The 131,289-nt window shown below is 57.4% G+C and overlaps 5 protein-coding genes across 13 annotated transcripts; 3 read left to right on the top strand and 2 right to left on the bottom strand.

Annotated features, from left to right (window-relative positions):
* Positions 1-14,575: 14,575 nt before the first annotated feature.
* On the bottom strand, positions 14,576-28,632 carry BGN (biglycan). Its single transcript, XM_057538792.1, has 8 exons — positions 28,458-28,632; positions 18,955-19,214; positions 18,544-18,656; positions 17,752-17,965; positions 17,068-17,178; positions 16,703-16,796; positions 16,473-16,611; positions 14,576-15,070 (listed from the first exon to the last, which is right to left on the bottom strand). Exons 2-8 carry the CDS (start codon positions 19,193-19,195, stop codon positions 14,873-14,875), a joined length of 1,110 nt encoding a protein of 369 aa, XP_057394775.1. The 5' UTR covers positions 19,196-19,214; positions 28,458-28,632; the 3' UTR covers positions 14,576-14,872.
* Positions 28,633-53,393: 24,761 nt separating this feature from the next.
* HAUS7 (HAUS augmin like complex subunit 7) lies at positions 53,394-71,237 on the top strand. Of its 5 annotated transcripts, none has more exons than XM_057538057.1 (10): positions 53,394-53,552; positions 54,509-54,624; positions 58,440-58,507; positions 60,815-60,876; positions 64,003-64,094; positions 64,513-64,671; positions 64,786-64,882; positions 65,329-65,553; positions 66,538-66,652; positions 71,080-71,228. In XM_057538057.1, the coding sequence occupies exons 1-10, from the start codon at positions 53,442-53,444 to the stop codon at positions 71,148-71,150; spliced, it is 1,116 nt and encodes a 371-aa protein (XP_057394040.1). In that variant the 5' UTR covers positions 53,394-53,441; the 3' UTR covers positions 71,151-71,228. The 5 variants fall into 5 exon arrangements, with proteins under 5 accessions (XP_057394040.1, XP_057394043.1, XP_057394045.1 ...); XM_057538062.1 differs by lacking the exon at positions 53,394-53,552 and adding an exon at positions 53,587-53,843; XM_057538061.1 differs by lacking the exon at positions 53,394-53,552 and adding an exon at positions 53,886-54,362.
* Positions 71,238-72,468: 1,231 nt separating this feature from the next.
* Positions 72,469-74,879, top strand: TREX2 (three prime repair exonuclease 2). Its single transcript, XM_057538063.1, is given in 5 exon segments — positions 72,469-72,966; positions 73,543-73,986; positions 73,988-74,109; positions 74,112-74,667; positions 74,817-74,879. Coding segments are annotated over 3 exon segments (648 nt in total). The 5' UTR covers positions 72,469-72,966; positions 73,543-73,600; the 3' UTR covers positions 74,252-74,667; positions 74,817-74,879.
* Positions 74,880-81,832: 6,953 nt separating this feature from the next.
* On the bottom strand, positions 81,833-94,993 carry ZFP92 (ZFP92 zinc finger protein). 5 transcript variants are annotated; one of them, XM_057538458.1, is made up of 5 exons: positions 94,632-94,993; positions 89,469-89,599; positions 89,149-89,275; positions 87,980-88,084; positions 81,833-87,640 (listed from the first exon to the last, which is right to left on the bottom strand). In XM_057538458.1, exons 2-5 carry the CDS (start codon positions 89,499-89,501, stop codon positions 86,373-86,375), a joined length of 1,533 nt encoding a protein of 510 aa, XP_057394441.1. In that variant the 5' UTR covers positions 89,502-89,599; positions 94,632-94,993; the 3' UTR covers positions 81,833-86,372. The 5 variants fall into 5 exon arrangements, with proteins under 5 accessions (XP_057394441.1, XP_057394442.1, XP_057394443.1 ...); XM_057538459.1 differs by having other exon boundaries at positions 89,469-89,596; XM_057538460.1 differs by having other exon boundaries at positions 89,469-89,519.
* Positions 94,994-106,783: 11,790 nt separating this feature from the next.
* LOC130706334 (paraneoplastic antigen Ma6E-like) lies at positions 106,784-109,120 on the top strand. Its single transcript, XM_057537720.1, has 3 exons — positions 106,784-106,926; positions 107,585-107,597; positions 108,023-109,120. The coding sequence occupies exons 1-3, from the start codon at positions 106,784-106,786 to the stop codon at positions 109,118-109,120; spliced, it is 1,254 nt and encodes a 417-aa protein (XP_057393703.1).
* The last annotated feature ends 22,169 nt before the right edge of the window (positions 109,121-131,289 follow it).

Below are 131,289 nucleotides of genomic sequence, written 5' to 3'. Positions count from 1 at the left end.
AGGACGCGGGCGTGCCGGGATTCCCAGCGTCCCGTGGTCCGGGGGGCTGAGGGCGTTCCCAGGCCGGTCGGGAAGAAGTGCTCGCAGCGGCCCAGTGGCATCCGCCTTCATTCAGGGCCGGCCAGAGAGGTGACCCCAAAGCACAGCACGAGGACCAAAGCCCCGCGCTCTGAGGTCCACCGCGGCCGGGATGGAGATGGCCGGCAGTGACGCCTGCATCTCCCTGCCCCTCCCTTGCTTGCCGGCTTTGTTTTCCTGCTTCTTAATCAGGAGGGTCTGGCGATCCCGGGCTGTCTGGCCATCCTGAGCTGTGGGCCTTTGCTCTGATCACGCTCTCCTGCTCACACCCGCCTCCCCTGTGTCCCTCTGTGAGGAAAACCCACAGCGTCTGCGGAGAGCCAGACGCCACCCGAGTCCGCAGAGAAGCACCCGCTGCTCTGGGCTCTAAAGAGGTCCAGAGAATGAGAGCTTGATTTGGGGGACTGGACAAGTGGCTCTAAAGTTCAGGGGACAAAGAGGCAAGCAAGAAGGGCAAAGGACGTGGGACCTGCAGGTCGGGCATCAAAAGATGCAGGGTGTGGGCAGTTACCAGTGTAGGAGCCCACGCCCGAGTCCACAAAATGGGACAGACAGCCCAGAGACAGGCCCTACTGCCCATCAGGATCACACATTAACCAGGGGACAAATGGTTTAATAAAAGAAACGGGGATGATGGGTTATGGCTCGAGAACCTTACCTCATACTATTCCCCAACACAAATTTTTTTTGGATAAACAGGGCTTGGCAAATTCCGGCCTCAGGGCCAAATCTGGCAGCCAAGTGTTTTTGTGAATAAAGTCTTATCGGTACACAGCCATGGTCAGGATAGAGACCTTGTGGCTTGCCAGGTGGAAAATATTTAGTATCTGACCCTTTGCAGAAAAAGTTTGCCCACCCCTGGATTAAAGAGTTAAACATCTTAAAAATGCAACTACACATACGCTCACTCACACACACGCAGACACATGGCCAACACAGAGGTGGATAGTTCCCAGATTTCTCCAAGGGATTTTGTAAGCCTAGAAGCAATGGAAGAAATCACACAAAAAAAATTGTGAGATACAAAGTGTTAACCTTTTGCATGAAAAAATGAAAAGGCAATGAATGAAGAGGATTTAAAATTATTTGCAACAAGTATGCTAAACTGTCACTATGTTTCATGGATAAAGGTTATTCAGACCCACAAGAGGAAACACTTGGACCTCCACAGATAAAGGTGAGGAACTGAACAAGAAGAGATACAATTAATAAACATGCGGAAAAATGCTCAGCATCAGGAACAATTCAAGAAATAGAAACTGAAGTAGATATTCTGGAGCTAGATATTTATGCCAGGTTGTTTGATTACAATGACTAACGCTGGCAAGGCTGCAGCGAGTCAGCCCTTCAGATGCCCAGAAAAGCCCTTTGGCAGAATGAGCTTCCGTCTGGGCACTCTCTCCTCAGGACAGAACGAGTCACCCACCGAGATGCTCAGCACAGTCTCACGCATGAGAGCGAAACGAATCCGACTGCCTGGATCTCCACAAATAGCCAAATAATTAAGTGAATTACAATCTCTTGAGAGAATATTATTCAGCCATTAAAAATTGTAATTACAGCCCTGAGGACCGCCCCGATACATCCTGGGTGCTCGAGAAATAGCTGTCAAATGAGCCAACGATCATGTGTAGTTCCTTCTTTGCTCCATTCAAGTTCTTTATTTTTGCAATAAGTACTTACTGCTTTCATAATCTTCAAAAAATTAAGCCGTATCCATTTTGAAAAAAATCATTTAGAAAGGGATTACATTAATAAAGAAAATGCTTGTGTGAAGTAAAAAATAGATTACACAATTGTGCCCATGGTATAATTACAGTAATGTGAAAATAAATAGCCCATGCAAAGAAAACGGAGCAGAAACGTGTCCAATGAAATGGGAGACACTGGCTGGCACTTTGGTGATAGGATGGGGGGGTGGGGTGTCCCTGTATCTCCTACTTCTCAGCATTTCATGAATTTTCTGTAAAGGGCATGCATATTTTTAAATGAAAGAAGTAAACGTTATTAAAGAAACCCACCCAAGAGCCTCCCCTGCCTGCAGAGCTGCCCAGGCACCTCCAGCATGCCCCATGAGCGATCCTGAACCCAGGGCAGGGGCCAGATCCGGATTTGCCCAAAGTGGTGTGCTGGGGCCGCTGGAATCAGTATCCCCACCACATGGTGGGCTGCTTCTGGAACGAGGCACTCTCGCCTCCCTTGCCCAGTTCTGTGCGGGCACCTGGGCTGGCCCTTGGCGAGTGTGGCAGAGCCGCCCAGACTCTCCAGGGTGCGGACAGGCTGCCTGGAGGCGCCCGCAGCCTCCTGACCGGCTCCCTTTCAAGGAGCCACTGGGGGCGCAGGCTTGAGAGTGGCCTCAGGGTCCCTGTGAGGACTTGGTCTGCATTGGCTCTAAAGCGGCACAGGGTGACAGAAAGTTCTGGAATGATGGAAGCGTTCTCTATGTGTGGCTACTGAGCACTTGAAACGTGGTGTGTGGACGAGGAACGGAATTTTCAACTTTACTTAATTTTCATTCAATCGCCACTCGTGGCTGGTGGCTACCACATTGAACCTCACAGCTGTAGAAAGTGCCTCGAGACCGCGGCTGCAGGACAGCACTTCTCATTTGAATAAAAGGCTTCCCCTTTACTGAGGAGCCACCCACAGAACACTGAGGCAGGCTCAGGACCCCGTTACATAAGGTGCTCCCCAAGGACACTGACCACAGCACCCCCTTCGCACAACTCTGATTTGGACCCAAGTTTCTGGAAACCTCTTGTGCTCCAAGATCCCTGCCAGCCCTCGGATGCGGGACTCAGGAGAAACCTCCAGGCCTTCCCCCGACCTGCGCCTTTCCCCCTCGCCCTGTGGCTCTGGTTTGGGTTCTGCCGTCTACTAGGCATGTGAACTTGGCCTCACCCCCTTCCCAACCTTGAGCAGTCTGGGAGGCCCAGCCTCCGCTCCTCCAGTGCAGAGCCTCTTTCCTCTGTCCGGGTGATGTGTGGGCTCAGGTCCTGCTCTCCAGGTGGCGCTCCCAGGCCCACTTCCAGCACCTCCCACCCAACAGAAGGTGCACAGGCAGGGGAGGGCTTTCCAGCCGGGCACCACTTGGCCTGGCTTCTGCCAGCTTAGCCAGGGCAGGGAAGAGAGAAACAACCAGGAGCTGGGGTCCTAGTTAAAGAAGTGGCCTTCTGGGAAAGGATGGGGGTGGGGTGGGGAGGAGACATCTGCGCGGTCCAGGTGTCTGCCTGCTGTGCCTGGCAAAGTTCACAGCCAGAGCCTGGCTCCTGGGCCCATCTCAAGAGATGGCACTGGTGAGGCTCCTGGGCAGCACGCCCTGGGCTAGATTGAAGCACCTGCCTTTGGCACCACAGCCCAAGTCTCCACCTATCAGCAGACATTTACTCACCTTCGTAGAGGTGCCCTGGATGGGTCACGGGGAAGACTTATTGAAGGGCAGTTAGTTCCCCAACTTGCTTGGGACTCAAATCTACGGTTTGTCCGTTTCTCTCAGTGGGTAGATGGGGGGCCCAGGTGGCTCAACTTCTGACCTGCAGGGTCTTCCCAGGACTGGAAGTGCCCTTGACAATCGGCTCACTCATACAATGCGCCATTCTGCTGAGTTCAGCACAGACTTCCAGAGGCTCCGGAACCAGTGGCTACACGCACAAATCAGACTCAGGAGCCTGACGGCCTGCCTTCCAATCTTGGTTTTACCACCTACTGGCTGTGTGACCTTGGGCAAGTTGCCTAACCTCTCTGGGCCTCAGTCGCCTCATCTGCAAAATGGGGACAGTAAAGCCATTGCTTCATTTGGTTGTTTCATTGAAGTGAGAGAATGTCTGTGAAGCACTGAAAACAGTGTCTGTCACAAACTATTATCACTGTCACTACTGACATTATTCGAGGTGCTGGTAACCTCTGACAGAGACAGCAGCCATCAATTAAATATACACGTCCTCAGTTTAAGAACAGAAGGGAGCTTAGTGGGCAAAACCCACATACGTGCTGACAACTCTGTAAGGTGGGAGGAGGAAGCTGGGCCTGGCGTTGACGGCTTCGAGAGTCCCAGCCGAAGCTCGGCTCTCAAAGTCCCCAGGCGCCCAGGGCACTCTCATCTTGCCCACCAAGAAGGCCAGGGTCCCTCTCTAAAAGTCGCGCTGGGGGAGGGGGAGAGGGGCTGCAGCCGACCCCAGCACCCTTCGCTGCCACCTTGCGCTGGGAGAAGCTGTTCTGGGCTAGAGAGCGCTCACTGACTCACGGCCAACCTCCCTGCGCTCGCAAATGATTCAACGTCTGAAGCTCCAGCTCTGAATCCTGAAATGTCAGCGGAGTCCGCCGAGGCCCACCCCCACGCTCCCCAGGCCCGGAGCGGGGAAGGGACTTAGACAAGGTCACAAAGACCATCAGGCCCAGAGGTGGCAGCAAACCCGGGTGCTTTCCGCCACCTTCTTTGCCCCTCAGGGGCCTGCTGCGGCGTCCCTGCCGGCCACCCGCCTGGCGCTGTAGCTCCCCCCCAGTGCGCTCTTAGCCTCCGGGGCTTCCTTTCCCGAAGGACTGGCTTTCCTTCTGGCTCTGCACAAAGCCCCCTCCCACGCCGCCCCAGTTCCATCTGCCTGCGTTACCCCCTCCCCCCAACTTCTGTGCCAGAGACGCCTGCCCCTTCGATCAGACCACCTGGCGGCACTGGGCATGGACCAGGTTGGTCTGATCCAGACTGGCTGTGTCCATGGCCCTCCCTCTCCTCGAGGCGAGCGGCAGGGACAGTCCATGCCCTCAGACCACAGCTGCCCAGCCCCCTCCAAACGCTTGCTCTCCAGGGGCTGGCTCCACCCTCGGACCCTCTGCCAAGCCTCAGCTGAGGCCCTCAGGGCCCCCAGACAGCCCCCCCAGCCCTCCCCTCTGCAGGCCAGAGCAGGCAGGGGGTTCCCACTGCCCAGGTCTGCATCCCAGCTCCCCTCTCGTGACTCATGTGTCCTTGGTCTCCTTGGCTGTGAAAGGGGGTGATGGAAACAGTGGTGTAGCTTGTGAGACTCAGCCAGAGGGTCTAGAAACCTGCTTAGAACTGTGCCAGGACGTGTGGGAGATGCTCCCCCCACGAGGCCCGTGAGAGTGTCCCCAGCCAGCCACCCATCCAGTCAACGCAGGGCCGAGTCCCTTCCCTTCTTGGGGCCTCAATTACCCCGTCTGAAAAATGGGGACAAAAGTCCAGGCCTTGCCTCCCTCACCGGGTGATTCTGCAAGTTCAGTGAGGTCAAGGTTGTGAATGTGCCACACAGAAACCCATGTCCGCTCTGAGCCAGGCCTGTGCTGGGCACCCGAGCAAGCAGGGCAGATTAGTAACCGGTCCCTGCCTTAAGATGCTCACAGACTAGCGAGGGGTGACTGTGGTGGGTAGGGAGTGGACAGAGCTGGTGGGCAAATGCGGGGGCTGCCTGCCAGGCTGGCGCTCAAGCCCTTGCAGGGAGCCAAGGGAGACTGGGATGGTTGGGGTCAGGCTGGACTTGACCCTGTGGCTGGCAGGGACCCACTTGAGGTCAGGGGCCCAACGGCCTCACCTTTGAAATACCGAGTGGCCCCACTCCCCCCCTCCCCCCAGCCCCGGGAATGTCAAGTGCCTAGTTGAGGGAGGCGGCCCTGCCCTGTCCCTTCAGGGAGCCTTTCCACACTCTCTCCCAACCCCTCACCAGACCCTCACCCTGGGCTCTCCAAGGCTCCCTCTGGTCCTGCCCTGCCCCATGCCGTGCCCCCGCCCCTCTCCTGGCCAGGCGTTAAGCCCCAAAGGGACCAGAAGGAAGGAGACCAGGTCCGAGGAGAGAATCGGACAGTCCAAGGGGGAGACCCAGGACTCCCTCCTCTGGGAGATGCCACACCAGCGCTCCAAATTCCAGAATCCTGAACCCCTGAGAAAACTGAGGACCCGACCCGACCCGGAGAAGCCATCTGGCCAAGGTCACACAGGGGAGGAGCGGGGGGCAGCTGTGCGCAGAGGGATGGGGAAGGAGTTACCCAAGTGTGGCCGAGTCTGCTTGCCGTTGGCATGCCGGCGGCGGGGCCGGGCAGCTGTGTGGGCGTGCAGGGGACAGTGCGGGAACGTGTGAAGGTTTCTCAGACTGTGTGTCCGGGAAGGATGACACAGTGTGAGGGCGCGGGGGGTGGGGGGGTGTGGAGGGGGTGCCAAGAGGCTCCGAGAAGGTGCGCGCGCGAGGCCGGCTCCAGCCCAGGCCCTGAGCCCCCGGCTGTGCCCGCCCCGGGACCCGCCCGCAGCCCCCGGCGGCCTTCCTCCCCAGACGCAGATGCGCGTGCGCGCAGGATGCGGGGCGCAGGGTGCAGGGTGCGGGGCGCTGCCCGCTGGCCTGGGGACCAGGGATGACGCGCGGCCGCGGCGCCGCAAGGACACAGCAGGCCAGGCGCGGGGCGCAGGTGCCGCGGGCGGGGATCCGTGTCCCCCCACCTGCCGGCCGCGCCACCTGCCGGGCCGCCCGCCCCGCCCGCGCCCGCGCCCACCCCGGCGGCGCCCGAGCGCCCAGGGCACCACTTACCCGGTCATGGGCACGGCCGCCGCCGCGGCCTCGGTTCCGGCGGGCGCTGTCGCTAGTCGCTGCGGGCGGACGCCCGGAGGGCAACGATCCGCTCCAGGGACCGAAAGGCCCGGGCACCAGGCGGCCTGGCCGGCAGCGCGGGCGCGACCCTCCGCGGCGGGCGAGGGCTGCGGCCGAGGGCTGCGGCCGAGTGCTCCCCACACTCCGCACCGGTGGCGGCGGCGGGCGACGCGGCGCGCTCGGCTCCAGCCGCAGCTCTGAGCGCGGAGAGAGGGAGGGAGGGAGGGAGCGGGAGGGGGGAGGAGAAGGAAGGGAGGAGGGAGCGGGCGCGGGGGGCGGCGCGCGGCGCGGGGGCCGCGGGGCTCCCGAGCTACAGCTACGCGCCCGGTGCGCGCCCTTCTGTCCCCCAGGACGCGCGGCGGTGCCCGCCCTTCTTGGCCTGGCGGTGACCCCGGAGGGCGCTGGCCAAGGGGGTGGGGGTGGGCGCGGCTGGGTACGGGGGGCCCTGGCACCGGGGAGCTCAGAGAAAGGGCACCGAGCAGGCAGGCTGCCGCTCCCTCTGCAGACTGCCCCCTGGGTCTGTCTCCCTGACAGTCAAATGGGGCGTGGAGCTGAGTTGCTGACTTGTAATGTGGGGTCCATGCCCCCCTCTGCCCCTCACCCCCGCCCCGTGGCCTCCGAGCGTCTGGTGATCCTCAGGAAACTGCCTGCTAACAGTTGGGAGTAAGACATCGAAACACTTTTCCCGGAGGGTAGCTGGAGCTTGGGACAGGTTCTCAAAGTCAATGACCCCAAAAGGTCATCACACAAAGACCCTTATACAGGACGCAGAGAGATCCTGCACACAGGTGGGCACCCAGAAGCAGACACACAGGGACACACATTCGCAGACACAAGGGGAGACAGACACACAGACAAGACTCCAATGTGGAGAAGACCCCCATATGCCCAAACGCACGTAGGCACATCCGTGGACAGAGACCCGAGTGTGTGCCCATGGACACCCAGTGGCCAGGCGGGAGCTGGCCGGCCGTGCCCCTGGTCCTTAGAGCCCCAAGCTGCCCAGCCCCAGGGACAGGTGAGCAGCGAGCAGCAGTGCGGGGGGGTGGGAGCGGCACAGGAAGGGGGCTGAGCGTGAGTGACAGGCCCGCGGTGAGCGTCACCACTCCAGAGCCGGCAGGTAGAAGAGGCCTGGACACAGCCACTAATTGTTCCTTGCCTCGGACAAACAGGGTCCCGGGGTGTCCTGTGTGCCAGGCCTGGGCTGGGCACCGTGGACACAGCAGGGACCCCAAAACAGGGAGCTGGCGGGCAGAGCGTGAACTCAAGGCATCGCATGGCGGGGGGAGACGAAAGATGGTGCTGGGAGCTCAGGGAAGGCTTATTTGAGGAGGTGCCACTGTGACAGACACCTAAAGGACACGAAGGCACTGCAGGCCCAGGGGGTCTTCCCAGGGTCAGAAGACTGGCACACCTCCCCACTGTCTGTCCCTCATGCAGGAAGCAGCTGTTCCACTGACAGCCTTTGAGATCTGGCACCTCTCAGTGCAGGCAGAGGTCACACTTACGTGTGCGTGTGCGCACACACACACACACACAGACTTACACATGCTGACACACCCTCAGGGATGCGGACACACACACGTGCTGACACTCACACGTGCTGACACACTCACACGTGCTGACACTCTCACAGTGCTGACACACACGTGCTGACACTCTCACAGTGCTGACACACTCACACGTGCTGACAACTCTCACACGTGTTCACACACTCACACGTGCTGACACTCTCACAGTGCTGACACTCTCACACGTGCTGACACTCACAGTGCTGAGACACTCTCACACATGCTGACAACTCACACGTGCTGACACACTCACACGTGCTGACACTCACACGTGCTGACACCCACGTGCGGACACTCTCACAGTGCTGACACACTCAGTGCTGACACTCTCACACGTGCTGACACACTCACACGTGCTGACACTCTCACAGTGCTGACACACTCACACGTGCTGACACACGTGTTGACACTCTCACACGTGCTGTCACTCACACGTGTCTACACACTCACACTTGCTGACACTCTCACACGTGCTGACACTCTCACACGTGCTGACAACTCTCACACGTGCTGACACACTCACACGTGCTGACACGCACATGCTGACACTCTCAGTGCTGACACACTCACACATGCTGACAACTCTCACATGTGCTGACACACTCACACGTGCTGACACTCTCACACGTGCTGACACTGTCACAGTGCTGACACACTCACACGTGCTGATACTCTCACAGTGCTGACACTCACTACGTGCTGACACTCTCACACGTGCTGACACACAGCCGGTGACGCATGCTCACTCAGAACACTCCCTCCCCCCACACACACATGCTCAGTTATTCTCACACCTTTACACGCTCACTAGTCACACATAGTCACATACTTGCACACACTTGTACACATTCAGTTATTCACACACACTCACACTTCCTCACATAGTTATTCACATTTATTCACACTCACACCCACTCTTACCCACTCAGTCACACTCACACCCTCCCTCATGCCTCTCACACAGGCTCACACAGTTGTTCACACTCTCTCTCTCACACACACACTTCGCTCATGCACGCTCACTCACACACATGCTCCCCTTGCACTCCAAGCCCGGCTGCTTTCCCTGGGATTTGCTCTCTGAGAGCCAGCTGGCTGTCCCGGTTGTTGGTCGGCTCTGGCCCCCTTGGCCCCTCAGCAGCCCTGGAGCTCGGTGCTGCCCTGGCAGCCGGCGCTGTTCTCCTGGCCGCCCCTGTGCTCAGAGGGGAACCAGCCGCCGCCTCCGCTGGGCTGGGTGATGCGGCGTCAGCCTGCCCCAGGCACCCACACTGGGGAAGAGGAGCCCCAGTCGGTGGGTCGCCTCCCGAGAGCCCTTCCCCCAGACTCAGACCCCCCTTCCTGGCCTCCCACGGGGGAACAGGCTCTCTGGGGTCTGGCACAGGGGCACGTCCTTCCAGCCCAGGCCCGAGGCCCCTGGCCTCCCTGGGCCCTCGCTGGAGCTTCCCTCGGGCAAGGGGTGCACCCTGGCCAGTAGCAAACACCGGCCTCTTAGCAGACATGTGTTGGCAGCTCTGGGAGGACAGAAGTGGTGGAGGAAGAAATGGGTGCTGAGAGGGGAGGCTTAGAAGAGAGAAGACTCACTTAGGACTGTGTCACTGTCTTCCCTCAGGGACCAGGGGACATATTATCACTCCTGGGGGTGGTGTTCATTTTACTGATGGCTGCTGTCCACACGAGGGCATTGGCACTGGCACGTGAAGTGCGTCCTGCTCCCAGAGCTCAGAGCCGGCTGCCTCTTCAGTCCTCACTGTTCTCCTCCTTCCCAAATGCTTTCTTTCCCAGGTCCTCGGCCACCACCTGTCCCCAGGCCCCTCCTCTCCGTGGGCCCTGCAGCTGTCGCCCCTCCCTGGCCCGGTTTCACTCCTGCCACTTTTGGTGTGGTGGTCACCGTCTCCTCCGGGGACAGCAATCCTCAGCCCAGCCCTGAAATGGGAGCCCCTCTGGCTGGGCCCCGGGTCCCCCTCCTCTTCCCACTCGCTCCCTGGCTGAGATCACAGCCACCACACCCTGGCTTCGGGGGCCACCAGCGTGCCCGGACCTCCAGGGCCAGTGGTCCCCTGCAGCCCAGGGAGGAGGGGCTGAAATGCCCCTGGAGAGAGAGACATGCACACCCTAACCCCCCCCCCCCCCACCGCACCCTGCACTGGGCTGGGACCGTGTGTGGACATAGGGCCTTTGCAGATGTAAGTTCAGGATCTTGAGATGGGGAGACGATCCTGGGTTATCTGGGCAGACCCCAGATGTAGTGATAAGTGTCCTTATAAAAGGGAGGCAGAAGGAGAGTTGACACACAGACACAGCAGGAGGTCTTGTGAAGACGGAGGCAGAGACTGGAGTGATGCAACCACAAGTCAAGGGACACCTGAAACCACCAGAAGCTGGAAGAGGCCAGGAAGGACCCTCTTCTAGAGTTTTTCGAGGGAGTGCGGCCCTACTGATACACTGATTTTGGACTTGTGGCCTCCAGGAACATGAGAGACTCAATCTCTGTTTGAAGCCGCCCGTGTGGTCCTTTGTTACAGCAGTGGCCCCAGGAAACTCATACCAGCCCTGATCTGGCAGCGGGAGCTGGGGCCCTTCAGTGCTGGAGCTGCCCTGGGCTCTCCGGGGCCACAGTGGCTCTGTGCCACCACTGGAGACCATGCCCTGCCCCACGTGTCCAGAGTGGAGCCGGCTTTGCCTCTTCCTGAAATTTCTGCCCTCCCAAGACTGGAGCCCAGAGTCAGGAGCCCACGGGGGTGGGGCCCGCGATGGATGAACAACCCCCCAAGTTCTCAGAGTGGGTCCCTCCACCGCGCAGGCCCTTCAAGGAGGGGTTGTCCCTCTAGGTGCCCTGCCTGCGGACGCCTGGCTGGCTGCCCCTCCGACAAGCCCCGACTCGTCTCAACCCAAGCGGTGGATTGAGCTTAGGCTGCAGCTGGGCCCGGCTACCTCCAGAAGGCACCTGACCTGCAATAAGCACTTGGAAATGTCCCCCACCTCAGCCCCATGTCACTCAGAGTCAGCTCCTTGGTGGCCTCTCCTTTCACGGCACAGCCCTCCCCGAGCGAGACACTGCCATGACTTTCATTGCCCTGGGTGTGTGTGTGCACGCACGTGTGACGGCCCCAGCTCCCCCTCTGGATCAGACCCCTCCTCTGAGTCGCAACCACACGTCCGCAGCTCCCGGCGTGCTCCTGGCCCTCAGGGGGCATTCTTCAGGCCCCGGGGGTGCCACACCCCACGCTGCCCACTCCCTAACTCTCACCCCACGTCCAATCTGCACCCAAGTGCAGGCTCCTACTCAACCCAAGGTCGACTGCACCTGGCCCCTCCCCCATCTTTCCTGCTCCTTTCCTGTGGGGTTACTGAGGCTTTGGGGCAGCACACCCCTCTGCCCATGCACCTGCCCGCAGCTCACAGCGGAGCGGCCCAGCCCTCTGCAGCTCTGCCACCTGGGGCCTCCTGGGACCACAGCTGGGCCCTGAGATCCGCAGGGAGGAGCCTTGCGTGGAGTATAAGGCATGCGGGGAAGTGTACACGAGGGACTGTTGGCTGACAGAGATGTTGCCATAGGCTTTTTTCAAAGGCCAGTCAGTCTCAACTTTTGTTTTGTTATTACTATCATCTAATAGTCTGCAACACACTCGATACCAGAGTGAGGCTAAGTGGGCCGTTTGTCTCTTTTTTTTTTGACTGCGCGCGGGCTTTCTCTAGTTGCGGTGAGCGGGAGCTACTCTTCGTTGCGGTGCATGGGCTTCTCATTGCAGTGGCTTCTCTTGTTGCGGAGCACGGGCTCTAGGCGTGCGGGCTTCAGTAGTTGTTGCACGCGGGCTCAGTAGTTGTGGCTCGTGGGCTCTAGAGCACAGGCTCAGTAGTTGTGGCACACGGGCTTAGTTGCTCCGCGGTATGTGGGATCTTCCCGGACCAGGGCTCGAACCCGTGTCCCCTGCATGGCAGGCGGATTCTTAACCACTGTGCCACCAGGGAAGTCCCCTAGGGCCGTTTGTCTTTGACCAAGTGCTCTGGGTACGGAGACCTCCTTTCCAACCTTGATCCCCAAGCCCTCGTGGGGTGCGGCCTTGTTCACCTCCCTGGCACCTGCAATGGGGCCTGAGTGGTCCCCTGGGTCCTCACAGCCACACTCTGGTCTGGCAGAGTGTGGGTCATGCCTGCGTGGCGCTGTCCCCTCTCGTGTGTGGTGACCCACCGGGCCTACGGGACACCTTCCCTGGGGCCCAGCCACGGGGTTCTCTGTGCCTACCAGCGTTATTACACCGGTCCCACTAGCGTGTCATGGCACTGGTGTCCCAGAGTAAGAAGGAAGCAGGGAGGAAAGGAAGGGCAGCAAGCCTAGAGGGAAGACAGAGATCCACGGTGGGCTGAGTTGAACCCACACCACAGGGTCCGGTGCCCAGACCTGCCCGCAGAGAAACAGCCCGAGGGCTCCGTGTTTCTGTCTCCGCCAGGCCCTGTGCCGGCTGCCCCTCCTCCTGCCAGCGAGGGGACTTGACCGAGGCCCTGACTCCTGGACCCTTGCCAGTGCCCTTGCCCTGAGCCTGCCCAGCTCAGCAGAGATTGCTGGGCCGTGGAGCACACGGCCCAGAATAGTGCTATGATGCCAACGGGTGACATTCTATCGCTGGGCCACCACAATGAGCGGTGCCTCCCACCCCCAAAAGGAGAAATCCGGGGACGCCGGGTGCCCCAGGACCAGGCCAGGCGGAAGGGCTCTGTGCACGGAGCCAGCGCGCGGCGCCTCTGGGCTCTTTCTCTCCTGGGCTGGCACTCCCGGCAGCCCTGCCTGCTCTATTTTCGTTGGTGGCCCACGCTGCTAAGGGAAGCCCTGGATCCCATTACCTGGGGCAGAGGTGCCTTGTGTAGGATGAGGGAAGAGCGGCCAGGCCATAGCCTGTCTCCTGCTTAGCCCGCTGGGCTTGCCATCCAAGGGGCATTTCTTGGGGGACTGTCCCCCCCTACTCCCTTTCCGGGGCAGACCTATGTCCCCAGGCTTCACGGGCTGCGCCCTGGATCCTCTCTTGGGAGCCGGCACCCGCATGCTGTGACCTGGGCTTGGCTCTGCTGGGTGGTCGCTGCGCCGGGAGCCCAGGCCAAGCCAGTACAGGCAGGCGCGCACAGCACTGGGCCCTGTCCCCATGAGGCCTGGCCCTCCTGGGAGTGCGCCCCCTGGTGCTGACACAGGTGTGGCACACAGCTCTGACCACAGCCGAAATCCGGTATTGTGCTGAGCCCCCAAACCCCATCAAGACAGGCAGGCAGGAGCCCCTAGGAGTTCCCGGCTCCCGCTCGGTTGGGGGGGGTTTTTGGCCTGGTGCCCTGCAGCCAGCGGCTGCTTGGCAGACACTCCGCTCTGGGAGGTCAGATGCTACCTCAGCCGGCCCTGCTTCAGGAGCCCAGTCTGAGGATAGCCGGGGCAACAGAAGTGACTAGAAGGGGCGGGAAGGGGGCAGCCTGGGGCCTTCTGCCTGATTGTCTAGGGCCTCCTGGTCCAGCCCTGAACCTGGGGGTGCTGAGGACCCTCACTTGAAGGCAGGGAAAGCAGCGAATAGGCAGGCAGCCCAAGGCTCCGACTGGGCACGGAGAGGCGGCACCTGGGAGCCAGCCACAGCGGCCCCTCGTGGCTCCCGTTTCTTTTGGGTCCCCAGTCCATCCCGAGAGGCTGCACACGCAGCCGTATTGCACAGTGTTTCTTTAATTGAAAGACAACAACCGACCTCAGAAGCAGCCCCTCCTCAACCTGGGTGTGATCACTCGGAACCCTCACTACCCCAGGGGCTGGAAGGCAACGGGAGGGGAGAGCTAGCCGTTGTAGGGGAAAGGGGGCAGTGAGGAGCGTGATGGGAGCTCTGGCGGGATGCTGGGCCCCTCGCAGGGGACAGACTCTCAGAGTCTGGCTGAGTCCAATGCTCCCCCTGGACTGTGGAGCGCGTGGTTGCAGGATCATCGAGGCTTGGGGGCGAGGCCTGGGTGGGGTGGGGGCAGCTGTCCCCCACCGCAGCCTGCCTGGGTAGGGGCTGGGCAGAAGCCCAGCGAGACAGAGACCAGACCCAGCCCAAGGATGTGAGAGAGGAGAGGGAGGACGAGGGAGGGACAGACGGAGAGACAGAGAGAGATGGAGAGGACTGGTCCAGGGGCCAGTAGAGCAAAGAGGCTGGGATGGATGGCCGTGAACTCACAGAAGGATGGCAGGGGGCATGGGAGGAGAAGGGTAGCAGGCCAGGCTGAGGAGGGATGTGTGCCAGGCAGGTAGGGTGGGCTCAGCGGGGTCCGCTCTCTCCATCCCTGGCCCCTTAGACCCAGGGACCATTTTCCTTGGACTGGAGCCTCAGACAATTCGGTTTTGGGGTGAATGGGAAGAAAGTTTCGTGGGGGCACCTCTGCGTGGTCATGATGGGGGACCAGGGGCAGCTCTGAAGCTAAAGGGCGTGTGATGGGGGCCAGGCCTCACGCCTCACCTGCGCACTTGGGAGCCAGGGCAAGGACGTCGGGAGGCGATGAGGGGGGTTGGGGATCAAGGGTTGGGCTGGGTCGGGTGCAGCTGAGCATTGGCTTCGCTCCCTTGCTTTGCTTCCCCCCTCAGGACATCTGCTGTGCTTCCCAGAGACCCCGCCCGGGCCACCTTGGCGGCTGCCACCGCCTCTACTTTTTGTAGTTGCCAAACTGGATGGCCAGGCGGTCAGTGACGCAGCGGAAGGTGGCTGGTTGCACCTCCCAGTAGGGCACGGGGTTGCCGAAGAGGCTGATGCCATTGTAGTAGGCTCGCTTGACCCCGAAGCCCACCGGGCAGAAGTCATTGACGCCCACCTTGGTGATGTTGTTGGTGTGCAGATAGACCACCTGGGGGCAGAGGAGTGTGGCTCAGGCCCAGGGCAGTGGTCCAGTCGCCCCGACCCCCCTGCCTGAGTGTGTCCTGCCTGGGTAGGCCGAGTGGAGGGCAGAACCCTGAGGGCTGCTGCCCGCCCTCCCGGCTGAGTCCCGCCCCACCGCCTCATGGGCCACTTTTCACTGTGTTGCATCCACGCGGCCCTTTGAGGGCATGGAGGTCATCCTCCCATTGTCTGGAGGAGCAAACTGAGGCTTGGGTATGGCTGTTGGGCGGGTGTTGGCCAGCGTTAAGGCACCGTGTGTGACTGGGTGCTGGGATGAGGAGCTCGGAGGGAGTGGGTGTGAGGTGAGGGGTACGTGGGCCAAGAGTGGTGGGGTGGGACTGTCGATGCGGGAAGGGTGGCACCTTGGGCTCACATAAAGTCCCTGGCCCTCCCTCTGGGTTCCCTGGGCTCTGGGTCTGCCCCCAGGGAAGCAGCCACGTAGTCCAGAGTCCCAGGGGCATGAGAGGAGAGAGCCTCGTCCTTCTCCCGGTCCTCAGGGGCACTTACGCCCGCTCCCCCAGCTCCCCGAAGCCACGCTCTGTGGGACAGGAGGGTCAGGGAGTGGAGGCCCCAAGGACGGCAGGGAGGCGCTCAGACTGCAGCAGCGCCCTCTAGAGGCGGCAAGGACACGGCCGCTAGAGGGCGCGCACGGCCGCTAGAGGGCGCGCTCGGCCTGGCCAGGGGGGCGCTGCCGCTGCAGGTGGGCGGTCCCCACGCAGGGCTCAGGTGGGCTCCGGTGTACGTGGCTCTGACTGGCCAGCCCGTGAGAATGGCGGGTCTCCTGGCACGTGTGAATGGGTTGGAAGCAGAGACTGAGGTCCAGAGCAGGGCCGCGTACAGCCAAGTTCATCCATGTGGCTGACAGCCAAGCTGGGGGTAGGGCCCCTGAGAGAACCCCAGGCCAGGCCCTGTATCCCCTCATCAGCCCACCTCCTGCCCTGGGCTGTCCCTGTCTTGCCACAGATCTGTGTACCCCCGTGCCCAGACTGTTCCCTGACCTCGTGGGCCCTGCCGCACCTTTCTGGTGTTTCACCCACCTGAGAGACCTTGAGCTCCAGTGTCTACCGGGCCGGCTCCTGCCCCTCCCTCACAACCTCGCTCCGCCCGTGCCCGGCCCTCTCTGCCGTCCACAGTGGCATCCCCACTCGACCCTCTTCTTCCTCAGGGCAGGTGATTGGCACTGAGGGAGGGATCCCTGAGACTGCTCCTTTCCAGCGAGGTCCCATTCCACTCTGTACCCAGAGCCCACATGTGCTGGGCCTGAGCAAGGAGGGCCGTGGGCTGGGGAGCTGCCCCCGGGATGTAGGCTGCTCCCCTCCCCCAGTCCTAGAGAACCCAGCACCAGGGGCTTCCCGCTCCCTGGCTCTCACCTGGAGGAGCTTGAGGTCCGGAAGGCCGGCAGGCACCCTGGACAGCTTGTTATTATCCAAATGCAGTTCCCTCAGGGTGGGCAGAAAACTCAGGCTCCCATTCTCAATCATGCGGATCTGGTTGTGGCCCAGGCCCAGCCTGCGAAGGGGTGGATGAGAAAAAGACGGTGTGGTGGGGCCCACAGGCCACATGGACTGTGGACTCAGGCCCCTCCAGCCCCCCAGCCCACCTGTACAGCTTTGAGTAGCGGAGCAGATCCTCCAGCTCGATTGCCTGGATTTTGTTGTGGTCCAGGTGGAGTTCATTCAGGGTCTCGGGGAGGTCTGCCAGGAAAAGAGGATGCTCTGGGCTGAATGCAGGAGGGGAGGCCATGTGTGTGGGCTGATGCTGTGTGTGCGTGTGCGTGTGTGCGTGTGTGTGCACGCTCCCACGCTTGGTGGAGCAGAGACCCTAGCTCTGCCCCAGGTGGGGAGAGGGGCAGCCAAAGCCCTCCCTGAGTAGACTGGGTGCCTCCAGATGGCTCCAGGCCCCCCACCTGTGTCCGTGTGTGCTCCGAAGGCCAGGTAGTGCGGGAAGCAAGGGCCGCCTTCCTACCTTTGGGGATGCCGGTGAGCTTGGCCTCAGAGATGCGCAGGTAGTTGAGCTTCAGGCCATCGAAAGCTCCAGGTTCAAAGCCACTGTTCTCCAGGGGGTTCCCACCCATCTCTAGGAGAGAGGCCCCCTCAGCCCTGGAGCCAGGCCTGGGCATCTGCCCACACACCCCCAGAGCTTGTTGGCTGCCTGGCTTGGGCTGGCCTAATGGGCCCTGCTAATTACCCGCTCCCCCATCTCTGCCTGAAAGCAGTGCCACTAATTTACTAACGCAAATGGACTAAATGCAAACGCCTCGCTGTTCAAGGCCACTAACTCCCAAGGGCACTGGGCCTGGCATCGGCCTTAGGGGGCAGAGGGAGCAGGGAGAAAGGGAGGGGAGATAGAAATCAAGGCCGGACTCCCCCGCCTGCCCAGCCCCTGGCTGGCTGGCTGCACTGGCCCTTTCCCTTCCCTTTCCTTACGGGCCCTGAGTTTCTCTTCACCTTCCCTTGGCAGCTCTGGGGCGTGCTCCTAGACAAGCTTCCAGAAAGTTCCGTGAGGCCCATCCGGCTGGTTCATGGCTGTCCCGGACAGCCCAGCACCCAGCTGCTCTGGCTGGCAGAGCCCCCCTCCTTGACCCTCCTCCCCCATCCACTGCCACCGCCGGGGAGGGGTGACGACCGCCACTGGCGGGACCTCGCTCACCGATGCAGTTCATGTTGCGCAGCCCACTGAACACGCCCTTGGGCACCTTGCGGATGCGGTTGTCATGGATGCGGAGCTCCACCAGGGAGCTGGGCAGGTTGGGAGGGATCTCCACCAGGTGGTTCTTGGAGATGTAGAGCTTCTGCAGCTTCCGCAGGGGGCTGAAGGCCTTCTCGTGGATCTTGGAGATCTTGTTGTTCACCAGGACCAGGGCCTGAGGCAGCACGCGTGCTGAAGTGAAGGCCCCAGCCCCCCACCTGCCCGCCTTCTCCTCTCCCCCATCCCCTGCCACCTGAGCTAGCGATTCGCGATTAGCAGTTATCAGGACTTTACAGATGTTTGAGCCCCAGCTCAGCCTCCAGGAGATCCGTCTGTGCTCCCGGGCAGAATGCAGATCGGGGAGCTGGCGCTCAGGCCCAGCAATACCACTACTGCTAGGCACGGCCTGCCGCTTCTCTGTGTCCCAGTTTCCCCACTTGCACCCTGGCTACAATGAAATCTTTTCTCACTGTGTTGCTGGGAGGAGCCAATAAGATGAAAATTTTTCAGTCAAAAAGGGAATTGGGCTGAGTGATCCTGTCCTGCACTTATGGCTGCTGACACCTGCACATGTGCCCTGTGACCCTGGGCACTCCCACCATAGCTGCCTCCAGACCTCTCTCAGGACTCCCCAGGTCCCCGGTCCCCTCTTGCACTCCACAAGTACGTGCCCACAGCCATCTGGACCCAACCCCCCATGCTGCGGGCCTGCCACCTCCTTGCAGCCCCTTGGAAGGGCCAGGGTGGGCTTACATAGAGATGCTGGAGGCCTTTGAAGTCATCCTTTCGGATCTCGGAGATGTCGTTGTTCTGCAGGTCCAGCAGAGTGGTGTCGGGCGAGATCTCTTTGGGCACAGCCTTCAGACCTGGGGGCCGGCACCACTGTCACCGGCGTGAGCCACGGCCATAACCCCAGAGTGGCGCAGAGCTCAGGGACTCGCGCACACGCAGACCCGCACGCAGGGGCTCCGCCGCAAGTGGGCCAGCACCAGAGCCGGCAGTTGGAGTGGCTTCTCGCTCCCCGCTTGCTTGCAAGCAGACCAATGGACACCCTCCCACACTGAAACCAGGATTCCCGAGCTGGCTTGGGGTCACCCCCTACCCACCCTCACGCTTCCACGTCCACCCACCCTCACGCTTCCACGTCCATCCCACTGGACTGACCCAGGTCGGAGCACTGAACGACCCGCAGGTGGCAGTGGCAGCCGAAAGGGCACATGGCGCTGTAGGTGGGCGGGAGGGAGTCCAGGTCTGGGATGCCCGAGGTCGTGTCGGCGCCTGAAGCCTCCTCGTCGTTCAGCATGGGCAGCCCGTCGTCCAGGGTGAAGTCCCAGAAGCCTTTTTGCTCGAAGGGCAGAGCCTGGCTCAGGGCCAGCAGGGCCGCAAGAGGCCACAGGGGCCACATGGTGGGTGTGCCTGCGAGACTGGGGTGAGGAGAGGCCATCAGGAGTGCCCAGCTGGCGCCCACGCCCGTCCTCTGGGCCCTTGCCTGGCTACCGTCCTGAGCCCGGGGGGCTGGGGTTCTGCATGTGCTGGCCTCGTGTCCCTCACCCCTCACCCTTCACTGGTGCAGCCAGACCCTGGGCTGTAGGGGCCGGGAGGGAGGTGTGGGTGGGCAGGAGACCCCGGGCAGGACTTGGCCTCAGTGGGCAACTCCGTGTCTTCCCAGTTGGTGAGTCTGTACCTCTCCAACGCGCTCATGCAAGCACACACACACCCACACACTCACGCAAGCACACACACACCCACTCACGCAAGCACACAGACACACTCATGCAAGCATACACACACACTCACGCAAACACACACACACACTCACGCAAGCACACACACACTCACGCAAGCATACACACACACTCACGCAAGCGCACACACACACACACACACACACACACACACACACACAAGCCACTGAGCCAGCCGCAGCCTGCCTGGGGGGTCAGCGAGGCTAGTGGAGGAGGCGGAGAGGGAAACCCAGCCATTTGCCCCCCACAGGCTTTGAGGAATTCAGATTTAAAGAAACCACAGTGGCCCGGGCCAATCCCACATGCTCAGGACAGCGTGGGCATGCTCAGGGTTGACTTAGGTGACCACAAGTCGCTTCCTTTCCTGCCTGAGCCCCTCTTGCAGCACACCCACATTTTTCTAAGAGTCAAGAGGCCAAGGCACCAGGATGGGCACGTTGGGCAGAAAGCTGGGCCAGCGCTGGAGGGAAGGCGGAGGAGAGGGGCATTCTCCCAGGCCATGTGTGGAATCCTGGAGATGGAGGGGGTGTCCCTCGCCCCCCCGCCTCCGCTCCCCTGGGCCTTGGCTTCCTCCCCTGGCCATGAGCCTTCCCCTGGCCTCCCGCGTCTGCTCCCACCCTTCCTTCTGCCGCGGCCCGGCCCCCTGGCGAGGCCACCGGAGGGGAGCAGCCTGCTGCCAGGGTGGCGGGCAGGTTCAGCTTGTCCAGAGGCTTCTCTGCTGAAAGACAGTGTCCAGGAGGAGGCTGGAGCCCCTGCCTCTCCTACCACCCCCAACTACCCGCTTTCCTGGGAAAGCCCCAGCCTCATTTTCCCGTGTTAAAGAGGAATAAGTGCGCCTGCCCTGCTTGTCTCCCAGGCGCGGGGTGTCTGGGGTTGCCCCAGGTGCAGACGTGAACCAGCTCCGCCCCAGGGAGGCCCTCACTTGGGGCCCATCTTGGCCAGGGGAAGGGCTGTTCGGGGCTTCAGTGGGGCTGGGTGAGCCCCCCAAGCCTGATGGCCGGCTGCAAAGGGGGAAGGAGGCCCCCGGCAGGCCCGGTCGACGTGGGGCTGGGCTGGCTGCCGCAGTGGGCACTGCTGCCCTGGAGTCCTCCCACCAGCAGGCGGGGGTTGGGGGCTGCGGCCACCTCCAGACATGGGCGCAGCAGCTCTGCACCTCGGGTTCCCATTGATCCCCATCTTGCCGCCCCCTCTCGCACTCCTCAGGCCCCCCGCTGAGCTGGTCACGTGGCCTGTCCTGGCTCCCACCATCCTGAGGACGGAGCTGCAGCTGCCAGTGTGGGGGGGCCCGGGATGCTGTGCCCCAGAGCGCCACCAGCGGGCCCCAGTGACGGGCTCAGAAAAGCTGCCTGCCTGCCCCGGTCACACATCAAAGTGAGGGTCCCTCATGCTGGGGCAGCGCCCAGCCTCCCTGCCTCCTTCAAGCCTTGAGAGCCCATGATCACACTCCAGGTCCCGCCAGCCCCAGGCTGGCCCAGTAGGACCTGGGGAGCCCCCAGAGGGCCTCGGCGAAGAGTTGGGAGAAGGCCCTGGGCTTGCCTATCTGGACCACGAGTCCCTCCTTCTTCACACGAGTTTGCAAACCCCAGGGCAAAGCAGGGTGGGCCTAGGCCTCCCAGGCTTGCCGCTGCTGTGCAGGGCCCCTGCCCAGGGGCTGCTGGACACCCGGGGCTGGGCGGAGGAAGAGCAGCGGAGAGAACAGGAAGGATGAAGGCAGGAGGGCGAGATGCAGCGGGAGAGGGACTCCTTCCCCCCTGCCTGGCGCTCCTGCCAAAGCCACTACCTCACGGGGGGCGGTGAGTCAGGGCTGGAACGCCCGGCAGGATCCTTGGGAGGCTCTGGGATCCCCCGTCCACCTGGTCTGGCCAGGCCCGGGGGAAGCTTCGGGGAGCGGTGCACGCAGACAGGCCTCTTCCAGCCTGGTGGGACCGGGAAGGTCTGGGGGCCTCCACCCGCATCTGGCCCCTCCACCGTGGGAGAGGATGGACAGGCGCTGGGAAGGCCAACCAGGGCAGGACTAGCCACTGGGGCCCCAAGAGGGCTCACGGGACCCTCCCTGGGGGGACGGAGGCTCCGAGCCGCCGTGCCTGATATCCTGATGTTGCTGCATCTGGGGCCCCACAAAGAGGCAGAGAGGGGAAGGGCCAGCTGCAGTGCAGGCTCACTCTCAGGGGGAGGGAGGCTGAGGGCTTGGAGGCCCTACCCCAGGGCCCCGTGACAGAGCACAGGGCAAGGTTTGGCTGGTTTTACCCGGCTCCTGGCCGGGCCCAGGCCGTGGGCAGGCTGGCGCGCTTTCCGGCACAGCCCTCCTTTCCCCGCAGAGAGCTGGCAGGAGACTCAGCGGCCAGAACTGTGCAGAGCGGAGGGGGCCGGCTGGACACCAAGCCCGCGGGAGGCCGCAAGAGACCCCCCCCCCCCCGTCCCGCTCCCCCGCGAGCGCCAGAAGGAGCTGGGGAGGGGCCTGGAGGGGGCACCCGGGAGGAAGGCACCGCTTTATGGAGGAGAAAACGGAGGCCTAGAGAGAGGAGCCAACGTTCCCCAAGTCGCTCAGCCTGAGACTTGGAGCCCCGCTCAGGCGACTCCAGGCCCCGGGCTTTCAGGCCTCGGCCGGGGAGCTCCACACACGGCCTGGGGGTGATGGAGTTCTCTGGCCTGGCCGGCTGAGTGTGGGCAGTGCACAGAGGCTGGGGGAGGAAGCCGAGCTGCAGGGCTGCCTCCCCCCACCTCACACCGGGTTCCCCCCCACACACACGTGCAGGAGGCCGGTGGGCCCTCAGCCCCGGAAGCGGGAGCCCCCCACGGACAGATACTGTGAGACCCACGGCAAGTCCCGCCAGCCCCCCCTCCCCACACTACCCAGGCCTCTGGGCCTCCTGGGTGTGTCTCCAAGGACTTCAGGCAGCCTCGAGCCCCATCAGAGTGTTGTCTGAGCTGGATGGGCCCCTCCTCCTCCTCAGAGCAAAGGAAAGAAGCGGTGATGGCGGTGAGGCCTCAGGCCACGCGCCCACAGGTTGGAGCGAGGGCCGCCCACCCAATAGGGCTCTCCTTGTCTGGCCCTCTGAAAGCCAGCGCAGTCCTCCAACTGGGACTGCTCCAGGTCACAGCCAAACAAGACACACTGGCAGCCCCTGAGAACACGGAGGGGCCGTGCCAGGCATTCAGGCCAGGCCAAGGGCGGCGGGAGCGGGCCTGAGGTCTGGCAGGCGCTGGGAGCTCGCCTGCAGATGTGCGGCCCGCAGCTGCCAAGTCGCAGATGCCGGACGCCTGACGCTGTCCCGCAGCCTCGGCCCGGGTGTCTGGCCCCTGTGAGCAGCCTGACCTGAACCCGGACGCGCGTGCCGCCTTCCACCTCGCCCCGCAGGTCCTGGGACTGCGGGCCGCCCTTCCCCCCTCCCCTCTGTCCACCAAAGCCTTTGAGGCCCAGCCTCTACTAGCAGGCCAGAGGCAGGGGCGCTGCCCAGAGCTCTGCTCCGCAAGCCGACACCCGGGCCCCGAGAGAGGGGACGTGCACCATCCGTGGGTCTCCTGAGGCTTACGCGTGTGCGTGCGTGTCAGGGCGACTGTGTGTGGGGTCGTGGCCGCAGCGGGTGGGGGGGGCCCTGAGCCCCGCCCCATCGGTGTCTGCACGCCTTCCAGCCACGAGGGGGGCAGACATCCAGGCGTGGCTGGCCAGGGCGCTCCTCCCTGCTGGGGTCTTGGCGCTGCTGAGGTGACTGGACAGAGCTGGGTCCTGTGCCCCTGCAGCCTTCAGGGACAGACTTGACCTGGATGTGGGTGTCGGAGGCCAACAGGGAGCCAGCCCGTCTGCTGCAGAGCGCTGGCACCGGGGAGGCGGCTAGGTGGCCGGTGCTGACCAGGCCGGACGTCTCTCCCCACGGCCCTGAGGACAGCCATCCCTTCCGCCCCCAACCTGCTGGGAAACCTCTGGAAGGCAGGCGGTCCCAGTGCTGGCCTTCTGCCGTGCCAGAGTCAGGCGGCAGATGAGCCAGGTCAGCTGGGGGTCCTGGGCTGCTGGGTGCCCTTCCCCTCCGCCAAGGCTCGCTGCAGAAACCCTGAGGGAGGGGGAGGGTGTCCTATCCCTTCCCGGGGCGGGACAGGGCACTCAAGTGAGTTCTTAGCACAGCCCTCCTGAGGACCAGCAGGAAGTGCCATTTCTACCACTGGATGAGTGGGTGACCTGAGGCTCAGAGTCTGCCCGAAACTCTTGCCCAAGGCCACACTGTGAGGAAATGGTAGAGGGGGCACACGTGCCTTGCCCCACCCTCTGCCCCCGCAGACTTTGCTGCAGACCGCAAAGTCACAGAACCCCAAGCTCCCTGGGTTGCACAGGCGGCCGAACCAGCCCCTGGTCCCTGGAGAAGACTCCTTGCATCTCCTTCACTCTGGCTGGGAGGTGACACTGATGGAAAGCAGGGCCCTGCCCTGTGGGTCCTGCGCCCCCTGGCTTGCATCACGAATCCTCTAGAAACGTGGCGTCTCTCTCTGACTGCCACCATCCATAGCTCCCCTCAGCCCGCGGGGCCAGATGCCTCTCCTCGGCCCCAGTGCACCCATCAGGCCAGCCCCAGCCCCTCTGCCTCTGCCTCCAGCTGCAGGGCAGTGGCCTGGAAAAGCCATCATCCCAGCCTGGCCCGGGAGGTTCCCCCAAGCATTTTAGGTCCCAGCAGGTGCCAGACCCCACAGCGAGATGCTCTCAGCCTGGCTCCCAGAGCCCGAGGTCCTGTCTGCCTTGCTCCCTCACTGAACCAGGGACTCTGGCTGGGGTGGACGTAGCCCCCTGCAGCTAGCCTAGGAGGTCGCCGGACCTGTCACCTTCAGCCCCTCCCAGGGCTCCTGGGATCGCACCCCTGTGCAGTAAGGCCCACAGGACCACAATCGAGGCCAAGCTAGAACTCGGATTGTGCAAGGATGGAAGTGGCGCTCACCTCCCAAACTTCCTCTGTCTCCAGGGACAGGGCTGCCAGAGCCAGACTCTGTCTGCCCTCCGCCCCTGTCCTTCAGGTCCTAGTTTTGTTCCCCAAATCCCCGATCCCATGGCCACTCGGGTCTCTGACTGCTGTGTCCCTCTTGGCCATCTGACCCACCCAGAGGCGGCTGGTGGGGGAGAAGCAGGGGCCGGTTCAGAGTCACATGGAGCCTGGGACCTCTCCCAGCCCGCTGCCCCTTGTCCTGCGGCTCAGCTCCAGGCTGGGGTTTCTGCTGAGTTTGGCCTTCAGATGCCGTGGATCAGGAGAGCTGGCTGTGAGGAGGCCGGGTAGAGCCCCAGTCCCCCAGACCTGAAGGATGTGTCGCCATGGGGAGGGGCAGGCGTGAGTCGTCTGAGTCCCTGGCACCTTCACTGGGCTTGGGAATGTCAGCGATGCCAGCCTGCCAGTGAGCGCGAGCTGGGCTGCTCTGCGGACTGATATGGGGGCCGAGCAGCCTCTGGAGGAGCTGAGGCTGGGGGGGGCCTGGGCAAGTGGGCAGCTCCCATAGGCACCCAGGAGCTGCCCCACCCCAGAGTAGAGGGGGTGGGGGACAAGCCAAAGGGAGTCCCAGAGGGCGTGAAGGAAGCCCGGGGGACCCTGGGGCTGGGGACTCCAGGCGAGGGGAGGGCTTTCACCCCAGAACCTTCCATCTGGAAGGTGGGGAGATGAAGCACAGCCCCAGGGAACACTGGGAAGCTGGTTCTGGAAGCCTGGAGAAGGGCCTGGCTCTAGGGCTACCAGTTAGCCTCTGGCCTGGGGCAGGACTGAGCAGACGCCCTCTCCATCCTCCCAGGGCAGTCCCCTCTGCCTCTGCCCGCACCGGCTTCCTCGAAGATAGGATTCACAGAAAAGCTTTCGTGGGTGATCAGGTGTGGGCCCCAGTATGTGAGCAGAGGGGACAGAGGGGGCGGGAGGAGCACTGAGTGCCCCGGGCACCAGCCGGCAGGACAGGAGGGGGCAGAGCTGGCAGGACCCGGGTGTGCCTGCCTCCAGAGGGGGCCCATGCTCACCCCCACCCCACGCTCACAGCAGGGCGCCCCAGGAGAGCCACCATCACCCTCCAGCCTCAGGATCTGAGCTAAGCCCTTGGGCTGGTGTGTCCCCTCCCACCAGCAGGGCCGACAGGCACGGGGAGGAGTGGGCAGCTCAGGGCAGCGACCAAGCTCTCCAACCCTGGGGAGGAACTTTCTAACAATCCAGGGTGTTGGCAGGGAAGGAGAGGGGCTCCAGACATGCCACAGAAAGTGGCCTAGCAGGTGGGGCTCTGGAGGCCCCGGAGCTGGGACTGGGGCCCTGCCCGGAGGCGAGCCAGACAGCGCCGGGCCCCACTGGGAGTCTGGGAGCTGGGCTGCCGCCTGCAGCTCACGTGCTCCAAGGGTGGCCCTGGGGGCTGGCCACGGCCTCAGGCTGCATCCCCAGGCAGCCAAGGACAAGTGACCGCTGGGACAGGCCTGTCTCCTTGGGGCTTCTCCAGGGAGTGGAGGAGGGCTGGTGGTGGGTGGGCCTGGGAAGAGGCTCATGACAGATCCTTCCTCTGGGACTCGACGCCGCCGGCGCTGGAAGGGACACTCTGTGGCCCTGAGTGACTAAGGAATGTTGCTAAAGAAAGGAAACGCTTTCTTGTCTTACGAACACCCCCTCTCTTCCGGTCCTTCCCCATTCTCGCTCCTCTGATGGGCCAGGGCCACTGATGGGATTGGGGAGAAATTGGGGCCAACGCTTGCATGTCACCCTGCATGACGGTCAGAGGGCCAGCATCCCACATTTCTGGGCCCCTAAAATGAGCTGGTACAGAACTGCCACCAGACACATTGGTGAAGGGGCTGGGCCTCGGACTCCGCATCGACATAGTGGGGCCCCTGGTCCCTGCTCCAGGGCAGGGCATAAAAGCGGTAGGATGGTTAATGCCCTCTGTGACCCGGGTCCTGGGACGTGAAGGTGGGCCGGTCGGTGGGCCAGCCGGGGTGGCCAGGGCAGCCACTCAGCTGCTCGCTGCCTCGCCATGGGGGCCCTCCCTGCTCCCAGCCTTCTTCCCACTGCCCGGTCTTGGCGGCTTGGAGACAGTACTATGGCTTCCTTTCGATGCACGCACAGAGAACTGCCCTCAGAGGCTCACCCACGCTGGCCCACGGCAGCCGGACACCGGAGGTCCCACAGAAAGGCGCCTCTGCCGAACCACCAGCCTCCCCAGGGTCTGGATGGCGGTGGTGGCCGTGCGCTCTCCCTCCTCACAATCCCGCAGCCCTGGGAACCTTCCTTGCTGGCACTGAGGGGGGCCTGAGCTTCTCCAGCTTGTCTCAGTCTCAGTCAGTCCCTACCTTGTGGAGAGCTGGCCGGCCAGGGAGGGGTGAGGGCACAGAAGCAGGAGCCCCCAGAGGGCAGGACTGGCCACCGAATCGGCAACCTGAGTGGCCCTTACGAAGACTTCAACTGCGTGAGAACAGTTTCCCTGGCCTGAGCGAGGTCTGCCCCGCCCGCCCCACCCCCCGCCTTCCGGGATGCTCAGTGGCACAGCCAGAGCGCCCCGTTCTCCCTTGCTCCTCTCCTGGGTCCCTCGGCAGTTCCCTCAGCATGCCAGCCATCTTGAGAGCTTGAGGGGCAGGGCCAGTGGGCCTGCCGCCTCTCACTCCAATCCCCACGCACTGCACTTGACCATAGCTATCATCGTCAACATGCAAGTGACTTTAAGGGCTCCCTGGGTGCTATGGGGTCAATAGCCGGGGTTTGTCAGTCAGGAGCTCTGAGTCCTGGCCCCAGTTCTGCCCCTGACTGCCTGTGCCACTGTGGGCAGGTTCCTGCCCCTCTCTGGGCCTCAGGTGCCCCCTCTGTACAATGGATGGGGTGGGAGTGGGACCAGCAGGGGCCACGCCTCCCCTCCCAAACGGCTCTGGAGGGCAACCTTGTAGCTACACTTTGTTTCAGAACTGGAGCTCTCTCTCCATTCCTGAGATGCCCCCAGGCACCAGTGGGGGGCTGCCTTTGGGGGACGGAGCATTAGCCTGGGAGCTCTGGAACCTCACCCCTTCCTAAAGGCGCCCATCCTGGGATGATGGTGTCCTCACATCTACCCATGGTCCCCAGAAGCCCTCCGGGGCCCCAGGCCAAGCCTGCCTGGCTAACACAGCACAGTTGCCTGAGTTTCCCTCTGCACTCCCCTTTGGAACCTCAGTCCAAGGGGGATCTGGGGACAGAGGGGACTGAGCTGCCCAGGCAGCCCCACCCAGGGACAACCCCCCCCCCCAGGACTCTGTGGACCCACACCTCGCCCAGGAGGAGGTGGAGGCACGGCATTAGCCTGCGGGTAAGCAAGGAATATCTGGGCAGGGTGCCTGGGGTGTGCCTGGGAAACCAAGTCTCTGAGCCCACGCCGTGGACTAGCCCCAGGCAGTGGGGACCGCTCCCCGGTGACGAGCTTGGGCGGGCGCCCAGAGGTCCTCCTAACCAGGGCCAAGTGCAAAGTGCACCCGGGACTTGCAGCGAGCTAAGGGGGCCATTGGCAGAGCCAGTGTGCCAGCCGCCCAGCCATGCCTGGGTGATGCTCTGGGGTGGCAGCCAGGGGGAAGAACCCCGAGGGGGAGGCAGAGAGCGCAGATGTGGGCAGAGCTGAGCAAGGTCAGAGGCGTGAAGCAAGGGGATGTAGAAGGCGCCTGGAGGACAGAAGGGAGAAGAGGCAGAAACGGGACAAGGACCCAGGGGGCCGCAGGGTGGCGACGAAGGGGCGCGGACCAGGAGCTTGCAGTGGGAATCCACAGGCAGCCTAGGGGCGGAGAGGGCGGGGAGGGGGCAGCGGGGGAACTGGAGGAGGGGCGAGGAGGGCGAGCGTGGTGTTGGCAGGGTCGGGGGCGTCTCGAGGACGGTGAGGGGGCAGCGGACCCGGGGGCGAGACAGTGAGAGCAGCTCAGGGCCAGCGTAGGAACAGCGGGGACACTACGGGGCTTGTGGAGGTGGGGGACCCTACCTGAGGAGGGGAAGCGGCGGGCACAGGCTGGCTGGTTGGCAGTCTTGAGGGTCGGGCAGTCCGTGCGTCTGTCGGTCCGTCGGGTCGTCGGAGAGCAGCTGCTCGCTCCTGGGCAGTTCGTGGAGAGAGGGAGACAGAGGCGGCGGCGGGAGGGAGGCTAAAGGCTGGGCGGGCGTGCCGACGACGCCGGGAGGGGACGGCGGGGAGGGGGCGGGGAGGGAGGAAAGGAGGGAGGGGGCTGGTGGGGTGGAGAGGGAGGGAGAGAGGGAGGGAGGGAGGGACGGAGGGGGCAGGCTTCCCGGCCCCCCTGGCAGCTTCAAAGGGAGTAATTTGCTTGTAGACAGCTGGGCTAGCTGCACCCCTCCCCCTTGCGCCCCCCAGCACTCCCCCCACCCTGGGGCACACAGTGAAGGGACACACAGGCTAACTCACACAAGGACCCTTGGCGTCTCTGGGCAGGCGCAGCCTCAGAGATTCAAACTTTCCACTGTCCAGATGGGGACCCTGAGGCCCAGAGAGGGGCGGGAGCCGGCTTGCGGGCGTTAGGCCGGGCAGAGGAGGGCGAGAGGGCAGAAACGGAAGGCAGACAAGGGGGAGGTGGCCTCTGGTTGCTAGTCCAGTGAGGGGGCCCCGGAATTTGGTCCTGAGCCTTCCCAGAACTTGTGGCAGCCTCAGCCTGGAAAGGGATCAGGGTGGCAGCTGTTGTGGATTTCTGGAAGGGCTTGATCTAGGCTCCCGGGCACTCCGGGCGCCCCACCTCCCAGCCCACTCCAGCCTTTTTTCCCTAAAAAAGAGGAAGCGGTCCTGTCTGTGTGATCTCAGGATGGGACTCAGCTGGGGGCTGGCAGGAGGCAGCACAGACACTGGGGGTCCTCCCCAGATTGCCTGCCCCGAGCTGAGGCTCAGAGAAGCTGATTCAGGGAGGAGGAGCCCAGCGAGTCATCCTTCTTGCTCCATCTGAGCAGGTCCCCTAGGGTGCAATAACCGCTCTGAGGGTGGCCACTTCCTCGGGGCTGAGCCCTGTGCTGGCCACTTACAGGGGTAACTGGGTCAGCCCACCAAGTGTCCCAGGAAGAGGCCGTCATCAGCCATGACATCCACGCCATCACTGGAAGCTCAGCCACTGCCTGAGGGCCCAGATGAGCCCAGGGCTGTAGCACGACACCTCCTTCCTGTTGGGTGGGGTCCCATTCCTCCCCCGGCCCGTGTACCCAGCCTCGGTCATGGGGAGACTCCTGCAAGAGCAGTTTTGGGGAGACAAAGGTGAGGGTTTAGACCGGGCGAGAAACTGAGGCAGGGAGCGACACTGAGATCTGCAAAGGAGAATAGGGAGGAAACGAAGGCAGGCAACACAAGACAGGACAGAACTCCACTGAGAGGAAAAGAAAAATGCATAAAAAGAGAAAAAGCTCAACAGGGCAGACGCCGAGGGCAGGCCAGGGAGAGGCGGGGCCACTGAAAGGAGAACAGGGCTGAGGCCTGAGGGTCCCGTCCAGCCGGCCAGCTGTTGTTTAGTCTTTTGGTGCTCAGCTTCAGGCCGTCAGGCAGGTAAGGGTCTAGAAAGTTCTGCCAGGGGGAGTGGCTGGGCCCAGACCCCTTTTCTGTTCACCAGCATCAGTTCAGGGACCCCTGGTCAGACCTGGGACACAATGGTGGCCTGACCAAGCTGTGGTGCCTGCCTGCAAGAAGCTTCCAGGCTGGGTCACGGAAAAGGGAGAAGCAAGAAAAGCAGGGCCAGGTCGGGAGCTCCGACTCCTTCTTGTTTTCCTGGGTGAGGTAGTTACAAATGGTTGCGAGCAGGAGACTGGAGAGAGCACGTGCCCTTCCAGACACGGGGAGTCGGTTTTGCTTGTCTGTTTGTTTGTTTTTTACTGTTTATTGGCGACATATTCAAACATCTCTGGATCGCCCCACTGAGCTTCAGCACCCCCGTCGCAGCTGGGGAGGAGGAGAAAGAGGGTCCAAACCACGTATAAAACATTGTGGTCCACGAAGGAAGTTAGTTGAAAAAGACCACATATTGCATGATTCTGCATGAAATGTCTAGAACAGGCAAACCTACAGGGACAAAAAGTAGATTCGTGGTTTCTCAGGGCCAGGGAGGATGGTGGTGGATAGAGCGGTGACAGCTAAAGGTATGAGTTTTCTTTTGGACGTGATGAAAATGTGCTAAAATTGACTATGATGATGTATCATAGCCAATATAGTAAATAAAAACCATTGAACTGTACACATTAAATAGGTGAATTGTATGGTATGTAAATTTTATCTCCATAAAGCTGTTTAAAAATCTTTCAAATGAAAAAAAATGGGCACAAGGCATGCCCGTTGCCCAGGGAGCCAAGTCGCTTACTGAGTAAGGTCCCCTCTGTGAGGAGGGGACTGGGGCACGTCAGGGCCACACAGCACCAGAGGCTCAGGAAGGCTTCCTCGAGGAGATGACTTAGAGCAGACAAGTAGGGAAGAGGGACGTTGCTGGTGGAAGGCAGAGCCCAGGGCCAGGTGTGGAGGGCGTGTGGAGCAGGGACGCAATGAGGTGGGAAGGCCTAGTGGTGGGCCGGGCACGCTCCTGGAGGGAGGAACTTGGGGGCGGTGGTGAGGTGACACCCTGAGCCTTGGAGCTCTTTCCCGCAGTTGGAGGGTGCGTCTGGGGCAATATGTCCGTAAATACTGTTCTTGAGCCTGGAAGGCTCTTGTGTCTGTGGTTTGCAGTCTGCAATAAGCCATAACTGCACACCCGGCCCAAGGCCCACTGAGTCACTGGGCCTGGCCCTCTAATTTGGGGGCCACTCCCAGACCAGCCGGCCGGCACCTCAGTCCTGGGCCTCCCCCTCCCCTCCCTCTCCGCAGGCCTCAGCTCTCTCTGTGGCCGCGGTGCGGGAACAACCTGGACGCCAGCTTGAGCGGCGCTGAGAACAGCATGTCCCTGCTGGCCAGCAGAGCCGCAGCCTCCTGCCCTCTGGCCTTTCAGGGCTGCGAGGAGGCAGCAGGAGGCAGGGGAGGGCAGGCATGGGGGGCAAGGCAGGAAGGAAGAGCAGGCATTTCCTGAGGCCCCCGGGCCCCTGGAGGAGGCCGATGCACAGCTGTCTTAGCTCCACGAGAACCAGTGGCAGACAGGGCTGGCCGAGGGATTAGAGGTGGGGCCGGGGGAGGCGGGGGTGACCAGCGCCCTCTCCCAGCATGCCCTGCACCTCTGGGACACCGCTGGGCAGGCCCCCAAAGCCCCAGCCTGGACACTTCCCCCCAGGGACTTCGGAGGGCTGGGTGATCCTGCCGGCACCAGCCCGCCCCTCAGCCAAGAAACCCCAGCAGGCCCCTTGGCAGAAGACCCCTCTGCCAGAAGGAGCGAAGAACGCGGCCCTCTTGAGCCGAGAAGCAGCCTGGTGGCCGGCTCAGGCTTCCCGGGAAAGCGTCCTGCCCCGGGCCCCCGCCCCTGCCCCTGCCCGGTCCTCAGGCCACACCGCTGTGTCCTGGCGCAGAGCAGCCAGCCCTCACCTAGGCCTTGTTGGGTCATTGCTGCCCCAGCCCGGAGCCCCAGAGCCCAGGGCAGGTGCTCAGAGGGAGTGGGGCAGGGGTGCGGGGCAGGCAGAAGCCAGCGGTGGTAGGGAGAGAAACGTGCAGGGCGGAAGGGGGCTGAGAGGAGGGGCGGCAGGGCTGGTGAGCAGCTGTGGGTCCACCCCAGGCAGGGCCATCTAAGCCTGTTGCCATCCTGTAGGCCTGTGTGTGGAGAAGGACCCGGAGTCAGCTGCAGCCCGTCCCCCTGGCTTGCAGCTGTTGGTGCCCTGGCTTCAAAGCGAGAAGGGGAGGCCCAGGACAGAAGCAGGGCACCCAGAGGGCAGGTCTCAAGCCTCTGATCCCCTGTGGGCACGAAACCCTGCCTTTGATGCGGGTCCCTGAAGGGCAGAGCCTGGGAGCCTGGGAGGTGGCCCAGTGGGCAGGGCTTCCAGAGGCTCAGAGGGAGCCCCTATAGAGGTGGCAGCAGCTGACAGAGATCCCCCCCACCCTGAGCTCCAGCCCACCCAGCTGCTCGGCCCATGAGTTTCTGGGGCCGAGAAAGAGCTGCCCGACCCTGACCTTCAGGGGCCCTCTGCCAGCCCCCTTCCAGAGCCTCCCTGGCCTCCCTGCCCTGCTATGTCTGGCTGGTGCCCTGCTCGCTCCCCTCTGCCTCTGCTCATCACTCCCCCTGTCTGTTTTGGGCTCCCCACTCCTTTCTCAGGTCTCCCCTCTGCATCGTCTGTCCCTTCCCCGGGCACTGAGTCAATCAGCCTCAACTTCCGCTGGTGCCCCTCACCCTCCTGGAGCACCCCAGATGGGGCGCAGGGAGGAGTTCTGGGAGGAGGCGGCTCTGCAGTGGCGCCCTGGGGCTGCCTTCCACCCCTCCCTGGAGTGCTCCCACAGGGCTCTTGCACGGCCAGCCCAGAGCAAGGCATTGCCCACAGGAGCCCCCTTCCGCCTCCAGGACCAATTTCCAGGCAGGGACACATCACACACATACATCAAGGTCACTTCTTGAGCATGCCACCCTGCCTAGAACTCAGCTGAGATCCTGGAGAGGGCCCTCGAGGCTCCTAGGCGCTGCAGCCTCTGAACCCAAGCTGGCACCCCCGAATTCACGGCCTGCTGGTTTCATCCATCCCCAATCTCTGCACCCTCAGGGGCTGGGCAGGGGCAGGGCAGGGGCTAGGCCCACAGTCACTAGGGGGCTGCCCCTCCCACCTCACTGCTTCCTTGAGGCCAGAGTCATGACATCCTGCAGCCCCAAGGGGCAGCAGGTGTAACTTGTGCTCAGGGGACCCTCTGGATGCAGGGGGCCACTCTGGACGAGGATCATGTTAACGGGCTTAAGAGGGAGCCGAACGGCTGCGGAGCAGGCGAGCCTCCGCTCTCTGGAAGTTTACCAGCGCTGATGGCCGAGGAGTGGCTGGTGAAAGCTGGCACTCTCTATACCAGAGCTTTTTTTGACCTTCCCCTGAGGACATAATCACACAGCGGCTCTCTGTCCCGGGCCGCCAGGGCTGTAATTTCAGGGCTCGAAGGGGGCTCCGTGGAGCCCCGGCCTGTGTCTAGCTGTCTTTAGAGAGGCACGCTCTGGGTGTGGCCAGACGAGGGAAGCTGGACCAGGGGCCGTGCCACAGGGAGGCATCTGTGGGCCTCCTGCGAAGCCAGCAGGACACAGGGACGCCATGAAGCACGGGGCCCCTTGGTCTTCCCCTGGGGGAGGCTGGCCCCCAGCAGCAGGGCCAGGAGGCTCCGGTGGGGGCTACGAGGGGGAGCAGGTGCAGGGCAGGGGGGCCAGGCAGTTTCTGGACTGGCCCCGCATGCCCGTCACGGTGGCAGTGCTCACAGAGAGGGGGCCGGGGGGAGGTCCGGGCCCGGAGTGCATCCTTTGCCTTCCTCGCTCTCTTCCGCTCCTCCCTGGGCTTGTTTCTCCTGGAGGCCACGACGTGGGGTATGAGGCAGGAGGAAGGCTTGGAACCGGCTGTGCAGGGAGCCTCTCGAAGGCGTGGGCGGCGGGCCCTTGGGTAGGAGCGCTGGGGTCGAGGAGGAGGAGGAGGCGGGCTGGAGAAGAATTCGGTGGAGGTCAATGGACGGGACACTGGGATTGTGGCCGGGAGGGGCCCGAGGTCCCCGGGGGGAGTGGCCCGAGGTCCCTGTCCCCATTCTCTGCTCCTCGGTGACCCGCTCCTGGGTCCCACTGACCCTGAGGACCTCCGTCTCGGTCCAGGGACTGATGAGTGCCTCGCTTTTTGCCTTTGCTTTTTGCCACCTGAACCTAGTCACCCCTACCCTGTTGTCACCACCATCACAACGATCACCACGAGGAACCCTTCGTCCTCCACCAGGACCAGTCTCGGCTGCACCGCACTTTCTCCCCTGGCTGGGGGTCTGTCCGGGGATGTCACTGGCTGCGCTGCTGACCAGCCCCCACCCCGAGGCACGCCATGCTGCCACCGCCACCTCCCCGCTAGGACTGGAGGCCCTGGCCTCCAGCTGCTGGCACCCCCGGCCCTCTTGAGGAGTTGTCTGCCCACCTGCCAGCAGCTCCAAGGGCCCAGAGCTCCCCATCTGCAGTGGAATTAACCCAGAGGGCCTGCTCAGTAGGGAAGTGCGAGCAGCTGGGGGTGGGGTCGCCCAGCCTGAACTTCCTGTGCCTCCTGGCGGGGGCCTGACCTCTGAGTGCAGGGAGGGGGCTGGGGGCTGACTGCCCTGGAGCAGGGGGCCGGGGCCAGGCAGCCAGACTGGGGAGGAGGGGTCGTGAGAGCTGGGAAAGCAGCGGGCCCTCCCCGTCAGGGCCAGCGCCTCAAGGGCTGCTGACCTCTGACCCAGTCCAAACAGGAAGTGCCATATCTGTGGGCCCCGGAGGAGAAGGAATGCAGCGATGAGTCCAAAGCAAACACTCCACCAGCTTCCCAGGCCTCTCCCCGCCCCCTTCCAGAGTCTGGCCTTTTCTCTGCTGAGAACTCAGGGAGGGGGGGTGGGGGGGGACTGGCTACAGAATGGGACCGAAGCGAGACTCACGGTTCCCAGGCCCAGACCCCAGCCCGAGGCGCTGGCGGGGCAAGGTCTCGGCAGTGGGCACTTGGGGCCCTGCTTCCTTCACTGCGCCCGCATCCAGTGGCACTGAAGGCCGGGGCCCATCCCGCTCGGCCGCGTCCTCCGCGCCTGTCACTCGGCTGTCTTTCTCACCCCCATACCACCGTCCTTCTCCCTCCCCAGCACTGGGCGCGGTGACATCGTGAGCTGCCGAGGCTGACACACTGACCACACCCCGTTCCTGGGGGCCCCTCACACAGGCAGGGCAACTGTTCCAGGGGCCTCAGGGGGCTCCGCAGCTCCTGCGTCCCCACCCAGCACAGTTGATGGGTCCTGTCTTTAGGGCTCAGTGGACAGTCAGCAACTCCAGCCAGGGGGTGGTGACATGCTGTGTGCGTCCACTCCTGGGACAGGGACGCTTCCTGGACGAGAGGGTAGTGATGCTGGGACTTCAGGACCCTGGCCAGGGCAGGTGGAGGTGGGGAGGCTCTCGGAGAAACTTCTAGAACCAGGCCCTCTTAACCCCCTGCTGACAAAGCAGTGTCCAGGGTGTGGGCTCTGGGGGCTCCATGCACAATGGAGTGCCAGCGTGCACAGGCGGCTTAGATCCAGGAGGGAGGGAGGCTGGTGGAGGCAAGTGGGCTTGAATGAGATGCATTTATTACGTTCAAGTCCAAACCAGTGCCATGCCAGGCTGGGTCATTTACTAAGTGAAGGGGCCTCAGCAGTCAATGGGACATGGGCGCATCTGAAGCAGCAGGGTCTTCTAGATCTTTCTCCCAGTGGTGCAAAGATCAAGTGGAGCTGGGCCTGGGCTGCCCCGCCACCCACACAGTCCAAAAGAGCACAGGGCAGGGAAGACTGGTGGGGCTAGGCGGACCCCCCCTCCCCCTGCTGGGGCTGGAGGACCACGCTGTGGTAGGCCCGGATGCAGGAGAACGTGGTGGGTGGGATGCGGCGCCGGTCTATAAGGTTGTTCTCCAGGTGCGTGGAGACGAGGTTGGAGTCCTGGGCCACGCGTGTGTCGCAGATGGAATTCAGGGGCATGTGCCTGTGGAGTGGGGGTAGCAGGGCGGGGCAGAGGAGAAGAGACCCCAGAAAGGAGAGTCAGGCCTCAGGTGAGAGGAGAGAAAGAGGGGCCCGACAGCGAGGGGGGTGGTGAGACCAAGGCACAGACACCAGACCCAAGGTGGAGGGTCAGGCGGGTCGCTGCCACCACCTGCCACCTGCCCACTCGGGGCTCGGCCCTTGTTGCTCTGGGCCAGAGCCCTCCCAGCCTCCCCCCGCCCACCCCCTGCCCAGGTTCTGCTGTCTGCAGCCGTCCAGCTTGGCTGCCCGGGCCTGCCAGCCACTGGGTACAGGCTCCAGTCACGGCGACCAAGATGGGGAGGTGGGGGTGGTGAAGGATGCCCCCCGCAGTCCCGCCCTCAGCCTCTGAGGCCCTTGGGTGGCGAGCCCACAGGCCAGAGCACCCGGCCAACCTACCAGGCTGGGCCTCCGGGCCTCAGCCGAGCTTCCTCCTGGGCTGGCGGTAGGGACGCGGGTTGGGTGGGCTGGGGGGACAGCAGGACGGGCACAGGCCAGCGGCCCTACCTGATCTTGCTGTGGCTCAGGCGCAGCACCTGCAGTGCCCTGAGGCCCAGGAGACCCTGTGGGACGGCCTGCAGCTGGCTGTGGTCCAGGAGCAGCTCGGCCAGGGAGGCTCGCAGGCCCAGGAAGGACACGCCGTGGATGCCGTCCTCATGCAGGCTATCGTGGGACAGATGCAGGACCTCCAGGCCCGGCTTCATGTGCGCGAACACGTAGCCGGGGATGCGCTCGATGCGGTTGTGGTGCAGCGTCAGGCGGCGGAGGCCCCGGGGCAAGAAGGAGGGCACGTGCACCAGCCGGTTGTACGACAAGTCCAAGGCCTCCAGCTTCCTGCGGGCCCGGGGGTTGGGGGGGGCAGCTAGTGGCGCCCGGCAGAGACCACAGCAACAGCTGGAGCCCACAGGTGGGGTCCCTGGTCCACGCCCAAGAGGAGAGTGGGGATTTGCCCCCAGATGGCAGCTCCCAACAGCTGGCGAGCGCCAGGCCCCATCTGGCTCCTGTGCCCTCCTCTGTCCGCTGAGGCTGGGAAAAGTGGGTCTGAGGGGCCCTCCCTAGCTCACTGCAGGGCTGGCGAGGCTGGCTCTCGGTATGGAGATGGAAGATCCTGCTCCCCCTCCTAAACTTATACCTGACAGAGGAAGCCCAGGTGGAGGGGCCGGTGGTCTGGGGCAAGAGCTGTCGCCCCAGATGTCCCCATTCTGCTCTTCCTTGGCCTCACAGCCCTCTCCTCTTGTCCCTACGCTCTCTCATCCTCTTCCGGCCTCACCCAGGCTGAAGGCAAGCAGAAGACGATGGGGAAGGACAGAAAAATAAGGCTCCAAGGGGTCAGGGCCGGGGAACCCTGAGGGATCAGGGAGGCAGGCAGTGAGCTCAGGTCACTCCATGGTGGGAAACCAGGAGCAGAGGGTGGTGATGCTTCTAGAACGGCTAGGAAAGTGGCTTCTCTCAGTGATATCCCCCAGCCCCTGTGGGTGGGGTCAGCCCTTCGGCCTTGGGATGGGAGCCGTCCTCAGTCCATGGGGGCGGGGGCTCCGGTGCCTCCCAAGCCTGCCGAGCCACCAGCCTGCTCCCCGTCTACCAGCTGGAGAAAAGCTGGGTGGCGCCAGCCCGGGCTTGACTGGCCGCCAGCCCCCTGCCCAGGCCCCGCGGCGGGAGTGGAACACGGCTGGGCGGCGCCTCCCTAGGCTGCTGTCTGCTTTCCTTTGCCCCCTTGGCAAGAGGGGGAGAGGAAAAAGGAATAATTAAACCCAAACGTCCTGGTAACTTTTTCCTGGAACACGAGGACGCAGGGCGGGAGGCTCCAGTCCCTGGAATGGCAGGTTGGACTGTCAACCCCTGCCTCCCCCCAGTCCCCAGCCCCCCACCCCTGCCCTGCCTCGGTGGTCTTCAGATCCCATGGATTGTACCTCCCCAGCCCTTCAGCTGCTCCCGGGGTCACATCCTGACTCCTTAAGCAGTGCCTGTAAGGGCCCCGTCTCCTCCTGGGCCCCTCCTGCCAGCGACCCAACTCAGCCGTCCAAATGAGATCATGGGGACTCATTCTGGACCGTTATTCCTGTAGTGGGGTGAATAGTGGCCCCCCAAAGATATGTCTACCCAGAACCTGTGAATGTGACCTTATGTGGCAAAAAGGTCTTTGTAGATGTAAGTGAAGGATCTTGAGATGAAATCATCCTGGTTTACGATGGGCAGTAAATGCAATGGTAGGTGTCCTTATAAGAGACGGAAGAAGAGAGACACAGACACAGAGGAGAAGACACGTGAAGACAAATGCAGAGACTGGAGGGATGTGGCCACAAGCCAAGCGGCACCTGGAGCCCCCAGAAGCTGGAAGAGGCAGGAAGGACCCTCCCCTAGAGCCTGCAGAGGGAGCACGGCCCTGCCACACCTTGATTTTGGACCTCTGACCTCCAGAACTGTGAGAACATAAATCTCTGTTGTTTGAAGCCACCCGCTTTGTGGTACTTTGTTATGGCTGCCCTAGGAAACTCACCTGCCTTCTTCCCGTGGCTGCCATCTCTTCCATGCCCCTTCCTGCCCATGTGGCTTCCCACCACCCAGGCTGTCCCTCCATCTGGGCCCACGGCACCTCCAGGCATGGGCAGGGGAGGGGGCTTCTGTGGCCTTGGGGATTCTGTCGGGTGGGAGGGACAGAGGGGAATCTTGGAGGAGCAGGTGTGGCTGAGGGCCCAGGCCACCCTGAGCCCTGGGCAGGGAGGCAGGTGACCCAGGTGACCCACCAGAGAGCAGGCGTGAGCGACAGCGCCCTCCCTCAGCCCTCTCCGCCTTCCCTCCTGACTCTCTGCTTCCTTGGCGAGCATCCTCTCTCTCTGGACTCCATGGCTCGGCCCATGGGGGCGGAGCTCGGGCGGTGCCAGGGTGGATGGCAGCACTCACGGGAGATCGATCCAAGCGCGGGGCGCCAGCCGGTCCTCCTGGAGCCGGTTGTTGCTGAGAACCAGCACGCCGAGGCTGCGGCTGCGGTTCAGCGTGTCCTCTGTCACCTCCTCGATGATGTTGGTGCCCAAGTGCAGCTCCTAGGGCCAGGGCTCGGGGTGAGCGGCCCACCCACCACTCGCTGGCAGCCTGGCCAGGTCCCCTGACCCCTTCCACTGGGTCCCTCCGTCTCTGCCCCTCTCAGGGCCATGGCCAGCTGTGCAAAGGATCCCAGCGACACCCGCAAGCCCTGTCATGACTCTTCAGAGCCCCACAGGACACAGGCTCAGACAGTACCGCCAAGCACGGGGGATCATACGGCCCAGAGAGGCCATGAGCCGTGTGCAGGGACACCCAGCGGGTCCAGGACAGTCCTCGAGGCTCAATTTTGGGCTCCAGAAAGGTTAGGTCAGGAGGAGGAAAGGCCCTTTGGCGCTGAGGCCTTGTGGGTTTATGGTCAAAATTCCCCCCCATGGGCAGCTCTACCCGCCGGCCCGGCTGGCGTGGGCAGACGCTCCAGTCTTTCGGCCACAGCTTTGCCTCTTGTGGCCTCGGGGCTCCCAGCTCACCTGCAGGGAGGCTGGCAGGCCGGGCGGGATGGTCCGCAGCCGGTTCCGGTCCAGCCTCAGGTAGAGCAGGCTGCGTAGGTGTTGGAAGGCCAGGGGGGAGATGTTTCCATCGTGCAGCCGGTTCCCTTCCACCTCCAGCGTCAGCAGCTGGCTGAGCCCTGCGGACGGCGGGTAGAGGGGCAGGTGAGCTGACCGCCGAGCTCGGAAGGCCTGCTGGGAGCTGCCCACCGTAGCTCCAGAGACCCCCCGGCCCTCGGAGCCGGGGCCGCCTTCCTGGGCTGGTGCTCCCACCTCTGCCCTCCAGCCAGGCTGCCTTGGGCAGCCCCTGCCCTCGGCCTCCCTGGCTGCTCAGGCCCAGCCCCTTTGGCCCCTGTCCCCTGGGGCCTGCCCGCACCCCGGAAGCTGCTGCGCTGCAGGCCCTGCAGAAGGTGGTCGTTGAGTTTGAGTTCCTGCAGGGAGGCGGGCAAGGCCGGCACCGTGGACAGCGAGTTCCCATCCAGGTTCAGACGCTTCAGCTGCGTCAGACTCTAGGGGGTTGGAGGAGAAGAGAGCGCTGGAGACTGGGGTGCTGCTGGCTGGCGCTAGGCTTTCCAAGCATGGCTTTGGGCTCATCCTGCCCAGGGACCCCCCTATTTGGTTGCACTGTGGCTTCCTGGTTCCCTCTTGGACCAGGCCTGTCTGGGGATTTCTGGGACTCCGCTAAGTTTCTCCCAGGAGTGCTGCTTCCTTGTGGGGCGCAGGGATCTGTGTTGCTCTCCATGCTCGCAGCTATGGACCGTGTTACCCCAGATCACCACAGCCCGCGGCGCTGGGTTTCTGCACAGCTCCGACTCCAGGTAGGGCAGGGAGGGGAGCAGAGGATGCCCGGGGCCCTCTTCCCCCGCCAAGCCCCGCGAGAGCAGGATGAGGGGCTGCGGCGCACCTTGAAGGCATGGGGGTGCAGGCCAAGGGCATCTAGCTTGTTCTTGCTCAAGTCCAGCCACTCCAGGTTGGGCAGTCCCAGGAACGCGTGGGCCGGGATCTTGGCAACTTCATTCTCTGTGCACACACGGGGCAGCCATTTTCCGGGCCCCTCTGTCGCCCTCCCCTTTGCCACTCTGTACCTCCCCGACACGGGCCGGAGGCAGCAGTGACACACTCCTTGAAGGAGCTGGCTCTTCTGACTGTCCCAGGTCAGAGCCTCTCGGGTCAGAGGGGAGGTGGGCCGTCCCCAGGCGCGGTGGCGTGGCAGCCACAGTGGCCAAGGGCCCAAGGTGTACGGCCTTCTCACCCCTGCCGCGGGAGTGGGTGCAGGGAAGAGGGGACACCCACCTGCCAGGTAGAGCGTGGTCAGGCCGGGGTCGGACAGGGCAGGGACGTGTTTCATCTTGACGTTGCCACAGGCGATGGCCACCTGGGCCAGGAGGCAGGAGGCCGGGAGGGAGGGCGTGGCGTGCTCCATAGCGCCCGGGTCTGCAAGCCCAGGCCTGCTCCCAGGCCTTTCCCGCCCACGCCCTGCGGTCTCCGAGGTGCTGCTGCCACCTTGGCCTCGGTTGCGATCTTTCTTTTGATGCCAGCCTCCAGGGCTGGGTTGCTGGGAGGCCCCTGGAGGATGAGAGATGAGGCCCCAGCCTGGCCACATAGAAACAGGGGCCCGCCTAGGGGCAGGGGCTTGCCCGGGGCTCCCTGGGCCTGCTGGTGACTTGGCCAGCTGAGCTGGAACAACAGGCCACTGGGTCTCCTTCCCTTGGCACCAAGGGCAAAAGGCCCAAATCGGGGCCCTGAGGCTGGGGAAGGGGACCTGCCCTGGGAGGGTTCCCCACTTGCCCACACACGGGGCCGTTCAGCTTGGGCACATTGAGAGCGGGGTGGGGTCTCAGTGGCTGGGGACGTTAGTATGATTGGTGGAGGTTGGCGCTTGCCTCGGCCACTTCACCCCCGGCAGGGCCCATCTGGGGGCTGCCTGGCCCAGCTGGTCCTCACCTTTGGGGGGCCTCCTAGGCTTTGGGCCCCTTTTCCTGGCTTCCTGGCCCCCTGCCTGCCTTCCCTGGCCCTCCTTGGCAGCCACTGCCCCCTCTTGGGCTCGGGGAGTCCTGGTTGCCTGCAAGGGCCTGAGCTCGGCAGCCCGGGGCCTCGCCGCCCCGGGCCCCACTGCGGCTGTGGCCTGGAGATGGGACTGCACAGCGCCGGCCCCGATGTCGTGACCCTGCTCCTGCCCCCAGGCTGCTGGCGGGGTCGCCTTTCTCTGGGCCAGCCCGGGTCTGGCGGGGGCCTTCCAGCACGGGGCTGGGGGCTGGTTGGGCGCTCTATGGGCTCCCTCCTCGGAGGTGGGCCGCAGCCATGGCCTGTCCAGCTGCCCGTCACTAGGCCTGTCCGGGCCGCCGTTCCCGGGGGTGGGTCGCACTTGACCTGCAGAATAAGCCGGTGTGGGCTGGGGTGCCTGGACCGCTGCGTGGGGGAGAGGCAGCGCCTCCTTCCCGAGTGGGGGATCAGCCGCCGGCCGGCCCGCCTCCCTCCTTCTGTCCGCCCGGGCCTCACTTCTGCCTTTTTCTTCTCTCCTCAGGAGCTCTCAGCCTTCTGTCACCGACACCTAAGGCCACCAAGTGTCAGAGATTCCCTGATCTCCTCCCCGATTTGTCATGGTCCCAGAGTGGGGGACCCCGAGCGGGAGAGAGGGGGGGCAGAGAGAGCTCAGTGTCGAGGGCAGGATGAGTCGCCCTGCCCTGCCTGCCTCTCAGAACTCCTTCAGGCCTGCCGGGACAAGGCAGCGGCAGGTCCTTGGCTCACGAGGGTGGGCCCAGGGGAGCTTCAGTAGCCCTAGGCGGAGGGGCTGGGCCTGTTCCCGTGCCCCCCAGTTCCCTGTGGGTTCTTCCTGGGCAGGGAGGGGTGGGGCAGCCTCGGGAGATGAAGGGGTCGCTGCCACCTGGCGCAGTGTGCGGGTGGAGGTGGCGGCCCCAGTGGCGCTGCGAGAGCAGGTTGTTAGGGGCCAGGCGAGCCCCGGGCCCTCCACCGCATGGAGCCCCTCCTTAAGCAGCACTGACCCCGGCCCCTCCCATCCCACCCCGGGCCTGGGCGGGGCCCTCACTTCCGCGCCAGCTGCAGCGGCCCCTCCTAGGGGGCTGTCTCCCCTGCCCCGCCCCCACCCTGGGCCACCAGCACGAGGGCCTCCCAGAGTCTGCAGTCCCCCCTCGCCCCCCAGGGAGGGTCCCTTGAGGCTCATGGGTCCCTCCTGGCCCTGAACCGAACACCCACGGGGGGCACCGCGTGGGCAGCCTCAGGGTGACCCGCTCGCTCTCCCTCTGCTCCCGGGCCGGCGGAGGGGGTGAAGGGCTGGGAGGGGTGGCAGCGGCGGCCGCGGCAGGATGAGACATCAGGGGGGCGGCAAGCGACAGTCCGGATTCCTGAGCTACAGTGCTGGGAGCCTCCCCGACCCAGCCCGGCCCTTCCCCAGGAAGGCTCCCCCCAGCAAACGCCTCCCCGGGCCTGGGCCCCGACTCCCCCCAGGGTCCCCTGCTCCCACCTGAGGAGAAAGAGAGATTGATTTTCCTTTTCTGAGAAGCCTGTGTTCCTTCTCCACTGGTGCCGGCCCAGTGGCCCCCGTGAATGGGGCTTCTGTCTCTGCACACAGGGGACCTGTGAGGCCCACCGCAGAGCAGGCTGCCCACCCCAGGCTGCCAGGTCCTCCCTCGGCGGCTGGGGAAGGAGACGGGCCAGGCCCCGAGAGCAAGCCGCAGACCCCAGGACCTCCAGGGTCCTCGGGAGAGGGGGCAGGTGCCAGGGCCACCTGGGCAACGGCGACTCCGGCCCCTCTGCAGCCGGCCAAGCCTGTGAGCTTCCACCACAGGCACCAATGCCGAGGCCTTCCAATTCCAGGGGACACAGAACACGGGGGCAGAGCTAGGGTCGCAAGCGTAGACCCCAGCCCCTGGGGCCCCGGTGCCCCCCAGGCACGGGCCTCGGGCCTCAGATGGGGCTGAGCTGCTGTTCCTTCCACTGGCTCCCTGCCCACCTCTGGGCCGCTTCCCTTCCTCCAGGCCTCCACTTCCCCCTCTGTAAGGTGGTGAGCAGCTATACCTCCTGAATGCCACCCCCATGCTCCCTCCCCCACATCGGCGTGTGTGTGGACCAGGGGCGGCCGGGTTCCGCGGGCACACTTGGCTTGGGGTGGCCTGGCAGTGGCCTGGGTGAGGCCATCTCACCGGTTCCCCCAGACTTCTTGGCTGAGAGTTCCAGGCCTCAGTGTGACCGCCGCCCGAGACGCCCCTATGCCTCATGGGTGCCCTCTCAGGCAGAGGGGTACCTGTGGGTGGGGATGTGGTCTGAGAACAGGGGCTGTGGGCTGGAGCAAGAAGCAAAGAAGGGGTGTCTGACCACAGGCCCCCTGGCCTGCCCTCAGAGGGCCCCAGCCCCAGGCCCAGCTGTGGGAGCCGACGGCGGGCGGGGGCTGGCAAAGAGGCCGGGTCTCACCACACGGCTCTTTGGGGCCAGCCTTGAGGAAGCTTTTCCTACAGCTCTGTCCAGCATTGACTTATGTTTGGAAGCGATCTTAAAAAATGAGTTAATTGTGGGCAAGGCTTGGGTGGAGGGGAGAGGGGGAGGGGAGTGAGGAGCAGGGCCAGGAAAGCTCGTGGACAGAGAGTGTCCCATAGCCATCTGGGGTTCAAGGTATCCGTCCGGGGCCACAGAGGAACGTGTGAGACCCAGGACGGGGCTGGAGGCAGGGCACGGAGTCCCCCGCAAGTGGGTCTTCGTTGGGGTCCTCAGCGTTTGCCCACGTGGGCCTGGGGATCAGCCTGAGTCCCCAGTGCCAGATGTATTGCGGTCGGGGTGTGGCACCCCCCTCCCCTGTCCTGTCCAGGTCTCTGGTTTCAGGCCTGAACTTGGGACCACGCCGCACACAGCCCAGAGACAGAGACCGGCTGGGGTTTGAGAGCAAGCACCCTGGGAGCCAAGGATGAAGCCACCGTCTGCCTGTGTGCCCGTGGGTGACACAGGGTGTCCTGGACTGATGTTTTGCTAAAGCTGGGGGAGGGGGAGCACTTAGGCGTGCGAGTCTGGGGTTTGCCCGGGGGTCCTGGACGACCGAGCACGATCCCCCTCCCCCCTCGTACAAAAGGAACCGAGGGGGTAGGGCTCGCCCAACTCCGATGCCAGAGGCCAGGCCTCCTGCCTCCTGCCTCCTGGTCGGGCATTGCTTGAGGAGGTGGTAGGACCCAGCCTGATGTGGGACCCTGTAGATGGACTGCGGTGGGAGCCCTGGCTCTGACCCTCCCCCTGCCTAGGGATGGATTCTGGAATCCTGGCCCCCAACCCATTTCCCCTGTTCGCGCCGCTCCCCAGGCGCTGACTAAACATCCTGCCATCTGGTTCCCATTAGCAGGGCTGGAGGTGGGGGAGGCCTGCTCCCAGGTTTCTCTGGCACAGTGGCCTGGAGGAGGGAGGGACCCCCGCTCCTACCCACCTAGGCAGGAAGGGGCGAGGCCTGGAGTGCTCTCAGTTCCCCAGGTCCTGTGGAGTCCTGTCCTCGCTGCCCTTCCCCCACCGGGGGCCCAGCGGCCACCTGGCCACCTACTCTGTCCAGTGTCAGGGCGCCTGACCATCGTGGGGACCTTGAAAGAACCCGCACAGAGCAAAGCCAGCTTGCAGGGGCCCAGCAGGACCAGAGGTGCCCTCCTGCCCTGCCCCTCCTGCACACAGAGCTTGGTCGTGGACTTGGGCTGAGACAGGCAGGGCCCCTGGCCAACACTAACCCTGAGCTTGGTGTCTGGAGCGCAGGGCGGGAGGGTTGTCAGGATTTTCCAGGAACCAGAGATGTAGCCTGGGGGTTGCTGGAAGGGTTTTGGCTCACAACTCTGCCCTGGACGGCCTGGCCATGTGACATCAGGAGGAAGCCTCCCTGCTCAGGGCCTCAGTTTCCCCATCTCAATGTGGTGGCTATGGGCTCCTTAGAAAGTTCTAGAATCTGAGAACTGGAAGGGGCCTAGAGAAGCTGCATAAGATGATCACGGTTGCTTCTGGCTGCACAATCACAGGGCTCTGAGGGCTAGGAAGGGACTCCTGCCCCTTCTCCTCCTGTCCTTCCCTTACACGTGGCCCACTGTCCACACACACTTGCCCCCCAAGAACACACATACCCTCACAAGTCAGGACACATACCCTCACAATCGGCAGCCTGGAGGATGCCAAAGCAATGCCCTTCGTCCCTTAAGCCTCCTTAGAACTGCACAGCGGAAAGCTCCCCTCCTGTCAGGGGAGGATTGGAGAATGGATTCTTTGCTCACAGAACATTCCTGAGCCCCTGTGGTGGGCCAGGCACCGTTCCCCAGCACAGCGTGCAGTACAGTGGTGAACTACACGGCCAGGTCCCCTGTGCTCACAGAGCTGGCCGTCTAGTGGGGTGCACGAGGACCCCATCAGAAGGAAACGGGCTGCTCAGGGTGACTGCAGGAAGAAACACTTTCGACAGGGGATCAGATAAGGACTGTGAGAAAGTGACATTTGGGTGGAGACGTGACTGAAAAGGAGATAGCCACGCAAAAAGGGCTCCAGTAAAGAGCCCTCTGAAAAGGAGGGGCAGCAGTGCAAAGGCCCTGAGGCAGGAAAGGCTTTGGCCCAATTTGAGAACCAGCAAAGAGACCAGTGTAGCGGAGTGGGCTAAGTGAGGGGTGAGGGTGGGGAAGGGCAGGAGGGCCAGCTTGATAGGGCATCAGAGGGTGGCGGGTGGACTTTGCCTTTGACCTTGAAGGAAGCAGGGAGCCACTGTGGACTTCTGAGCAGAGGAGTCACACATGATCTCTTTAAAAAAAATTCGTATTGAAGTCTAGTTGATTTACGATGTTGTGTAAATTTCTGCTGTCCCGCAAAGTGACTCAGATATATATATATGTATATTCTTTCTTTCTTCATATTCTTTTCCATTACGGTTTATCACAGGGTATTGAATATAGTTCCCTGTGCTATACAGTAGGACCGTGTCATTTATCCATCCTATATATAATAGTTTGCAGCTACTAATCCCAAACTCCCAATCCTTCCCTCCCTCTCCTCCCCCCACAGTGGCAACCACAAGTCTGTTCTCTATGTCTGTGAGTCTGTTTCTGTTTCATAGATATGTTCATTTGTGTCGTATTTTAGATTCCACATATAAGTGATATCATATGGTATTTGTCTTTCTCTTTCTGACTTACTTTGCTTAGTATGACAATCTGTAGGTCCATCCACGTTGCTGCAAATCCATGTTGCTGCAAAGAATTTCATTCCTTTTAATGGCTGAGTAATATTCCATTGTATATATGTACCACATCTTCTTTATCCATTCCTCTGTCGATGGACATTTAGGTTGTTTGCATGTCTTGGCTATTGTGAATAGTGCTCCTATGAACATGGGGGGGTGCATGTATATTTTCTAATTAGAGTTTTTGTCTTTTCCAATATATGGCCAGGAGTGGGATTGCTGGATCATATGGTAGTTCTGTTTTTAGTTTTTTAAGGAACCTCCATACTGTTCTCCATAGTGGCTGTATCATTTACATTCCCACCAACAGTGCAAGAGGGTTCCCTTTTCTCCACACCCTCTCCAGCATTTACTGTTTGTAGACTTTTTGATGATGGCCATTCTGACTGGTGTGAGGTGGTACCTCATGGTAGTTTTGATTTACTTTTCTCTAATAATTAGTGATGATGAGAATCTTTTCATGTGCCTATTGCACATTTGTATGTCTTCTTTGGAGAATTGTCTATTTCGGTCTTCTGTACATTTTTCGATTGGGTTGTTTGTTTTTTGGTTATTGAATTATATGAACTGCTTGTGTATTTTGGATATTAAGCCCTTGTTGGGCGCATCATTTGCAAATATTTTCTCCCAGTCCATAGGTTGTGATCTGACTTATATTGTAAAAGGGTCCCTCGGGCTACAGGGTGGAGCACAGACTTGTTGGGGGCACAAGGGCAGAAGGAGGGAGCCAGTGTGGAGGCAGCTGCACCCTCCATGGGAGAGGTCATCGTGTCTGGCCCAGGGTGGAGCGGGCTGGTGGGAGAAGTGGGTGGAGCCAGAACGCTGTGGGTGGAGTGAGCCTGGGGCAGAAGCTGGGGAGGCCAGCTCCTGACCTCTCAGGTGCGAGGTTGGTGATTAGACAGCCAAGCGGTAACATCTATAAGGCAGTTCTGCGTATGAATCTGGAGCTCAGGGCCAAGGTCTGTGCTGCCAGTCCTGCCCTCCTGCTGTCTGTCATTTGACAAGTTCACTGAGCCCCTCCTATGTACCAGGCCTTCTGCCAGGGCCCAGGGCAGAACAGTGGCTATGCAGCCAAAGACACACCCTTGGGGTGACCCCCAGAGCAAGGGAACAGGCCTGCTCTTGTGCCTTGCACAATGTGTCCCAGTAACATCAAAGCCTGTGTATGTGTGCGTGTGTGTATACGGATGTGCACATGGATGCCAGGTCTACCCATGATGGGGGGTATGTGGGAGGCTCCCTCCAGCACGTGTTTGGGCATCTATTGTATATAAATAAAGGTACAGTGTCCTTTCCCCTCTTCAAACTTGGAGAAGAAGAAAGCCAAACTTTCCATGCCCTCTTCCTGTTGCCAGCAGTTTCTTCCTTAGAGAAAACCCATCTTGTTTTAATGCCATTAAAACCTCAGAGGATCTGGTCCCAATTAAACAACTTTTCTTGCAGATGCTTTTGTGAAAACTAAATACATCAGGCGATCCGGACTCATGTGTCATGCTTCCTTGCTTGAGACCTGGCGCTCCTGAGCGAGCAAGCCATGGGGGGGGGGTGCGGGGGGAGACACTAAGGCAGAGACAGAGAAAGAAGGAGGAAGAGGGAACACAGAACCCCAATGATGGCTGGGGATGCAGTGGTGGGTAGTAAGAAGCCCTGGCGGTCAGAGGAGAGAAGCCGGGGCCTTCAGCTGCTGGGCTGTGGGCATCCCTGGGGAGGGTGCCAGTGCAAGGTGGGCCGGAGGAGGTGGAAAACAGCAAGAGTGGTTTGGGGGCAAAAAGGTCCCAGGTGGCCGATGTGGCTGGGTCGAGGGAGCAGGGCCATGGCCGGGATAGGGGCACGTGAAGGCCACTTTCCCATCCTCCTTCCCGTCTGAAATTCCAGATGGCTCTTGCCAATAACGTGGGCCCTGCTTGACTCCCTGTAGAAGTTGCCTCTGCCCCTCCAGGTGGGCATGGAGGGACCTCAGACACGGGACAGTCTGGGCAGACACTGGGGCTCGCGTGAGGGCTGGGGGCGAGGGAGAGGGAAGGCGAGGTCCACCGCCCGCCGCCGGCCCTCCCGAGTGGGCACGTTCACGTTCCAGTCCTGGCGCCCGCGTCTCCAGCTCCAGACGCATGTGACTCAGCCCCGCCGGCCTTGCCAAGCCGTCTAGACCCGAGCGTCTCCCCGAGGAAGGGGCCGTCCCGCCCGCCATTTCCTCCGCTGCCGCCCGGGGGCCGCCGAGCCCCCAGCGCATGTGCAGCCGCGCGTCCCCGCCTCGCCCGCGCCGCGTGCACGCGCCCCGGCTTGTTCACCCTTCGCTGCGCTGGGCGCGTGCGCCTGGATCGCCGGAGACCCTGAGCGCGAGGGCGCGAGCGGGGAGCCCCCAAACTCCCAGCGGCCCGGCCCGCTCCCCCCCCCCCCCTCCTCGGAACCAACCCCCTCCCCGGTGGCTCACCCCGGGCTCCACCCGGGCCGGGAGCGCCCTGGTGGGGACAGCCCCGCCCACGCAGCCTGGCTGCGCCCGCACCCGCACCAGCGCCTCGGGCCGGGCCTCCAGGCGGTCCCGCAGACCCTCGCAGGCCCTCGGAGTGGGCTGGGATCCGATCCGGGTCCTGGGCATACGAAACGTGCTCTTGCAGGAGCTTGTGGCCTGGGAGCGGGTGGGGTCCTCTGGGCTCCGGAGGGCCCCTCAGCAGCAGGACATGGGGGCGGGGCCCTAAAGCAGGAGGTCCAGGGTCTGACCTGCTGTGAGGGCGGCCTTGCCTAGGTGTCCCACGGGCAGGGAGCCACCTGCCCCTCTCAAGGGCTGGCTCTTCAGCTGCCCCTACCTTGGGCTGCTGTGGTCCCTGCCCCAGCATAGGGGTCAGAAGCGACAGGAAGAGGAGGCCAAGGCCCCAGGGCGGCTTCTCCATCCTCTTGTGCCAGTAGTCTCTCAGTGTGGACACAGGCCTAGAATGAGAGCATTCCAGAACTGGCCATCACCGGGCAGCTCCTAGGTTGACATTCTTATCCGTCCAGTGCTAGGACCAGAGACCGCTAGACTCCCCCCAAGCCTACCCTCGTGGCAGGCCCAGGTCTGGCAGGCCCGTAGTGGCAGCTCTGGGGCCCTCCAGACTTAGGCCACCCCAGTAGCTTGTGCTTGGCCAGGACAGTCCCCAGGGCCTCTGGGAGGCTGAATGACAGCCACCCGAAGGAAAGTTGGTGTCATTCTTGTTCCCGGAAGAATTTGGGAAGAATTTGGGTCTCATTGCTCAGGTCAAAGTTTGGGGCCCCTGCAGCCTTGAGGCTCTTCCCAATCTCATTTGCAAGCGCCTCCCACTTTCCTGTCCTCTACCCCTCCTCCCATCTGCACGAAGACGGTTTGTTTTTGAGTGGGCTTCTGGCTGGCACAGAGGGTGTGGGCTGGCTGCAAGCCCCGGGCACCTGGGTGGATGGGTGACCAACAGCCCAGCCTGGCGGCTCAGTCTCAAGCAGATGAGAGAGGTCCGGGAAGGGGGAGCGGGGGAGAGGGAGGGGAGAGATAGCCCTCTCACTTTGCCTCTCCTGGAGAACCTTGAACTCAGACCATCCCATCCTCAGCCTGGCCTCATTACCCTGTATCATTTCTCCCCCAGATCCAATGCCAGGCCCTGCCACTTACTTCTCCCATAGGGCTTCTCATCCCATAGCTAACGGAATTCCTCCCCTGAAGTCTGTCTCTCTGCCTCTCTGTCTCACACACGCTCTCCACCTGCCTTTTCTTCAGGAGCCTGCATTTGGTGCTTGCCAGAGGATGTGGTGTGGAGTCCTTCAATCTCCTTTTCTTACTGGAGAATCTCAGGGGTGGGGAAAGTGGGGGCTGGAGGGACCCCCCCATCCCTCAAAAGCTCCCCTCTTTTGGAACAAGGCCTTCAACCCCTGTCAGATGCAGCAGAAGCCAATCTGCCTTCTCTTCCTTGCTGGAGAGGTAAAACTTGAACTTCAGCTTTCTTTGACTGGCTGTTGGGGGGTCAGATTCCCCCAGCACCCTGGGGTCTGCTGCTAAAGGCAGCTGGAACGTCGGGGCTGAGATGCTCTAGGGGCCCTTCCTCTTGCCCGATGACCTGCGCACCTCTGCCCAACAGCACGCTGCTCCAGGGCAGGGAGGCCATGGGGTGAAGCCACCTGGTTGGCTATACATTTCTGTGCCCGAGGCACAAGGCGAGGTGCGTCACGTGGCTGGCTGCCTCAGCCACCACTGCTTGCTGCCAGCCCATCCCTGACACAGTGAGGCCAGTACCTGTCAACTGGTCTCATTTTCCAACCTGTTTTCCAAGCACTGACACATGGCCAAGTTTTCCCCATGATCAGGAGGTTGGCTCAGTGCTCGGGTCTGCTCAGGGCCCCACAGCCTCTGCTGACATCTGCCCCCCAGCTGCATCCCCTCCCAGGCGGAACTGTCCTTCGGCCCCATTTTCAGCCCCTGACCGGCCCAGGCCTCCCTCACAGAAGCCAGGGGCTCTGGGCAGGGATGCGCCCTACAGAGCTGTCCACCCCCTGCTCGCCGTAGCAAGCCGCCCCACATCCCTCCCTGCCTCCTTGAGCTTGCATACGTCCCAAGACAGAGAGCTCCTCCTCCCTTTCCAGGCAGCCAGCTAGTGTTTAGACAGTACCCTCTGAGAGAAGCACTTCTTTGTATTGAGCTTGAGTCCACACTTCCAGAAGCTTCTACCACTCGGCAGCCCTTTCTCCCCCCTCCCAGAGAGGCCCAGTAGTCTCTGTTCCCATCCCAGCCTCCAGTCTTTCCGGTGGAGGAGGCCTGGGAGGCACCACGATTCGGGGGTGGGGAGGCTGCGGCCTGCTGCTGCGTCTTCAGCTGCCATTTCCATGAGCTTAGGGCTGGCCAGCGGGTTCTCCATGCACGGGATGAATCCCATGACCCTTTAAGATGGTCTTCTCCCGTCGAGGCCCTGACAATCCCTCCACGTCCCACCCTGTGCCATAGACAGAGCTGCTGAGTCGGGGAAGGGCTGTTTAGACTACTGGCTCCGTGGAGCTGGGTGGAGAAGGGGAATTTTCTTCCAGAATACACAGGGGCTGGTTTTTTCCCGATCCTCAGGAGCAGAGGATATGGGGAGGGTGGGGAAGGCCACCGCACTGCCATGGTTTCTCCCGCCAAATTCCCTAGTCCTAGGAAAGATCCACAGGAAAACCCACAAGAATTTGAACGTCTGAGCTGGGGCTGTGATGGAAATGAAATTTTTAAAAAAGAAAGAAAAACAAAAACAGAAAAAGGGGAAAAAAAAGATTTAAAAAAACAACCCAAAGACCCCTACAGCCTTCAGCTGCCAGAAGGGCCCAAGTCAGCAGCCACGTCGGAGCAGGAAGGGATCTTTAGGCGCTTTGCAAGTCTCTGGGTCCCTGGGTCCCTGGGCCGGGGCGTCCCTGCAGCTCAAGTTCAGAGGCTTTGTGTCCTCAGAATAGCTTGCAATTCCAAACCATTCAGTAGGGAATCAGGCCCTGCCCTGCAAGGCCAGGCTGGGGTCCCTTCCTGTTAGCCCAGACGCCTGCCCATCCCCTCCTCCCAGAACAGGGCTAAGTCCTCTCCTGTCACTCAGAGGACTGCAGTTGCCTCCTGCCAGGTCCCTAGGTCTCCTCACCTCTAGACCTGCCCCTGATCCCACCCTCCAGGAGATGGCAGGGTGGGGCACAGAGCAGGGACAGACTCTGGAGAGGATCAAGGAGGGCTGGCCGCAGCTGCCTGCTGCTGGTTCCCCACTCCTTGGGCACCGGCCACCCTCCAGCTCCTTCCTACGTCATCTGATCGGCAGGTCCGGGGGATGGGGGCATTCACTGAGCTGGGGGTTTTGGAGGTGTGAGGGAGGACAGGCTGACAAATGTCATTTCGGACTCATTGAGTTTGAGGGGCATGAGAGGTGCAAAGACATTTGTAAGTGGACAGGGCAGGAAGGAGGCACAGAACCTTCCAGAAGGTCAAAGACAGACTGGAGGAAGGGTAGGTGGAAGGAGCAGGGCCCAGCATAATAATAGTGAACATGTACATAGTGTTTTTTACATGCCAGGTATTGTTCTAGGTATTTTATAGGAATTATTACCTCATTCTATCCTCATAGCAACCCAAGGAGGTAAGTGGTTTCATTATCCACATTAGGTGAGGGTAAGGAGGCACAGAGAGGTTAGGTAACCCGCCCAAAGTCACACAGCTGGGGCCGAATTCGAACCCATGAAACCTCCCTCTAACTACAGTTGTGAGTGTGGGAAACCGGGGACAGAGCCCCGCGCTGGGAGATGGGACGCTCAAGTCCCAGTTCTGTCCGGTCACCCAGGCCCCCCTTCGTCCTCCCGCGGAGAAACCGACTAGGGTAGGAGCGCCCTCTCCTGGAAGGCGCTCTCCCGGCCGCATCCTCCGCCCCGGGCGCGGGCGGGAGGATCGCGGACGAGCGGGCTACTGAGCGCCAGCCCCGGCTCCGCCCCCTTCCTTGAGGTCAGCCTCCTGGGCGGAGCCGCGGCCCAGGGGAAAGGCGCATTGGGGGAGGGGTGGGCCGCGTCTCCGGGCCACTCCCGGGCCACTCCCGGGCCCCGGCGCAGGCGGGTGGGCGGGAGGAGCACCGGCTGGCACTTGATTGGCAGCTGGGCCGGCCAGTCAGCCCGGGGCGTGGGGGCGGGGCGCGGCTCCGAGCGCGAAACATGGCCTGGCTGGGTGCTTGCGGCGGCGGCGGCGGCGGCGGCGGCGGCTACGACGAGGAGGGCGACGATAGCGTGTTCAAGGCGGCGGTGGAGGTCTTCGCGAAGCTGAAGGTGCTGCGGGGCCGAGGAGCCGCCCCGGGGCGGCTGGGGCCGGGCGGCGGGGCGGGCAGGGCCTGCTGCGGAAGTCGGCGGCGCCGGGCGCGCCGCCCCAGTCGCCGCTGCAGGCTGCGCCCTGTGTCCTGCTGCGCGGGAAGGCTTGTGGGGCGTCCGTCTCGGCTGCTTGGGCGGCCCCAGGCCTTCATTCTCGCTGTCTCCACGGCCCATGCCTGGTACTTCAGGCAGGCGCCGTGCGCGTACCGCACCTGAACTTCTGTCGCTGCAAGGCCCGGCCGGGCGCGCGGAGTGAGTGCAGGGGCGGGCGGCGGGGGTCGGGGGCCACAGGCCCGGGACTCGAGGAGCTCGCGGGGTCCGGGGGAGACAGATGGGCGGGGTCCATGCCTCCCCCTCCGAGTCAGCGGCCAATCCCCGTGACAGCGGTGGTGAGGAGGCCCGCCCCGCGAGGTCAGGCAGCGGTCCCGGGACCGCTACCCGCGCTCCCCTCCCCTCTCCCACCCCGTCCCGGCTCTCCCCTTATCCCCTCTCCTCTCCTCCCCGCCCCGCGACACCTCCCTCCTGTCCGCGATCGACCCCGTCGACCCTTTCCCGACCCTTTCCCTTTGCTCCCACAGCCTGGAGCCGGGATCAGAATCTCTCCGAAGCCCCTAGTTGCTACCAAGTCAAACTACCGCTTGCGCTCCGAGGGGGGCGTCCGTAAAGGAGGCGGAGTGGCGGGTGGCCGGAGCCGCGGATGAGGGGGACTGAACTCTGGGCGCGATCGACAGCGCTGCCAGTGTGCCGGGCGCGCCCGGCGAGGGGCGTGGGGTGTGTGTGACCCGCCTGGTGGGTGCTGGGCGGCCGGGAACGTGCGGGAACGGAGGTGCGCTGAGAGCGTGATTGCAGATGTGCGTTTCAGCCCTTCGCTGATGTTGGCTTTCTAAAGCTTCCTGGCTTTCCCTTTCCTTGCTTAGGACCTCAGCTGCCCCTTCCTCCAGGGTCTTTATATCACAGAACCAAAGACCATTCAGGAACTGCTGTGTAGCCCCTCGAAGTACCGCCTGGAAATCCTGGAGTGGATGTGTGCACGGTAACAGCCTGGTTTCTTCCTCCCCCACCCCTGGGGTACACGGGCACCACTCAACCCACCGGGCGGAAGGTGGGGTTTGTTCTTTATCTGAGGAGCTGCCCTCCATCCCCGGTCACTGTGAGAGCCTCTGCTTAGATAAGAAGTGAAGCCGTGCTCAGATCTGGGGAGAAAGTGCCCTGGGCAGTGCTTCAGCTCGTCTGTTTGCCGCCTCACAGAAGCTGAGCTTGGCTTCTGAGCGTTTTTTCTTGCTGTAACTACAAGTTTCAGAGCTGGCAGGGACCTGGGAAATGATGTACTTCAGTCCTTTCATTTTCAGACTGGGAAGCTGAGGGTCAGGCTGGAGTCGAGAACTGTCTCAGGTCTTGCCACCGAGGAGTGGCAGGCAGGGCCAAGACCCCATTTCCCAGTCCTTTGGGTCAAGGTGCAGCTGGGTGTGTGTGCCTGGCACCGTGCAAGGGAAGCAAAGCCTGCCCAGGTGTCTGCATGTCACACATACTCCTATACAGCCTTCAAAGACCCAGCTCACACATCCTGTCTCCTTTTAAGAAGTCTCCAGTTCCCAGGGCAAAACGTATTCCTCCTTCCTCTGGACACCCACAGCCTTTTGAGCGCACCCCTGCCAGAGCCCTCAGCCTGTTGGTTGGGTCTTGGCCTGCTGTCCTGTCTGGCTCTGCAGAGCACTGGGAGCTGCTGGAGGGCAGGCACCAGGTGGGACCCCCACCCCGGCCATCAGCCCCAGGTCGCAGTGCAGCGTTGCACATACTTGAGACATGCTCCGGGCTGTGGGGTGACAAGCAGGCGCACAGACACATGCTTACCGGGCTGCCACTCCCGGTGCCTCAGACACGGATGGGTGTCCTCAAGGAGCTGGGACTTCAGTGGCCACAGAGGCTCAGGCACCGATCCCAGTGTTGGGCGCACCTCTGCGGTCTTGAGTGCTGTGGATGTTGGCAGGGAGGAGGTGGCATTTGATCTGGGAGGGAACGAGTCATGGCGGGCACTCGTTTCCACAGGAGCGGGGAGTCAAGGTGTGGGAGGGAGAGCCGGGCAGCAGTGGCCTGAATGGCAGCCCAGGGCAGCTCATGTGGAGCCTTCCAAGCCACGTGAAGGCCTTTGAACTTTACGCTCTGGGCAGGACGGGTACAGGACCAGGGGAGTGACATACTGAAACTGGCATTTTTGGCAGGGTGACTTGGGAGTCCTGTGGTGGATGGATTTGGAGGGGAGAGGCTGGAGGCAGGGAGACCAATACGGAGGCTGCTGCAACAGCCCTGGGAAAAGATGGCAGGAGCCTGGCTTGGAATGGCAATGGCTCTCATGACAGGCACTGTTGGCCCTGGAGGTACCAGCGTCTGGTCCAGGAACCTGGGAGGAGAGATAGTAGTGGGGATGGCCTGGGCTAGTTCGGGGATCTTGAACACGCTCCCAGGAGGAGGGAGGCCAGACTCAGGTCTTAGAGAGGCTCTCATGGGAGGGAGCCCAGAGTTGCCTGGCCCACGTGGAAGCTGGGGACTGGGTCCCTCTGCTGGCCAGAGGGGGCATGGGTGAGAGCCTCTGGCTGCAGTCCTCAAATGCTTTTAGTGCTTTTTTAAATACAAGAAACAGAATCCTTTTAAGAAGCAACCAGGGAATGTCCAGTTGCTTTTTATGATCCCAAGCTGGCAAAGGTGCCGTAGGCCTTTCGATGGCCAGAGGATTGCACAGAGTCCAGTTTCTCCCAATTTCCTGCTGGCTTCTTTGCACGTGACTTGACCACTTCAGCCTCCTTTAGGGCCACCTATTCACCCCTGTCTGGGTGGAACCTGGAAACTGCACGCAGCATTGGCTGGGGGGCTGGGCGTGGTGGCCCTTGGGGTCCTCTATGCCCAGCTGGCCCTCAGCACGGGCGGGGCAGAGCTGTGGGGCTCCTAGATTGCTGAGTTTAAGGCGCGTGGGTTTCCTTGGCTCCCGAAGAGCTGTACTTGAGTTCAGGGCCTTGAGCACCGTTAGTTTCTGCCCTGCTCCCTGCTGCTTCAGGAAAATCAACTTTAATGAAAGCCCTTTCTGAGTGAGGTCGCTTAGGCTTTCGGGGATTTATTCTTTAGCGTGTTGAAGTGGTTTGCTGAGGTCCAGCCTGATGGATCACTGAGTGCTCTCTGCTCTCTGGTGCTTTGTGAGTGGGAATGTTGCCTGGCAACCAGGCCCAGGGCCAGCCTCCCAGCTTTTCACACGGCGGGGGCTCCTCCTCCCGCCCCTTCTGGCCCAGCCCTCTTTGGCAGAACGGGTGGCTGCCCCGCCCGCTCTTCCCTGCAGTCCTGCAAGGGAAGGGGGGCTGGTGCCTCAGGTCGGGTCAGGGAGGCTCCACTAGCTCCCAGGGCCCCAGCATAGTTGGCGCAGGTGTGACCTGGGATGCAGGCGTTTGGAGGCATGGCCCCAGGGAAGCAACAGTGAGCCTTTTCCACCGAACCGAACACTGACCCTGCCCTCTCCCACCATGATGAGTGAGTCAGCAGGTCCCTGGGGCTGAGGCTTGGTCCCCCACACTGCCATAGCAGGGCGGGGTCCTGGCCCCAGTCATCCTGGGGCTCCCTGGCAAGCAGCTGCAGCGACGCTCCCATGGCCTCGGTGCTGTGCCAGGCCTGGAGCTTGGGGCTGGGACGCGTTGCTCAGACTGTGCCCCTCTCGTTGAAGAGACCCAGTGAGAGACCTGTGCTGTGTGTCGCTTGTGATGCCTGCCGGTATATTGCACCCCTTACTGCCTTTGGATGTGGTCTGTGTCTGGAAATGGTTCTGCCCATCAGCTTGGCATCTTAAGGCAAGACGCTTACAGGTGACCACCATCCCGTTTATCTGTGTGGTATCATCAAGGCTGGGGCTCCACCAAGCCAAGGGGGACAGCTGGGATTGCTGTGACCCCAGAGCCCATGCTAGGAGCCCTCGAATGGCTCAAAGCTGTGACCTGGGGTAGCACCATCTCCTGTTGACTATGTTAGTTTAAAAACATTCCCTCTGTTGAAAGAGCTAAGCACGGGCATTTACTAATGGCAGATTGTTCTGTGACAAGGGGCTGTGGTCATCCATTCGTTAATGCCCACTGGCCACCATTTCAGTGCTGGCTGCCATGTTAGGGCCTAGAAATAACAGAACAGAAAGTCAGCTCCTGGCCTCGGTGAGCCTGAAGTCTGGGAGGTGAGAGCGCAGTGGAAAGACAGCTCCCAGGCCCTGCAGTGACGGAGGGATGCCAAGCTGGCTGCAGGCATGTCCAGCCCGCCCCTGGCTTCCCTGGGGCGGTGATGTCAGCCGTGGCGTGGGCTTCACGGGATGAGCTGGAGCCAGCTCGTGTGCTTGGCTTGGGCGGGAAGAAAGCGCTGCAGGCGGAGAAGGGCAGACACACACGTAGAGGTGCGAGAGGGGGCCCAAGCCAGGCCTGCAAGGACGCCAGAGCAGGGAGGGCCTTTTCAGACGTCCTCCAAACAGACCTGCGCCATGATTTTAAGAAAAGCCAGCCCCTGGGTTCCTCCTGATAGAGAGCTTAGCGCTCTGAGGAATTCAGTGTTCTCTCTTGGGCAGTCATTTCATCTCTTTTATTGTGAGAATTTTAATTTCAGTATTCAAATTCACATTTCTGAGGTAAACTTTCAGAAATATTTTGGTTTTTTGTTTCCCTGATAATTTATGGAGTTGAAGTCACATAAGGTTATCCATTTGAAGGTGAGTGTTCCAGTGGCATTTAGCGCCTAGGCACAAAGCTTCGCTTTTGAGAGCATGTGTAAGGGGGGGTGTGAGGGGCCCCTGCAGCCCACTCGGGCCTGACTGGTCTTGCTCTTTCCCTGCAGGGTCTGTCCTTCCTGGCAAGACAGGTTCAGCTCACCTAAGGGGGCCTCAGCCGAGGTGAAGATCCAAGGTGGGTCTCCGCTGGGGGAGTCTGGTGCTGAACGGTGGATTCGGGGCCATTCTCACCGACGCCACCGGGGGTCCGTCCACGTTGCGCCGGTGTGTGTGCGTGCACGCCACACGAGGCACTCCTGGGGGCACGCTGGGCAGCTCTCTGTGGGTCTGTGGGCCTTATCTTGGAACTGCTTCTTTTTGATCCTTTTTTGGCAGAAACTGTCCTTAACCCGGCAATGAACGTTAGGTAAAGGGGAGCGTACTGCAGTCCTCAAGATGGTGGCTGGCTCTTCGCCCACACAGCAGTGTTTCCAAAGGTCCATCCTTCCACGGGCCTGTATTCCCGCCCCCCCCAACCCCAGGGTGGGTGAGCTGAACCCCAGATTCCTGATCCGTGCCGCTGCTGGCACTGCCAAGTTAGTTATCTGGGGACAGTTGTCCCCGAGGCTGAAATGGGCCAGAAGAACAGGGGTTGTGTCCTGGAGCCTGCGGGGCTGGCCTGGGGGCCGGCCTGGGCTGCACAGAGGCGCTGCCCTTCCCCCTAGCGCTGTCATGTCCGGCACTTTCCTCCTGATGGGACCGTGTTGAGGCCGGGCGAGCCTGGTCATCAGGCCACACCTGAATCCTCTAACACACATGCGCGCACAGGTGCCAACCCTGGCCCTTGCTGCTCCCGGCCTCAGTTTCCTCTTCTGTAAAGCGTGGGTGCTCAGCCTTGCCGCCCCATGGGAGTGCGCTGAGTGCAGAGCGCTTGTGAAAGAGTGTAATTGGGAGAAACCGGGACAGGTAGGGGGTTAGAAGTCACAGCTTCACGTGGCAGGTATTTATGGAGCACCCACTATGCGCCCGGCACTGTTGTAGGTGCTGGCGCTGCAGCAGTGAATCAGTCGTGCTGCTGTCACGGAGCTCGCTTGCTAGCTGGGAGAGACAGGCGACGCGCAGAAGGCGGCAGACTTCTCAGTGTATCAGATGGTGAGAAGCGCCGTAAGCAAGCCAGGTGAAGGCAAGGTGGTACTCGGGTGGGTTGGGAGAGGGGTGGAGCTGTTGACACAAGATGGCTGGGGAAGGCCTCTGTTTAAAAAAACAGAGCTGTGCAGGAAGGGAGGAAGTGAGCCAGGCAGGTATCAGGAAGATTAGTGTTCAGGGCAAGAGAACAGCGAGCGCAAGGGGCCTGAGGTAGGCTTGTGTGTGGCTGGCAGCTTGGAGGAACAGCCAGCAGGCCGGGGTGGCTGACGTAGAGTGTAGAGTGAGGGCAAGGGGTGGGATGAGGTCAGAGGGGCCACGGGGCCAGATCAGGCCAGGCCTTGTGGGCCGCAGAAGGATGTTGGCCTTTATTCTGAGGAGGGCTGCAGCCTGCCTTTGGGTTTAACAGGGCACGGGTCCGGCCACGCTGAGACTCGGATGTGGGCTAAGTGAGAGGGGGGCCAGGGGGTCCGCAAGGATTTGGGGTGAAGGGATGTGGCCTGAGCCCGTGCGCTTGGGGGTATAACTGGCATTTGTACCGTGTCTCCAGGATGACTGATGCTTTCACATAGATGCTCTGCTTGCTTCTAGCGCCAAACCTTCCAAAGCAGATGCGTGTTCTGCCACTGAGGCATATGAGGGCGGGAGCTGTGAGGGGTAAGGGCATTGCTGCAGGGCTGGGGGGAGGGGGTATAGAGCTAGCATTGGCCCCAGGCTTTCTGGCTCCAGGTCCTGGCCTTTCTTTGTATACCAGATGGTTACTCAGAAAATGCCCAGGGCTCCCTGGGAGACGTGGCCGAGCATTCCTTGCACCACGCAGGGACTCAGTTTCCCAATCTGTGAAATGAAAGAGTTGCCACCTCCTAGGGCTGCCAGCAAAATGAAGGGACATGATGGTATGAAAGGTGTGTAGGAGATTGACAAATGTGAGACGGTTCCTTTTGCTTTGGCTTGGCGAGGTCTCTGAAACGGTGGCACACAGCATGTTTGGAAGGTTCCCTGGCCTCTGTGGGCTCCTCAGGCAGCTGGCTGGCTTCTGCTAGAAGCAAGAGTTCCCTATATGGAAGAGCATTGAATGCGACCTCTTATTTCAGGTGAGGAAACTGGCCCCCTGAGAAGGGCAGTGACTGGGTATAGGTCACACAGCAAGAGGCACTCCTGGCACCTGCGGTGTCCGCCACCTGTGTCCTCGTTTTACCTGGGTCTTCCAGGCCCAGCCCGGCCTCACGGGTGCTGGGCCTGCTGACGCTAGAGCAGGAGCACCCTTACCAGGGAAGCACTCGGCACCCTGCATGGGTGTGTGGTGTCCTTGCCTGTTTGGGTGGGTGTCTGCGGTAACTGGATCCTTGTGTTCCAACAGAGATGGTGAAACTGGGCCATGAGCTGATGTTGTGTGGGCTGGATGACCACGAGCTCCTGAAGGTAAGAGAAGGCCTCTGTCCCCATGGGCCGGGGGCCTCGGTGACACTGAGGTGGGCATGGGAGGGCTTTCTTCCCTCAGGCCCAGGAGCTAGCACCCACAGTCCCCGCTTCTTAGCCCCCTGGGGCAGGAACCCATAGGATTCCTTTGGGTAGACCCCAGCCATCCCTAGGGCCGAGAGGGCTGGGTGGCTGAGGAGGCCGAGAAGGATCTTTGGCTTCTGATGACCAAAGGGACAGAGAGCACATCCTGTCCTTGGTGGATGACTTCATACACACCGACGCCATGGTAAGTACTTTACATGCCAGTAATTGTCACACCCACACTTGGCAGGAGGTACTTGTCTTAGCCCCATCTCATGGGGAAGGTGACAGACAAGTCTCTCAAGGTTACCCAGTGACAGAGCCTGGCCTCAAACCCAGGCTTCTGGCTCCTGAGCCCATGCACTTTCCCCCATGTGCTGGCCCACCCGTGGGTTTCCATGCAGAGGCAGGCCTAATCCACCCCCATATCAGTCAAAGAAACCCTGCCACCTACCCTTAAAACTTAAAAAGAATATTTGAAATAATTATTTTCACATTTTGGCTATTACAAACAACGCTGTGACTGTTCTTTATACGTTTTTGACAGAAGACATGTTTTCAGTTCTCTTGGGTATATAGCTAGGAGCGGAATTGTTTAACTTTTTGAATTTTTCGAATATGTTTAACTTTTTGAGGAACCGCCAAACTGTTTTCCAAAGTGGCTGCGCCACTTTACATCCTCACCAGCAATGTACGAGGGTTCCAGTTTCTCCACATCCTCACCAACACTTGTCATTGTAGCACTTGTTATTATCTTTTTGATACCAGCCATCCTGGTGGGTGTGAAGGGCTATCTCATTGCGGTTTTGATTTGCAGTTCCCTGATGACTAATGATGTTGAACATCTTTTCATGTGCTTATTAGCCATTTATATATCTTTTTTGGAGAAAAGTCTCTATTCACTTCTTTTGCCCACTTTTTAATTGGGTTATTTGTCTTTTTATTATTGAGTTGTAAGAATTCTTTATATATCCTGGATATAAGTCACATCAAATATTTGATTTACAAATATTTTCTCCCATTCTGTGGATTGTCTTTTCACTTTCTCGATGTGTCCTTTGGAGCACAAAAGTTTTCAGCGTTGTTGAAATCCAATTTATCTATTTTTCTTTTGTTGCGTGTGCTTTTGGTTTCGTATATAAGAATCTATTGCCAAATCTAGTCATTAAGATTGACACCTGTGTTTTCTTCTAAGAGTTTTATAGTTTTAGCTCTTATATTTAGGTCTTTGACCCATTCTGAGTTAGACTTATGTGTGGTGTAAGGTATGTATCCAACTTCATTCTTTTGCATGTGGCTGTCCAGTTTTCCCAGCACCATTGAAAAGACCTTGGTGACATCCTTGTGAAAAATCAATTAACGTAGAAGTGAGGGTTTATTTCTGGATTCTCCATTCTATTCCATTGATTTATATGTCAGTACCACACTGCCTTGATTACTGTACCTTTGTAGTAAATTGTGACATGTGAATCCTCCAACTTTGCTCTTTTTTAAGGTTGTTTTGGCTATTAGGGGTCCCTTGAATTTGCATATGAACTTTAGAATCAGCTTGTCAATTTGTGCAAAAAATCCAATTGGGATTTTGATGAAGATTGTGTTGAATCTGTAGATCACTTTGGCAAGTATTGCCATCAACCATATTAAGTCTTTCTATCCTTGAGCATGGGCTGTCTTTCCACGTATTTAGGTTTTCTTTAATTTTTCTTAGAGATGTTTTGTAGCTTTCAGTGTCCAGGCTGTGAGGGGCACTTACCCTTTCCTGGGCTTGGGGGGGTATCCTGGAGCCGGGTCTGCTGAGGAGGGGACGGCACGCAACCCTGGCCGCTGGTCAAGGCTTTGTGAGATCCTGAGTGGCACTTGGTTTCATGTTTCGGCCCAGGCTTTCTGCTGTCTAGACAGTGTCCCACCTCCCACCTCTTATTCCCAGGCTGCCCCTCAGGTGTATCATTCAGGCTCAGTGTTGTTTGGGCAGGTTGGGAGAATGAGTCAACAAGAGGTAGTGATGAGCAGCCAGTGGCAGGCCGAGGGCAAGGAGATGGAGATGCCAGAAGCTTCCAGAGGCACTGGTCCTGTCAACATGGCTACACAGCCGAGAGCCAGGCTTGCCGGGGGTGCCAGGCAGCCTCAGCCATGAGACTCGTGAACAGGGAACTGAGCTGCAAACATGATAGCAGAATGTGGCCCTGTCCCCAGATCTGCTCCCCACACAGCGCTGCCCGGCCTGAGATGCCACTAGGAGCCTCTCAGCCCTCTCCCTCTCAGCCCACTTTATTTATTTATTTATTTATTTTAAACATCTTTATTGGAGTTTAATTGCTTTACAGTGGTGTGTTAGTTTCTGCTTTATAACAAAGTGAATCAGGTATATGTATACATACATCCCCACATCTCCTCCCTCTTGCGTCTCCCTCCCACCCTCCCTATCCCACCCCTCTAGGTGGTCACAAAGCACCAAACTCTCAGCCCACTTTAAATGCAGGTGCTTCTTGGAGGGCTTTATACTGAGTCACCAGTGGCGCTGGGTGAGCGCATCACTCTGGTGCGTTCCTCAGAATAGCGGTGTGTCAGGGCAGGCCAGTGAGGAGCTCGAGCGGAGAGCCAGGCCCAGCTTGCCTCCCAGCATCCTTGCTTGCGCAGGGCTCTTGGGAGCAGGCTGGGCCTCTCAGGTTGTATTTACATCATGGGGATCATCCGCGAGCCTCCTCCCCTTTCTGGAAGGAGGAAGGAGTTGAGCTCCTGGCCAGACAGCTCCCTGCTGGGAGACCCAGCCGCCTTTGGGGTAGGGGCTGAGTCAGCTGCCGCTTGGGAAGCCTGGCTGTAAGGCCTGGCTGCTTGCCGCCCCTTGGGGACGAGTCCTTGTTCCCCGCAAGGAGTGGATTCGGCACAGGCCACAGCCACGGCCTGTCTTGCTGTGCCAGGGGCCCCAAGCCAGTCCACGACGCTGCTGGGTAGGGGGCAGGTTGCTAGTGGCCCGGCGGGGCCAGCTGCGGGCTGGGGGCACGTGGCATGCCTGGCTAGTGAGTGCATGTGGCCTTCCCTGCCCAGGGCCGGGCCTGTGCCCAGAAGCAGCTGCGCTTCATGGACCAGCTGCTGGACGTGGTCCGGAGCCTGACTGTCGGAGGCTCCAGCTGCCTCAGGTAAAGGCTCGGGACGGGCCCTCCCTGGAACGGCCGGTGGGCGCCCTTGGTCCTCCATCTGGAGCTGGCGGGGCTAGGGGCCCAGCCCCGGGCACATCTCCGGCTGGGGCTCCGCTCCCCGCTCCCGTAGAGGCGGCTGCTCCCTGGCCCGGGAGCTGTGGGCCGCAAGCCTAGGCAGGAAGCCCCACCCCACGCCGGGGTGCCGCCCGAGGTGCCAGGCTGTCGGCATGAAGGTGTGGTGCAGGCCTCGGAGAACACGGGCTGCCCCCGGCGGAGGGCGGGCACCCGCGGTGTCTCCGCACGTGGGTGGGCTCTCGGAGACCGGAGGAGATGCCTTCTCCTGGCCTATGCGCCCGGTCTCGTCTGGCCCCTTGGGTCTCTGGCCGGTGATGGCGCGGCCGTGGGGCTGCCTTTGCAGCGTGAAGGAGCACTTCGAGGACACCAGGGAGAAGAATGAGGTGCTGCTGGGGGAGTTCTTCTTGAGCCCCCGCCTGCGGACGCTCCTGAGCCCCGAGCGTGACGCGTGGCCCCTGGGCGTGCAGCCACCTCTCGACAAGCAGAGCAACGCCTGGCAGAGGTACACGCCCTGCTCCGTCTGTTACCTGGGACAGAGCCTTCTGTGCGTGGCCCACAGGTGCCCCAGTGCCCGTGATGGCACAGGGCAGAAGTGTGCCCCCTTCTCTCCCTGCAGGGCCAGCCCCTCCATCGAGTCAGAGGAGGACACGGTGGCAGAGCTGGCCAGGCAGCTGCAGGAGAGCGCCTCGAAGCTGCAGTCGCTCAGGGTGGAGGTGAGGCGCCGGCCGTAGGGGCGGCAGGGGCCCCGCTACGTGTCCTAAGGCGAGGCACGTCGCCCACCCCAGCCTCAGACACCCCGTCTTTACGATGAGTGTGTCGGGAGGCCTGAGCGAGCTGGTGGGTGCCCACCAGCTTCTAGAACGTAATGGGTGCTCAGGCTCCGTGAGGGCAGGAGTGGGGAGGCTTTTTGAGGAGTGGACAGGACCGTCCTCGGGTGGGCTTTCGGCATGTGACCCTCCCCGCAGCCCTGGGCCCAGCCTCATTACTGAGGTCGCGAGGGGGACGTTGAGGCCCATGCAGGCCTCTGGTCTTCTGTCTGCCTCCCAGTCTGCGGAAGCATGGAGTGGGTGGCAGACCCCGCCCACAAAGGGAGTTAGGGACCTGGTGCCCCGTGACAGGCAGGGCAGCCTCAAGGGACCCTCCGCCTCTGGCTTTGCAGTACTTCGCGCAGCACAAGCAAGGAGCCGCTGTGGGCGGGGCCGACGCCAGCACCCTAGACCAGAAGCTGCGCCTGGTCATCTCCGACTTCCGGCAGCTCATCGTGGCTTTCCTGCAAGTCTATGACGATGAGCTGGGAGAGTGCTGCCAGCGCCCAGGCCCCAACCCCCGCCCGTGCGGCCCCATCGTCCAGGCCGTGTACCAGACTCTGACCTCATGCAGCCAAGTAAGCGTCACCCTCACCCCTCCCTCTCCCTCCCAGGTGCCGCTCTAGCCCCTAGTGAGGGACCTCAGGGCTTGGACAGGCTTGGACTCCCTGCAAGTGGGTGGCACGCTGAGCTCTGGGCTCCGGGCCCCCAGGCCTCAGTCTGCGGCTTTGGGCGGGTTGGGGCAGGCACTTCTTGCAGTGCCATGGAGGGGATGAGGGCTGATGGAGATGTCCCCCTGTGGGTCCCCCTGCACTTCAGGAGGGTGCCAACTGAGCCAAGACCCTGGGTGCAGAAGAGGCTTGTGCACGGCCTGCACTGGGTCCCAGCTGAACGTGGGAGGCCCTCGCCCCGCCTCCAGCTTCTGTCCCTGTACTGGCCTCGCTCTGTCTTCACGAAACTCCCAAATGTATCACAGCCTGTTCGTTCTTGTGTGGCCAAGAACTATGCCAGACAGATAGACAGATGTTTGCCTGTCTGTGCCCTTGACCCGGTTCAGACAGATGAGAAAAAGTGGCCTCACGCTGCTGCGCTGACTACATCAGTATTGACTCAGGTCCCCAGAGGCTGGCCTGGAATGCTAGGTTTGGTTATGATTGTGAGTACAGTTGCCATGCGTGGAACTCTGGCATTGGCTCAGGGCTTCCATGATGCTGGCCTTGGTTTTTTAACAAAAAAGCTCCTAGACTTCCAAACCTCTGACCAGCTTGTCCTTTGCGATTCTACCAACAGGCTGAGTTAGGGCACAGTCCTCTCCCATCAGAAATGCCCTTTTACCTTGGGACAGTGTTCTTCCCACCGTGACCCTGGCTTTGCGTGGCCTCAGTGTGGGATGGGGTCCATGATAGCGTGGCGTCCCCGCCGGGCCAGGGGGGAGGGAGTTAGGCTGGGGAGCTCTGATGGGTGACGTTCGGCATCAACCTGGGTGGGAAGCAGGACACGCCTTCTGTGGGTCAGACCACCAGCATTCAAGCCCACAAGTCCCCTCCCTCCCTCCCTCCCAGCTGTTGAAAGCGGTCGTGGAGGTCACTGACACCTCGGTGAAAGCCGTGCAGATGGCGAAGCAGCAGCAGGGCAAGCAGATCTGTTGGGGCAGCAACAATTCTGTGATGAGTCTAGGTATGTGGTCACCACCTCTCTGTGGCTGTGGCCACCCGTTTGGTGGTCAGGGGCAGGGCCTTCGTGGTACACCTCGGCTTAGCGCCTGCCGCCTTCTGTGCTTGACCCGCATCTGGGGACTGGCCCCTTACTTTTTTTCTTCTTTTTCCAATGCTTAAGGTTTTCCTTTCCTTGAAAACGCTTCTGACAGATTATAAAATAAAAACATTAATTGTAGGAAATTGGGATAATGTAAAGACGTGCAGAGGTAAACTAAAAACATTGCATAATGTGGTGGTCCAGAGATGGTCGGTGTTAATATTTTGGTCTATTTCCCTCTATTCCGTTTCCTCTCATCATTTTTTATTTCTTTGTGTAAGGTGAGTAGAATTACAACATGTGTACACTATTATATTCTTTCCCTTGGATCTCATTTTAAGCGTTTCCCCATGTTCTCGAAGTCACATTTTTAATCATCAAACACTTCCTTTCAGGCATTTGCTATAATTTACTTAACATTTTCTACTACTGACCCTGTAGGTCATTTTCAGTTTTATACACATGATGCTGTCGCAGGATTTACAATAGTTACAAATGGAAACAATCCAAGGTTTTACCCTTGGGTAATGCTTGGGTAAATAGTGGCATATGTATATGGTGGGACAGTATTTGTTGTTTCAAAACTTGGTTACAGTGACATGAGCAAATGTGTATCGTGTAATGTTAAAAGGAAAATGCAGGTTAAAAATGAAATATACAGTATGATTTCACTTATCTAAAGGGAAAAAAATGTAGAAGAATCCCTTGTAGGAGTTCAGCTAGAACATGGATGTTGGTTTGCTCTGTGTTGGAATCAGGTGTTTTAGTTCATTTACTCTTTCTTCGTCCTGCTCTGCAGCCTTCACATATTCCCCAGTGAACATGTATCACGCAGAGGATTTCTCCCTTAATTGTCAATGTTTAAAAAAGGTCGCAGTGAACATGTTTCGACATTTGTGCTTCCGTCCTGAGGCGGGGTTCCCGCCGTCGTGTCGGTGAGGCCAGGCTTCTCACTGTTGTGAAGCCAGCGGTCTCCATCTGACTGATCCTCGTCAGCGCTGGCTTTGAACCTTCCAACCTTTCTGCTGTTGGAAAGGGGCAAAGTTGTATCTGAATTTAATTTTAAACTTTTTTTCTGAGTAAGTCTATTTTTCTTATGTAAAAAAACACTCAGAAAAGGTTTTTGTTGTTGTTGTTCTTTTGTGATAAGAAAAATAGCCTTTTCTCTCTCTGAGTCTTAGAGAGGGAAAAGTGAAAAGTTGGATATTTCCCCTTCAATCCAGTTTCAATGACTTTAAAGCCAGTACTTGTGTAACCACAACCCCGGCTAAGAAACGGAACACGCCTCGCACGCTAGAGACTCGCACCGCCTCTGCCTGCCCGCAGCGAAGTGCTGTCCTCGCCCGCGGAGAATCCTCTCCCTGTGCTTCCACCGCCCACATGGGGGTCTGTGATCTGCTGACATCCGTCGGCACGTAGCTGAGGCCCTTGCACAGTCCCCTCTCTCTTCCACTCTCCCACCTCTCTTGCCCTTTGGCTTCTGGCAGTCTGATGATAGTGTGTCTTGGTGAGGGTCGCTTTGCGTTTCTCTCATTTGGAGTTTTTTGAGCTCCTTGGGTATGTAGCTTCATGTTTCTCGTCCACACTCAGCCACGTGGCCGGAGACTCTTCCTTCCTCCGCACTTCCTGTTGCTCCCACCCTCTTAGAGGCCAAGCAGAGGCGCCGGCTCAGGGCCTTCTCAGGTCTCTCCTGGGTGCCCGCGCCACCCCGGGCTTGCGCGTGGCCTTCTAGAATCCCAGGACCGTCAGAGCTCTGCAGAGCCCTCGTGGGCATCTCATTTCCCATCCTCTCCTTCTGCGCCTTCTGGTTGGTCTACTGTTTGCCCCAACTCTCATCCACCGCCTGAGGCAGCAGCGACTCCAGCATTTGCCTGTCAGTCACCCCCACCCAATGCACCCCCAAGGACTGGCTTCAGGCCACATAGCCCCGAGCCCTCCCTTGGGGAGCTGTCTGCGTGAACTCGCTGGGCTTCTCGCCGCTCTTGGCCTCGCACACACACTCGCCACTTGTATCCCTGGGCACCCAGGAGTGCCTCTCCTTTCTGACTGAACTGCAGCAGAAGCCTCCATTTAAACATCCATCCTAACGTTTATCCTCGTCGCCGCTGTTGCTGTGACTCTCACCCTGTGCTTGCAGCCCATGCCCTCATTAGTATATGAATGACCACGAGTGCTCTCCACTGCGTGCCACCTGCCCGGTGCTCACAGGACAGCGGCAGCCTTCGCCTTTCCCGTCTAAGCTGTGTGAACCCCTCCGCTTCCCCTCTGTGTTGTGCCTGCAGAGAAGTGTCTGCTTGCCCTGGATTCCAGAGAGTCTTGAGGGCAAGCGCCTCACCAAAGGGGGGAGCGCCCTTTTCCCGTCCAGCCCTCCAGCCCAGCTGTGGTCAGTGTCGCTTCCTCATTTTGTTTGAGACTCGTTCTTGGGCTATAGACACAGCAGAGAAATGATCCCTGGCAACTCCACACCAGGGGCCAGTTGGAAGGGCCTTGGCGTTTCCCTTGTGTCTACCTGAGAGAGTAAGGGCCTTGGTCTCTGCGACCTCGGGCCCGCCACTGTGGGAGGTCCGTGTGTCTGTGCTACTTCACCTCCTGGTATAAGAAGCTAGGCCACTGATCTGGGTGCCAGTAGCCAGGCTATGTTGGTCGCACGTCCCCACGCCTGAAGTGAGGGGCTTGAGTGAGGGGACCGGGTGCGCCTGCAGGGCTGGCGCCCAGAGCCGTGGCCTCGAGTGTGTGGGCAGGGCCTTGGCGATGTGGGTGGGCAGCTGGTCCCATCGTCATTCATCAGTCACCGGCTCGACTGGGCGGACCCAAAGCCCCTTCTGCCTCCCAGGCCATCAAAATATCAATGCATTTTGAAAACAAACAGGTTTCTGGAAGCAGGAAAGTCCATGGAGGCAATTCGCTGGATGCGGTGGGGGGAAAAAGCTGCAACCAAGAGGACAGCCCGAAGGAGCAGTGCGGGGGCCAGGCTGCCTGGTGGAACCACCATAGTCCCAGGGCTGTGTGGCCGGCAGTCCCAGGGAGGGGACAGTGGCAGGTGGGCTGGAAGCAGAGGGCGTAAGCAGAGCAGGTCTGTACAGATTGGTGCTTCCAGGGAGGCTAGCCTGCTCTTCTGTGAGGAAAATGATTGACATGAATGGCAAGCTCGGGCTCCTGACACGGCTGGTGGCCAGGTGAAACCCACCTCTTTCTGGCCTCTGAGGGTCCATGGCGTGAGGGCTGGTCCCTGCCTGCTCCTGCTGCCCAGGCCTCCTCTCCCCAGCCTGGACCAACACCACAGAAGAGAGAAGAAAGGCCTGGAAAAGTAGGCCTAATGGGTCATTCAGATAAGAGAACTTTCCAACCAAGTTGAATTAACATAGTATCTTGTCCAAACATACCTAGGAAACTAGGAAGAACCAACAAGGGGAAACGCAAGCAGACAGTCTTAGGAGTTAAGAATGGTTGTCAGAGTGTTCAGGAAAACCATGCAAAGAGTAGAAAACGGATGAGGCAACAAATCTTGCGAATAGAGAGAAAAGGGGCAGATAAAACGAGGACAAAGAAAAGCAGCACAGAGGCCTGATGCAGAGGAAGGAAGGGAGGAGGGGGACGGAGGTCGCAGAGCTGAGGGCTGAGTACAGAGAAGATGGACCCCGAAGACGCATCCCCAGGCCTAGTCTCCTGCAATCTGGAGTAGCAGGGACGCAGCAGCAGGGCCCAGGCTTCCAGAGACAACACGACCCAGCCAAGCCCTGAGCCAAGAGAAGGCAAGGCAGCAACGAGGGCCTGGAACAAAGGAGAGACGTGTGAGCTGAGGACGCGCCCAGGGTCAGGGGAGCCCCAGGAGCAGAGCGGGGCTGGGGCATCTAGAGGTTGGGAAAACCTGAGGATTTAGTAAAGGCAAATGACACCCCCAAATCCTATCTGCGGAAAGGTGTGATCGTCCCCAGAGGGAGTGTCGATGGTGAGTAGGGAGGGTGGCTGAGGCCCACCGTGTGATTCCTGACTTCAGAGTCACCCTTGGGGTGGGCGCGACCAAATGCCAGTTGCCGACGTTGCCGTGTGGGAGGGCAGAGGTCGGGTGGGCACCGGTTGCTGGGCTGCCTAAAAGCCACACAGCATCAAAATCAGAACAGCCTCTCGCTCCTGGGCTCTGGGGAGAGGGGTGGGCAGGGACGTGGCCAAGCGAGTGGACCCCGGCCGGCACTCGGCCTGGCGCCCACGGGGGCTTCCAGCCGTGCTCACCAGCCCCTGGCCCCCTTCACAGCTCCTGGCGGGGGGGGGGGGCTGGGGCCTGAGGAAGGCCAGTGGAGAGACGGGCTGGGAAGCGCTGGATTGACTTTGCTGTTTTCTTTTCTCTGCAGCCATCAGAATGGAAGGGGTAACCTGGAAATACAAGGTCTTCAGCAACGGCCTGCCCAATGGCCTGCAGTAGCCCCCATGTTCCCGGGGCTGCCCTCCGCATGCTCCGTGCCTTCAGCGACTTGGGGGGGGGGTGACGAGGGGCCGGGGGTGGGGCGGGGCCGTGTGAGCTGGGGGCAAAAGAAAGCTCAGGTTCTAACAAGTTGCCTCCAGCCTACTTTTTTTTTTTTGTAACATCTTTCTTGAAGTATAATTGCTTTACAATGGTGTGTTAGTTTCTGTTGCATCACAAAGTGAATCCTGCCCTCGTCTGTGCGGCCTGGGCTGCTTAGTTGTCTGCCCCATCCTGCCTGTCCCACGAGCCGCCGCCACTGCCTGTTAAGCTCGGCGATGCCTCGTCACCGCCTCTGGCTGAATGCCGCCTGAGCTCCCCGCCCGGCCCCCGCCCTGCTCCGCTGCCTGCCCTGGGGCCGGCCTTGCGGATGCCCGGTGAGGTCTCCTTGCTGCCCCACGTCCTGGCCGCTGGCACCCACTGCGTCTGCGTCGCGGCCAGTGGAGCGGGTGCTGCCTCCTTCCTCCCCAGGTCACCCGGCACTGGCCTGGGGGATTTCTGCCGGTGGCCTGGCTGGCTGGCCAGGAAGCTGTTCTCTGTATCTCCGTGAGCGGGGCGCCCTTCACAGCCACCTCCCTCCCTTCCGGCGCGGGAGCGGGCACAGCTCGTGGGGCCCCGCCTCCCTCAGCCCGGCGTCAGGCGGAGGGGTGGGGCCTCCCTCAGCGCTTGGTCGGCCGCCTCGCTTGTGCCCACGCTCTCCTGCCGCTGCATCCGCACCTTCGTTTCCCCAAGGCCCCTGTGGCTGCTGCAGACAAGGAGGCTCCAGGGCCTGGGCGCCGCGCCCCCTCCCGCCTGGGCTGCCGGAGCCCCCGGGCCTGGTCCCCAGCCTGCCTGGGGCATCCCCCAGATGGCTGCCGCGGGAGGTGGGAGGGCGGGCAGGCCCCCGGGCGCCACAGTCCAGGTTCACTGACAGCTCTACAGACCAGGGGCCTCTGGAGGACCTGCGGCAGGAGACTGGGCCTGTGAGTGCCCACGGCCAAGTGCTGGCATGTCCTGCCCCGGGAGGAGGTCCTGGGGATGATGTCACCCGCTTCCTGGATCACGGAGGGCCTTCCCATTCCCCTCCTGCGCTGACTGTGCCCTTCACCCTTGACTGAGCCATTCGGGCTGGGAAGGCCCCGAGCCTGGGACCTGAGGGGCTGGGGATGTGGGTGCCTCCGGGCCGCCCCCGCCCCCGCGCTCACAGGGCTCGGTGGAGGGCTGCTCCGCCTGCCTTTTTCCCTTGCTCCTTCCCTGGCAGCCTCCGCTAAAGGCTCCTGAGAAGTTCTGGGTCGTTATATCCCATTGCTGGTGGAGGGCGAGCCCGCACCAAGGCCTGCCCTTACAGCCCACTTCAGCTTCACGAGGGGCGGCCGGCTCCCCGGTGGCCGGGGGAGCTGTGCCTTGGAGATGCCCCTGAGGGAGATGCCCCAGCCTGGGGCTGGGTGTTGAACCTAAGTCAGACTGGGAGGCAGGGCTGGGCGGAGGGCTCGGGCTTCCTCCTCGCGCCTGTAACAACACGTTCCTTCGGCCTGGCTGCGCTGCTCGCTTGTCGTTGGGAGCCCGCCTGCGGCCCAGGAGCCGGATTTCCGATCTGTAAACGCGGGGCGTGTGTCCCAGGGGCTGTGGGCGAGCGAGGGGGCCGCGAGCCGGCTGCACAGGTCCTGCAGCCTCAGGCCTCCTGGTTGCCCAACAGGCGGCTGGGGGTGAGCCGTGGCCACAGATTAAAGGCCGCTCGGAGCAGCCTGCGTGGAGACAGGTGCCCAACAGCCCAGAAGCCGAGCAGCGCCCCCTCCCGGTAAGCCAGCATGGCAGCTGCCGGCGGCCCGGAGACAGGCGGGGGGCCGGGTTGGGGCCAGCACCCGCGTGCCAGGGCACAGGCCAAGCCAGGGAGGCTGGGGATCCCCGTGAGGGCTTTCTCAGGTGCCCACTTGTGCGCGTCCGGGCAGCCGACCCCAGGGGTGCGTACCTGGGGTGCTGTGCCTGCGGCTCCCGGCCACTGTGTGTCAGTGACCATACCGTCTTGGGCTGCACCTCCCCAAGTCCCCAGTGACATGGACCTGGCATACTCTTCCTGTCCGTATACTGGAGGCAAGAGGCAGAGACCTCCGGGCTGGGGTCTGGGCACATCAGGCCTTCCTTATGCTGTTTACTAGGTGGTAGTAGTGGGGATGGTCGGGGAGGGACTGAAGGACACAATGGATGGGGTGACAAGCCCCCTAGGACGCCTCATCCTGGACAGAAGTAGCAGGTCCTGGTCTCTGGGTCCCAGCTTGGGAAGTGGCAGGAAGTGAACCCAGAAGGGTTGGAACCTTGGCCATGGGCACAGCTGTGGGTGGCCAACTCCAGGCAACCCCATCTCTTTGGCCCTCAGGTTTTGTGCCTCTTGTTTGGGCAGCTGTAGGCTTCACTGTCCCTGTGAAAGCATCACCATGTCCAAGGGACCCCGGGCTGAGACCTTCGTCCTCTTGGACCTGGAAGCCACTGGGCTCCCCAGTGTGGACCCCGAGATCGCCGAGATTTCCCTGTTTGCCGTCCACCGCTCCTCGCTGGAGAACCCCGAGCGCGATGAGTCTGACGCCCCGGTGCTGCCCCAGGTCCCGGACAAGCTCACGCTCTGCACGAGCCCGGAGCGCCCCTTCACTGCCAAGGCCAGCGAGATCACCGGCCCGAGTGAGGGCCTGGCCAGGTGCCAGAAGGCCGGCTTTGACGGTGCTGTGGTGCAGACGCCGCAGGCCTTCCTGAGCCACCAGGAGGGCCCCTTGTGCCTCGTGACCCACAACGGCTTCGATTATGACTTCCCCCTGCCGTGCACGGAGCTGCCTGGATACGCTGCCGGCGCCGCGGGGCCTGGACCGTGCCCACAGCCATGGCACCCGGGCCCAGGGCGGCAAGGGTTACAGCCTGGGCAGCCTCTTCCGCCGCTACTTCCAGGCGGAGCCGAGGGCCACGTGCATACCCGGCTCATGGTCTTCCTGCACCGCGCCGCCGAGCTGCTCGCCTGGGCTGACGAGCATGCCCTTAGCTGGGCCCGTGTCGAGCCCATGTACGTGCCGCCCGACGGCTCGAGTCTCAAGGCCTGAGCCAGGGGCTCGGTAACGCTGCTGCCCAGGGTGACGAGGCCCACTCCCTGCAGCAGGGCAGTGCCAGCCTCCACCGTTCGGCCGGGCCGTGTGGCCTGGAGCTGGACCCGGGCCAGTGCCTTGCTGCCCCTCCTGGCAGGCCTGTGCACCTGCCAGGCTTTCCCCTGGCCCTGGCCTAACCTGCCCCGCAGCCCTAGAGCCTTCTCCCGGCCCTCCCCCGGCCCGTGCTCCGGTGGAGGTTGCTGCCGCTGGCGCCCACCCTCCACCCCGTCTTTCAATAAACATTGACAACTGCTTACCGGCTGGCTGTCGCTTGCTCTCCTCCCTACACCCTGCCCGGAGTGGGCCAAGAGGGAGCCAGGCCAGGGGCACGAGCAGAGCACCCCGGGGCTGCCCCCTGGTGGTCTATCTCTGCGGTGAGCCTGGTCGGGGAGCTGTCGGTGCTCACAGCCTGGTCCAAGGGGCCGACAGGCTGGGGCTGTGGACCTCAAGCCACGGGCCTCTGCCCTGGCTGGTCTCCTACTGTGCCATCGATGATCACCCCTTCCCTGCCTTGTCACCCCAGAGACCTAGGAAATCAGCAAGCAGGACCTAAGGCACATCAGTGTGGCCCGAATCGGTGTCGAGGAGACAGAGGGAAGAGGGAGCTGCAGCCCCGGCCTCCGGGGGCAAAGCCCCACTCCTTCCTTTCCTGGAGCCCCCGTCCCGGCTCTGCGAGTGGCAGCAGGGTGAAATGATACGGTAGGTCCGGGGGGAGGGCGGACGTGCTGGGGAAGGGCCTGAAATGCACACGTCAAGCATGAGGGCTGGGTACCACGGGGGCTCCAGGCTGCCCCGCACTGCAGGTGACCCAGAGCGCGTAGGAGAGGTGGCTGGCTGGCGCATTGAGGGCGACAGCTTGGAAGGAGCCCGTTCTGGGCCCCGGGTCCCTCGTGGCACAGCCTGAGGAGGGCCGCGAGGCTGCTCTGTGCGAGGTCAGCTTCTTGGCAGCCGCCTCGGCTGGGGAGCCGGCTAACCTGCCTCTGGGGCCCCACCTGTGTCACCAAAGGACGGGGCAAGGCAGGGGTGGGCTGTCCAGGACACAGAGAGCAGGTGAGAAGGGGCGGGGGGTGGGAGGGGCGGCCATGCCCAGGAGTGACTCACACGAGCAAAGCCTTGAGCTTTGAGCCAGCCGGGCTGTCCGGGAACACTAAGTGGGTCAGAGTGACTAGAGCCACTGCAGTGTGCAAGGTGGCAGACTGGTGTGGCCAGGACACAGGCTGGCAGGGGTGGGGCGGGTGCGCCATAAGGGAAAGATCCACGGGGAACAGTTTGGGAGTGTGGTTTGTGCACTGCCCCCTGCCCCAGGAGAGCACCCACCCGGGAGAGGGCCAGGGCGGGGCCTTGGTCCAGGAGCCCATGGCAGGTGGAGCCGTGAGAGAGGGGCGCCGTGAGGATGCAGGCGGCCAGGGCCCCTCAGATCCCCTGGTGCCCCGGCAGGGCCGGCTTCCTTTATCTGACTGGGCAGGCTCCCGGCCACCGACTCAATGACCGGTTGAGGCCAAGAGGGCCCCTCCAGGCCCGAATGGGTGGGTCGAAGGCCTGATCTGTGGCCACTGCTGCTGTGGTCTCGGGTTTTGTGCCTTCTCACCTTTTGAGGGCCCAGGTGCTACTCCCTCACCAGTCCCCGCTCTCCTGGCCTCATGGCGGCCTGGTCTCAGGTGCCCTCCCCAAGCCCGTGCTCGGACTGGCCAGGCCAAGCCGTGTGCCTTCTGTGCCGAGGAGACAGGCTGGGACCTGCCCCCCTGCTGTCTGAAAGCTGTGACGTGCTGATACATGGTGACAAGTAAATGTAAGCCTATTTATGTGTGTGTGTGTGCATGCGCATGCGTGTGTGGGATGTATTTATCTGTCTGTCTCTCTGTGTCTGTCTCTATACACATGCGCACAGATACATCCAGATACATCCAGACATATGTAAGTTTATTATAAACTGTACTGACATAAAGGATGCAAGCACACAATTTACAAATAAAATCTACAATTTATATAAAATATACAATAAAATATACGATACACTGTTTCTAAATTCCATATGGCCAGTTGATTCTCACCAAAATCCCTTCAGTTGACTTGACAAACTGTTGTATCTGTACCTGACCCACGGTTGCAACTGATGGCTGAGTGCGGTTGCCACATAAACATTGGTTGGTATTTTCACTGATCTCACTAAGACAAAACTGAAACAACAAAGGTGTGTGTCGGAACCTCGCATGTTCGTTGGTGACATGAGCAAAATCTCTGCCGAACTGGATAGTAGTTTTTGATATTGGAAGTTTTTCCTTTTTTCTTTTCTTTCTTTCTTTCTTTTTTTTTTTTTTTTTGCTATTCACAATGTAATTACTACAGACTCAAGTCTACACAATCAACTGAACAATAACAGATGAAGCCCTGGTTTGTAGGCTGTGCTGATTCCTGTGGGGTAAATACTCCCACCAGGCCACGTTCAGGCTACTCATGTGACGTCATGGGACGTGTGGTTGAGAAGAGATTCTGGGTGGTGCGCTGTGACATGGGTACGAGGGGGGAAATAAGACATGATGAATTTTGAGTATCTCCTTGGTTTTTTAATACAATTTAAATGAAAGGTTATACAATTTAATTTTTAATAATGGCAGTGTTTAACAATCAACTCTCAAAATTCCCCAACTTTTAACATCTATTGGAATGGCTAAAATACAAATGACTGACCATACTGAGTGCTGGCGAGGATGGGGAAGAACCGGAAGTCTCAGGCACTGCTGGTGGGGATGGGAGACGGGACAGACCCTTAGGAAAGCAGTTTGGCTGGGCCTTAAGATGTTAAACATGCACCTACCATAATGACCCAATGATTCCACTCCTGGGTATCTATTTACCCAAGAGAAATGCATTCATGCGTCCACACAAAGACTCGAACACCTCTGCTCACGGCAGCTCTAGTCATCGCCACCTCGGGTCCCTGGGCCGGTGAATGGTGGGAGGGACCTCGTGCATGCACACTGCCGAACGTGGCTGTGCAGTAGACCGAGCTCTTGAGACCCAGCGCTTCGAGGGGACTCACAGTGACTATGCTGCACGTCAGGGCCAGACCCAAAGAGTCAACTCCACCGCTCCAGCTCGCCCTGGCCGGCCACCTGGCCCTCGTCGGGAAGCACCACAGCCGTGTCTGCCAGTGGGGACGAAGCTGTGATCAAGAGCATACCTGATTGAAAACAGGACGATCCAGGCAGAGGGACAAGGTGACGAGGACAGAATCTGGACCAGGCCATGCAGAAGCCTGGAGCAGCCTGGAGACGTGTTTCCTCGGGGGGCCCGCAGGCCGTGAGGCACCGTGTGCACAGCACTTCAGCTTGTATCTTTATGAATCCCATCTGTCTATCTTCTTTTGGGTCACTTTTTGGTCTTTTTTTCCTAATTTCTTAAGAGAAACACTAACCTCCTTTGTGAGCTTCCATCTCGAATAACTAAGGCGCTCAAAGGCTGCAGTTTTGCCCTGAATGAGATTTTCCTGCGTCCCATAGGTTTGCCATTAAATGTTCGTCTTTGCTTTGCGTTAGGAGATGCTTTCTAATTTCAGTTTTCATTTCCTCACCCATCTACTGCTTGCATAGTAGAGTTTGTCTCAATTTCCAAGTTGTTGAGACTTTGTGGTCATTTTTATTGTGTATTTCTAATTGTTTTGGATAATGGTCTGAGGGTGTGTTGCTTAAGATTTTTTTGGGGGGGCTTCATTAGTTTTCTAGGGCAGTTGTAACAAAGTACCACAAATCGGAAAGAAATTTCCCTTTTTTATAAAGGCCCAGTCCTATTGGATTAGGGCCCACCTGACTGACCTCTTCTGTACTTGACCACCTCTGTGAATCCTGGTCTGCAAAGAAGGTCACATGCTGAGGTCTTGAGAAACAGGGCCAGTAGGACATCTATAGATGTGCGTGTGTGTGTGTGTGCGTGTGTGTGTGTGTGTGTGTGTGCATGGAATTGGCTTATGCAGTTGTGGTCCAAAGGCCATCTGGAGGCAGAATCCCTTCCTCTTCGGATGACCTCAGTATTTTGTCATAAGACCTTCAGCCAATTGCACGCAGCCCGCCCACATTATGGAGAGCGATCTGCTTTGCTCCAAGTCTACTGACTTCCCTGTTAATCTCACCTAAAAAATCCCTTCACAGTGACATCTAGACGGATGTTTGACTGAACACTGAGAACCCTAGCCTAGCCAACCTGACCCAGAAACCCTCCAGCACAATGAACTCATCCGTGGAGATGGACCCGCACACTTTGCAAAGTGACCGCCCACCACTGATTCCTTCATCTCCTCTTCTTTCCTGAGGCCTCTGCCCTGTGTGCTGTGCTAGGCAGTTTCTGCGCCCTCACTCTCCTTTCCCTGCTGGGTGAGTGGCTGTGGCTGGGAACAGGCCCCACTGGCTGCAGCGCCCCTGGCCTGCACAGGTCTCCAGATTCCAGCTTCCAGAGTTGCCCCCCTCCCGACGGAGTGTCCTGAGGGGAATTCAGGATGGAGAAGAACAGGATACTGACCCTAGATAGTTAAGGTGCCTATCAAGGGGATGATTTCAGTGAGCCCAGGCTCCTGAACCTCCCCATACATAGAAAAGCACGAAATTCGTTAACTTGAGATGGTTTTTGTGATTCGCAGTAATCTTTTGATGTTTGACTACATGTTTTTTGTTGGTTTGTTTTTTAAAGCGAAACTTCCTGTATATCGTGGCTCCTCCTTTACCTCTTCGGAGCAGTTCCTCAGAGCTCTCTGAAGGCCTGTCTCCCGGGCTATAGTCCTCAGTTATGCCCCCAAATAAAACATAATTCTCAACTTTTAGGTTGTGGGTTTTTTGGGGTTTTTTTTCAGTCGACAATCCATTTCTGCTGTGTCTGGTTCCTTCTGTTCGGAAGCTTCTAAGAGGTTCTTGTTTTCCTGGGATTTCAGGAATGTTCGCTTGGCAATGCCTGGGCCTCAGGCACCCAGTCTGGTTTGGAGCTTGGCGAGCCCACCCACTGTGTAGACGAGGGGTGAGATGTGACAGTCACCACGGTCCCAGGGAGGCCAGGAGGGGAGGGTGGGGCCCTGCAGCTCCGTGGGCCCAGCTCTGCCTGGCATCGGTCCTCGCCCCAGACCTCAGATCCACGTCCTCCCACTTAGGCCCCCTCCCCGTGGACCCTGCCCACACAGAGTCCTCTCCACGAAAGTGGAAAAGAAAGCAAACAGCTTCACTACTGAATAAGCATTAAAGCCAACTGCCTGCCATGCCCATCTCAGACCGCTGCTCATGAGATCGCAAGGCCAGAAGGAAACCTCAGCCTTTTATCCAGCCAGGCGGTACTTCCCAAGATCGCCCGTCCTAGTTCAGGGCAAGTTCTCCTGGTAATCAGGGTGGCCCTCTGTGCTGGTGAATCGCCTTTATCCTCAGGACAATGACAGCTTCCTCTTGGCCTGGCGGGGAGCTAGGGTTCCTTCCTGAACGTCTGCATTTCAAGGAGATGGTTCCGGGGCTCTGAAGAAGAGCCTTCCTGGCCTGTAAGGCCGGCAGGAGGCTTATTTAGGTTCACAAACATGTACATACATCTCAAATGGCCATTTGTGATGTATGTAAATCATCTCCCTGATTCACGAAGGGGGAGGTGGCTCACCTAAGTGCTCTAAAGAAAGGGAGGTGAGAAAGGTTTCCTTCCAGCAGCTCGGCTGCAGCTTTGCCAGTCTCTCCACTGCCAGTCTTGGCCTGCAGGGCTCCTGCAGCCCCGCGCCGGCCCTCAGGCCCTCGGAGGCCTCCAGCCTGTGGACTCGTTGGGCCGGTGGCGGGGGAGCTCCGGCTGAAGGCTGCACAACGTCCCCCCTCGGCTGCCCTGGGGATCCTCAGGTGCTGCCCCACCGGACCCGCCTCTCCGGGCACACTCGGAAGTCTGATGAGGTGCGTGGCCTCTCCCTCACGAGGGCGGCTCCCTGCTTGACGAAGGGCTCGGCGTCCTGAGCACACTCGGCGCGTGGCCTCTCAAAGGCCCACGGTGGATTGTCGCTTCTCCCGGTCACCAAGCTTAGCACAACTGGGGCTCTGGGGAAAGGAGTGCTCTCGGCAAGCCTGCAGTAAGCCTTCCCGGGACGGGATGGGGCGTCTCCAGAAAGGCCTAGCGCGGGGCTGTCACGCAAAGTGGTCAGCGGACCCCATCCGTGTCGGCAGAGGTGTGGGGCGGGGTGAGGGGCAGGGCGCGGCTGGTTGTTTAGCTGCTCCAGGCTGGAGACCACGTGACGAAGAGCCCGCGGGGAGTGCGGGCACGAGGACCGGGCGGCCCCCGAGGCCCAGCCCCGCAGAAGGATGGCTGGTGACGGCGGCTGGGGAGGACGGGCCAGCGGGCCAGGCGGAAGGAGGCAGGAGGAGGCTGGAAAGCTGGAAGCTTGGAGATCAGGGGTGAGGCCGAGCACAGACTCTGTGACCGGTTCTCCTGCTGACAGCTCGAAGCCTCTCTGCTCGCTCACTCCCCGACCCCGGCACATGGAGCATCTCACCTGCCCGCCAGGGCACGTCAGGTAGAGAACCTGGAAATCCTGCTCGTGGAGAAAGAGGAGAAAAAGCAAGGAATCAACCTTTCCCCTCACATGTGCCTACCCTGGCCCGGGCCGCACGGTGGTGATGAGAGGGACCCAGCAGTCGGGAGGGAGCCTCGGCTCTTGTTGATGTGAGCAGATTTTGCCGTGGGAGAGCCTGGGTGCTGGGCCCTGCCCCTACCCACCCTGTTCCCCAACTCTGTGATCGGAAGAATTACCTCACAGGTCAACCTCAGTTTCCTCCTCTGTAAAATGGGAACAGTACAGTGGTGCCAGGAGGATGGATCGCACCTAGGGCTGGGCACACAGCAGCTGGGCAGTGAGCGTCAGCTATGATACAGCTCCTGCTACTTGGAACCCTGGCCTAGATGCTTGGCATGTCCTCTTCTCGTCATGGCCTCTGACCCTACACGCTGCCCCTGCACACTGCCCCCATCCCTCCCCCAGCTCCCTGGGCTTCAGAATGTTCCTGTCTCTAAATGGGGGCCTCCATGTCCTAATCCCTGGACTCCGTGAATGTGACCTTATTTGGAGAAAGGGTCTCTGCAGATATATGACAAATCCTGAGATGAGGTCCTCCTGGATTAGCTGGGTGGGTCCCAAATCCAATGACAGATATCCTTACAGGAGACAGGAGAGGAGACACAGACACACAGGAGGAGGCGAAAGATTTGAACAGACACATCGCCCAGGAAGATATGAGTGTGGCTGACAAGGTCGCTAAAAGGTGCCCAACATCATTAGTCATCAGGGAAATGCAAATCAAAACCACAACGTGATACCACTTCACACCCACCAGGAGGCCTAGAATCAAAAAGACGGACAAAAACAAGTGTTGGGGACGACATGGAAAATTGGACCCTCATACGCTGCTGGTGCGAAGGTAGCGTGATGCGACTGCTTTGGAAAACAGTTGAACATAGAGTTACCACGTGACCCAGCAATTCCACTCCTAGCTACACACCCAAGAGAAAGGAAAACATCTGTCCACACAAAAACTTGCACACAAATGTTCACAGCAGCTTTATTTGTGAAGGCCAAAACCTGGAAACAACCCAAATGTCCATCAACAGGCATTGTGGTCCATCCACACAATGGAATAGTACTCAGCAATAAAAAACGAAGGATTGATATACACACAACAACCTGGATGAACTTCAAAATCATTATACTAAGAGGCCAGGCAAGAAGAGTGCATACTGCATGACTCCATTTACACAGAATTGTAGAAAAGGCAAACTAATGTGTACTGGTAGAAATGGCAGTGGTTGTGGGGACGGGGTCGGGGGGAGGAAGGGGCAGGAAGGAGGGAGCACCCGGGGGACAAGGCAACTTTGTAGGGTGATGGGCGTATGTTTACTGTCTTCATTGCTGTGATGGTTTTACAGGTGGAAAGCCGTCAAAACTCATCCAATTGTACAATTTAAATATGTGCAGTTTCTTGTACACCAATTATACGTCTATAAGGCTGTCAAGAAAGATGAAGAATCAGCAACCTTCAAATCCTGGAGGGCCCCTGTGTTGTGAAGTCATGCACACACTGAGGCTAGCATAAGAGAAAACCATCTAAGTTTTCCAGATATTTGTCATAACTCCCAGGGCAAGTGGGAGTTCCCCAAAGTGCTACTTGAGGCTGCTCATGTCAAAGCATCATGAGTGGTGGGCTGCTGCCATTCATTCCCATAGGTGAACACCCAATGAGCGTCAGAACTGTCTAGATGACTCTACTGTCTATACTTGGTGGTCATCCATGTGTAAATTCACACACTCCAGCAGTTACCATCTGCGTCAACTTTTCTCCTCCTTGATCTTAGAATAATTCTTTCATGTTTTAAAAAAAAATTGCTCCTCCTCAGGAACCAGCTAGAGACCAAACTTCTTCACCTGGCATCCCTGGCTCTCTGCCTTCTGGTTCTAATGACCTTTTACCCTATGACTGCCCTACAGAAAGCCCTCTGCCCTTCTAGGGTTCCTGAAAGCACCGCACGCTCCCTGTGCTTTACCCACTGGAAGCCCCTCGACCTCTGCTTCCTGTCCTGGGAGTTCGCCTGCTACTTAGTCCTACCCTGACCTCCAGAGACGGCGTGTCACCCCTCGCTACCTAACCAGGCATAGACTTAGCAGCCCCAACTGAAAGCCACTGTGTCCCACCGCTGAGGAAGGGAGTGAAGAGGCGGGGTCCTGGCAGCTTCACAAAGCAGAGCAAGTCTTGCAGGCAATCTAAGCAAAGGTTCTAAGACACCATCCATGCTGTTTCAGGGTGGCTGCCCTTGGTCCCCGTGCAGCTCCACTTCAAGGGTTCCCGCCTTCCCTTTGCAGGGGCCAAGGGGCGCCCAGACACGCTCTCTCAGCTTCCCCCCACGTCTAGGTCAGCGGCCTTTCCTGAGACCTTTCACCCAACTGCTAGCCGTTACTTCAAACCGCAGTAGATGCCGTCTCCACCAGAGGGTGCCGTTCAAGGCCAACACCCAGACCTTCTTTATTTGTCTGCACCCAAAGTAAATGAATTCAGTTGGGACAGTTTACCAGTTACGTGAAGATACTGCCACGGCACTTAAACAGCTCTTGAAAAGTGTCCAAAGTTTCAAAGGGCAAATGATGTGCTATGGGCTGGTCCAGTGTCTTGCAAGTTCATCTCTGGAGCGGAAGCCCAGTCCAGAAGTGTGAAGGGACGTTGTGGTGGGGGGGGGGGGTGCCTGGAAAGCAGACAGGACATCCCCCAAGAGTCTCAGCTTTTATACTCCAGTCGTCGTCAGAAAGCAAGTGCGGGCCACCATCGCAGTCCCCCACCCTGCCTGGTGGGAGCCAGATTTCAAGGCACTGTAGAGGGAAAAAGGTAAGCATCCTCTCCAGACACTCTCTGGCTGATTCCACGCGACACCCGTTCAGTTTCTGTTGCACATCTGATTGATGACCACATCTAAAAGAAAATGATACTCAAAACTGCATCAGAGTGAACATCTAATGATCAGGAGTGAGGTTAGATGGAGAATTGACAAACCAAAGATGCATTGCTATTATAAATGTCATGTATCTGGGTAAGCATTTGGAGACCTTGGAGCCTTTCAGGGCACTCTGAGACCGGAGTGCAGGTGCCTGGCATCTTTCTCGGCAAGTCCACTTTCTGTTGAAAACACTGGACATCACGACCCCCGCCCCCAGTATCTAGTCATCTCTGGGTGGGTCCAAGGTGAAAAAAAGGCACTCATGTTAAAAATCGAGTTAGCTTATCCAGTAGAACCAATGCGATGATGCTATGCTGGGGAGATACAACTCTTCTTTATTAAAAGTTGGTTGCTGGCTGGCCCATGAGAGCGAAGCTGTTCACTTCCTAGAGCGATGGAAATGGACGGCAGTGCGCACGGATCTACGCTCTTACCGGGGCCTGTCACGTAGCAATTGTTGCCCCAATCCTGGGCAGCCCCGGTTGAACAAAAAAGAGGCCGGAGCCCAAGCACAAGGCCTCAGGCGCCGTCCCCTGCCCTGCGTGGGGACTGGTCTACCGAGGCCCTGCCGCCTGAGCAAGCATTGTGTGCACCTCATAGAAACACATGCTTCCCAGCTACCTTAGCATGGATTCCAAAGACACCGCTCCTAATACTTCTTTTTCTATCGGAAAACCCAAGGTTGCAGATACTTTCCACTGCCGCAAGGTAAGGCTGGAGCTGACTGTGACCTAGAACCTGAGTTCAATGTGCTAAGGGGGCAACACTCATTTCACAAGTATTTACTAAGTGCCAAGCTCTGGGCTCAAAGACAACGTGACATGCAGAGCACAAGGAGGCTATGAGACAAGAGCAAGTTACAACTCTGGAACTTTCCATAAGTCACAGGTGTGTACAGTCATTTTAAGATATCTAGATAAAACTTCTCTATCTATATAAAACTCCTCGATCTCTCTCTCTGTCTCTCTCACTTCTGGAGTTGTCCTAGCAGTTGGAGCTCCAAGCGGCATGCGCAGAAGGAGCCCTGTATTTCCAGGCTTTCCCACACCCTCCTGATGGTGTCTGGCCCTCCCCTGTCTGGCAGGGAAAGTGCGCGCTTCTCAAAGGCCCAGTGGGGGGCCTCCATCACACCCACCTGCCCTCGGGCAGCCTGTGGCGGTGGCGAAGGGGGCTGGAAGGAGGTGGCGAGCCAACTGGGACGCCGGGCTGAGAACGGCAAGCGGCAGAACTCCTGCTCCCAGCTCTGGGGACAGAGTGAGCAGACAGGATGGAACCTGCCAGCAGCTGCCCCCCAGGCGGCACGAGGTCTCCCTGGAGAGTCTCCCACGGCCTGCAGTAAAGTGCCACTTGAAGGGTCCACCCCGTCCCTACGGGGCTAAGGCCGGGGGCGGGGAGTGAGAAGAGGGGCCAGCACACTAACTGGTGTCGGGCCTGGGGCGGCCCCCTCTCTCCTGCCTGAGGCCTTCTCAGAGAGTTGGACAGATTCTTATTTAAGGAGTGATTACCTGACACTTCCATATGGCAAAAATCTCTATCTTTGACTTACATTACCCCTGAAGGCAAAAACATTCAAAGCAACTGAACCTCTAATATTTTAAGAGATGTCACGTGAAAGAGAGCTGAGGAGAGAGAGCCATTACTGGGCACACTCTGTGCAAATTCCTGACCCGGCCGCTTTCCTCCTGATTGGCACCAGCCACAAGGGACGGCTGCTGCAGGGGGAGCAGCTAACTTTGGAGATTTAGGCACTGAGGGTGGGGAGAAGGGGCGGAGAGGCCAGTGCGGCCTTTGCAGGCAGGGTCTGAAGGCAGCAGGTGGGGTGAGCCCAGGGGCTCAGGGTGCGGGGAGGAGACCAAAGGCAGCAGGGCAGCTGGTGGCAGCTGGGAGGGACCAGAGCCAAAGGGCTCCTCTCTTGGGGCGGAGAAGCCGAGAGTCTCCAGGACTCATCTTCTCCGCAGGGCCCAGGCCAGCCATCCGGCGGAATCCCCCGAGCTCCCAGAAGATGGGGTCTGGTGCTGCTCCTCCCAGAAGCAGGGTGTCCTGTGCCTTCCCGCCGAGGAGATGCCACTCTTCAGGGGCTGCCGACGCGGGCACGTGCAGTTGCCTGAGTCCTTTTTCAGACCATTTCTCGATGAATTTTAGGTGATGTCACAGTCCAGCCACAGCCTCGCTGTGGAGCCCACAAATTTTGAGTGCCCTCAGGTCCCTCCCACTATTAAGCTATTAAAGGATTAAAGTGCTTTTCGTGTCTTCTACCTGGAAACGCTAACAAGTCTTTGGGTGAAGTGAAGGCCCCCACGACAGGAGATGGGCCACTCCTCCCTAATTCAAGGCATCCGCTCCCTCCCACCCACAGCACTCAGGCCCCAGGCACATGGGGCAAGAGCACTTTCAGCGGCTCCAGGGTGGAATACAAATGTGTGTGCACCTTGGCGGCACACACACGTCCGTGCGCACCGCACAGGAGCCGGCACGGGCGCAGGGGCCCGTCTGCCTGCGGCGCACTCGGTGCTTCAATTGCAGCATCATCAATGAGCAAAGGGAGGGGGATGAGGTGGGGAAGGTGGGCCTCATTTTAAAGCCATCCCTCCCACGGTGCACCCCATCAGAAGGCGCTGGGGGCGGTGGCGTGGGCGGAGTCTGGACGGAGTTTCTCGTCCTCGGGGCAGGGCTCCGCAGTGGCTCTCCAGAGGGCCAGGCAGGCCGGCACCTTTTCTGAGTTGATCCCCTCCGAGAGCTTCCTTCCGCGGTGAGTTTTCGGCTTCCGGCCGAGCTGCGGTTTCCCTTTGGAAGCCTGGCCGCAGTGGCTGCAGGCGCCGGGCCGCAGGCTGCTGTGGGTGCGCCGGTGCTCCAGGAGGACGGAGCCGCTGCGGAATGCCCTCCTGCAGTCTTGACACTTGTAGGGTCTCTCCTCGCTGTGCACCACCTGGTGCTTGAAGAGGTTGGATCGCCGGCTGAAGGTCTTCCCGCACTCACTGCACTCATAGGGCTTCTCACCGCTGTGCACCCGCCGGTGCTGGCTGAGGCCCGAGCGCCCCCGGAAGGCCTTCCCACACTCCTTGCACTCGAATGGCTTCTCCCCACTGTGGATGCGCTGGTGGTGAATGAGCTGGGAGATGCCCTTGAAGGCTTTCGGGCACTGGCTGCACGTGTAGGGCTTCTCGCCGCTGTGTGTGCGCTGGTGCTCGATGAGGTTGGAGCTCCTGCTGAAGGCCTTGCTGCACACGCTGCACGTGTAGGGCCGCTCGCCACTGTGGATGCGCTGGTGCTCAAGGAGCGCAAAGCTGCGCCGGAAGAGTTTCCCGCACTCGCCGCACTCGTAGGGCTTCTCACCACTGTGGATGATCTGGTGCTTGATGAGGTTGGAGCTGCGCGTGAAAGTCTTCCCGCACTCGCCGCACGCATAGGGCTTCTCACCGCTGTGGATGCGCTGGTGCTCCAGGAGCGCGAAGCTGCGCCGGAAGAGTTTCCCGCACTCGCCACACTCATAGGGCTTCTCGCCACTGTGGATGATCCGGTGCTTGATGAGGTTGGAGCTCCGGCTGAAGGATTTCCCACACTGCTGACACAGGAACTGTTTCTCTGCGCCTTTGGAACCCTGCTGCCTTAGAACCAAATCCTGTCTACCTCTGCAGCTACTTCTCTGTATCTCTCTTTCCTCACCTGGGGAGCTGCCTTGGCCTTTCTCCCTGGGAGGGTCACCCCTGCTGAAACCTGTCTGTGGGCAATAAGCATGTTTCCGTCTGTGCTCAAGTGTTTCCTCTGACCGCCCGGCTACCTGGCCCTTGTTGCCACCCTGAAGGTCAGCCCCTGTGAGTTCTTCTGGACAATTTTTCTGCTTTGAAATTATCGGTTTGCTCTTCATCCTGTCACCTGTAAAGACAGAGAGCACCAACTAGTGTCACCCCCTCCCTGGGTCTCTATTTAGGTTTGTTCTTCACCCTCACCCTTACTCCAAGGCTGAGAAGAGCTGAATCAGGATTTGAGGACGAGGGAGAAGAAGCAAGATAACCGTCAGCAGACAGGAGGGCAAGAGGGGAGGAGACGGCAACAAGCTAGAAATATCAGAGCTGGTGTGAGACAGGGGACTCCATGACAGATTTCAATCTGCCACGAAAGAGAAGGTCCCACCCAAAGTGGCCATGCCACCCTCCATCAGCCGCTGCTCTTTGCCAATGGCTTAGGCAAGCCGACAAAGTGCCCCTCACTCACCTGCCTGCATCCCTGTGGTGGTCTCCATCCTGTGGACGTCTGCTACCCAGGGCCCCTCTCCTCGCTCTAGCCGGGAGACCAGGTGAGGCTTGGAGGATGAAAACCCTGTCCATGAAAAGGAAGCAGGTTAGTCACTCCTGGACTCAGTCCAGCATTAGTATCTTCAGGAACAGAGAATGAAGAACTTTCTAGAAAGTGCCACTGGGAAGGTCCAGAGAAACGGCAGAGTCCCTCTAAGGAAGCAAGGCGCTCTGAGTGTACAGGGGCCAGGCATGCACGGTGAATCTTAAGTAGGTGGTGATTCAGCCCAAGAGGATAATGATGTTATTATTTGGCCTGCAGGACGGGCTGGCTTGTGGGAAATGGGGGATCAGTGTGGAGACCCTGAAGGACAAACAGAGGGTTGGAGCAAGGCCCCAGGGAGTATCAAGAAGCAGACAGAGCTGAAGGGCTGCCTGTGCCCCGAAAGCCAAAGCCCCCTGTTTCACCATCAAACAGAGCAGATGTCTCTGTTCCTTATGCCAGACTCCACTGAGGAATCCACAACTTCCCTGGGGAACCCCAGATCTGCCTGATAAGGGTCAAAAACAACCAAGGGGAAGAAGCTAGTCTCCCTCTGTGGGGTTAGATGACTGAGGTGGAATCTGTAGAGTCTAAAAGAAGAAACAGAACAAAAGGATCCCCTGCAACCCCAAAGGCAGGGGTGCAGTGGGGAAGCATTCCCCAGCTCTTTCCCGATTTCTCCAAGTCCTGGGCCTCTATGTCCTGGGCTCTCTGTGGCTTGATGCAAGGAACAGATGCTTGTAAACCCTAGAACATGAAACGAATGTAAAGGCAACCTTGGTAAAAATGAAATAAGTATACATTAATGTATATAAATATTCAAGGCTAATTTGCATCTATCTTTTGGGTAGAAGAGATTTAGTTAACTCATGATTTTATATCAAAATAAGTTTGACGGGGGCCCACGCATTTACCTAAAACACCTACAAGCCCAAACCATTTAGCTAAACACTGCGCTATTGAGGTAAAAGTTGGGCGTCAATGGATTACTGACCTGATGGGGAAATGCATGTATTCTTGGACTCACAGTAACCAACAAGCAAAGAAGCTCAGAAATAAACAGTTCAGACACAGGGTGGGAGCCTGGCTGTGTGTGAGGTCCTTACCCAGTGACACCAAGTGGTGGTAGTTCTCCAGCATCACTCGCTTGTAGAGCGTCCTTTGTCTGAGATCCAGAAGCTTCCATTCTGTCTTGGTGAAGTACACAGACACGTCCTCAAAAGATACTGGCACCTAAAACAACCCATTGCTGTGGCTTCAGGGGAATTCATCTCCGTGGGCCCCAGGATGAGCTGGCAGCAACTAAACATGGGGTGGGGGTGGGGCCCTGGAGAGCTCGGCAACAGCTGTGAGGATGGGACAGGAGGAAGCGGCGGAGAGAGGCTGCTGGGGGAGATGCCGCCCACAGTCAGGGAGCCCCACTCACCTTGCGTCTGGCCATCAGGAGCATGGCTGCCATTGCAGGGGCGCAGAGACGCTAATGTGCAGAGAGCCAGGTGTGAGCTGAGCCCATGAGCTGAGTGTGACCTCGTCCAGATAGGGTCCCAATCAGAGCTGCTGGGGGATAGGACTTCAGCATATCTTTTAGGGGGCGGACACAATTCAACCCATAACACTTTCTCAAACTGAGCTTCTGTCCCCTCTCTTCACCAGACAAGGATTCCGTCTCCTCGTGCTGGGCCTGCCTAGCCAGGCTTTCAAGGGAGTGTGTTTCTTCTTCCCTTTTTCTCATTTCCTTCCTCTCTCAGCCCTCCTCCCACGTGGTCAGCGCCCCAATCCTGACTTTCTAGCCATCCCTGGAAGCCCCACTGCCACCCCCTTGCCCCCTGAGGTCGGGGTTCTTAAAGAAAAACTCCAGGGGGAGGGTGATGGTGGTGGGATGAATTGGGAGTTTGGGATTGAGATATATACACTACTATGTATAAAATAGAGAACTAATAAGAACCTGCTGTATAAAAAAATTAAATTAAATTAAATTTAAAAAAACAACCACAAGAAAAACTCCAAACACGCATACCTCCTTCACCTGCAAACAGACTTGCTCTCAAGGAAAGAGAAAGACCAAGCTAGTGGGATGCAAGAGGGAGGGCCCCCCATCGCTGGGGGAGGGGTAGCGTTCAGGCCGAGAGCTGCGGGCTGGGGGTGAATAAAGAGAGTAGCTGGCCAATGGCATGGCCCATACCCGGCCCTGAGATGGGCCCTAGCTGGGCGGTCATGGTGCTGAAAATTGGAGCCGGGTGGGGGGTGAGAGGGGCAGAAGGTGAGGCTGCCCGGGGCTCACGCTAAGGCAGGAAGAGCGTATCACCAACCAAGTGGACAGAACCAGATTTCTCCACATCAGCCCTCAATGCCAGAAGACAGTGGGGCAAAAGAAAGTTTGCTCCAAGGATATGTCCACCCAACTGGCGGCCACAACATGGGAGTCGCGGGCGGAGGAGCGGAGGAGACAGGCAGTGGCGGGGGGAGGGAGGGAGTGGGCGTCGCAGCCTGCTTTTGCCCCAGGAGAGAGGGCAAAGGGATGGGGTCCTCGAGGCAAGTTAAATCGCCCCAAATTCCCTTATCACCTGTGATGAGCCGTCAGCTAACACTGGCCCAGAATAAATAAATGAATGCGTGTCTGATGGAGAAGTTTATACTAATCAGAGAGAAAGAATCTCTTAAGGTCGAATGGACGCAAAAACCATTAGGTGAAGCCTGAGGGGAAAGGGTCGGCCATATGATGTCTTCCCCGTTTACTGCTGGTCACAAGAGAGGAAGCGAACCTAATGGTGGGACAGAAGTAGGATGTCCCCTTGGTGGGGATGCCCAGGAGGGCTCTTGCCAAAGCTTGACCTGATTCTAATGCAGCCTTGGGACCCAGCATCCAGTTTACAGAGGACCCTGGGGACAGAGGGACCAGTTAAAGGCACCACAAGGGGGGTGCCCGATCCAGAAGGTGGGCTGTTCCCTGGTCTCCTCTGCAAATCAGTGTCACGGGGAAAGAGGAGGCTGGGTAGGGAGATTGTTCTGGACGAAAAGAGATTTAAGGGGCCAACAGCCAAGTGCAATGGGAGTCTTTGATGAGATGCTGACGTGAACAAAAGAGGAGTCAAAGGCGTTGCGGAGAGTGGAGGGTGAGAGTGGGGCCACTGCTGCCCATGTGTTGGATGGATAGTGGCACCAGGTCATGGAAGAAAATGTCCTTTTCAAGAGACACATCGCACCATTTGGGGAGAAAAGGGCATGTGAAGTGACTTTAAAGTGCTTCAACAAATACAAAAGACAGAAGGAAAGAGAGGGAGGGAGGGAGGAAGAGAGAGAGCGAGAGCGAGAGAGAGAGAGAGAGAGAGAGAGAGAGGGAGCGCGAGGTGGGGGGGGACCCAAGCAAATAAGGCAAGCTGGAGCTGGAGGCCACTGCTAACCCTGGGAGGTGGGTACCAGGCTTGGTTAGACTATTCTCTCTACCTGTCTGTTTGCTTGACAGTGTTCAGAATTAAAAGGGAAAATAGTGTAGTGGTCCCTCAGTAAGTAAACAGAGTTATTGCCTGACCCAGCAATTCCACTCCTGGGTATATGCTCAAAAGAATCGGAAACAGTGTTTGCACAAAAATGTCCACCCATGTGAATTACCTGCAGCACAATTCACAATCGCCCAAAGGTGGAAGCAACCCAAACGTCCATCAACAGAAGAGTAGATAGCAAACCATGGTCTAGACACACGATGGAATACTATTTGGCCACAAAGAGGGATGAAATGCTGATCCACGCTACCATGTGGATGAACCTAGTGTCACGATGCTAAGTGAAAAAAGCCAGACACAGGCACAAAAGGCCACATACTGCATGATTCTATTTATATGATGTAATATAATATTTCACAAGAGCTTTCTTGACCTAGTTTTGAAGTTATGACTAGAAACTCTTTCTCCTTGGCCTTCACAAGCAGTTTGCTAAGCTTGCGAAGTTTCCCACCCCACCTACCTCCCATATCAAAGCCCCTCTCTCTGGGGCCACTAAACCCAGGCCCCAACCCCTCCTTATCGGGGTCTCACACTCCGTGGCCAGGTACCAGACAACTAGGGACAGCTCCTACGCACCAGAGCCTGTGAAACCATTCAAACTGGCCACTGTCCAGGGACCCCAAGGACACTAGCTACCCCTACCCAGGTGTGCCACCCCTCATGGCAGCCATCCCTCCTTCTGCCTGTCATCTCTCCAGAGTGTCACTGTCCTGTGGCTCGCTATAAAAAAAACCTTTAAATCTTATAAAACATATGACATGTCCAGAGAGTCCTAGGTAAATCCAGAGAGTCAGAGAGCAAATCTGGGTGCCAGGGGCTGGGATTGGGTGGCGGGGGGGGTATTGACTGCTACATGAGGACAGGGTCTCTTTTTGGGGTGATAAAAATATTTTGGAGGTCGACGGTGGTGATGGCTGCACAAAGTTGCAAATATACTTAGTGTCGCTGTCAAGTGGTCATTCTTTTGTCCACAGGCCAGACATGTTTCATTGGGACACACCATCAGTCACAGGGGGACCTGCACCAGCTAAAGGTGTGGGGAGGGAAGAATACTGATAATAGCAAGGGTTTTCAGACTAGCATCAAATTGTTTTGAGACACATCACAAGCTTGTTTTTTCTCTATCACGACTGTACTGCCAGGTCACCATCCATTTTGAAAAATACAGAAAAGCTGAAAAGAAGCGGCGTTATTCTGTAATCCCCCATCCCAAGACACGCTGCAGTGCAAGCCCCCAAGAGAGAAGAAACGAGCTGTGCCTGCCGAGAGAAACGCCACGGACAGGGTTCGCCTGTAGACGGAGACCAGCGCTCAAGGTCAGCACCACGAGGCGCGTCGGAGGCACCAGCCAGCGACGTGCTCGCACACAGCAGTGTCTATCCTTGAGACCTAATGCCCCAAAGGCAGCATAACTTCAAATCCTGGAAAGAGACACGACAAGCCCTGTCCTCACAGACCCTAATGCCCCATCACCCCCGGGTGGTAACGGGGAGACACTCCCAAGCAGGAATGGAAGGAAGGACATGGAAGGAGCTTGCGGAACTGGAGAGTGGCTTCTCCTGAGACCCTTTGACGTCGGTGGGCCTCCAGAGCGGAGGAGACGCTGCAGGATGATTCTAGACCCCGACGCTCAGATCTCCCTGAAGTAGGACACCGGGCACGCAGGTGAGGGTCCCTCAGATAGCAGCACTTGGGGCCAGAAGCTGGGAAGGCCCGGGGAGCCAGGGTAACTGGGTGCCCCTCCCACACCGGTCCGCCCCACGGAGGGGAGCAGACCCCCAGGCCGCTCACTGAGCCCAGCCGAAGCAAAGCCGAGTATACGCGGAGCAGGCGGCGGGACGGGGAGAGCCTGAAACGGACGTGGCCCCCAGAGGGAGAAGAAGCCAGTGGGCTTCAGCGTTGATGTCTTTGGAAGACCACAAGATGGGGCTATTTCCCCAGAAAAAGAAAACAGAAAACAAACAAACAAACAAACAACAACAGGAAAGGCATTCATCAACCCCACTTAGGCCGGATCAGGAATTGGGGCTTTCTCGTCCGCGAGGAGGGATAAGCAGGGCCACTAGGGTTGGGCTTCTTCCTTCCTGCTGCAACTTCCTCTGGTGTTTGGTAACTCAAGACCCCAACTGCCTCCTCTCGGCCCCACGCAGCATTCCCTGAGACCTGTGTCACCTGCCACCCACCTGGTGGAAAGGCCGGAGGCCCCAGGCCGTGGGGGGCCCAGCCTCAGCCCGGAGCAGAGATCCAGCCTGGGAGCTGCCCCAGGTCAGCCCAGGGCCATCCCTGCTGCCCGGCCAAGCAAAGCCCTCTGAGGAGCAACTCTGCAACCCGTGTCTCCAGGCCCTGCCCTTCCCGGGGCAGAGGCTGACCCGGACAGAAAGAGGCCACCTGCTGCCAGCCCTTCCTGGGGTGCCCATCTCCTGACCTTGCCCTCTTCTCTCCCTGCTCCGGCCACGCACCAGGCCACTCCTGCCTTTGCACGGGCTGTCCCCTCTGCCCAGAATGCTCTCTCACCTCCTTCAAGTTTTTCGGAAATGTTGCCTTCTAACCACACTACTTAAACTCGCAGCCCCACCGCTCACCTCCCTTCCCTTGCTCCATTTTCCCCCCGCGGCACTTATCACTGGTTAACGTACTCTGTAGTTCTTAATTTGAAACGTTTACTCTTTATTGCCTGTGTCCTGCCACTAAAATTGTACCCCCGAGCAGGGCTTTGCGGTTTTGTGCCCCGAGGATGTATCTGCAGTGCCCGCAGCCCGGCCCGCAGGCGTGCTTCACAGCTGTCTGTTGGACGGGAGGGCTGCCACAGCTGGCCCTGCATGGCAGCCCCGCACACTTTCCCGCTCGGCCAGCTCAGCTCTTGCCCTTGCGGTCCTTCCGTCCGGCCCCTGGCTTCCTCTTCTTGTACCTTCCCCTGGCGTGCTCGTCCCCGCCGACCCTCCACACCACCGAGGGGCACAAACCCCCAACCCTGAGAGCCGCAGGCGCACGTCCGGGCACCCTCAGGGCCCATGCCTGCGGACGGTTCGCCAGGTGCCCCCGGGCAGGAGTGCCGCGACCTCACGCAGAGGCGCAAAATCCAAACTTACCAGGCAGCTTGGCGTCGGGATGCTCTCCTGCCAGCCCCAGAATCAGCGGCGAAACGCAGTCAGAGGAGAGAAACTGGGAAACACGGGCTGCCCTTCCCCGGCGGGCGAAGGGGGCGGCCCCGAGGGCCGGCCGGCAGCTCTCCGCGCTCGCGCTCGCCACCTCCTAGGGTGTCCCTCGGCCACCTGCCGAGAGCGGGCTCGCGGGCCTCTGGGCTGTCCTTCCCTCCTCCCCCTGCCCCAGCCTCCGGGCAGGCCCGAGGCCAAGGCCGCCGCCTCCGAGAAGCCCTCCGGGGCAGCGCCCCCGGGAGGCGGCGGGGCTCCTGGCTGGGTCTCGACCTCGCAGCTGGGCGCCGCTCGGGAGGCGCGTTCTGAGCGGCCGTCCGTCAGTCCAGCGCGGACGAGCGGGGCCGAGGCACGGGCGGGGCCGGGGCGGCGGCGGCGTGGGAACGGGGCGCGGGGGTGGGGTGGGGTGGGGGCACGGAGCATGCGCGGCGCGGCGGGAGGAAGGGACGGCCCGTGCCCGCCCCGGCGCGCCCCTTGGGGGTTCTGGCCTGGCTCGCTGCGTACCCCGGGGCACTTCCGCTTTCAGTCTGGGCTGCTTCGAGGGCTCAGGGTCACAGTGGTCCGTCCACCCACCGCACTCCCCCAAGGGGACAGGGGAGGGGCAGTGTTGGCTGCGCACCTCCCACGGCTCAAACTCTGGGGCTTTACTTTACGTCCATCTATCCGTCCGTCCATCCATCTGGGACCCACGGGATCCCTGCGGGGTAGTCAGCACCAAGTGACCCAGCCATGGCACCCCAATAAGGGACCAGCCCACTTGAGTCAGGAGGGCAAAGATTAGAAAGTGAGGGCAGTGAGAGGGGATTCGGGGAAGGGCGGTGTGCAGACAGAAGGAGAAGGAGTAGTGAAGAGCTACTGGGTGCACTGGTCTTTCCCTTGGTCCCCCCATGTGACTGTCAAACGGGGCCACAGGGTAGGCATTGGGGTCTGCACTTTCCCACAGGACTGGGGTTGAAATCCAGGGCTGACTGTGCACATGCCTGCCGTTGATAGTGATGAGTTCCTCCCAAAGTTAGGAATGGGAAAAAGACTGTGGACGAAAAGCAACAAGGAAAAACAGCCGGATGGCATGTTCTGTCCATCCCCGCCCCGGCTGTTGGGAATTGAGCACAAGGTGGGTACCTTTCCTTACACAACCAGAGCTCAGGCATCTTCTTCTCTTCCAATGGGCCCTGGCCAGGAGAATGCAGGCCTGCAGTGAGAAGCCCTCCCCGTGCTGGTGCTCCCAGGACAGCAGCGGCCCACCCCTGGCTTAGGGGAGAAGCTGGGATCCCCACTCAGGGTGCTTCTGGCCTCAGGGAGCAGGGTTCTCAGGGGGCCAAACGCAGCACAGCTTCAGGGGCCCTCCCCTGGAGCAGAGTCAGGGAGGTCCCCTGTGGCCCTTGGTTGTGGGCTCTGATGCCCAATCTCGTCCTCTCGCCAGGAGTCTGGCTAGACAGGCCTGGTCCTGGGCTCTAGAGGTGTAATGGGGTGAATGACAGCCCTTCAGAAGATATGTGCACGCCCTAACTCCCAGAACCTGTGAATGTGAGTTTTCCAGGAAAAAACTCTTTGTAGATGTGATGAAATTCAGAATCTCAACATGAGATCATTCTGGATGATCCAGGTGAGCCTGAAATCCAATGACAAGTGTTCTTATAAGAGACAGAAGAGGAGAGACACAGACACAGAGGAGAAGCCACTTGAAGACAAACGCAGAGACTGGAGGGGTGTGGCCACAAGCCCAGGGTAAGGCAGCTCCTGTGGCTTTGGGCAATTATTAGAGAGCCTTGGCATCCAACCTTTACGGAAGGAGGGAGTGAGGGCCTGAGGCTGGGAGGGGGGCTCTGGGAGCTTTCCATGATATCCTATTTCTGTCCCTAGCCCAAACCTCTCCTCCGAGCCCTTGCCCCTTATATCCAGCTGCCTTCTTGTCATCTCCACTTTGATGCTTCCAACTCAGATGTCCAAAATAGAACTCATGATTTTCTACACAGGCTGGTGCTCTTCCTGAGTCCTCAGCCACAGTGACTGGAACCCCCATACACCCATGTCACAGGCCAGAAATCAGAGACATGTCCCTCACTCACCTTCCACATCTGATCATCCACAGTGTTTGGTTAGTTCTCCACATGCTTTAGGTTTGTTATATCTGCCCTATCGGCTCAACTCTATGACACTGCCAGTACTATTGTTCAGGCCACCATCATCTCTCCCAGGACAACCCCAACTGCCCCTTGATAGACTTTCTGCATCCACTCTGTGCCCCGCCCCCCCATAATTCTTCCACAAGGAAGCAAGAGAAAACGCCTGAAAATATGTGCTCATGTTACACACACACACACACACACACACACACACACGAGTGCACTTGCATCTCTGACTTCAAACTTTTCAGTGGGTTCCTAACTCTTAGGTAAAGACCAACCCCTTCTTGAGGCTCATGAGGACTACACGGCCTGTTCTCTAGCTTCAGTACATGGTGTTCTCTCTCTGTGTGTGTCTTTCTCTCTCGCTCTCCCTCCCTCCCTCTCTCCCTCTCTGCTCCAGCCACACTGGTCTTCTTTCAGTTTGATACTCACCGTGTTCCTTTCAGCCCCAGGACTGAAAATTTACACTTGCATTTCACTCAGCTGATGTGGAGCACGCCTCCCACAAGAGGAGCAGAAGATGCCAGGTGTGCAGTCTCCCAGCTTCCCTCGCAGCCAGGGCGTGGGCACAGGACTGGGACCCATCAGTCAGATGCACCCGCTGCCGACTGAGTCTGGGTTCAGAGCTGGGAAGAGCAGGGGCCACATAGATCCCACTCGGGTGGGCAGGTGGTGGCGGGGGCAATCAGACCTGTTTCTCAAGAAGCGGTGGCAGCCATGGTGGTCATGGCAGCACCCAAGTCCCACAGGGGTGGTGCAAACCACAGTGTCTGTGCTCGGTGGTGGGAGGGAGGGAGCCAAAGGGGTGCTTTCACCAGCCCAGCAGCGTGGCATGCTTCGGAGCCTTGTTCCTCTCTGCAAAGCCTCCAGGCCTGGCTCTCCAGCCCTCCCCGAATGCTGATGGGACACCTGCCATCCTTCAGCTAATTCCCTTTGTGCTTCCATTGGCCAGTCTGCTTCTCTTGTGTGCTACTAAGAACCATGATGGATAGGTTTCTGCAGACGTCATCTGATCTCCCACTGCATTATGTGCTCCCTACCCCAGGCTTAGGGACAGCACTTGCTCTTGGAACTTGACAGCTCTTTACAAGGTCCTTTATTGGCTCCTCTTACTCCATCCTTCTTTTCATGTTAGTGTTTGTTAATAGTTATGAATATTTATAGGCTTCATGTTACTTGTTGGAAGATAGAGCAATAGAGATGATCCATTCTGATAAACTGAGAGGAAAAAAGACGTTTCAAAACGAAAACAAAGCAAAACAAAAAAACCTCAGTGAGCTGTGGGACAATATATAAAGGTCTAACACATGTGTTTTGGGGATCCCAGAAAAGAAGAGAGAGAACAGGGAAGAAAAACTACTTGAAGAAATAATGCCTGACATCTCCAAAATTTGGAGGTAGACATAATTTACAAATTCAAGAAGTTCCGTGAACCCCAAGTAGGATAAGTACAAAGAAAAACCACATGTAGACGCATCATCGTCAAACTACTGAAAACAAAGGTTAAAGAGAAAGTCTTGAAAGCAGTCTGAATTAGACGAAGCACTGTATATGGGAGAACATTAACAAGAAAATTCACTGAGTTCTCATCGGAAACGATGGAAACCAGGAGACAGTGGAACAACATTTTAAAATGCTGAACAACAACAAAAAATAACTTTCGACTCAGAACTCTATCTATATTCAGGGAAAATATCCTTCAGGAATGGAGGCAAAATAAGGACATTTTGAGATAGATGAAAACTAAGAGAATTAATCAACAGATCTGCACTAAAAGAAGTGCTAAAGGAGGTCTTTCCACCTGAAGAAACGTGATAGTAGAGGGAAACCTTGATCTTTGGGTAGAGACGAAGAACACCAGAAATGCTAAATACGTGGGTAAACATTTAAACATTAAAGAATACTTATTTGCTCTTAATTTCTTTATTATACATATGACTATTTAAAGTAAAAGTTATAATAGTATATTGTAGGTTTTATAATCTGTGTAGACATAATACACTTGGCAACTACAGCATAAAAGATGGGGCAGAGGGGGAAGGAATCTATGTGGTAGAAAGGTTCTTACATTTATGTGAAGTGGTACAATGTTAGCCACAACCAGACAGTAAAAAGTTAGGGATATACAGTAAGTCCCCTACATACAAACCTTCAAGTTGCAAACTTTCAAAGATGCGAATGTGCATTCGTATGTCCAATCACGTAAGTTAGTTCACGTGTCTGGCATACATTGTCACATGCATGCATCCTCTACAAGTGATTGTGCTTTTGTGTACTTTACTGAGCAGTACTGTATAGAGTAAAGTAGTACAGTATCTTTATTTCAAGTCCAGGCTGTCTGGAAGCAAGTGTAAAAGCAGTGGTGATGTAGCTGGTACTGCTAAGAAGAGCCAAGCGATAATGATGGAAACAAAAGTGAAAATACTTGAGAGAGTGGAGCCAGGCGAAAAGATTGTAGACATTGCTTGTTCTTATAACCTGAATCGTTCAACCATTGGCACGATTCTAAAGAACAAGGACAAGATCATGGAACATGTGAAGTCTTCTGTGCCGATGACGTCGACAATAATATCGAAGAAGTGTGGAAAAGGGATGGAGGAGATGGAGAAACTCCTCAGTGTGCGGATGCAGGATCAACATCAGCGCTGAGTCCTGCTCAGCTTAATGCTGATTCAAGAGAAAGCTAAAAGCCTTTATGAAGACTTGAAGAAGAAACATGGCAAAGAATCAGAGGGCACATATTTTAATGCCAGCCATGGCTGGTTTCATTGGTTCAAGGCTAGAGCCAACCGTCACAATGTAAAAATAAGTGGCAAGGCAGCGATTGCAGATACAGTAGCTGCCTGGGAATTTCCTGAAACGCTTTGAGAAATTATTGATGAAGGCCACATTTACCCAAGCAGGTGTTTAATGTGGATGAGACAGGACTGTACTGTAAGAGGATGCCAGACCAAAGTTACATCAGTAAGGAGGAAAAGTTGATGCCAGTGCATTGAGAGTATCATTGGCTCTGGGTGGAGATGGACCCAGAAGACTCTGGAAAGTAGACTATGCAGCATGCCCATCTCCAGGGATGGGGACCGTGGCAGGGACAGAGGTAGGGACAAAAAAAAGGCAGGGAAAGAGAAAGTGAACTGGTGGAAGAAGAAAAGATAGGGTAATGTTTTTGCATGTGTAACACTCGAAATACTTTGGTGTTTGTACTGGTTCAACCATTCATGGCCTAGTGCCCGAGTCGTTTCCCGGTCTGCTCCAGCATCAAGTGGTTACAGTTATGGATTGCAAATTTATTGACATTTGACATCTACACCAGCCTTCCTTTGATCAACAGAACTCTCTGCTGCCAAACTGAATAATTACAGAAGATTTCAGCAGTCACAGGGATGCCAAAAAGGTCATTAAATCACCTTGAAAAAAAAAGTTGATGCCAGGGTATAAAGCAGCAAAGGATAGGCTAACTCTGTTGTTTGGTGGCAATGCTTCCAGTGATATGAAGCTGAAGCCTCTCTTAGTTTATCATTCAGAGAACCCAAGAGCCCTTAAAAACATAGCCAAGGGCTCTCTTCCTGTTGTGTGCAAGAGTAACCCCAAAGCCTGGGTGACACAGACCATTTTACAGGACTGGGTTTTCCACCACTTTATCCTGGAGGTAGAGAAACATTGCTTGGAGAAGGACGTCCCTCACATTCAACATTCTTTTGCTGCTCAACAATGCTCTGGGCCACCCCCCCATTCATCGACAAGTTTCATCCCAACATCAAAGTAGTGCATCTGTCACCGAATACTACGTTGCTCATCTAACCTATGGACCAGGGAGTTATAGCGACTTTCAAGAAATATTATTTACCTCACACTTTTCGTCAGGCAGTAAAGGCGAGTGACCAATCAGGAACAATCGTGGCAATTTTGGAAAGACTATAACATCTACAAGGCCATAAAAGACATTGACTTTGCTTGGCGTGAGGTTACGGCTGTCACCATGAATGGGGTTTGGAAGAACCTTTGCCCACAGTTTGTTCATGATTTTCGTGGATTTGAGAAGGTGGATGAGGAGTCCAAAGAGGTCTTCAGCAACTTAGTGACCCTCAGCGAGAAGCTGGAGCTAGATCTGCAAGAGGACGACTTCACTGAACTCCTTGGTGTGCAACATGAGGAGCTTACTGATGGAATTGGAGGCCCAGAGAAAGGATGAAGAGGGACAGGAGGAAGAAGATGTAACGGAAGGACCAAAGAGATTCATGACGCCGGAAATGGCAAGGGGATTTTCTTTATTTGAGGAGGCACTGTTAGTTTATGAGGCACAGGACCCGAACGTAGAACGGTACCCGAAGGTTGCAGCAGCTGTTCAGAATGCAATTCAGTGCTACCTTGTTATCTATGACGAGAAAAAGAGAGCTACTACCCAGACATCACTGGATCATTTTTTAAGAGGGTAGGTAGAATTGAATCCAGCAAGGAGCCAGAGCCTGTGCCATCCACGTCAGGCATGAGTGACATTGCAGCTTGCACTCTGTCACCTATTGCTGAGGATCCTTCAGCTCTACCATCTCCCACCTCCTCTACCTCCTCCAGTGAGTAACACTTCCTGCCTGTTTGCTTGATGCCAGCTGTTGTACTGCACTACTGTACTATTCAAGGCACTGTACTGTAAGATTAAAAATGTTTACTTTATTTTTTGTGTTTGTATTTTTATGTATCATTTGTGTGAAAAGTATTATAAACCATTACAGTGCAGTACTATATAGCCGATTGGGTTTGTTGGGTGCCTAGGCTAACTTTGCAGGACTTACGGACAAATTGGACTTATGAACGTGCTGTCGGAATGGAACTCATTCATATGTGTGGGACTTACTGTATATTATAATGTTTAGAATAGCAAAAAGTGATAATTGCCTAAAAAGGCAGTAGATTAGTTAAAATGTAATTGAAAAAATTGATTATCTCAGGCACGAAAAAGAGAACATAGGAGCAAAAATAGATGGACAGGGCTTCCCAGGTGGCACAGTGGTTGAGAATCTGCCTGCTAATGCAGGGGACACAGGTTCGAGCCCTGGTCTGGGAAGATCCCACATGCCGTGGAGCAACTAGGCCCATGATCCACAACTACTGAGCCTGCGCGACTGGAGCCTGTGCTCTGCAAAAGAGAGGCCACGATAGTGAGAGGCCCACGTACCGTGATGAAGAGTGGCCCCGCTTGCTGCAACTAGAGAAAGCCCTAGCACAGAAACGAAGACCCAACATAGCAATCAACCAATCAATCAATAAAAAAAAAATAGATGGACAGACAGTGCTATGGACTGAATATTTGTAAACCTTTCCCCCTCATTCACCTGTTAAATTCTAACCCCCAAAGGGATGGGATTTGGAGGTGGGGCCTTGGGAAGTGATTAGCCCATGAGGGGGGAGCCCTCATGAATGAGATTAGTTCCCTTATAAAAGAGACCCCAGACAGTTGCCTCATCCTGTTCTGCCATGTGAGAAGATGGCTAGTTGATACAACTAGACAAGAAATCAGTCCATATAAAGAAGAGCTTTATTACTATTACTTTATTATTCAGCCGTACAAAGGAACGAAATTGGGTCATTTGTAGAGACGTGGATGGATCTAGAGACTGTCATACAGAGTGAAGGAAGTCAGAGAGAGAAAAACAAATATCGTATATTAATGCATATATGTGGAACCTAGAAAAATGGTACAGATGAACTGGTTTGCAGGACAGAAGTAGAGACACAGATGTAGAGCACAAATGTGTGGACACCAAGGTGGGAAAGTGGTGGGGGCGGGGGGGTGGTGCTGTGATGAATTGGGGGATTGGGATTGACTTATATACTCTAATATGTATAAAATGGATAACTAATAAGAGCCTGCTGTATAAAAAAATAAATAAAATAAAATTCAAAAATTAAAAAAAAAAAGAAAAAAGAATAGCTTTATGACATTAACAATCACAGCAGAAACCCACCTGTAAAGACAGATTGACCAACGTGCCACCATGGGCTCTGCATCTCTAACTTTACTCTTCCAACTCGGCAGCCTTGCAGGGAGGCCTTCCTATTGGTGGAAGGCCAATGGGCGTGTCTTTTGCTTCCGGAGGCGCCAAGCCTTGGGACCTCACGCCCTCAGTGCGCGTGGCTACTGCTGCTTCCGTAGCAAAGCGCCTCCTCACGTGCTCTTCTGATCCAACCACTTTCTGTGTAAGGAGACGTCTAGATCTTTCTCCCTCATCTTCCTCGGGCTTCCGGGAGCACCCGGAAACCCACGTGGCGTTCGCACAGAGTGCCTGGAACAGTCGGCTGCACAGTTCCTGGCTGCAGTGCTGAGACGAGCTCTTCAGCCCCTTCTGAGCGGGACTCCGGCGTCATCCACAGAGTCACAGAAAGTCAGGAGACAGGCGGGGGCTTTGCCGGGGGCTGGACTCCGCAGGTACTGGGGGCGCTGGGAAGGAGTGGAGGTGGGGGGAGGGCTACGGGCTGCTCGATGGGGAGTGGGGGAGGGGCGGCGGAGGGCAGCGGGCTGAAGGGGGGCTGGGGGAAGGGTCTCCCAGTGTGCGGGTCCGAGGGGAGGACCGCTGGCTGCCAGGGTGGCTGGTGGGGTCGTTCTGGAGTCGGGGTGCAGAGGGTGGGGTAATGGCTAAGCACGGGGGGGGGCCTGGAGCAGAAGGCTTCTTGTTGGGCGGGTGGGGCCGGCTTTGGGGGCCAGAGGAGAGGACGACTGGCTGTGGGGGTGGGGAGGACGCGACGGGCGGGCCACTCCCCCTCCTCGGGCTGAGACACGAGGCGAGGGCTAACGGCTGCTGCGTGTGGCGGGAGGAAGGCGGAGCTACTCCTGGCGCAGGCGCGGGTCGATGCGGAGGACTCTCGGGCCCCCTCCCCGGGCCAAGACACGAGGCGAGGGCTAACGGCTGCTGCGTGTGGCGGGAGGAAGGCGGAGCTACTCCTGGCGGAGGCACGGGTCGGTGGGTAGGACTCCCGGGCGTGGGTGCGGTAGGCGTTATGGGAGCTCCCGCCGGGGCGGGGGGTGGGGTGGGGGGGGAGGACGCTCGTGGCAGGAAGGGGGCTCTGGCTCCCAGTTGGGCGAGGGCAAGAGGGGTGGGCTCTGCGTCTGGGGTGCGAGAGGCGAGAGACCCTGGCTCTGGGGGTGCTCGGGGGAGGACTCCCCGGTGTGGGGAGGTGAGAGAGGCAGTCTGATCTCTAAGCATGGGGGGCGCCCGGCTTGCAGGGCCCAGAGCGGATCGCCAGCAGGTGGTGGGCGGGGGAGGGTGTATGGGGGGATGTAGTGGGGGGGGGCGGGGAGGAGCCGCCTGGCCACGAGGGGCGTAAGTGATGCTGAGAGGGGAGGCGCTGGGGCTGCTGTGATCTGGTGGAGGCTGTTGACCATGGCAGATGGATTTGTGGGGGTCCAGGGAGGGGTCCTGCCCTGCTGCATGAGGCATCAAGAAGCTCTGATGGCTGCCGGGGTGGGGCTAATGGCTAAGGGTGGGGGGGGGTCCAGAGCGGAGGGCTTCCTCCTGGGCGGGTGGGGCCGGCTTTGGGGGCCAGAGGAGAGGACGACTGGCTGTGGGGGTGGGGAGGACGCGACGGGCGGGCCACTCCCCCTCCTCGGGCTGAGACACGAGGCGAGGGCTAACGGCTGCTGCGTGTGGCGGGAGGAAGGCGGAGCTACTCCTGGCGCAGGCGCGGGTCGATGCGGAGGACTCTCGGGCCCCCTCCCCGGGCCGAGGCACGAGGCGAGGGCTAACGGCTGCTGCGTGTGGCGGGAGGAAGGCGGAGCTACTCCTGGCGCAGGCGCGGGTCGATGGGGAGAACTCTCGGGCCCCCTCCCCGTGCCGAGGCACGAGGCGAGGGCTAATGGCTGCTGCGTGTGGCGGGAGGAAGGCGGAGCTACTCCTGGCGCAGGCGCGGGTCGATGGGGAGGACTCTCGGGCCCCCTCCTCGGGCCGATACAGGAGGGGAGGGCTAACGGCTGCTGCGTGTGGCGGGAGGAAGGCGGAGCTACTCCTGGCTGAGGCGCGGGTCGATGGGGAGGACTCCCGGGCGTGGGCTCGGTAGGCGTTATGGGAGCTCCCGCCGGGGCGGGGGATGGGGTGGGGGGCGGAGGACGCTCGTGGCAGGAAGGGGGCTCTGGCTCCCGGGTGGGCGAGGGCAAGAGGGGTGGGCTCTGCGTCTGGGGTGCGAGAGGCGAGAGCCCCTGGCACTGAGGGTGCTCGGGGGAGGACTCCCCAGTGTGGGGAGGTGAGAGAGGCAGTCTGATCTCTAAGCATGGGGGGGCGCCCGGCTTGCAGGGCCCAGAGCGGAACGCCAGCAGGTGGTGGGCGGGGGAGGGTGTATGGGGGGATGTAGTGGGGGGGCGGGGAGGAGCCGCCTGGCCACGAGGGGCGTAATTGATGCTGAGAGGGGAGGCGCTGGGGCTGCTGTGATCTGGTGGAGGCTGTTGGCCATGGCAGATGGATTTATGGGGGTCCAGGGAGGGGCTCTGGCCCACTGCATGAGGCATCAAGAAGCTCCAGGTCGCCTCTGTCCGGGTGGCACAGGAATTGCAGAGGTGGGTGGGCGGGGCGAGGCCCTGGCCTCCACACACTGTACAGATTGTTTACGAGGGTGCTTTGCACATTCACCCGGACAGGCCATACCAGAGTTGTAAAAAAGTCTCCATAAATTTAACAGTATTGCAATTTTACATGATAAGTTTTCTCATCACGGGGAAATGTTATTTGACGGTACTAATGGTAATATATCTTTAAATATTGGAAAACCCATGGATGAAAGAAAAAAATCACAGAGGGACTTAGAAAATATTTCAAAGTGAATACTCAAAAAACACAACTTACCAAAATTAGTGGGAGGCAGCAAAAAGCGACAGGAGGAAACTGTATTCCTCTAAATGCTTCTGTTAGAAGAGTCAGGACATAAAATCAGTGAGCTAACAGCCCATTTAGAGATGCTAGAAGAAGAAGAGCAAAGGAAACATAAAATGAAGTAATAAGAGAGCTAAGAGAGGAAATCAGTGATAGAAAGCAAATTATGGACACGATGAACAAAGCCATGCTCTTCTTTGAAAAGAGCAAGAAAACTGAGAAAGTCCTAGAGCGATGAATCAAGGAAAAATAGAAAGAACGCTGATCACCAATGTCAGGAATGAAAGAGGGCTAACGTTACGGATCAGATGTACATTACAAAGAGAATATAGGGATATTATGGAAATGTTTATGCTAAAAAATTTGAAGACTTGAAAAATCCCTTGGGAGAAAGGTAGCTTCCTAAAACTGAGGCCAGAAATGGAGAAAATGTGACGAGCCTTCTATCTTTTTTAAAAAATTATTTTATTTTATTTTATTATTGCTTCTTGAGTCATATACAAGAAGTGCTCTTTTATTATTATTTTTAAAATTTATTTTTACTTTTGGCTGCGTTGGGTCTTCGTTGCTGTGCGCGTGCTTTCTCTAGGTGCGGCGAGCGGGGGCTACTCTTCGTTGCGGTGCACGGGCCTCTCATTACGGTGGCTTCTCTTGTTGCGGAGCACGGGCTCCAGGCATGTGGGCTTCAGTGGTTGTGTCACGTGGGCGCAGTAGTTGTGGCTCATGGGCTCTAGAGCGCTGGGTCAGTGGTTGCGGCGCGCGGGGTTAGTTGCTCCGCAGCATGTGGGATCTTCCCGGACCAGGGATCGAACCTGTGTCCCCTGCACTGGCAGGTGGATTCTTAACCACTGCACCACCAGGGAAGTCCCTAGCCTTCTATCTTGTAAATAAATTTAATTAATCAAAAAGAAGTTTCCTAAAGTCAAACAAACAAAACAGGGCAGGGAGGTGCTCCAGGCTGCTGCTGTGAGGGGCAGTAGGGTGGGCTGTGTGGCACAAACATGCTTCTCTCCCCTTTGCACCCACAGGCCGATTCCCACACTTCAACAGTCTGTGCACACCTGTTTGATCGCTTCCCCCCACCCTCAGGTCCTCGAAGATGGCGATGGCTCTGGCGATACTGCGGGACTGGTGCAGGTGGATGGGCGTGAACGCTCAGCGATCTCTGCTCATCCTGGGCATCCCGGACGACTGCAAAGACCAGGAATTCCAGGAGGCTGTGCAGGCTGCCCTGTGTTCCCTGGGCAGGTACCGAGTGCTGGGCAAGGTCTACAGAAAGGATCTGGGGTCGAGTGTTGCCCTGGTCGAGTTTGCTGAGTATTTAAATCGAAGCTTGATCCCCCGCCAAATACCAGGCAAGGGGGGGCCCTGGACTGTGGTCTGCCTGCCCCAGGCCCCTGATGCTGAGTCACAGGATAGACCCAATTTCCCTGCACAGCCCCAGAGACAAGCAGTGGTTGGCAGGGCAGGTGAGGCAGGAACTGCAGGTCACTCAGGAACTGCAGGTGAGGAGGAAGCTGCAGGGGACGCGGGAGCCGCAGCTATGGAGGGAGACGCAGGTGAGGAGGAAGCCTTAGGTGAGGTGGCAGCTGGAGGTGAGGAAGGAGCTGGAGTTGAGGCAGGAGCTGTAGGTGAGGAGGGAGCCTTAGGTGAGGTGGCAGCTGGAGGTGAGGCAGGAGCTGGAGTTGAGGAAGGAGCTGCAGGTGAGGCGGGAGCTGGAGGTGAGGCGGGAGCTGGAGGTGAGGCAGGGGATGGAGGTGAGGCAGGGGATGGAGGTGAGGCAGGGGATGGAGGTGAGGCAGGAGCTGCAGGTGAGGCAGGAGGTGCAGATGAGGAAGGAGATGCAGGTGCGGCAGGAGCTGCAGGTGAGGCAGGAGGTGCAGGTGAGGCAGGGGATGGAGGTGAGGAGGGAGCTGCAGGTGAGGCGGGAGCTGCAGGTGAGGCAGGAGCTGGAAGTGAGGCAGGAGCTGCAGGTGAGGAGGGAGCTTCAGGTGAAGAGGGAGCTGCAGGTGAGGCGGGAGCCGCAGGTGAGGCAGGAGCCTCAGGTGAGGCAGGAGCTGCAGGTGGGGAAGGAGCTGAGGGTCAAGCAGGAGCTGAAGGTGAAGCACGAGTGTCAGATGAGGAGGGAGTTGCAGGGGACAGAAATGTTGCAGGCGTGGCAGGACTTCTGAATATGGCAGGACCCACGGGCGAGGCAATGACTGCAGCTGAGAAAGCAGCTGTGGAAGCGGCAGCCGCCCTGGGTGAGGCAGGGCCCTGGACCCAGCAGTGGAGGCAGGCCTTGCAGCCCGTGCTAGAGAAAATGGGCTACAAGGAGCTGGGAACCTTCTCGGGGGTGGAAGAGCCGGGCCACGGGGAAGAGTCCTTTGAGAGCTGGCTGGAGCAGGCCAACGACATGCTGCACCTGTGGCGCCACGTGTCGGAGAGGGAGAGGAGGCGGCGGCTGGTGGAGAGCTTGCGCGGCCCCGCGCTGGACCTCCTGTGCGGCCTCCTGGCGGAAGATCCCGAGCTGGCTGCCCAGGACTGCCTGGCCGCGCTGGTGCAGGGGTTTGGGAACAAGGATCCCCGGGTGAGCGCTCGGCTGAAGCTCCTGACCTGTGCCCAGCGGCCTCGGGAGACTCTCTTTGCGTACGTCATGCGCCTGGAAGGCCTGCTGCAGTCGGCCCTGGAGAAGGGGGCCATCCACCCGGCCACGGCGGACCAAGTGCGCGCCCGGCAGGTGCTGACGCGGGCCCGGCTGAACGACGCGCTCCAGAAGGAGCTGAGGAGGATGCGGCTGATGCGGAGGCCTCCCGGCTTCTTGGGGATGCTGCGGCTCGTCCAGAAGGCCGAGGCCTGGGAGGCCGACCCGGCCAGCAGTGAGCAGTTCCCAGGGGGAGAAGAGGCCCGTGTGGACGTGGCAGTCCTGGCAGCAGCCGCCCAGGCCGCCCCGGCCCGTGAGGCCATCACCGAGGGCACCACTGCAGATGGCACCAAGGCCTCCCCGGCCGGTGAAGATACCACCGCCCAGGCCGCCCTTTCCAAGGAAGGTAGCGCCGAGGACCACCCAGCGCGTGAAAAGGCCAGTGAGGCAGTTGCCGGCACTGCCAAGGCTGGCGAGGCGGCCCCTGAAGATCATGGTGCCGCCAGGGCAGCCCCTGGCCCTGGGGAGACCAGCAAGGCCTCCGCAGCCACTCAGGAAGATGGAAGTGCTCCCGCCCCTGCGGGCCTAGGTCAGGCAAGACCCTCAGGTGCCCCCGGGGCCCCCATGCCTGGCCGGGTGGGCAGTGCTTCCCCGGTGGCCCCGGGAGATCCGGGCTGGGAGCCAGAGGGCCTCGCCCAGGCAGGAGGCCAGGAGGCCGAGGAGCCCCCCGAGGAGGGGCTCAAGCCCATCCCGGAAGTGCCGGGAAATGAGGACGGGGCTGCAGAGATGAGCCCCCCGGGGTCCTCCTCGGGCCAGTAGTCTCAGCAGGCCCCGGGGCCCCCAGGCTTGGCGGCAGGGGGAGGCCAGGCCAGGCAGCCTCCTGGCCCCATGTTAAGGGCCACTCAAGGTGCCTAGGCCTCCCTCCTGAGAGGGGACCCCTATTCATCATCCCCTGGGGCAGGCTGCTCCCTGCACTGGCAAGCCCAAATGTGTCCCTGTAGGCCCCAGAGGGACCCAGGTGTCAAGGAACCCCCCAGCCCCCGCTCCCCTCCCCCCAACACACACACCCTAGCCATCGTCCCCCCCCTCCCCCCAACACACACACCCTAGCCATCGTCCCCCCCCTCCCCCCAACACACACACCCTAGCCATCGTCCCCCCGCGCGGCCCTGAGGAAGGGAGACGGGGGGGGCGGGTATGGAGGGCCGCCGGGTGGGGTGTAGCGGAGGCATTTTGTTGGGGACGCTGCGGGGGGGGGCCGGGACCCGTGGCCTCCGGTGGCCATTAGAAGTTCCTCTCTATGTTATCATGCCCTCTGTTCAATGGTTTCAGTCAATGTTTTTGGTTAATAAATTTCCCTGAAAGTTTCAGCTGAGTCTGGCCTCTGCTGTGGGCAATGGAGGGAGAGGGCTGCTGGGGGTGAGGGCGGGGGTCCACAGTACGATTCCTGCTCAGCACCCATGGGACACCTCTCCAGTGAGAGGGGAGGGTAGGCACTTTGCAGACCCAGACATGGTGAGAGTTTTCCTTCCATTTCATAGGTGAATTGTAAAGTTTTGGGGTTCAATTTGTTCTCATGCTGGGATGGTCATGTGTCCTATGTGTTCTGAAAATGGGTGGGGGTAATCCTGGTTTTCTCCTTCACTGGGGGCAGGTGCCACTGGCATCCAATTCCTGGGATCCAGGACCGCTCAAAGTGCGTGATGCACGGCGTGGGGCCCCGAAACAAGGAGCTGTTGTGCCAGGAGGTCTCTAGCCTCCTTGGTGAGAAAGCCAGTATTCGACTGATAGCGTTTTGAAAAAGCCCAAATGTCCTTAAACTTGAGGGATCCTAAAATGTGAAACTCTCACTGTGGAACAACAGTGACAGCACTCAGCAAGCAGCTGGAAATCTCGCCTGGACACTCGTGCGGTTTCTAGGAGAATGGGCACAGACATCCCGACACCACCTCCAGCTGCAAACAGATTTGCTCTCGAGAAGAAAGGACCAGACTGGTGTCACGCACAGGGCGAAGGCCCAGTTGTGTGCGGGGTGGTGGGCAGGGGTGCTCTCTGAAGTGGTAATGTTCAGGGATGGGGGGACCTGGGTTTCATGCTAAGGGCAGTGGGAAGCTGTTGGACCATTTAGGCAGGCCCAGTGGACGCTTTTCATTCCTTCTGTCCCGGGACGTTGCTAGTTTATGAGGCTGAGCACAGCGCCCACAAGAGGAGCAGAAGATGCCAGGTGTGCAGTCTCCCAGCTTCCCTCGCAGCCAGGGCGTGGGCACAGGACTGGGACCCATCAGTCAGATGCACCCGCTGCCGACTGAGTCTGGGTTCAGAGCTGGGAAGAGCAGGGGCCACATAGATCCCACTCGGGTGGGCAGGTGGTGGCGGGGGCAATCAGACCTGTTTCTCAAGAAGCGGTGGCAGCCATGGTGGTCATGGCAGCACCCAAGTCCCACAGGGGTGGTGCAAACCACAGTGTCTGTGCTCGGTGGTGGGAGGGAGGGAGCCAAAGGGGTGCTTTCACCAGCCCAGCAGCGTGGCATGCTTCGGAGCCTTGTTCCTCTCTGCAAAGCCTCCAGGCCTGGCTCTCCAGCCCTCCCCGAATGTTGATGGGACACCTGCCATCCTTCAGCTAATTCCCTTTGCGCTGCCATTGGCCACAGTGAGATGTGACGACTAAAGATTCCAAGTGGTACAAGGGCCTCCCAACGACACGCCTCGAAAGGACCCCCAGCCCCCAGGCTCCTGCTGGGTGGCTGGGGGTTGGAAGGTCATGCCTGCAGGGCGAGTCTGGGGGAAAGCAGGCGCGCGGGGCGGGTGGGGCTTAAGGTGCGGGGCCCTAGGAGAATGGGGTCAGGGGCTGGGTCTTCGCCTCCTGTCTCTTGGAACTGAAGTGTGAGGGGGAGCCAGTCTGATGGTGAGAGCAGGGCCTGCGGTCTGTGCTCAGAGGCAGGGCGCGCGCCGCTGCCTGAGCAGCCCGTCCAGGCCCAGGTCAAGCTGGTGCCTCCTGCCAGCTGGGTGCGCCTGCTCCGCAGTGAAGATGAGCCTGTGAGGAGCGCGGGCGAGGCCCTGGGATCGGGAGTCTCGAGGCACAGCTTCAGTGAGTGTGTGTGTGTGAGTATGGGGTGTGCACACGTGGCGTATATGTGGGTGAGTGTGTGTGGTCCATGTTAATGTGTGTGGGTGTGTGGTTTATGTGAATATGTGTGTGTGACTTTGTGTGGGGGATGTGTGAGTGTGTGTGAGTGTGTGTGCTTTTATGAACGTGTGAGTGAGTGTGGGAGCAGAGTGGCTTCTCTCTCAGGCTGAATTACTTTCTCTGAGACTTCCAGTGGCTTCCCTCTTCCCCGTGAACTGGAGGAAGAGCACATCAGCTGACTCCTTCCAACTGAGGGGGCCAAGGAGACTGGTTGTGGGGGGACCCTGTCCCCAGTGTCCTGCCCTGTCTCCATTCCCCGAAGCTTCAGGTGCTGTACTCATGTCCCACATGGAGTGGCCAGAGACGTCTCCACAGGCCTTGACATCCTTTCACATTTCCTTCTCCGTCTCCGGCCCGCAGTCCAAGCCCACATTTTCTAGCCCCTCCTGGCCCTGCTGGGACCTGAGGCAGCTGGCAGAGGCCCACAGAGTGGCGCGCCCTCCACCCCCTGCCACGCCCTTTCCAGCAGACACGGCTATGTCCGTGGCTCTGCAGCCAAGGGCTGCCAGCTCACTGTGTGGACGGCTCTCCCTGAAGCCCCGGGCAGACGCTGCTGGTGCCCCCTCCAAGCTCCAGTCCCATCTTGGTGCCAGCCCAGTCCCTGTGTGCAGAGGCACATGGCAAATGGCCACTGAGATTCCCCCTATGGAGTGGCTGCTTGGGCGGGCAACTCGGTGCCTGTCCCTTGGGGGGACACTGTGGAATTGGTCTTGAGCAGCTCCCCACAGGGGCTTGGTGTGGGAGCTTAAGCCTTGCTCTGCAGACACATTCTAGTGGTCACACTGGGCTTTGGGGGACAAGTTCACCAGAGCGGGGCTCCAGGGACTCTGCTGGCAGCCAGGCCCCCCAGGGAGCCAGCGACTTCTGGGTGAGCAGGGATCTGAGCTCAGGTTGGCCTTGAGGGAGCTTGTGAGCCTGCACTCCAGTGGCCGTCTTGCAGACCCCAAAGCCTGGTCTTTTTGAACACTTTGGGCTGGAGAGGCTGCTTCAATCATCGTCGTGTAAGCTGTCAGTCTTTCCATCTGGTGCGTTCCAGACATCTGGCTCATTCCAAGCTCTTGGGGAATCCGAGAACCTTGCCATGGGGGCTGCATCAGGAACTCGTGCTGGCTGCCAGCTCTGCTACAGGGCGGTGCTGCCCTGCGGGGTCCCCAAGAGGTCAGGCCCCAGCAGTTTCCCCTCAGTGATCCTTTCGCCGAGCCCTGCCCTCTGGCGCCCATGGACACAGGTGCTCTCAGGGCTGGGGGGCTCAGGGACCCAAGGGCACACGTGTACTTCTAAAGCAGAAGGTGGATGTTTGCAGGTGCACATAGAGGGGCAGCGAGGAGGGGTGGAGGAAGCAGTGAGGCATCCCCAGCTGGGAGACAGCACTTGTCAAGTGTACCGTGTTGCTTGGGGTAAACTGCAACTAATTTTCCCAGGATTCCCTGCTCCTTATGGTCCCAGGTTCAGGTTGACCACAGGCTGCTGGTTCCTTGCTGCCCATTGCTTCGCTTTGTCCTCCTGGGGTGCCTCGCAGTCCTCATTGCCTTTGCCTTTCAGCAGTTACCTCGGGCCACTTTCTCTTTAACTTCTTCCCAGGGAGCTGGGAAGGTCCGCTATCTAATGCCCTGGGTCACGGTTTAAGGAACCACTCAGCCTTGGGATTGCCCAAGACCCCCGACTTGGTCATCAAAGGGCTGGAGCCCATTCGCCACGTCCAGCCATGTTGGGATATCAGACATCTCCTTCTATGCTAGTCTTCAGATCCCTTGTGAGGCCCCTGAGAGGCAGCCAGCTGAGGGCTGGCTCTCAGCCATGACACATCTCCCAAGGACCTAGTGTGACGTGTAACAGACACATTGGATATGACCTCACAAGTATGATGGCTGGCGGAGGGCAGGGCTGGGTGACAGTTCTCACCCATCTTCTTCCCCATAGAGCAGCTCTCAGCCTGGACGGGCTAGGTCTTCCCAGCCTGGGCCCCTCCCCAGTCGAGAGCCTGTGAGCTGGTGGAGCTGGGTGCTCTGTGCTCCTGCCTGAATCTTAGCTGCCTGTGAAAGATACCGACTTAAGCAAGGAAGTTCCTTCAAAGCCTTGGGCTTTCCCCCTCTCCAGTTTAACAGAAAAATGATGGGCTGGCCTGGCTTCAAAGAGAAAAATGGCTACAACACCAGACCAAAAATTAGGAAGCTGTCCAACCAAACACTGCTATGTCTGGTCAGGGATAGGGAGCAAGCTGGGCCAGCAATGCATCCTCAGAACTGGAGCAGGAATCAGACTGCCCCAAAGTCCAAGGTTACAGTCCGGAAGATCTGGTTAGATTAATGAAAATTAAGGACACAGAACACTGGAGCAGTGGAATGTCACTGTGGAGACCCAGGGAGAAGATGTGGACATGTTGGCAAAATCAAGGGCATTCACAGCCCAATATGGGCCCTATACATAAAATGGAAACAGCAACAATTACAAAAATAATAAGAGGAGGAAGGGAACGGAAGCAAACAGGAAAAGAAAAGCACATCACAAGGGGAATTACACGAATAATACAGGAAGACTCTAGATAAAAACAAAAGAAAACAAATTTAAAAAACCCCAAAACTCCATAGATGCAAAAAAGTTTTAGAAAACATGATTGCTCAGAATAAAATTTGAAGAAGAGATGTAGGGTTCAAAGAAGAGACTATAAGAAGGCAGAAGGAAATGAAAGGAACGTAGCAGAACTCAGAAAAGAACTGGAAGAGAAAAATAGAAATATTACTGAGATGAAAGCCACACTGAGAGCAATAACGATTCAAGTAAATGTGACCAAGGAGACCACGTACATAATGGCCACCTGGGGACATAGCAGTTAGGCTTGAAGAAATCACAGAATACAAAATGGGAGAGAGTAGAAGATTGGAGAACAGACGACAATCTGGGAGATAACAAAGGAGATACAACACATATATAATTGGTTTCCTAAAAAAGAGAACGATCAAGAGAAGAATATCTTCCTGGGAAAAGTCATGCTGGCCTTAGACTTCTCTGAATCAGTTCTCAGTGCCAGAAGCCAGTGGGAAAAGTTTTCCAAACTTCTGAGGAAAAGACAGTTTGCTCCGAGAATGTTCCATTCATCCAACTTGTCCTTCAAGTCTAAAAGCAGAAAGTTAAAATTACCACTGAAAAATAAAGGCTAGCCAACTAAAAGATGAATTGAAGCAAAGAACTTAGAAATGGAAGAACAATCCTGACCACTGAATCCATTTATATGCAGAACTAATATTCCATAACTGTGGAATTATGCATTCATGCTTATCCTACTATAGGACAGAACGTAAATCTTAGAAATCTTGACAATGTAAAAGTAATAATCTAACCAAAACCAGACGTGGAGGACTGAGGGGGCGGGAGGAAGAGTGTGGAATGATTTGTTCATCTGTTAGAGCAGAGAGTCATTGGATACTGTGTTGGAGTATATCATTAACATAATACTTCAGGGACTTCCTTGGCGGTCCAGTGGTTAAGACTCTGAGCTCCCAAAGCAGGGGGCAGAGGTTTGATCCCTGGTTGGGGAACTAGGATCCCACATGCCATGCAAGGCATGACCTAAGACATAAAATAAATAAATAAATAAAGATTAAAGTTTAAAAAAAAACCCAAAATATAATATTTCAAATATTTCAAAAAGCTTAGCATTTTTCAGAATTTCACTCTTTAACTTTTGTGGGATCTTTTAGGAACTAATACTCCTTGTAAAGAAACGTTTAGTACAAGTTCAGGTTTCTTGCGATTTCTTTTTCTTTGTTCCCAATCAAATTAAGTGAGTGTAATACAGGCATACATCACATATCTCAGGTTCGGTTCCAGACTACCTTGATAAAGTGAATATTTCAATAAAGCGAGTCCTGCTCAGTTATTTATTTGAGAAGTATTCACTGTACCCCTCCTGCGTACGTTTGTCAGTCGAGGGAGGACGGGGCCTGGGCTGGAGTCATCGGCAGGGATAATGGAAAGGGGTGGATGGCTGGACCGGGGGTCCACCGAGGGGCTGAGAAAACAAGGGTTCCTGATGGACTGGAGAGGGGCGTGGGCTTGTGGTTGAGGAAGAGAGACGAGTCAAGGATGATGGGGAGGTTTTCAGCCTGGGCAACTGGATGGGAGTTACTGGTCAGCAGGTGTGTCCATCAGGGGGCGGGGGATGTGCTCCTAACCTGGGCTGCTCTCGTGTTGGGAGAGGGAAGGGCACAGGTTGAGGAGGACATCACCCTGCACGCAGCCTCTGCTGGGTCCTCACTCAGTGTGCCCTGCTGGGAACTGCCTCCCCTGCCACACTGGCATCTGTGCCCACAGGCTGGTAGCATCCATCCTCCAAGGCTTCTTTCTAGGTCAAGGTGGCTTTCATGGCTGGCCTGGGAAGCCAGCTCTGAGTAGCATGCGTGGTTCAGGTGGAGAAAGAAACAGATTCAAGTCCCAACAAGCTACATCTATCGGCCCTTGGCGCAGTGTGTGTGTGTGTGTGTGTGTGTGTGTGAGTGTGAGTGTGAGTATGTGGGGGAGCTTCTCATAGATGGAGACAGGCACCCTCTATGGGAAACGGTTGTGTCCCAGAGCCCAGTAGGGGCCCCCCCGGTGCAACGCCTCCCAGCTCTGGAGCCACGTTGGGTGATGATAGGGAATGGGCAGGAGGCCAGAAGTATCGAGAAGTATTGCTCCCCTCCCCAGCAGCCTCCCAGTAAGAGATGGGAGAGGGTGCTGCCGGCCCCCTTCACTTCCAAACAACAGCTGCAGAGGCTTGTCTTGGCTTGAAACTTCCCAGGGTACAGAGGGATGCTAGCGCTACCCCCTTTTCCGTCTGCCTCTGTCTCTCTGTCTCCGCCCCTCTCTCTCCCTCTCTCTGTGTCACACACACAAACACGAAGCCAAGAGGCCCCAGAGGAAAGCCGAGACCTCACTGGGTACAACGTAACCCTGTGCGGCTTCCAGTCAAAGCTAAGAATGATCTAGTCCTTCCTGTTCTCAGAACTGTGCTGTTTCCTAGACAACCAGTTTTGTCTAATCATGGTCAAGGCAACGTACATTTCTGCTCAGAATCAAGGTCACAGTATAATACCAATTCACCACGGCAACAGCAGAGTACTCATGTGACACGGGAGATGGGATTTGCAAGGAAAGCCACATGAAGAGTGCTAGTTCCCTGCCTGCCGAGCTAAGCTTCTTTGTCGCAGGGCCATGGTTATCCTGCACCGTGAAATAGGCTTTACCCTGGTGGAGTCTGGAACCCATGTCCTTAAGAGGTGCAGAGGCCCTTGTAAGTTTGACATAAGTAATTTGCCAGAGCCAGCCAGGCACGTGGTGCCACTGGTAAGCCAATGTGTCGCAACAGGATCATTCTACCTGACCTGGCTTCAGGGGCTTAGTTCCGTCTGCAAACCCACACAAGTCACCTTGCCCTTTGTAAACAAGCTCCGCGCTGCCCCAAGTCAAGCTCACTGTGGGACCCAGGCAGCCGCCCGCCATTGGTGGGTCTCAGACGGAATAGCTCTGATGAACTGAGGTTCTAGAACAAAACCTTGTAGCTTAAGATTTGATCCTTTTCCTAATTTTTAGTCCCAAGGCCAATTGTCAGTCACCTCCTAGCTCATGGCTCTCATCTCTGGCCCCCTGAAATCAGAGCGAGGAGGAAGTGCTCCTCTGCTTTGGTAAGCGTGGGCCTGCGACCGCCATGTAGTCTGTGAGTCTGAGCTCAGGTCCGGAGCCTTGGAGCCCTACAGCCCCATGGGCTGAGGTCTTCATGAAGGTGAATGCCACCTCGCACTGTCTGCCCTACCCCCAGCCCCATGGAGGGGACCGGCTGTTGGCCTCGGGAGAAAAGTGTGGAAAGAGAACACAGGCAGGAAGGAGGGCAAGAGGACCGCCTGGGCATGAGCCTGGCCGCGATCAAGGAGGGCTTGGGGACCTGGGTGGCTGCGCGCGTGTGTGGTCCATGTTGGGGGAGGGGGCGTGGGGAGGGGGCGGACTCCACACACTCTTACTGTTGCTGTTGATGTCAGAACTCGGGACGGCAAGTCCATGTCCCTTCTGCCCTCTATCCCAAGGCGGTGCCAGGTGTTTGAACTGGGGTAATGGGGTCCCACAGCAGTGACATTTTTTAAAAAGGCCACCAGGACAAAAGGAAACATTAGGTGTAACACCAGCTCCCGGGTGGCTTCGCATCCATCCTGGTCAGTGAGAACGCACAGGTAACCATGCTGGGTTAGTGAGTCCTCAAAAATGCACGCTTCTGACGACCCTCAAATGTCATGCGGGCCTCCCCCGGCCCTGATTCAAGTTAGGACGCATGGGCGGGGGCAGCCATTTCTCTGGTGCTGAAAGCAGGACATGTTTCTCAAGATGACATGAAACGTACAGGGTGGCAGGCCCAAAGCTGCAGCACCAGGAAAGAGGCACTGTGAGAGGGGCCTCCTCAGCGCTCCTGGAGCCCTGGGTCCTGCCTGAGGCGTTGAAGGCCAGTTTCAAGTCCCCCTCCTAGGTGAGGGCGGGTGATGGGGTCTCTGAGGGGCCCTCGGGAGCAGAGATGTAGTGAGAAGTGCCACTGCCTTCTATTTGTGTCTCTGAGCACCCCAACCAGAAAGAAGGTGGCACAGAGGAGCCCGCAGATACATTTTGCTCCTGGCATGCTAGCATCCCTCTCTGGCCGCCCGTGCCCTCTCCTTCCCAGGCAGGGTTGTGTCTCCACATTTGGGAGCCCAGACTCTGAAGCCCGCCGTGACACAGCACCGTCTCCAGGGGTCTCCTGCCTTGCCTCGGTTACTGCCTGTGACCTCATGGGCCACTTCTCTCTCACCCACTGGCCTGAGAGCCTCCCTTGGGGACCTCTCAGAGCCCAACTGACCCCTCTTCCACCCGAAGGCGCCATTTCCAGAAGCCCTGCCTTGGTGACTTCTATTTCAGAGCTCCAAGGCCTCGAGGTTGAGAACTGGCCCTCAGTCAGTGAGCACAGCTCCAAGGGCAGGGTCTGGGAGGGTGGCCAGTGGTGACAAGATCTGTCCTCGATCAGCAGCTCAGCTGATGGAAACATGTGTTCTAACTTAGAGAGTTCCATGACTCAGGCCAGGGTCTCCCAGGAAGGGCTGGAGGCAACTTCTGTAGCCACGTGGTCAAGTGATCAAAGCCCGCCTGATGGGAAACGCTCTCAACTCCACTGCTTTGGTTACCAACTTTCCGAAACTTACATTCTGTTCGGATCTCACGGTTCAAGGAAATGCCAAAAGCACTTTGTAGCAGATGCTGTGCTGGGCACTTTTCCACAGCTCACCTCATTTCATCTTTACAACCCCTCCCTTCACTTATTCTGCCAGTGGTCGTTGAGGCCCGGCCCATGCCAGGCTAGGTCTTGGGGCACATGAAAGCCCAGAGGATGGACTCAGGGAGGTGGACATTTATGGAAGACCCCACTCTCACGTTAGAAAAGAATGGACTGGGAGAAGTGCTCCAAAGTGAACAGATAGGATAGAGATGAACAGGGGTGGGACTCAGGGAAGACGATCTGAGCAGGTGACCTTGAATCTGAAACCTGAAAGACAAGCAGTAGGGGGCAGGAGGGTGTTCCATGGAAGTGAAACACTCGTGCCAAGGCCTCGTGTGGCACACGTGACCCAAAATGTGGAACACGATGGGAAACTGAGGCTTCCTTTGCCAGAACCATTATGTTATGACCCCACTTCTTTCCTGGCGGGATGACTATTTCCCTTTCATGACCACGAGCTCCGTGAGGGCAGGGAACGTGTGGTTCCCCCAGACACCCCAGCTCCTAGCCCTTTGCCTGTGCACAGCAGGTGTCGTTCTAGGACACCGAAGTTTGTGGAGCACCCGCTCTGGCCCGCTTGGGCCAGGAGTTCTGGGCACAGACATGGAACTCAGAGTTTGGTGGGGGAGTGGGAAGCTCCCTGTGGGCCACACACCCCCTTCCTAGAGGCCCGAGAGTGAGCCACCAGGGACCCCCGAGATCCATTTGGAAACCTTGGCTACAGCTGAGCCCACCAGCCTCACCATCCACTCTTGCTGGTAGGTGCTACGATGCCAGCTCCCTGGGCCTCCCCCTCCACCCCCCGCTCCCTGCACTGCCCTCCACCGTCTCCTTTGTGCTCCTCCCCAGACCTTCCACTGTGCCCTCCTCCAGCCCGCACCCTCCTCTCCTGCACCACCTGCTTCAGCTGACGTGTGTCTCCAGGGGCCACCACCTCACACTCCTCTTGTCTCCCCACCTACAGAGTCACTTCCTGTACCTGAGTTCCTCTGCCTGGGTATACATTCTGTCCCTTCTAGTCAGATGCGTCTCGAGTGTCCCTGTTGCTTGTGCCCCCCTTGGTTCCCTGCTCTTGTGGGCACACCCTGGGCCTGCCCCTTCCCTGACAGCCAAGCGCTTCCTCATTCTGTCCTCCCCCCACTCCTGCTCCTCCACCCTCCTGTGACCTTGACGGGAGAGAGCACCAGCCCAGCCCCTTCCGGGCTCCCCTTCTTCACTGCCTGGAATTTCAGGGCTGCCCCCTGACCACCTCCTCGGCACCCCTGCCTCCCACGTTGCTGCTCATTCATCCCATTTCTAGAGCACCAACTGTGTGCCTGGCACTCTGCTAGGCACTGAGACAGAGCCAGGAACCCAAATCAGCCAGTTCCCTGCCCTCACGGATGTCACGGTCCAGACACAGGAAAGTCACCTCACAGTTAAACAACTGATTACAAATGGTGATAAAGTGCTGTGTAGGAAAATGCCAGGCATCCTGAGAGCCCAAAAGGGTCCAAGTGTAGTCTAGGAGGAAAGGGGGCAGAAAAGGGGCCTCGAGGAAGTGACTTTTATGCTATGATCTACAGGAAGAGGAGGAGCAGAGTCCCTTCTCTTGGGTGTTAGCCTGCTGCAGCCATGTGTTCAGCCAGGGACCAAATCATGATTGGCAAGTGTATTAGTTAGCTATGGCTGCGTAACAAATTATCACAAACTCAGTGGGCTTCACCAACACCCACTTATTAGCTCATAGCCCTATTGGTCAGAAGTTCCAGGAATGATGTGGCTCAGTCCTCTCTCAGGGTCTCACAGGTTTCACTCAAGGTGTCACCAGGCTGCCTTCTAGTCTGGAGTCTCATCAAGGTCATTGGCCACGTTCAGCTCCTTGTGGCTATAGGAACAAGATCCCCATTTCCTCGCTGGCTGTCAGCTGGGAGCTGCTCTCAGCTCGCCGAGACTGCCTGCATTCATGCTACATGGCCCCCTCCATCTTCAAAGACAGTAGGAGAATTTCTTTCTCATTGAATCCCTTTCATGCTTTGAATCTCTGACTTCCTGGTCTCTGGCTACTAGACCCAGATTTAAAGGGCTCCTGGGATTAGGTCAGGTCCACTGGGGATAATTTCTCTTTCTTAAAGTCACCTGTGTCCTAGAACATAACCCAGTCATGGGCGTGGTGGGCCATCAGATTTGCAGGCTGGGGCATCACACAGGGGCTGGGACTTGGGGTATGTCAGAGAAAAATCAAAGCTGAACCCTAGTTAAAGTGGCAAGAACAAATGTTAATCTGTAATATACTATTGCACTGGGGAAAAGAGCCCAGTGTGAACTCAACACCACTCCAATCCGTACAGAGGGGACTGGGAGTTTTAAGTGGGGGTGGTCCACGTGAAACCTGCACGGCTTCGCTAACTGTTGCTTCTCAAAGTTAGGCTCCTGCCATCCCACAGAGGCTGGGAGATAAGGGCCCATCTTCAGGCGTGGGCTAGAACAAACTGCAAGTTCTTTTGGCAGCCTTGAGTTTTCTCAGGCCGGCACTCTAAGGAGGCCAGGGTCATTCTAGGGAGGCCGACTGGAGCTGTTAGAAACTGTGTTAGTGCTTTGTTCAAGTCTTTATCGGCCAAGGTTGAGGCCTTGTGGAGAAGAGGGCTCAGAGGAGGAATTCTGCCAACCACAGTGAGCCCTTCATGCGGGTCTCATCCCACGTGCCAGTGGGTGCTTCGGCATGGCCACGAGTGCATCCAGGGTTTGTGGGGCCTAAAGCTTATGCAATTTGGAGGCCCCTTTTTAAGAAAAAGAACATAAAATTACAAATACGATATTGCTAGTGCCCCTCCCAGGACCTGAGAAGGAGCCTATGCTAAGGAGCTTATACAATCGGGGGAGTCAGAAGTCTGAAATCAGTATCATTGGGTCAAAATCGAAGTGTCAGCAAGCCTGTGCTCCCTCTGGAGGCTCTAGGGGAAAATCCATTTCCTGGCCTTTTCCAGCTTCTAGAGGCACCTGCAATCTTTGGCTTGAGGCCCCTTCGTCCATCTTTGAAGCCAGCGGTGCAGCATCTTCTAACTCTCTCTCTGCTGCCATCACATTGCCTTCTCACTTCTGTGGTTCAGATCACCCTCTTATAAGGATTCACATGATCGCAGTTAGGGCACTCCCAGATCTTCCAGAGTTGTCTACCGGTCTCAAGGTCCTGAACTCGAGCACAACTGCAAGGTACCTTTTGCCATATAAAGTCACATTCACAGGTTCCAGGGATTAGAATGTAGACATCTTTTGGGGGCCACCACAAGTCCACTGGCCTTGGCTACAGGGGCTCTCAGCAGTACAGGAGGTGCAGAAGCCTTGGGAGCACAGCCAGGGGAGAGTCTGCCCCCTCTGGAAAATTCTGCTTTCTGCTGGGATTTGCAGCACAATCCGAATGGAATGTAAGAACTGGGAAGCCGGCCTAGAAGATTCAATCCCTGCAACGGCTGAGTCCCTCGTACCTAGAATTCCGTTATGCTTACTCAGGAACTGGGAAGGACTGTAAAGGTCCTGGCCCAGCTGGGGTCCAACGAGCTCAGAATCACAGCCCGTGGAGGGAAGGGCCACTGCAGTCACCTAAAAGGGACAGCTGATGGATTGACCGGTCCATTGGGAACCACCTGATGGTTCAAACAGGCGGGGGCGGGGGGCACTCCCATACTGCCTGGTTTCCTGCTGTGGTCGCATTTCCCGCTTCCTTTGGGTTGTTGAGCATGAAGCAAAGTCTACTGTGTGTGAATCCGAGGCCCCTCTTTGGTCTTGAAAGGGCTCTGTCCCTCCTGTCAGCCTCACATTCTCTCGGTCTAGCAGGCTCCAGGCTGAGCTCACAGGTGCCCTCTGTCCTCTGGACCATGGGGACTGCCCCCTGTGGTTCTCCCGGCCTCCAGGTCAGTCTTCTCCAAACTCTACTCCACCCAGCAGTAGAGGGGTCCTTGGCAAATGCCACTCACATCTTGCCCTCACCTGCTTAAAGCCGCTCAGTGGCCCCTTGCTGCCCCCAGTCGAGAGGCCAAGCCCGGCAGGAGAACTGGCCCCAGCTCCTCAACATCCCCCCACCCTTCTGCACACAAAAGTCACCAGAGTGAACACCGCCTCTCGGATGGACACACCCCACCCTGCTGAACTCGCCATTCTCTCACGCTTCTCCTTTGTTCAAAGCCTTCCTTTTCCTCAGGATCAAGCCCGATTCAACTCCCATCCCTACTGGACTCTGGAGCTCCATTGCATTCTGCCCCAGGCTCTACTGCTTGGTGCACTCACAGGGGTATGGCTTTCATGGGGCTGCCATAACAAAGGGCCATGAACTGGGGGGCTTAAAGCAATGGAAATGCATCCTCTCCCAGTTCTGGAGGCAGAAGTCTGAGGTCAGGTGTGGGCAGGGTTGGTTCCCCCTGGAGGCTCTGAGGGAGAATCTGTCCCAGGCCTCTCTTCCAGCTTCTGGTGGTGGCCAGTAATCCTTGGTGTTCCTTGGCTTGTGGCCACATCACTTCAATCTCTGCCCCCATCTTCACGTGGCTTCTCCTCTGTGTCTGTGTCTTGTCTTCTGTCTCTTATATGGACCCTAGTCATTGGATTTAGGGTCCACCCTCATCCAGAATGATCACATATTGAGATCCTTCACTTAATCACACCTTTTCCCCAAATAAGCTCACATTCACAGGTTCCACGTGGATATGTCTTTTGGGAGGCCACCATTCAACTCTCTACAACAGGTGTGTGTTTTCTATTGCTGCATAACAAGTGACCAAAAATTTAGCAGCTTTAAGCAGCATACATTTTAATCTCCCAGTCCCTGGGTTAGGTATTTGGGCTTGGCTGGTCCTCTGTACAAGATCCTGCCAGGCTGTAATCAAGGTGTTGGCTGGCTGCATTCTCATCTGGAGGTGCAAGGGTCAATGCGCCTGGAAGCAGCCCTCAAGCAATGACAGATGAGACTTGGAGGATAAATACCTCAGCTCCCTTGCATCTCAGGCTTGAGATTCACTTGTCCACAGTGGTGAATTGCTTGATAACGTACCCAGTGCTGACATCCTTCCTTCCCTGCCTCACTTCCCCATTCTCCCACTGGCCTTCATGGGGTCACTTTTAAAATAAACTACTTTCACTTAAATCCTCATTTCAGGGTCTGCTCTGGGAAATGCAATCTAAGACATGAGCCCTTTGTCTGTCTGGGAGAAGAGAGTTCCAGGCAGAGGAAACAGTGCAAAGGCCCTGTGACAAGAACAGAAAGGAGGTCAGTGAGGCCAGAATGGAGTGAACATGGGGGAGAATGGTAGGAAATAGCGCCGAAAGTAAAATTGGGAGGGTGTGGTGTCACAGAAGCCAAGAGAATAGTGTTTCCAGGAGAAAAAAGTTGCCACTTGTGTTGAATTCTGCTGAGAGGCTGAGTGAAATGAGGACATAAATGTGTCCATTGGATTTAATAACTTGGAGGCCATTGATGACCAGGACAAGAGTTGGGGATGGAAGCCAGATGAGAATAGTTTAGACAGGGAATACTGAACACCAAGCCAGCATCATGTGTGATGTACGGCCGAAATAAGCATCACCTGCATGGGAGGGGGGTACTCTCCTGAGTCAAGAGACTAGCAAAGCAACTGCCAGACCAGCCAGGCATCAGCCATGCTCAGAACTCCTGTGGGAGAGTATTCCTTCTGAGGATGAACTCACAGACTAAAACCATAAAACACACCAAGAAGCCCAAAGCCCTGCCAGAGAGCCCTCCATCATTTCAGAGAGATAAAGGAAGGACCAGCACCCATAGGACGAGATCAGGATGTCATAAAACAAAGGCAGGAAGATACAGATGAAAAACCAAGGTAAGAGCTTAGAAATTTAAAATGGTCAATGGAAGAAAATCTCACTAGGTGAGTCAAGTAGCAGAGCAGACAGAGCTGAAGAGACCTGTTGATTTGGGAGTTTATGAGTTTGCTAGGGCTGCTGTAACAAAGTACCACAAACTGGGTAGTTTTAAGCAACAGAAACATATTGTCTCCCAGTTGTGGAGGCTGGAAATCCAAGATCAAGGTGTGGGCAGGGTTGGCTCCTTCTGAGGGCAGGATCTGTTCCAGGCCTCTCTCCTTGGCTTGCTGATGGCTGTCTTCTCCCTGTGTATTCACGTCATCTTTCCCCTATGTGTATGTCTGTGTTCAAATTTCCCCCTTTTATAAGTGTACCAGTCATTACATTAGGGCCCACCCTAATGACCTTATTTTAATTTGATTACCTCTGTAAAGACCCTGTCTCCAAATAAGGTTACCTTCTGAGGTATTGAGGATTAGGACTTCAACATAGGAATTTTGGGGAGTGGGGGGGAAACACTTCAGTCCATAACAGAGAGATAGAACAAGAAACTTCTTGACCCTAAAGCATAGCACAGGGAGACAAAGAGACATGAATGATGATCAGTCAAGACCCTCCAAGACGGAATAGGATATCCAATTAGAAAGAACAGTATGAGAGATCAAATATTCTAGGAGCTAATGGTTGAAAATTTTCCAGATTTGAATCAAGATACAAGTTCTCAAGTTTTAAGAGCTCACCAAGAGCCAAACAAGGTTTTAAAAAAAAAAGACAAAACACATCCTCAACCACATTGTGGTGAAAGTGTAGAACATCAAAGACAAAGATAAAATCTTCAAATTCATTCAAGAGAAAAGACAGATTGATAGTAAGTATGCATCATACAACAATAAAGGAATTCCAAGTCCTGATGGAAGAAAGCTGTCTACCTAGCATTCTACATCCCCGTGTAGTTCTCACTCAAAAGGAAAGGCCAGATGTACCAAGCTTAAGGGATTGTTCTACCCACAGACAAATCTAAAAGAACTACTGTGGCAGCTACTGTTAGTTGCTTACTCAGCAACCTTCAGCTGGAAAGAGTCAGACATGCATATTGGCTCTTCAACTGTCTCCCTTCCTTATGCCAGGAATTTTCACACCATTCAGGAGGTTCAGAGGCCATCTTCCTAACATGAAGGCGTGAGCCACATGCTCAGGAATGACACGAAAAGGAGACAAAAGGAACCTGGGTCCTTGAAAAGTCCTTGAGCGGCGGGGCTAATCTTGGACTGCTGACTTGAGACTCCTTATTACAAGCATCCAAACATAGTCTTTACTTATACAACAACTAAAGGGTGTACTCTTGTAAGAATAAAACTTATCCTGTAAAGAGTTGTATGGAGAAGCAATAGTGAGCAAATAAATTGGCAAAAGATGTTGAAAAATGTAAATTAGTATTGGGGAGGGGTGGTGAAAATTTACACAACACTAAGGATGAAGTAGGGGCAGGGAGGGATATTAAAATGCATGAAAGTTCTCATCTTGATTGGAAAGAGGCTAGAGATGGTGACTGACCTTAATCTTTCTTAAAAAAAGATATAAATTAAGGCATGTATATTAAAATTAAGGATAATCACTAAAAGAATAGACACAAAATGTATGAATTCCACACTAGTAAAGGAAAATAAAGGGGAAAAGTTAAGTAAACAATCCAGTAGACCACAAGAAAGGAAAAACAAAAACAGCATATGAAATAAGATGTAAACCCCAAATATTTCAAGAATCACAATAAGGGTAAGTAGGTTAAATAATTGATTAAAATAGAGTCTCAGATTGGATAGATAAAACAGAGATACATCTAACAAAGTGATTAAGAAAGACTGAGAATAAAGGAAAAGAAAAGACGAACCAACTCAATACTAACCAAAGGAAAAGAACTATTATAATGTTAATTATCTTACAAAATAGAATTAAAGGCAAATAAGAGGTAGAAGAAGCATTTATATTGATAAACAAAACAATCTACTTTGGACATTAAAAAAATGAATTAACCTATGTGTAACTATTAATAGCAGATACTTACAATTCTAAGTACCTTATACTATTAAATCACTTAGTGCTCACAAAAATCCTATGAGGAAGGTACTATTGTGATCCCCATTTTACAGATGAAGAAACCGAGGCACAAACAAATTAAGTCACTCATAGAGAGGATCCAGGATTTGACATTCTTAGTCCAATACAGATTTTATGATTTTTAACTGCTATGCTAGCCTTCCTTTTCTAACAATGTAGTCTATCAATCTATCTATCTATCTACCTACCTATCATCTATCTATCTATCTCTGAAACTTATAAAATCAGTCATTGGAGGAAATGGCCAAATCTACAAAAGATAAGAACAATCTAACATAAAAATAAGTATATATTAGACACATGTGAATGTGCACACATAAATTCACACAAAAACTTGTGCCCAACAGAGAAGTCTTTTCAGGCACACAGAGAATATTTGTAAAACTCAACCACACATTAGGCCACAGTCTCCTCGAAAATGTTCTCTGACTACAGTGCAACAAAAATAGAAATCACTAAAAAAAACCCTCTCCCATAGATTTACAAATATTTAAAACACACTTGCAAATAATCCATTAAAGAGGTAATGGAAAATTCTGAACATCTTGAAATGAAAATTTTGATATATATCAAAATCTGTGGCATTCAGCTATGGTAGTTTGTGGAGGAAAATGCATAGCTTTATAGGCATTTATTTAAAAAGAAGAGATCATGAAACTGAATTAGCAACTGTTCAGCTTAAGAAGCTAGAAAAAGAGCAACAGAACAAAGCCAAAGAAAGATGAGTGAAATAAATAATAAAGATAAATGTGAAAACTAATGAAACCACAAACAAATAATGAAATAACAAACAAAGCAGAAACGGTGACCACCACCAAAAGCTGATTTTTTGGGAAGACTAATAAAATGTGCAAACTTCAGACAAGAGTGATCAAGAAAAAAAAAATGTCAAACAATAATCTGCATAACAGATTAAAGGAGAAAAATCATATTACCACCTCAATAGACCCAGAAAAGGGATTAGACATGCATAAATCAACACCTGTACCTGATGAAAGTTCTTCTCTAACTAAGAATATAAGACAACTTTCTTAACCTAATAAAGGTTAGCTACCACAAAACCTACAGCAGCCACCATACTTAATGGAGAATAAATTCCCTCTGCTTGTTACTACCACCACTGTTCACTTTTGCATCTGAAGTACTAACCAATGCAATAAGAAAAAGAAATGAGCAGGATGGAGATTAGAAAAAAGGAGACTAAATTACCAGTATTTGAGGACTGTTGGATTATGTATTCTATATTACAAAAAAAAGAGAATAAGCGAACAACTTACTAAAATTAATAAAAAGTGTAGCAAGGTAGCCAGATAGAAGGTCAGCATATAGAAAACATTAGTATTCCTATATACTATCGTTCACCAAATAGAAGATGAGATAGAGACAAAGGAGATACAACTCACAAAGCTATAACAATGAGAAGGTATCTAGGAGTAAACCTAACAAAAAATGTGCAACACCCTTATGGAGATAATTATCAAACTTAAGTGAAGGGTAGAAAAGACTACCTAAGTGAATGGAGAGATATACCACACTCATGAAGGAGAAGGTGTTGCATTGCTAACATGACAATTCTTCTACAAATTAATCTCTGAATCAAATATAAATCCAATAGGTTTGTAAAAACCTGACAAACAGATCCTAAAATTAACATGGATGAATAAAGACTGTGCAGAATATTTTAAAAAGAAGAACAAAGAAGAGTACTTGCTTTATCAGATATCAAGACATTTTCAGCTCTGGTAATTAAAGAAGCCTGGTATTGGCTCAGGAATAGACAGATGAATGGAACAGAAAAAGGATGAGACCTTTACATATCTAGTATATGACATCTGGTATATGACATCACGAACCAGTGGGAAAGAAGAGTGTCTTCAATAAATGGTGATTGGAAAATTCAGCGCTCCACATGGACAAAAAGAAAATAGATTCCTACCTTACATTATTCTCAAAAATCATCTCCAGAGGAGTTAAAGATATGAATGTGAAAAACAAAATTCAAATACCATTAAAATAAAATATGAGACAAATGATTTGTAGTAGGAAATTTTCTGAAACTTTCTTAAGTAAGACACAAAAGCACAAAGGCAAATATACATTTTACCACATCGAAATTAAAAACTGTGTTGATAAAAGTCACCATTAACAGGGTTTATAACCAAATGATGGACTGGAATAAGATATTTCCAATGTATAAAACAGACCAGGAATTAATTTCAAGACCTCATAAAAAATTCTTACAGATCAGGAAGAAAATGACAAATCATCCAACAGAAAAATGGGCAAAGATAAAAGCAGAAGATTCACTGAAGAAGAAATAAAAATGGCCAACACATCTATGAAAGATATTAGATATGATTAGATGTCATCGGGATATAAATTAAGATATCAACAAGGTACCATTTTTATTCATCAAGCTGACCAAAGAAATTTCAAATGCTGGCAAGGGCGTAGGGAAAATTATATTCTCTTACGTTTCTGATGGGGGTGTAAATTGATAGATCCATTCTGGAGAACAATTTGAGAATAACAAGTGAAAGGAGAATGAACACTGTATGACTCAGCAATTTACTCCTGGTGCTATACCCTTGAGAAAATCTTGTCTATGTATACATGAGGACATATACATGGATTTTCGTTGAGGCATTTTTAAAAATAATAGGGCAAAATTGGAAACAATCCTAACATCCATCAGGAAGAGAATAGACATGTTAATAAGACATGTAAATAAGTTTTAAATATAGGATCAAATGCTGCACAGTGATTCATTCATTCTGTTATATTCCAGTTAGTGACCAAAATGAAGTCACTGCCCTCATGGAGCTTACACTCTTGAGAGAGGAGGCAGAAAATAACCATAAAAGTATAGACTATCAGATGATGGTATGTGATAAGAGGTAAGATAAAGCAGGCAAAGGAGATAGCACATATGAGGGAGGGACCAGCAACAAGCAGTAATTATATATACATGTATATAGTTTATCCTTCAATGCAGCAATCCCACTTCTAGGAATCTACTCTCAAGATATACCTTTAGCAATATGAAAATACATATGTACAATGTTACTTATTGCAGCTTTACTAGTAATTGAAAAATATTGAAATATTGGAAACTACCTAAATGTCTAAACATAGGAGAGTGATTGAAGAGACTAGGATATATACACACAATAGAGTGTTATGCAGTTGTAAAAAAAGAACGAGGAAGAGCTCTGTGCACTGAGGTAAAGTGATTTACAGGAGTTATTGTTAAGTGGAAAAAGCAAAGTGCAAAGAGAATATGTAGTATGGTGTCTTTTGTACAATAAGGAAGTGAAAATAAGGAAATATACACACACCTGCTAATCATTATAAAAACAAAGACAGGAAGGATAACCCAGAAAACAAAGAAGTTGGTTATCTGCAAGAGGTGGGGGAAATGGAGCAGAAGGGGTATGGGAGGGAGCTTTACTTCCCTGAGTATGCCTTTTTGATTAGTTTTGACTTTTATGATCATGGTAATGTTCTTCATATTCAGGAAATAAAATCAATAAGGATAGGAAGGGGGGAAAAACCCTAAAACAGAAAACAAACGAACCTGATTAGATGTCAACTGAATATTATAACCACATTGAGGAGGAAATAAAACACTAACTCATAAACACTATTTTAAAAAATTATTTTTAAGCTTATTTGACTATTTACCCTCAGTATTGGGCAAGGTTGCTGGGCCAAGGGGGACTGCCAAGAGGCCCAAGCTCTTAGTAGGTTTGTTTATGGTAGTGGAAGGGTGAAGCAAGTTTGCTATATTACAGGCTGGGGCAAATGTGTGACTGAATGTGTCATTGTTGGGAGCAAGGGTTCTCACTGGAATAAGAGAGGTACAGATAAGGAACAGAGGAAGACAAATAAGAAGCCCAGGGGAATGAATGTGGAATGAAGGTATAGATGTATATGCATGCATATGTGCACACGTATGTGTATGCGTGTATGTAAATATGTATGTGTGTGTAGTAATAAGTACATGAATATGTTTCTTAGCTCCTTCCAGTGAAAAAAGCCCAGTAGCAACTAATACACTCAACACCGAGATCTTGGTCCCTAATATCATTCTTTACTAAAAGAAACCAGGGCTCCTCAGAGAAATGGCCAATCTCAGAACTGGGGCAGAAAGTAAGGCAATGCTCAAATAAGTAAGGAGAGTAATGAATTATAAGACATTGAAAGATGGAAACCTGTGAGTCCACACCCATAATAAAGAGATAAATAGATGGATAAACAAATGGACAGGACTCTTGTTTTTAGTAGCAAAGATAGAAAGAGAGGATGAGAATGATAAAGTAAATGGGGCAAAATGTTAAGAATAGGTGAATCTGGTTAAAGTGTATATGGGTTGTTTTTATTCTATTCTGGATACTTTTCTGTCAGTTTGAAATGATTTCCAAATAAAAATGGAAAATATTTAATTTATAACAGCATCAAGATTATAAAATATTTTGATGTAGCAAAGGTGATGGGTTGTCACTTGCATAAATTTTAAGTATGTACCTTTAAAAGATGGATTCTATTAACATAACTATAATATCATTAGCACACTAAAAATTAACGACAATTCTGTCTATTGTCAAACATCCA

Source organism: Balaenoptera acutorostrata, chromosome X (assembly GCF_949987535.1).
Source record: "Balaenoptera acutorostrata chromosome X, mBalAcu1.1, whole genome shotgun sequence".
Classification (NCBI taxonomy): Eukaryota; Metazoa; Chordata; class Mammalia; order Artiodactyla; family Balaenopteridae; genus Balaenoptera; species Balaenoptera acutorostrata.
Note: the sequence above shows the minus strand (reverse complement) of the source record. Positions and strands in the feature narration are given on the sequence as shown.

Excerpts from the sequence above, each read along its gene's own strand:
- BGN (XM_057538792.1), bottom strand. The coding sequence starts at position 19,195 with ATGTGGCCCCTGTGGCCTCTTGCGGCCCTGCTGGCCCTGAGCCAGGCT. Across the intron at positions 17,179-17,751 it reads GCGCAACATGAACTGCATCG|AGATGGGTGGGAACCCCCTG; the intron begins GTGAGCGAGGTC and ends CCTCTCTCCTAG. Across the intron at positions 16,797-17,067 it reads GCTCACCGGCATCCCCAAAG|ACCTCCCCGAGACCCTGAAT; the intron begins GTAGGAAGGCGG and ends TTTTCCTGGCAG.
- HAUS7 (XM_057538057.1), top strand. The coding sequence starts at position 53,442 with ATGGCCTGGCTGGGTGCTTGCGGCGGCGGCGGCGGCGGCGGCGGCGGC. Across the intron at positions 60,877-64,002 it reads ATGACCACGAGCTCCTGAAG|GGCCGGGCCTGTGCCCAGAA; the intron begins GTAAGAGAAGGC and ends TTCCCTGCCCAG. Across the intron at positions 66,653-71,079 it reads CAATTCTGTGATGAGTCTAG|CCATCAGAATGGAAGGGGTA; the intron begins GTATGTGGTCAC and ends TTTTCTCTGCAG.
- ZFP92 (XM_057538458.1), bottom strand. The coding sequence starts at position 89,501 with ATGGCAGCCATGCTCCTGATGGCCAGACGCAAG. Across the intron at positions 89,276-89,468 it reads TCCTGATGGCCAGACGCAAG|GTGCCAGTATCTTTTGAGGA; the intron begins GTGAGTGGGGCT and ends GGGTTGTTTTAG. Across the intron at positions 88,085-89,148 it reads CCACCACTTGGTGTCACTGG|GGTTTTCATCCTCCAAGCCT; the intron begins GTAAGGACCTCA and ends TTTCATGGACAG.
- LOC130706334 (XM_057537720.1), top strand. The coding sequence starts at position 106,784 with ATGGCTCTGGCGATACTGCGGGACTGGTGCAGGTGGATGGGCGTGAAC.